At 43.2% G+C, this 144179-nt stretch overlaps 1 long non-coding RNA gene across 1 annotated transcript; it reads left to right on the top strand.

Moving 5' to 3' along the window:
* Window positions 1-28648: 28648 nt before the first annotated feature.
* On the top strand, window positions 28649-110572 carry LOC130366913 (uncharacterized). Its single transcript, XR_008891995.1, has 4 exons — window positions 28649-28785; window positions 32624-32726; window positions 85018-85227; window positions 110223-110572. It is a non-coding gene; the product is annotated as an uncharacterized LOC130366913 (long non-coding RNA).
* The last annotated feature ends 33607 nt before the right edge of the window (window positions 110573-144179 follow it).

Below are 144179 nucleotides of genomic sequence, written 5' to 3'. Positions count from 1 at the left end.
GCTTATTCACTTTCCAGGCACAAACCTGTGGCTACTCCCAAAAAAGGAATATTTTATGGACCACTTAGAAAAAACATAAAAAATCCTCTAGTGTGCTAGCATTTTTATTCAACCTGTTAGTCACCACCAGGTACCATCTGTCTACCCATAGCCATATATAATTAAATAAATGTTGCCTTAAAAACAGCACAGATCTAACAATGTTATACAAGGCTTTGGGGCTCTTAAACAATGTTATACACATGTTTTATGTCTATTGATGAAGTGCAATCAAAACTAGAACTTTTTGCCAATGTTTTCTTATCTCTACTACTTATAAAGCATTTGGGAATTCATTGGTAAGCTGCTCACCTCAGAACCCCCTGATGATTAACTGTTGCCCCTGGAGGACGCTCTCATCATACAGGGGAAATGTATAATTTTTCGCCCACAATTTTAAATAATGGTTGTCTTTTAAATTCATAAATTGGCCTTATCCATTAAAGATTCTCCATGTTCGAAGTTCTTCACTTTTGTCAGTAGTTCTTCACTTAACTTTAATGTCCATATATTTACACATGGCAGATTTGTTCCGGATATTTCTGTAACTAAATTTTATCTGAATAGTTCACACAGGAATCTATGTTCTTACTGGTAAAACAACCACATTGAAATAAATGTAATGGATTCTCAGTAGAAGAAATTTCTACAACAAATCTGTCATCCTCATATAGCAAATAGACAGCGGTTGTTGTAATGAGAGAACAAAGCCGTCCATCGGTGGTATCCCATCTTGGCCAGTGATTGAAATAAGAGACTCAGGAAGAAGGGAGAAGACCTGGGCAACTGGTCATAGTCAAATGGAGGCTATGGGGTACAAGCAGGGGAGTGTAGTTACGCAAGTTTAAATTTTCTTCACCACGACCCCAGAACTACATTAGATTTTGTAAAACACTTGATAACCTCTGTAATCTCTGCCACAATTAATGCTGATTTCAGAATTAAAAGGGAAGGATTGACATTGTAATAATGTCTTAAAGGGATACTCCCGTGGAAAACTTATTTTTTTTAAATCAACTGGTGCCAGAAAGTTAAACAGATTTGTAAATCACTTCTATTAAAAAATCTTAATCCTTCCAGTACTTTTTAGGGGCTGTATACTAAAGAGAAATCCCCAAAAATAAGTGCATTTCCTGTGATGTCCTGACCACAGTGCTCTCTGCTGATCTCTGCTGTCCATTTTAGGAACTGTCCAGAGAAGCATATGTCTGCTATGGGGATTTTCTCCTTCTCTGGACGTTTAGTTCCCCCAGGGGAAATTAATCTCGTCCGGAAAGCCCGGGGTATGGATAATCCATACCCCGGGCATCCCGGCTGACTGCAGCACCCGCCCTATAAGATGACCCCTGGCGTATAAGAAGACCCCCGACTTTTGAGAACACTTTTCTGGGTTAAAAAGTCATCTTATATGCTGGAAAATGCGGTATATATATATATATATATATATATATATATATATATATATATATTTTATTTATTTTTTCCCGTCATATATATATATATATATATATATATATATATATATATATATATATTCGGTATTTTCCGTCATATATTATATATATATATATATATATATATATATATATACACAAAGCGGCTCTTCACATTCTCTGGCCATCACTTTTAGCGCCAGTTACGGAATCTAGAAACTGATCGGTATTAAATGCCAAGCCAGACAGATTAAATGCCAAGCCAGAAGGAAAGAAGACCCATCTGCAGACAGCGCTGTTTTGGGGTCTTTGCTCCTTGTCTGTGCTGAGTAGGGCTTGGCTAGTGAGAGTATATACCTACAAACGCCGAAGGCGCACCAAAACAAAATCCCAACACCAAATGATGATGCAAACCAGTATATCAAAAAATACAGTATATATTTTTATTATTTAAACCCTTAAGGACTCAGCCCATTTGGGCCTTAAGGACTTTTATTTTTATGTTTTCGTTTTTTCCTGCTCGCCTTAAAAAAATCATAACTCTTTTATATTTTCACCCACAGACTAGTAAGAGGGCTTGTTTTTTGCTCGACCAGTTGTCCGTTGTAATGCACTCACTCACTTTACCATAAAATTTATAACCTGTATGGCGTAACCAAAAAACTATTTGTGTGCGGAAATTAAAAGGAAAACCGCAATTTTGCTAATTTTGGATGGTTTTGTTTTCACACCGTACAATTTACAGTAAAATAAAAATAAAATAAAAATAACATGTGTTCTTTATTCTTTGGGTCAATATGAATAAATTGATACTCATGATAACATACTTTTCTATTACTGTTGAGCTTAAAAAAAAAAAAAAAAAAAAAAAATCGCAAATGTTTAAAATCCCCCTATTTTGAAGACCCATAACTGATGAGGGCTCATTTTTTGCACTGTGATCTGTACTTTTTATTGATACCATATTTGCTTATATAAAACTTTTAATCCATTTTTTTATCAATTTTTTTAGGAATAAAATGTTATAAAAAAGTAGCTATTTTGGACTTTTTTTTTTTTTTACGTTCACGCCGTTCATCGTACGGTATCATTAACATTTTATTTTAATATTTCAGAAATTTACGCACGTGGCAAAACCAAATATGTATATAAAATATTTATTTTTTATTTTTTGGGGGTGAAATAGGGACAATTTACATTTTTAATGGGGGAGGGGGTTTTCACATTTTTTTTAAAAACTTTTTTAACTTTTATTTTTACACTTTAATTGTCCCCATAGGAGACTATAGCAATCATTCGATTGCTAATACTGTTCAGTGCTATGTATAGGACATAGCACTGATCAGTGTTATCGGTCATCTTCTGCTCTGGTCTGCGGGAAGGCAGATCAAAGCAGAAGATTCTGGGAAGGCAGCGAAGGCAGGTGAGGGGACCTCCATGTGCCGTGCTGGATGATCGGATCACCGTGGCAGCACAGCGGGCGATATGATCATCCATTTTAGTGACCGCGATGCAGCAGATGGGATCGCGGATGTCTGCCATTACCGGCGGGTCCCTGGCTGTGATCAGCAGACGGGACCTGCCACGCATGATCCGGGCAACGCTCTGATGCTCGCGGTTATGCTTAGGATGTAAATGTATGTCCTGGTGCGTTAAGTACCAGCTCACCAGGACGTACATTTACATCCTGCGTCCTTAAGGGGTTAAAAATATACGTGGAACTAAAATGTACATATAGACGGAATAAAAAATGGGTGTGTTTGTAAGTATGTGTGTGTGTATGTGTATGTATGTATATATGTGTATATATATATATTTTTTTAAGAGCCGAGGAACGTGCTCTCGAATCACCCAAAGTGCAAGAAAAAGTGCAAGCATGTTACACTAAAAAAAACTTGCACAGAGGATGCGGTCTATCGCAAGCCATTCTCCGATAGGAGAGAGGCCCCCAAACAAACCTTACCCTTCACCTCTGGCATGTCACCTATCCACCTTTCGATGTCACTTTTGGCCGAAGCTACTAAGGGACCACAAATGCTCCCGGCATCCCCCTTGGCGTTAGCCAAGGTATCTGCCCACAGAGCCGATACCGGTTGGTACTCTGCCAAAGCAGGAGTACCCGGCTGTTTGCAGGGAGGTGCGGAACCTGATGGCCACACAAACCTCCCCTAGACCACCAGGAGGGACACCCAGAAGGGCTACCAAATCCTGACAAATCCAATGGACACACAACACGCAAAAAGTGACACAGTGAGACAAAAAGAAATAAATAAGTGAATGTGTGCAGATACACTGCCCAGATCTATAAACATTTCTCTGATCCTAGCCAGAAGGCCGGGAAACAAGAGGTGAGTGCCACAAGGTGAAGAGATTATGGTACCTGTGCTTCCACTCAGTGAGTTCATCCTCCCAGTGAGTTTTGGCACCTCGGGGTCACCACTCCCCGAGGCATAAAATTACCTTGGCTCTAGACCCTCTCAGCCTCATGGCAAGACCCGGAGCGAACAGGTCACATCAGGGCAGCCGTGGAGCTGATTCCTCAGAACCAGCCCCTGAAAGCCCTGGTATACCTGCCCTCTCCATGTAGCACCCAACCCCACCAGCCCAAAACCGGCATCATTCGGGCACCGGCTTGAAACTGATAAGAACAGATGCTGCACTTGAACTTAGCCAAAAGGCCAAGGGTTATTAAAAGAGCTTTATTGTCCGTTCAATCATTACAAGACATACAATAAATTACAATCACACACAGCATGACAGTACAATACACAGCAAAGGTGCCCTAAGCTATACATCGCATATCATGCTACTCAAACACTCCGCTCAATCCTGTAATAGAAAGGTACAAGAAATCGAACAAAACTTTAAATGTGATCGAGGTAGGGGCGTGGGCGACTATGTGGGGGTGGGGCGGGGGCGGATCACAGGGCCAAACTGCCGGGCTGTATCTTCAAGGAGACATGGGAGAAGGAGAGGGGTCTTCACAGGGACATCCCTGCGCATGAACCTCCCTGTGTGTCGTCGTCAAGGCAACGTCACTAGTCCGGGGCCGGGCCCGGATTGGAGAAGAGGGCCTCCCGGTGAAGATGGACAGCCCGGAATGACTAACCCTCCCCACCGGATGGTCCCTGCAGCATAGATGGCCCGGACCAGCTCACCCTTCCTTCCCACCGAGGGGAGTTGAGTAGAAAACAAAAGGGGGGGTCTGGATGATGATGAAGGGCCGTGGTCTTCAACCTGCGGACTTCGAGATGTTTCAAAACTACAACTCCCAGCATGCCCAGACAGCCGATGGCTGTCTGGGCATGCTAGGAGTTGTACTTTTGCAACATCTGGAGGTCCGCAAGTTGAAGACCACTGATTGAAGGGATTGACAGTCAGTGATGATGAAGGGGGGGGGGGATGATGACAGGGTGATGATGATAGGGGTGTCAATGACGGGGGTCTGGATGATGACAGGGGATGATGATGATGATGGGGGTCTGGATGATGACAGGGTGATGATGACGGGGGGTGTTAATGTCGGGGGTCTGGATGATGACAGGGGGGGAATGATTTATTTCCCACCCTAGGCTTATAGTAGAGTCAATAACATTTCCTGGGTTTTTGGGGTGAAATTAGGGGCCTCGGCTTATATTTGGGTCAGTTTATACTCAAGTATATGCGGTAGTTAAATTCTACAGTTAATTGGAGGCTAAAGCATTACTGTCATTTAAATTACCTTTTGTTATGTTGAAAAGACGTGTCAAAAATTAGTATCAGTTGGGGACTCAGTGATTAGTTATACCATGGTGAAGCGTGCAGCACTCTTTACTCCCTGGCTTGGTGTGCAGTATGACTGATTACAGAAGACAGGCTCTATAGACTAACTATAATAGGTTGCATTTTTTTTCCTTTTTTTTTTAATCCTTGTATGTCATTGGATCATGTGCTTGCTCACATGATATTATGCAATTGCTTTGTATCATAAATTCATAAGTGTGAGTTTCACACATCAACAGGTGCTGACAGCATCTGCACAATACATTACACTTTACATGACATACTGAAACAACGCGGTGGTATGCAGTCTGCATCATAGGAGGTGGGGTCTTTAGGTGGAGTATGCCAAGAAGGATGGATTTTATTGCTATCACCATTGGACATATGCATGAAATAGTTAATGATTGGTCCAGTGTGTGTATGTATAAACTGGGTCTGGACCCAGAGTTAGCCGCGCCCCCTGACTAAGGACAGTAGGAGCAAAATGTTTGTTGAGGGTCTGCACACACCTGAATAAGGTCTACGTACATGACAGATATTGGGCTCTAACTAGTCAATGGCCGTTTTTGGTCAGCATTTATTAATTACTGTGTGTTTGCACAATGTTGATGTTATGTTGCTATGTTTATTGTCTGTACCAGGACATGTCCTTTTCCTTAATATTGATGCCACATAATGATTAACTTTATCTTTCTTTCACTGTAGTGCTGGTTTCTTGTTTTGGTGCATTTTTGTTCTGTATTTTCTGTACTTTATTCTGATTATATTTATCTTTTCAATAAATTGATATGTTTTGATATTTTGATAAAATGTCTTGCAATGTTCTTGTTTGGAATATAAACTGTTCCACATGATGCCAAGCTGGGCAGTGAAGTGGGCTTCCATGCACTTCACCAGATTACTGATTACTTCCCCAGATTACTGATTACTTACTGCACAGAGGGGGTCTCTGGACTGAGACACCGACTGATCCTAACCTTTGACATGTAACACTTTAAGGGCAGTTACAGAAACAGTTTATGCAACTCTCATTAAGATTAATGGGATGTTTGGCAAAATGGCTAAAGGGGCCCATGATCTTGAGATGGGTTTAAGTCCCTAAGGTGGGACCTGCATCAGACATTTAAGGCATACTCTATAGCTATGTTATTGATATCCTCCCCTAAGTGGAATCTTAAAGTCACCATCAAGTAAATATGTTAGGGGAATAAACTGTCCATCTCTGTATATGTATAAGCGATAGTGGTAATAGGCAGAACTTCTGTAATGAATTTCAAGAATAACAACAAAAAAATAAAGTACACATCTACAGGGAGAAGTATCGTTGTTTGGCTAAGGTTTCTGTTTAAATGCCAGTTAGGCTCTTAGAGATTTAAGGTGAAAATTTTTGAGTCATTCTCTGCATTTCTCAACACAAAAGTGGAAAATACTAAAAGCAAATCTTTTTTTATCTTAAAGTCTACTATTGAAGATGACAAGTCCACTTTAATTCTACAACTACTTACTTTTGACACATAGACTTCTAGAGGGCTATTTTGGTATGTAACAACAAAATAGATCCTCCAGGAAATGTGCACTATATCAGGGTTGAGATTGAGAAGAGCACAGTGTGTGATAGATGACTCTGGAGAAATGTTCCATTGATGTCGAGTGTAAATCCCAGCAGACACAGATACCACACTGTCCTGACTCTACACACTAGATTGACAGCTCCTGCTTGACTTGCTAAGTGCATAAAGCTGTCAAAAATTGAAGTGACTGCCCCAGAGATTCACAGACTAAACAAGTGTAATACAAATCTTGATGGAGTTATATAGTGTGTTGGTGCATTGCGGTGCCTGTAACCACACATATAAAAAGAATAATAATAATAGTCATTTATGTGACCTTAAAACATTTGAAATTGATAAATTAGTACAACCTATACTCCAACCATAGTGTCAACAGCTGAACAGTTTATGATTTCTATACACTACATACAAAGTGTTGTGGGCAGCAAAAATATAGGAAACATCATTCTTTATGATGTGTTCTAAATGGCCTTCTTGAGAGATATGTGATCAAGCAAGAATTGGAAGAACTGAAACAGGGTAGCAAAGTTGTGGTCTTAAAGGGATAAAAGACACTCTATTTTGATTAATGCTTACCACAAGATCAAAAGGAAGTGATACATGTAGTGTTGATTTCCACTACTGCCTGGACCAAATGGTTATAAATTCTAAGCCATTAAATAGGAAATAAAGAATAAGGGATTCCCACATATATACTGGTACATTCTAAGGAGAGCCTCCAGAATACCAGAACATATAAACCATAAGTAAAAACTAACCAGGCAACCCAAATGTAACTATTATTTGACACTTAACTACTATTTGATCAAAAGTGTGTATTGAAGGTTTTCAGGCATCAATGTAAGGTCTCTGCTCAACAAAGATTCACTATACAGTAGGGTCAGCTAGCCATTCAGGAGACAGGATGGCTGGGCCACTCAGCTGTGGTGTCGGCACTCAATCCTCCTATTTGCTGCACATTTAAACTGGTGTTTGCCTGTCACAGTCATGTGTGATTGTGGCCCTTCCCTTCACTAGCATTTACTTTTATTGTTGTGTTCCTGGACCCTAACCATTGCCTGTTTTCTGACCCGGCCTCTTGCCTACCATTTTGGACCTAACTCTGACTCCCCTGGTTTTACCTTTGCTTGCAATACTTTGCCACTGGCTTTAATTTGGTACTGCTTTGTGGTTTGGGTAAGCTGAGAGCTACACTGTTCCCTACATTCGTTGATATATATGCAATAACTTAATAATCTGCACATATGTCATTTAACACAAATAACCATACAAGTGCTGTTGTCTGATCCAATTTAAAAATACTCCCCATTAAAGGAATGTTTCTTTATATTGGAATGAACATTTTCACTGGGTTTGGCCATGTCATATTTGTATTGACCGCCTATATTTCTCCCTTATCATTCATAGTGTACAATCGACAGAAACAGTCAATGAAGCAATATGTGAACTGCCTATGTTGATTTATCAGATTGAATGACCAGAATGTATGACTAAGGCTATATTCACACCATCCAGGCTTTCTTTTCAAATATGTTATATTGCATTTTTAAAGAATGTAGACTATTTTAATTTCATTGTTTGACAGTGTCATGGTCATTCTGCTATTTTTGACTGTTTATGAGAAAACAATTTGGGCGACCAAATTATATATACTTGATATCCAACGATTCTGTCAGACTTTGCCCTAGTCAGTTTTTTACCTTGAAAATACTAACTGTCTAGCTATTCCTTTTATGCCTACACATTCACCATCCCTTTCACCTCCTGTTGCTTAAAGGAAATATGACATGTAGGTCTGTAAAGGCGAGCACTCGATTACTCAGACATCAAATGCTTCCTACAAAAAGAAGCTTGTAGTGGCTTTTTAATGACATTTCACAAAGGAAACAAATCAATTTAAACTGTCTTAAATTGCAGATTAAAAGGGGTCATTTATAGTAGCTTTATTTATGTGATTTCTTTCTCCTATGGTGAGGACCCTGGAAAAGACCTGTTGTTCAGATCTCATGGTGGTTGAACTCTTGTGACAGGATAACTGTTCATATTTCCTTTTTTTGCCTTGCCTTCTACTTATCCAAATCAAATGCTGCCAAGCCAGAAATGCATGTTAAACTTTTAATGGTTGTGACAGACGAAAGGAGGTTACCAAATGTGCACGACAATCAAGAAGCTGGGCACATTGACACACAGATTTGAAAATAGAAAAACATTTTTCCTATTACAGTTTGGAGCAACAATTAGAATAAGCTTCTAATGTGACAGCTCTCCTCAAGCTACAGGAAAATGACAGACACTGCAAATTGGTCGCCAGTTCACTCCTAATTAACGGGAAAGACTTACTTTGCCATATACTTCCACTTACTTAAAGTCAATCATAATAGTTGGCTCTTGCAACATTCGGCAGAGATTGTAGCAAGAATATCTATATCTGTTAAACAAGCAACATTTGAGCCTTTTATGAAAGTGAATTGTTTACAATTTGTGTGGGAGATTTGTTTCCATGATTGTAAAATATATTAAGAACAGCAAATACATATATTTCCTGGTAAACAGTAAGAATATTCAAAATATAAGAGCCAACTTTTTTAATTGAATTAGAATGTGCTTATAACATACAGTACAGTAATTATACAATTTGAAATAAATAAATACATACTTATCTAAATACTAATTCTGAATTATTAGAAAAACAAAACAACGTAGTCTCAAGGTGATAACAGGTGCTCAACCCCAAGTGCAATTGTGCACTCATACAATGGGGTAGAGGACCCGCACCTATGGACAAAAGTGGGGTTTCAATCCTGTGGTAAATATATACAATGATATTAGCTAATCCTCAAAACTGATGTAAAAATGAGACATTAGCCAGTATATCCTTATATGAAGGACATACCTGAGCCCACACACCACGCCAAGGTTTCTCATGTGATGCGGGACCTAACCACTAACCTTTTTTGCCTGGCCAGATGCATAGAACCAGGAACCAGATATACAGCAGCCTAAGGTCCAACTTGCAGACTGCTCCCCAGTCGCCTCCAGTGTGAACTCAACACACATACAATGGGAGGGGGGAGACAGGTTACAAGCCCCACCCTTGCTGGTTTATATATAGCAGGCCTCACAGGTGAAACCCCCAACGCTACCCAATAAGATAATAGGGTGCATTGGTATAAGCCTTAAAAGACGCTTGCCGGCTTATATTTGCATGGACATGGCTATAGCAGGAAACTCAACCCCAAGTGCAATTGTGCACCTTTGCTGGGGTGGAGGCCCTGCACTTGTCAACCGTTGCTAAGGGCGATGTCCCCAGCAAAAATTGCATACAATGGAGAATGCCTGCAGACGGTCACAAGTACCACAATCACATCCTGACACCTGATAAACGTGTATATGGATGCAAACAACATGACTAACTTTAAACAGAAAAACAAAACAACGTAGTCTCAAGGTGATAACAGGTGCTCAACCCTAAGTGCAATTGTGCACTCATACAATGGGGTAGAGGACTAATTCTGAATTATTCACCTCTTCAGGACGCAGGGCATATGGATACGCCCTGCATTCCGAGTCCTTAAGGATGCAGGCGTATCCATACGCCCGTGGGAATTCCGGTCCCCACCGTTAGCCGGTTGGGGACCGGAGCCAGATGCCTGCTGAAATCGTTCATCAGGCATCCCGGCATATCGCCCAGGGGGGTCATTATGCCCCCCATGTCGGCGATGGCCGCAGATCGCTGGACAATTCAGTCCAGTGATCTGCGGCGATTCCGGGTCAATCGGTTCACCAGTGCCCTGGTGACCCGGAATTACTGGCTGATCGGAGCCGTCTCTGACGGCCCCGAACAGCCATAGCCAGCAGAGGTTAGGTATCACTGGTGCCACCTCACGATCGCCCTGATTCGTCGGCCGGTTTACCGGCCAACCAATCAGGGCACCTGCTGCGGGTGTCACTCCCGCAACCCGCTCCGCCCCTCTTCCGGAGGACGTGAGTGGGTGCGGGAAGAAGACCCCGGCAGCTGGGGACCCCGATCCCCGGCATCCGTGTTGGGATCGGGGCCCCAGGAGCGACGGCGGCGGGACTGACCTGTGCCGGGAGCAGCAGCAGGAGGTGAGTGACAGCCTCCTGCTGTTGCTTAGCAACAGCTCCCAGCATGCAAAAAGGGCATGCTGGGAGCTGTAGTTATGCAACAGCAGGAGGCAGACCACCACAACTCCCAGCATTCACTTATGGGCATGCTGGGACTTATAGTTTTGCAACAGCTGTAGGCACATTTTTTCTATGGAAAAGTGTACCTTCAGCTATTGTATAACTACAACTCCCAGCTTGCACAAACAGCTAAAGTGCATGCTGGGAGTTGTAGTGGTGCATCTGCTGGTTGCATAACTACAACTCCCAGTATGCCCGTTGGCTGTCGGTGACTGCTGAGAGTTGTAGTTTTGCAACAGCTTAAGGCACACTGGTTGTGAAACACTGAGTAAGGTCACAAATTCAGTGATACATAATCAGTGTGACTACAGCTGTTGCAAAACTAAAACTCTCAACATGTACAGTCTGTCAGCGCATGCTGGGAGTTGTAGTTTTGCAACAGCTGGATGTCCCCCCCCCCCCCAGCTCAAACTGCCAGCGAGAAACTACTGTGAACCCCCACCCATGCGACTGTACCCTAAAAACACTACACTACACTAACACACAATAAAAGAAAAAGTAAAAAACACTACATATACACATACCCCTACACAGCCCCCCTCCCCTCCCCAATAAAAATGAAAAACGTCTGGTACGCCACTGTTTCCAAAACGGAGCCTCCAGCTGTTGCTAAACAACTACTCCCAGTATTGCCAGACAGCCACTGACTGTCCAGGCATGCTGGAAGTTTTACAACAGCTGGAGGGATCCTGTTTGGGAATCACTGGCGCAGAATACCCCTATGTCCACCCCTATGCAATCCCTAATTTAGGCCTCAAATGGGCATGGCGCTCTCACTTTGGAGCCCTGTCGTATTTCAAGGCAACAGTTTAGGGTCACATATGGGGTATCGCCGTACTCGGGAGAAATTGTGTTACAAATTTTGGGGGGTATTTTCTGCTTTTACCCTTTTTAAAAATGTAAAATTTTTGGGAAAACAAGCATTTTGGGTTAAAAAAAAATTGCATATGTAAAAAAATTTTTTTTTACATATACAAAAGTCGTGAAACACCTGTGGGGTATAAAGGTTCACTTAACCCCTTGTTACGTTCACCGAGGGGTCTAGTTTCCAAAATAATATGCCATGTGTTTTTTTTTTTTTTGCTGTCCTGGCACCATAGGGGCTTCCTAAATGTGACATGCCCCCCGAGCAAAATTTGGTCTCAAAAAGCCAAATATGACTCCTCTTCTGAGCATTGTAGTTCACCCGTAGTGCACTTCAGGCCAACTTATGGGGTACTTCCATACTCAGAAGAGATGGGGTTACAAATTTTGGGGGGTATTTTCTGCTATTAACTTTTGCAAAAATGTGAAATTTGGGGGGAAACACATTTTTGTGAATTTTTTTTATTTATTTTTTTACATATGCAAAAGTTATGAAACACCTGTGGGGTATTAAGGCTCACTTTATTCCTTGTTACATTCCTTAAGGGGTCTAGTTTCCAAAATGGTATGCCATGTGTGTTTTTTTTTTTTTTGCTGTTCTGGCACCATAGGGGCTTCCTAAATGCAACATGCCTCCCAAAAACCATTTCAGAAAAATGTACTCTCAAAAATCCCCTTGTCGCTCCTTCGCTTCTGAGCTCTCTACTGCGCCCTCCGAACACTTTACATAGACATATGAGGTATGTCCTTACTCGAGAGAAATTGGGCTACAAATATAAGTATACATTTTCTCCTTTTACCCCTTGTAAAAATTCAAAAATTGGGTCTACAAGAACATGCGAGTGTAAAAAATGAAGATTGTGAATTTTCTCCTTCACTTTGCTGCTATTCCTGTGAAACACCTAAAGGGTTAAAACGCTGACTGAATGTCATTTTGAATACTTTGGGGGGGGTGTAGTTTTTATAATGGGGTCATTTGTGGGGTATTTCTAAGATGAAGACCCTTCAAATCCACTTCAAACCTGAACTGGTCCCTGAAAAATAGTGAGTTTGGAAATTTTGTGAAAAATTGGAAAATTGCTGCTGAACTTTGAAGCCCTCTGGTGTCTTCCAAAAGTAAAAACACGTCAATTTTATGATGCAAACATAAAGTGGACATATTGTATATGTGAATAAAAAAAATATTTGGAATATCCATTTTCCATTCAAGCAGAGAGCTTCAAAGTTAGAAAAATGATAAATTTTCAACATTTTCATCAAATTTTGGGATTTTTCACCAAGAAAGAATGCAAGTTACCACAAAATGTTACCACTATGTTAAAGTAGAATATGTCACGAAAAAAACAATCTCGGAATCAGAAGGATAACTAAAAGCATTCCAGAGTTATTAATGTTTAAAGTGACAGTGGACAGAATTGCAAAAAACGTCCGAGTCCTTGAGGTGAAAAAGGGCTAAGTCCTTAAGGGGTTAAAGTGTACCTGTTGTTAGCAAAAACTTTTTATACATCATTATAAGTATATTTATAATATCCATTTTAAAATGTGTATATTTTTGGGTGAAAAAAATCCTGTCCCTGCAGCTATTGCCTGTGTGTTTCTGTGAGGAGACCAAATACAGGAAGTGAGGGTAGGACTTTGTGCAGGCTCCTGGCTTGTCAATCATCCTGCTAGTTTAGTCGGGAGCATGTCACAGCCCTGCTTGTCCTCAGTGTACAGGGCCCTTTCTTGTTCTCACTGCACAAAACCCTGCTTGTCATCAGTGTACAGAGCCCTGCTTGTCCTCAGTGTACAGAACCTTGCTTGTCCTCACTGTACAGAACCCTGATTGTCCTCAGTGTACAGAACCCCGATTGTCATCAGTGTACAGACCCCTGATTGTCCTCAGTGTACAGAGCCCTGATTGTCCTCACTGCACAGAGCCCTGCTTGACCTCAGTGTACAGAGTTCTGCTTGCCCTCAGTATATAGAGCCCTGATTGTCCTCAGTGAACAGAGCCCTGATTGTCCTTAGTGCACAGAGCCCTGATTGTCCTTAGTGCACAGAGCCCTGCTTGTCCACATACACTTCCTGTACTTGGTCTCCTCACAGAGACACACAGGCGATAGCTGGAGGAACAAAAATAAACAAATTTTTTAACCAGTGTATATACACATATATACATATAATGTTAATTTCTACATGCTATAAATGTTTTTGCTAATGACAGGTACACTTTAACTATTACTTTTAGTATATAGCATGATTTACATTACAAAGCAAAGGCTATGTGCACATTTGCAACCAATGTTATTGGTTCAATGTATATACAATAACAAGGCAACATTATTATTATTGTTACACTGGATGTTGGCAGCTGCCAGCATGTACCACATCCCACTGCCTACCTCGGCCGAACTGCATGCACAGCTCCTTGTTTTGGCTGCAGGCTTTGGACTGTTCCCTCTGCACAGTCTCAGGTGGCACCAGTAACTGGTGCATCCAGTAGGGGCTGCATGTGCTCTGTCTCTTTAATGGTCCATGTGCATCTTTTAATCTTCTCCTCCTCCAATCCATGACTGGATTATATAAGGGCACTCCACCCTCCTTTCCTCACCTGAGCAACATTGTTGCTTCCCATAGCAAAGATTCTGCTTCTGTTTGTATCTGCCATATTCCTGTGTTCAAGACCATAGCCTCTTACTCAGATTCAAAAGATGAGAGGCCTGTAATTTTCATCATAGGCATACCTCAACTATGAGAGACATAATGAGAAAGAAAAAAAAAACATAAACTCACATTGTCTGATTTTATTTGCAAATTATGGTGGAAAATAAATATTTGGTCAATAACAAAAGTTTATCTCAATACTTTGTTATATACCATTTGTTGGCAATGACAGAGGTCAAACGTTTTCTGTAAGTCTTTACAAGGTTTTCACACACTGTTGCTGCTATTTTGGCCCATTCCTCCATGTAGATCTCCTCTAGAGCAGGGATGTTTTGGGGCTGTCGCCAGGCAACACAGACTTTTAACTCCCTCCAAAGGTTTTCTATGGGGTTGAGATGTGGAGACTGTGTGGGCTACTCCAGGACTTTGTAAAGGCTTCTTAAGAAGCCACTCCTTTATTGCCTGGGCGGTGTGTTTGGGATCATTTTCATGCTGAAAGACCCAGCCACATTTCATTTTCAATGCTCTTGCTGATGGAAGGAGGTTTTCACTCAATCTCACCATACATGATCCCATTCATTTTTTCCTTTACACAGATCAGTCATCCTTTGCAGAAAACAGCGCCAAAACATGATGTTTCCGCCCCCATGCTTCCCAGTAGGTATGGTGTCCTTTGGATGCAACTCAGCATTCTTTCTCCTCCAAACAAGACGAGTTGAGTTTTTACCAAAAGGTTCTACTTTTGTTTCATCTGACCATATGACATTCTCCCAATCCTCTTCTTGATTATCCAAATGCTCTCTAGCAAACTTCAGTTGGGCCCGGACATGTACTTGATTAAGCAGGGGGACACATCTAGCACTACATGATTTGAAACCCTGGTGGAATAGTGGGTTACTGATGGTAGCCTCAGCTCTCTGCAGGTTATTCACTAGGTCCCCGTGTTGTTCTGGGATTTTTGCTCACCATTCTTGTGATCATTTTGACACCATGGGGTAAGATCTTGCGTTGAGCCCCCGATCGAGGGAGATTATCAGTGGTCTTGTATGTCTTAAATTTTCTAATAATTGCTCCCACAGTTGATTTCTTCACACCAAGCTGCTTGCCTAATAGAGATTCAGTCTTCCCGGCCTGGTACAAGTCTACAATTTTGTTTCTGATGTCCTTCGACAGCTCTTTGGTCTTGGCCATAGTGGAGTTTGGAGTGTGACTGTTTGAGGTTGTGGACAGGTGTCATTTATACTGATAAGTTCAAACAGGTGCCATTAATACAGGTAACAAGTGGAGGACAGAGGATACTCTTAATGAAGAAATTACAGGTCTGCATGAGCCAGAAATCTTACTTGTTTGTAGGTGACCAAATACTTATTTTCCACCATAATTTTCAAATAAGTTCTTTAAAAAACAGACAATGTGATTGTATGGATTTTTTTTTCTCATTGTCTCATAGTTGAGGTATACCTATGATAAAAATTACAGGCCTCTCATCTTTTTTAGGTGGGAAAACTCGCACAATTGGTTGCTGACTAAATACTTGGCTCCTGGCCTTGGTGAAGTAAGAGACTGTATTTATTCAGTGTCTGTGCTGCAATGCAGACTGACACTGTGGCCGTAGTATGGCTGGAAGGCCAATCTGGGACTGCTCTTACTGAGAATGGTCAAGTGCTGGGTGAGGGCCATTCCCCACAATCCAGGCCTCTTTTTGTTGGCCTTAAAGGCAGCCTGCTTAACCAGCTGAGGGGCATTTCACACTGCCAGAGAGAGCTGAAAGTGGAGTTCTTCCCTGTAGTTGCTCTAAGGTTGGAAGCTGGTGAACAGCCTGCCTGGATGCCTGGAAAAGATTTGCTTGGTGCCGCAAGGCACGAACTAAGGTGTGAACAAACACTTAAACTGTTCTGCGTTTAAAGACTGTTTGTTGTGTGCCAAGTGAATAAAACACTGAACTGTGATTTGAAAAGTACTGTTTCCTTGCCTCTACACTGCAACCAGACCTATCTGCAAGAGCGAGTCATCACAACATATATATGGACCATGCAAAAAATATGGGGGAAAAAACTTTTCCAGGTAAAACCCCTTTTCAAAGCAGGCTTATATACATTCTTGGAACAAAAAGAAATTAATAAATCATGTATATGTTAAAAAATAGAATCACACCTTTATCCACACGTGCCTCTTATCTTAATTTAATGGAGGTGTCTTTTTATCCTTACTATGTAACTGCCCATCATATGTTAGGGAATTCAAAGGCTATTATATATATGATCAATGATGTCTTTAAAATCACATGCCCTAATACTGTTTAGATTACCCCCACAAAAAGGATTTCTAACCGATACAGACATGAACTTCAATAGATCTCTGACACTGTTCTGTAGTAGTTGGTAGAGATGAGCAAATTTTTTTAAAAATCAATTCAGCCGATTCGCCAAATTATCCGCAAAAATTTGGTTCGTTCAGAATTTATTTATTAATAGCAAATCTCTATTAAAAACGGCTATTTCTGGCCTACAGAGAGTCTCAATAGGGGTGTGGAAAACTTTGCCTTGCTGTAACACGCATAGGGTGTGTGCTGGGTTAGTGAAATAATACGTTTATTCCATATGACATGCAGATTAGAGGTGTCACTATTAGAATCACTGTCACAGAGCAGCACAATGACAGAGCCTGGAAGTGGCATCACTATGAAGAGACCATATAGTGGCTGAATGACACAGCGTGGAGGTGGCGGCAGCATGAGGAGACCATATAGTGGCTGAATGACACAGCGTGGAGGTGGCAAATAAAAAGGAATTAAAAATAGGATGGGGAGCTGCACACTATAAATGTATAGTTTAACTGGGCCAAGGTGCTGAGATACACATTACCCGTAGTGCCAAAAGAAACTAATAATAAAATTGGGAAATTCAGACCTCTAGGAACAGTTAGTATTTTGTGCTAGTGTGTGTGTAGGGAAAAATGAGACGTGATATGTGGCTGGTATCTAAATATAATGTGCTTTACTCAAATATATTGCCAATATAGTCGGTAATAAAATTCAGTTTCTGAGCAGGGCGCTTGACACACAGATTATATATATATATATATATATATAAAATTAAAAAAAAAAAATATATATATATATATATATATATATATATATATATAAATATATGTATATGTGTGTGTGTGTGTGTGTGTGTTAAAAGCAGCATAGCATATTTCAACATAAATATGGTTTTAAAATGATGGTACCAGTCTCTGACAAGGAAAAAGTTAGAATCACTTGTAAAATTATATATAATAAAAATAGAGTAATGGGATGGAAATGAAATATATTTTAATGGTAAGAAGAGTATATATCTACATGAGTGATGAGAATGAATTGGAATGAGAAAAAAGATAATATCAAATACATATAAAAATAAAATTAAAATGCAAATTAAAATATTATAAAAAATAAATAATTAATAAATAAAAATATGGAAATTAAAATATGAATGATATGGACGAATTGTGATTGTTGAGGTGAGGACTACCCCTCTGTGGCTAGGGTACATACACTGTTCAAGCACAGAGTACCCAGCCTGACATTGACCAGAGAATGGACCAGAGCCCAAAAGGGGAAACTGAAAAATGTTTGGATATTCTGGTTTGCAGTGTTCTTTTAGTTCTACCTATGTATTGTTTATTGCAGTTGCACTGTATAATGTATATGACCTGTTTAGTATTGCAAGTGATGAGGTCTTTGATCTTCCAGTTAAAATTATTACTTGTAGATTGTACTGATGCTGTAGTTTTTTTGAAATGTGTTGTTTTGCAGTTTCTTTGGATTACAGCACATCAAGAGAGATTGTGGGGGGGGAACGTCATAGAACCAAGAGGTCTTAACTCAGAACTAGAGATTTTCAGTTTCCTTTAGATCCCCTTTTGGGCTCTGGTCCATTCTCCGTTCAATGCCAGGCTGCGTACTCAGCGCTTGAACGGTGTCTGTACCATAGCCCAGGAGGGGTAGTCCACACCTCAACAATCACAATTTGTCCATATCATTCATATTTTCATTTCTATATTTTAATTTATTTATTTTTAATTTTATTTTTATTCTAATTTTAATTAAATTTTAATTTAATTTTAATTTTAATATTTTTAGCTTTATTTTTTTTTCTCTATTTAATTCATTCTTATCACTCATGTAGATATATTCTCTTCTTACCATTAAAATATATTTAATTTCCATCCCATATTTTTTACAACACATAATTTTTCCAATTTTCTGACCACACAATCTACACCAGATATACACCTGACATCACACTTTCATATTTTCAATCTGTTCTGTATATCAGATCGTTCAACACTAGAGATGAGCGAACTTACAGTAAATTCGATTTGTCACAAACTTCTCGGCTCGGCAGTTGATGACTTATCCTGCATAAATTAGTTCAGCTTTCAGGTGCTCCGGTGGGCTGGAAAAAGTGGATACAGTCCTAGGAAAGAGTCTCCTAGGACTGTATCCACCTTTTCCAGCCCACAGGAGCACCTGAAATCTGAACTCATTTATGCAGGATAAGTCATCAACTGCCGAGCCGAGAAGTTCGTGACGAATCAAATTTACTGTAAGTTCGCTCATCTCTACTCAACACCATTTGACCCTGTTCCCCTTCACATAGTTTCTATAGTTTTTTTTATGTATGAAACAATAAATAATTTATAACAAAACAGAGAGCTTTTGGCTGGTAATCTTACTGTGTAAATACTTGTACAAATGATCAATATCCTTTTATATTGGTTTAAACTATATTTAATCCACAGTCCACACAGGTGTATAGACACCTTCAGCACTCCGAATTCCATGGAGGAATCCAGGATCCATATTTTTTGTTACATAACGCCCACATGTCAATCAAAATGGCACCTTACATAAGATCACATTCCCAGGACTATTTTCATTCCCACTTTTGCCCTTGAAAAAGGGGTTTCTCTCCAAAACGCATCTGAATATTAGCTATCACCCAACAATCCACTTTGCCGTTTCTAACTTTTGACAAGGATTGATTCTCCATTCTCAAGTGCTGGAGTCCCCTGCTCAGCAGACCACCATTCACTGAGTAACTGCCACAGCATGAGGAAGCGACTGCAGCGAGTGATCTGCATATCCCCGCTCCCGTGATCCCACATCCCTGCTGCTTTCAACTCCTCCATCCAGGGCCGGACGCAGCTCCGAGCCACCTGCCACCAAAGACCTACATGCCAGGATATCCACAACAAAGACGGAACAAACACCTAAGAAGACTGCAGGTATTTCTGCCAGGCCACCCGTGCCAATCTGCACAACGCTATATTTCATCATATTCATTCCTTACACATTAGACTGCTACAAACCACAATTATATTTACAGCGCTGCTACTATTTTTACTTTCCTCATCGTCCCAAGGCAGCACACAGATGGGATATATCATCCCCCAGTCTCCAACCTAGGACCGTCCACCTAGCAAGATAATTAAGAAATGAGCATAGTTAATTGCTGACCTGATAAGAACCCCCTCCTACAGATCACACCTGTGTTTAATTTTGTCCTCATTCCACCAGGAGATGTTCCACCTGCTCCTTCTACCTGTGGTTTTCCCTTTGTTTTGGATGTTTCTGGACTTATAGATCTTCTGATCAGCCTTGCGGGGTCCTGGCTGCAATGCAATTATAAGTGCCGGTGCAGTATCCTGGCCATGACCTGGTCTCAGAGTATATTCTGAGCTTCATGCTTTACCAGTGTGGGGTCCTGGTAATACCTGTGCCAGTGTCCTGATATGATCCATAAGCCAGCGCGGGGTCCTGGCCGACTCATACTGGTTCGAGATGTTCCATGTGCCCATCGCTTATCTCAGCTCTGCGGGGTCTGATGTCATATTCCAGCCCTGTTTTGCCCTTCTGTTATGCTGGTGAAGTATCCTGGCTGGGCTCCCTGTACCTAACTGCTGGTGAAGTATCCTGTCGTATCGATACCTTGCTTATGCCGGTGTAGTATCTTGGCAAAAGCTACAGCTGTCTCCTTGTGCCTGTCCTGTCTGTCATCACTTCGGATGTCTGGATCTGGTCTGCTCCACAGTATATCCGGTGCTGGGTCCTGGTGAAGACTGGAAATCTCCATGAGGAACAAATGTTTCCTACGCTTGCTGGCATCAGGTATGTTTGACGCTTTAGGGGTTCCCTGGCATTAATAACATTACCCATCACATAGTCCTGGCAGCAGATATGTCCTTAAACCCTTTGCAGACTTCCCTGACCAGAATTATGGCTATTGCCGCTGTATTTCCATAAATGATGTGAACAATGGGTTGTACATTGTGTCTATCTTGCTGTTGTGCAAATCCATCATGAGAATCATGGCGACCGTCTTTTGCGCTGCATTCTGGTAAATTGTATGCAGTGACATCGCTTCATGAATAAAGATAAGTATCTTCTCTATACTGTTGTAAGGCATTTAGACTGCATAAGGCCTGTAATGCCTGTGGATACACGATTGCTCTCTGTTGTCAGCCATCCAGTCTGTATATAGCCTGTAGTGCTTGTTGTTACAAGCTATTGCTCTCTGTGGTCAGCCATCCAGTCTGTGTATAGCCTATAGTGCTTGTTGTTACAAGCTATTGCTCTCTGTTGTCAGCCATACAGTCTGTATATAGCCTGTAGTGCTTGATGATACAAGCTATTCTCTGTGGTCATCCATCCAATCTGTATATGGCCTGTAGTGCTTGTTGGTACAAGATATTGCTCTCTGTGGTCACCCATCCAGTCTGTATAAAGCCTATAGTGCTTGTTACAAGCTATTGCTCGCTGTTTACAGCCATTAAACTGCATAAGGCCTGTAGTGCTTGTTGATACAAGCTTTTGCTTTCAGTTGTCAGCCATCCAATCTGTATATAGCCTGTTGTGCTTGTTACAGGCTATTGCTCTCTGTTCGGCCATATAGTCTGCTTAAACCTGAAGTGCTTGCTATTGTTCCCTATTATCAGCCATCCGGTCTGTATATTGTATGTATGGCTGGGTGTTGCGGGTCTGTGGCCCCTGACATGCCGTAACGGCCTTTGTCTGTCTAGGTGTGCTGGGAGTTGTGGTTGTGGACACAAGCTGTTGCGCTCTGTTTTAAGCCATGTAATCTGGTGGCCGTGGTGCCTCTTGGTGTTACGGAGCTGTGGCTCCTTGCAGAACGGGATGGCCTTTGTCTGTCTGGGTGTGCTGGGAGTCGTGGTTTGTGGCATCTGGGGACACTGATATAGTCTGTATAGAGCCTGTTATATACTTGTGAATACAAGCTATTGCTCTGTTAGCCATATTGTCTGCATGTATGTGGTGTATGTATGTGTGTATATATATATATATATATATATATATATATATATATATATATATATATACACAGACAGCAGAGGGCCCCTGTGCAAGGAATGTGCCTGGGCCCCCCATCCCCCCAGCACTGTGCCCCCTCATGTACCTAGACCCCACCGGAGGGCCTCCACTTACCCCACGCGTGTAGTGTCGCCACTTGCCTTGTCCACCACAGGTGGATGGAACGGCTCCTGAGGTGGGCTCCGGGTTGCCCCTGTCCCTCTTTGTGCGGCCCAGTGAGTACTCCCCCGGGTCAGCCTGACCCGTATCTAGCTGGGAGGCAGAGGGCAGTGCTCCCCTTTACATTCGCACCCCTGGACTTAGCACGACACCCCATTGGCACCTCCTGGTTCCTTGGCTTCTTATCCTTAGTGATAGAAGTGACTTACAGGCAGGGCCAGACTGGGACCAAAAATAGGCCCAGGCATTTTAAAATAAACAGCCCATTTTTATGGTGGGGGTCTGACTCATGGGACCCCCACCAATCACCTTGGTTCAAGTGGCTCCCCAGATGTTGGAAAGCTGCAACTCCCATCATGTCTGAAGTGACTACAGCTGATGGGACAGTCAGGAGACTACACAATGATATCAGTGACTACAGCTCTGATGGGACAGTTAGGAAAATACACAATGATATCACTGACCTGAGAGACGTCTTCTCTGTTGTCTTTACTTTTCTTCTTCATCTGGTCCAGACACCAGGATTTCTTCCATCTTCTCTGCAGAGTCTGACACCAGGACATAATTGGTTCCTTAATTTGTCAGTAGATCCTCATCCTCTGTATGATGACAATAATCATTATAACCTTGCAAAATACTGTACCCCCTGAATATAATACTGCCAACCACTGTACCCCCTGAATACTGCCAACCACTGTACCCCTGAATATAATACTGCCAACCACTGTACCCCCTGAATACTGCCAACCACTGTACCCCTGAATATAATACTGCCAACCACTGTACCCCCTGAATACTGCCAACCACTGTAAACCCTGAATATAATACTGCCAAATACTGTACCCCTGAATATAATACTGCCAAATACTGTACCCCTGAATATAATACTGCCAAATACTGTACCCCTGAATATAATACTGCCAACCACTGTACTCTATTAATATAATACTGCCAACCACTATACACCACTGAATCACCCCATAAACCCAACGCACCCCATCCTCAGTCTCCTCATCACCCCATACACCCCACACAACCCATCCTCAGTCTCCTTATCTCCCCCATACACCCCAAGCACCCCATCCTCAGTCTCCTCATCACCCCATGCACTCCATCCTCAGTCTCCTCATCACCCCATGCACTCCATCCTCAGTTTCCTCATCACCCCATGCACTCCATCCTCAGTCTCCTCATCACCCCATGCACTCCATCCTCAGTCTCCTCATCACCCTATACACCCCACGCACCCCATCCTCAGTCTCATCACCCCATACACCCCACACACTCCATCCTCGGTCTCCTCATCACCCCCATATACCCCACGCACCCCATCCTCAGTCTCATCACCCCATACACCCCACACAACCCATCCTCGGTCTTCTCATCACCCCATACACCCCACACACTCCATCCTCAGTCTCATCACCCCATACACCCCACACACTCCATCCTCGGTCTCCTCATCACCCCATACACCCCATCCTCAGTCTCCTCATCACCCCATACACCCCATACACCCCATCCTCAGTCTCCTCATCACCCCATACACCCCACGCACCCCATCTTCAGTCTCCTCATCACCCCATACACCCCATGCACTCCATCCTCAGTCTCCTCATCACCCCATGCACTCCATCCTCAGTCTCCTCATCACCCCATGCACTCCATCCTCAGTCTCCTCATCACCCCATGCACTCCATCCTCAGTCTCCTCATCACCCCATGCACTCCATCCTCAGTCTCCTCATCACCCCATGCACTCCATCCTCAGTCTCCTCATCACCCCATGCACTCCATCCTCAGTCTCCTCATCACCCCATGCACTCCATCCTCAGTTTCCTCATCACCCCATGCACTCCATCCACAGTCTCCTCATCACCCCATGCACTCCATCCTCAGTCTCCTCATCACCCCATACACCCCACGCACCCCATCCTCAGTCTCCTCATCACCCCATACACCCCACGCACTCCATCCTCAGTCTCCTCATCACCCTATGCACTCCATCCTCAGTCTCCTCATCACCCTATGCACTCCATCCTCAGTCTCCTCATCACCCCATGCACTCCATCCTCAGTCTCCTCATCACCCCCATACACCCCACACACTCCATCCTCAGTCTCCTCATCACCTCCATATACCTTAAGCACCTCATCAGTATTACACAGCTGGCACCTCCCCCCCAGTCCTTCTCATCAACATTAAACCCCCTAATCACTACACCCCTGACCCCCCCCTTCTGGTCCTCCTTATCAACACTACGCTCTCCCAGACCCCCAATCCTCCTCATCATTACACCACCAACCTCTTCAACACTCTTCCTGTCCTCTTCATCATCATCATCATCATCATTACAATACCCTCCCCAACCCCCCACCGCCCTGCACCCGACCGTCGCTCTCCTCACCTTATCTGCTCAGCGATGCGGCCGTGTAAGGCGGGAGGATTTGCTGCTCCTGTCGCTTCTGCCGGGGTCAGAGGTCATGACACGTGACATCAGGGGCTTGGAACAGACGTGCGTGCCTGCGTGGGGCACGTCTGTTCCCATCAGCCCCTGGCCTGTCCGTCTCGCCCGGCCGGTTTAAAGGTAAATTACTGCTGTCAGCGGCAGGTCCGGGACCTGTTGCTGCAGCATTTAGTATGAAGTACTGGAAGAGGGCCCTACAGGGGCCCAGACTGTGAGGCCCAGGCTGTGACCTGGGCTACTAGGTGGGTCCCCTAACACGCTGGGCCCCTGTGCAGCCGAACCGGCTGAACAAGTGATATGTCCGCCCCTGTATGTATGTGTATATATATATTACACACACACACACCACATACCTGCAGACTATATGGCTGAGCAACAGCTTGTATCTACAACATTTACATATGCAGACAAATGGCTTACAGAGCATTAGCTTGTATCTACAACATTAATATTTACATACATATATATATATATATATATATATGTAAATATTAATGTTGTAGATACAAGCTAATGCTCTGTAAGCCATTTGTCTGCATATGTAAATGTTGTAGATACAAGCTGTTGCTCAGCCATATAGTCTGCAGGTATTATTATCCTGTTTTATGTAGTGCTTGTATCCATATAGTCGGTATGTAGCATGTACCTGTGTATATAGCTACCGCTCTCTCTGGTAGCAATCTAGTCGGCATGAAGTCTGTTGTGCCTGCCTGACATAGTCTTTATAGTCTGTATTACTGTGGTGAATACAACCTGTGGATCACTATAGATAGTCCCTGTGAATACAACCTATTGTTCACTTTAATCATATAGGCTGTATTAACCCTATAGTCCCTGTGGTCAGTCTTATAGTCTGCATAGAAAGTGTAGATCTTGTAAATTCAAGCTTGCTCCTGTTGTCTGCTATATATTTGGGTGAAGGTTATAGTACTTAGATATACAGATTGTTACTCTATTATCTGCCTTGTTTAGAGGGGTATTTTCCTTACTCTTTAGTTTGGCTTTGTTGCCTATCTATGTTACAGATAACGTCTAACCACACATTATAGAGAGATATATATATATGCCCTGTATACTGTCTTATGGGTCACTTTCTTGTGTATAGGGCCCTGGGTCAGGGTCTCTTCTTTTTATAGCTGGACCTGGCACCAATATGTTTCTACCACCTTCTGCTCTGGTGGTTCTGTGGTTGTCATCACTATCATGTACTAATATATATTTTTCTTTTACAGATGTCAGGCCCTTCAGATGGAGCCTCTGTGTATGAATACATAGGTCTGATCCTAGGCGTGTAATATGTTCCAGAAATCTTCTTCCTGCAGTCGTCTTTGGCTCAGGTGTTGCAGCTCAGGAGTAGCAGATCTGTTAATAGATGTCACTACATTATAGGCATCTAACTAAAGTAGATTAATTTCCATGAGTCTGATTAACATCAAGCAGATGACTTGTACATTATCAGTTAAAGCTTCAGCTTCTAGTTTGGCACTTGACAGTCAACATGATAGTAGATATTCATATCTTTAAATATAGACTGTTCTAAACTATTTATTTGTCTTCTCTGTGTTCCAGGTCCATTCTTGAAGGAAGAAGTTGTAATGGTTTCCATAAGATCTGTCTCCTTAACTCAAGGATCAGGCTTGTTGTCCATGTGGTGCTCATCTCCACATGTCTAAGCTCTTTGTTGTCTTGTCTCTGGTCCAATGATATTATGAAGTGTCTATTGGGGTAGTAGCAGATCTGTCTCCAGATGGCTCATGTGGTGCTCTGCTCAAAGCATGGCGGTTTACAAGCAGTAATTCTTCTTCTTTATCAGAAAGTTCATAGTTTAATTCTTTACTTTTACCACCAGAATAATTCCAACCATCGACTCCGGGTCTCTTGTTGGGGATTGCGGATTGAGTGTCTACTGAGGAGACGTTCACCATCTCACTTCTGCTACATGATTGTGTTTTGGACAAAGAGCCACTTCAGAGATCATCAACAGGAGATCCTCAGGTCCGGTTGTCGGTTTTCCTTCTAGCTTCTAGCATAATGAAGGTGGTAATATTTAGCACGCCATCTTCATATCAAAGTGGATCTCTAAAGAGAATACATTCCACACTGGACATGTGGCGGGCTTTGTAGCAGTTTGACCGTATCAAAGAAATCTAGCCCTGATCATGATCCACAAGAAAACAACAACCAGTCCATACTACAAGTATATTATGATTCAGCAAAGTTCATCCTAGAATCTTAAAGCCACATAATAGATTTAATGTGAGAGAAGAGACTATACCATCAAAGTGTGACTCAAACCTCTTCTTGTTAAATCTAGAAGATCCGGAAATACTCTGGTGCCTCCGTGTTCATCAGAGAGGTTGTACCTCCACAGGATGCTGATCTACCAAGACGAGATGTTCTCTGCTAGTGAAATAGTTTCTATCAATCTTCTTCATAAGGAAATCTTACAGAAGGTCTTCACTGTATCCATTGGGATGTCATTCTGTTTGGCTTTCAGAGTCTGGTTTTTCCAACCATTGCGTATTTAGGAGAGAATTCTGTAGGCTTCCTCTGCACCAAGATTTACTGTAGACAAGATTCCTATAATCTGTACAACCGGCTTCGATTGAACTGATATAAAACTCTAATTCCTTCATTGTTGATCCTTTCCTTAGGAAATTCAGCTACACTTAAGTCTGTAAGCAACTATTATGAATGATATTCTGCTCTTGAAGAACCATCATACAATGAATACAGTATGTGAAGTCGCCATGTCCATAGGATTCCATAAAGGGATGAGAAATTTGTATTTGATTTAGAGAATTTATTTCATTCTGTAAAGAATCTACCAGAAGGATAGAAGAAATGGATAGTTTTCCTTCATATATCCACGGCCGATGGCCCTGAACTGTACCTGAAGGCTCATATTGCAGAACAGTAGAGGAATAATCCATATTTGATAGTAAGAGGCTCTCACCTTGTCCTAAACAAAGTGTTGTCTAGCTGAGATCTGCAAATGTTTTGTCCTTCCAGGCCACAAGAGCTTGAAGTTCATAGATCTGAGGTGGAGTTGGTTTTTTCCATCTCGTGATTTTGAGCAAAAAGAGAATTTTTCCTTGTAGTTTCTTCAGTCTCTTCTACCAGTTCAACTTCCTCCTGATAAGCAAAGAGGGCCCACATTTTGAGTCTGTAATGCAGCCTCCTGGTCCATACTGCTATTTTGTTTCAAAGTATAAGCTAGTAATTCAGCCTTTGAGATTGTAGTCCTTTTAGGAATTACCCTCCCTTTGGGTTTCTATGTAAGATCCCATCTGTGTGCTGCCTTGGGACGAAGAGGAAAAACAAAATTATTACCTGTAATTTTGATTTCCTTGAGTCCCAAGGCAGCACACTAATACCCTCCCAATACTATTTTTTTCTGTAATTCGTCTCTATTTTATTAACACAGGTGTGATCTGTAGGAGGGGGTTCTTATCAGGTCAGCACTTAACTATGCTAATTTCTTAATTATCTTGCTAGGTGGACGGTCCTAGGTTGGAGACTGGGGGATGAAATATCCCATCTGTGTGTTGCCTTGGGACTCAAGGAAATCAAAATTACAGGTAAGAACAATTTTGTTTCTATTTTTATTATACATAATTTTACAAGTGATTCTAACTTTTTCCTTGTCAAAGACTGGTACCATCATTTTAAAACCATTTTTATGTTACAATATGCTATACTGCTTTTAATATATATATATATATATATATTACACACACACACACACACAGTGGTCCCTCAAGTTACAATATTAATTGGTTCCTGGACAACCATTGTATGTTGAAACCATTGTGTGATTGTGTGTTGAGACCCGAACTCTATGGAAACCTGGTAATTGGTTCTAAAGCCCCAAAATGTCATCCAAAAATAGGAAAAAGCGAGAATTAAAGAAAAATATGTAGATAACTAATATATATATATATAAAGCAAATCCTTACATATAAAAGTAAGAAAGATCTGCTGGGAGCTGTAAATCACTCTGTCAGTGTTTTCCAAGCACGGAGCCTCCAGCTGTTGTAAAACTACAACTCCCAGCATGCTCGGACAGTTAAAGTTAACTGTCCGGGCATGCTGGGAGTTGTAGTTTTGCAACAGCTGGGGGCACCCTGCTTGGGAAACACTGGTCTATGTAGAGGGCCGGAACTTCTTCGGGGTCCTGTACAGTACACGCAATGTCCTAAAAAAGTAACATGGAGTCTCCCTTACCTGGTGTCAAAAGGAGCAGGAAACCCTGGTACAGGTAAAGTGTACAGAACATGTAATACCTCCCTGTACAGTAAGGGGCACTACCAGACATCAGTCAGTGCATACGCTTCAGTAATACAGGGGTTTTACCAGTAAATTGCCCATTTTGACTGGTTAGTTCTCTCAGCCATTGACAAGTTTCACAGATCTGGACTGTCTTTGTCCAGATTGTCATTGTATGTTGAGTCTGGTTTCAACTTACAATGGTCCAGAAAAGACCATTGTATGTTGAGGCCATTGCAACTTGAGGGATCACTGTGTGTGTGTATCTATTCTATCTATCTATCTATTCTATCTATTCTATCTATTCTATCTATTCTATCTATCTATTCTATCTATCTATTCTATCTATCTATCTATTCTATCTATCTATTCTATCTATCTATTCTATCTATCTATCTATTCTATCTATTCTATCTATCTCTGAAGAGGGAAGCAGCACTCCGAAAAAAAGTGAAGTCGGCGCACGCAGACACGGTCCTTGGTCAGGGGTCCAAAAGTAGACAATAAATTGGAATAAATCCGCAGCTCACAAGTCCAAATAAAGTGAAAAAATGAAAAAATGTATTCCATAAATAGGTGAATGTTACAGCGACGTTTCAACCAGCTCTCCTGGTCTTTCTCAAGGCTTGAGAAAGACCAGGAGAGCTGGTTGAAACGTCGCTGTAACATTCACCTATTTATGGAATAATTTTTTTCATTTTTTCACTTTATTTGGACTTGTGTGCTGCGGATTTATTCCAATTTAATATAAATATATATATAATATATATATATTCTCTGTAGCAAGTGCCCTGCTCAGAGACTGAATTTTATTACCGACTATGAGGGGCATTTACTATTGCGCCTACCCTATTTTTCGTGCGACTTTCTCTAGCAAGAGCTAGAAAGTAAAAAAAAAAAAATTCACGCTTGATTTACGCTAGTTTGCATTTTTGACTTGCAGTGGTCAGGTATTTATTAACTGCGACAGTCGCAGCAGCGCAGTAAACTGTCGCAACGGTGTAAAAATTGACTAAATTTACTCTAGCTCCAACATGGAGAAGGAAAAGCTACTGCCGCCTGGACTCCGACATACTTTCTCCCCGCTACCCTCACTTCGCTACAGGGACACTGCAGTGATTTACATCCCCCCCTCTCTGTCTGCTAACTGTTGCAAGACTACAAGTCCCAGCATGCCCTTACAGTGAGGATACGCTGGGAGTTGTAGTCTTGTAGCAGCGGGAGCTGAGCGGCGTGGGCAGGAGACAAGGGGGGATGTATATCAGTGTCCCCATAAGTGAGGGTAGCGGGGAGGCAGTATGAGGAGCCCGGGCGGCTGCACTGTAATGTCAGCCCGGGCTCCTGCCCTGACAGCCAAAGGCTTTGGCTGTCAGGGCATGCTGGGTGTTGTAGTTTTGCAACAGCTGGAGGGCCACAGTTTGCAGACAACTGGTTTGTGGTCTGTAAACTGTAGTCCTCCAGCTGTTGCAAAACTAAACAGCTGAAGGGGACCGGCGAAGAAGTTCACTTACCCTTCCGAGGCTCCAGCGACGATCGGTGACGGAGATCGTCGGGCGGCACTGTCGCGCGGCGCTGGATCCTACGGAAGCCGGTAAATTGCCCAAGCCCTAAAACAGTGTTTCCCAACCAGGGTGCCTCCAGATGTTGCAAGACTACAACTCCCAGCATGCCTGTTTTAGGCCAGTGTTTCCCAACCAGGGTGTCTCCAGATGTTGCAAAACTACAACTCCCAGGTTGGGAAACACTGTGCCCGGCCTCCGCCCCACCTTACTGTAAGGGCATGCTGGGAGTTGTAGTCCTGCAGCTGGGGGCAGGGGACAAGCTTGTCACTTGCCCACACATCTCCTGCACCACACGACTACAACTCCCGCCATGTCCTTACTGTAAGGGCATGCTGGCAGTTGTAGTCGTGCGGGGCGGGAGATGTGTGAGCAGGTGATAATGTACTAACCCATTTTTATTTTTATTTTCTTCTCATTTCAGATCTGTGTATCCTGTGGACTCCTTCGGATTCGGTGGACTACTTCGATGACCAGCATTTTTCTTTGTTTGATTTTATTAAATGGTTAACGAGGGCTTGTGGGGGAGTGTTTTTTGTAATAAATTTTTTTTGAAACCTGTTGTATTTTTTCCTTACTTGACAGGCTTAGTAGTGGAAGCTGTCTTATAGACGGAGTCCATTACTAAGCTGGGCTTAGATTATTACCCCGGTACCCAACGCCACAGGGGTACTGGGAAGAGCTGGTATCAACAGGCCCGGAGTGTTAAGTCTTAGTAATGAACTCCGTCTGTAAGACAGCTTCCAATACTAAGCCTGTCCAGTAAAGTAAAAAAAAAAAAAAAAAAAACACAACAGGTTTAAAAAAATGTTATTACAAAAATACTCTCCCCCACAAGCCCTCGTTAACCATTTTATTAACATCAAGCAAAGAAAAATGCTGGTCGTCGAAGTAATCCACCGAATCTGAAGGAGTCCACAGGATACACGGATCTGTAGAAGAAGTAACAAAAAAAAAAGTAAGTACATTTAGGGAGAAAAAACAGTGTTAAAAAATGTAATACACACACACACACACACACATACACACACTAAACGCCGTTTACCACTATTCTGAGCCATGACTACAATTTAGTTATTGAATTATTTAGATGTGGGGAAAAAGCAAAAAAAAAAAACCTGAAAAACAAAAGATCCAAAGGGAAACCTAGCAGCCAAATCTATTCAGACAGCAGGAAAAAGGAACAGACTATTTTTTTCTACTACATGAAGTAAATTTCCCACTTTTGCATATGTGTGCCAAATTTATTAATGCCATGCAACAATTTAGTAAATTTGTTGCACATAGTCAAAAATGAAGTAGAAAAAAACATGGTAAAAACCAGACTACATAGTAAAAGATTAGTAAATGCCCCTCTATATTGGCAATATATTTGAATAAAGCACATTATATTTGGAAACCAGCCACATCTCCCGTCTCATTTTTACCCACACACACATTAACACAAAATACTAACTGTGCCTAGATGTCTTAATTTCCCAATTTTATTACTGGAGGTGGCAACAGCCTGACAAGACCATAAGGGCTCACAATTGAAAAGATTAACCCTTTCCTACTTCGGCGATTTTTAATTTTTGCACTTTTGTTTTTTCCTCCTCACCTTCTAAAAATCATAACACGTTAAATTTTCCACCTAAAAAAACATATGAGGGCTTGTTCTTTGCACCAACAATTTTGTTTTGTAATACCATTAATAATTTCGCTACAAAATCTATGGCGACACCAGAAAAATTTATTCGTGGGGCAAAATTGAAGAAAAAAAAAGCCATTTTGTAATTTTTAGCAGCTTCTGTTTCTACGCAGTGCAGTTTTCAGTAAAATTTGCACTTTATATTTATTTTGTAGGTCCATACTGTCGCAAGGATGCCCAATTTATATAGGTTTGATTTTATTTTACCACTAAAAATTTATTATAACTACATGAACCAACATGAATACATTGAAAAATACCCTCTTCTGACCCCTATAACTTTTTTATTTTTCTTTATAAGGGGTGGCATGAGGGCTAAATTTTGCGCCATGGTCTGAAGATTTTATCGGTATAAATATTGTTTTGATCGGACTTTTTGATCACGTTTTTTTTTTTTTTTTTTTATGACATAAAAAAAGTGACCAAAAAAGTTATTTTGGACTTTGGAATTTTTTTTTCTATTACCCTAACTGTCTGGCTACTATTAGCTTTTCAGTTGTTGTATACACCCGTGCTGCAGCACACAGTCACTGTGTACTACACCTAAAATAGCAATTTCTCTCTCAATCTCTCTTATGCAGGGGCCACCGGGAGGTAGCACACTCAGGGATGTCACTGATGTCCCTTGTGTGCGCCCATAGCGACGGGGGAGCAGAGTATCGATGAGGAGGACTATCCAGCATGGTAAGTCACCAGCACCACCTGGCAGCACGTCATCTTAAGTGTTCCGACCACCGCTCCTCTGACCTACTGCTATGGTCTATAGACCATAGCAGTAGATCGTGACCCAGGTCCAGAGGAGAGGTGGTCGGAACACTGAAGTGGGGCAGTACACAGACATACAGCCTCCAGCCATACACTGTATATGGCTGAAGGCTGTATGTCTGTGGGGGAGCTATACCGCACCTAATTTGGGGAAATATACTGCACCTAATGTGGGTGAACTATACTGCACCTAATGTGGAGAACTATACTGCACGTATTGTGGGGGAACTATACTGCACCTAATGTGGGGGAACTGTACTGCACCTAATGTGGGGGAACTGTACTGCACCAGTACAGTTCCCCCACATTAGGTGCAGTACAGTTCCCCCACATTAGGTGCAGTATAATTCCCCCACATTAGGTGCAGTATAGTTCTCCCACATTAGGTGCAGTACAGTTTCCCCACATTAGGTGCAGTACAGTTCCCCCACATTAGGTTGCACCTAATGTGGGGGAACTGTACTGCACTTAATGTGGAGGAACTGTACTGCACTTAATGTGGAGGAACTGTACTGCACTTAATATGGAGGAACTGTACTGCACTTAATGTGGAGGAACTGTACTGCACCTAATGTGTGGGAACTGTACTCCACCTAATGTTGGGGAACTGTACTACACCTAATGTGGGGGAACTATGCTGCACCAGTACAGCTCCCCCACATTATTTGCAGTACAGTTCTTCCACATTAGGTGCAGTACAGTTCCCCCACATTAGGTGCAGTACAGGTCCCCCACATTAGGTGCAGTACAGGTCCCCCACATTAGGTGCAGCACAGTTCCCCCACATTAGGTGCAGCACAGTTCCCCCACATTAGGTGCAGCACAGTTCCCCCACATTAGGTGCAGCACAGTTCCCCCACATTAGGTGGCACCTAATGTGGGGGAACTGTACTGCACCTAATGTGGGGGAACTGTACTGCACCTAATGTGGGGGAACTGTACTGCACCTAATGTGGGGGAACTGTACTGCCAACCTAATGTGGGGGGAACTGTACTGGCAAAATAATGTGGGGGGAACTGTACTGGCAAAATAATGTGGGGGGAACTGTACTGGCAAAATAATATGGGGGAACTATACTGGCAACCTTATGTGGGAGACTTATACTGCACCTATATGACTGCAGGTCTGTTTATGTATGTGTGCATGCAAGCAAGAGTGTATTTGTGTGTGTGTGTGGATAGATAGATAGATAGATATAAATGCACACGGCGTGAGTTTGTGCTTTAGGGTGCACACCCTAATGCAATAGGCTTTGCACGCTTATGGCTACAGGAAGTTCATTATGACTCTGTACAGGGGGCATATAATTACAGAGGAGTATTATGACTGTACAGGGTACAGTCATAGCAATTATCCCCTAAGCAAAATTAATTTCTGCTTAACCTCTAATAGACACAGCCCATCTTCGTCTTGGGGAATCAGGCAATTTTCATTTTTGCGTTTTAGTTTTTTTCCTCATCTCCTTTTAAGAGGCATAACTCTTATTTTTCTGACCCTGATAACTTTTTTATTTTTCCGTGTACAGCGATGTATGAGGTCTCATTTGCACCGTGATCTGTAGTTTTTTTTTTATCTGTACCATTATTGTTTTGATGGTACTTTTTGATCACTTTTTATTAATTTTTTTCTGATATTATGTGGTTAAAAATCTGTATTTTTAGTGTTTAGTATTTTTCACGTTAATGCCGTTTACTGTGCCCAATCATATACATTATATTTCAATAGTTTGAACAATTACTCATGCGGCGATACAAAATATGTTATTTATTTTTTTGAATTGGGAAACTAAGGATGGTTTTATTTTTTATTAGGGGACGATGTTTAATATACTTTTAGAGACATTAGGGGAGATTCATCAAAACTTATGAAGCAGAAAATTCGACCAGTTGCCAATAGCAACCAATCAGCTTCATTCATTCAAGGCCTCTGAAAAATTAAAGAAGCAATCTTATTGGTTGCTATGGGCAACTCAGAAACTTTTCCTCAGCACAGGTCTTGATGAATTCCCTCAATTTTTTACACCTTTTAAGTCCCCACAGGAGAATTTTATATGTAATCATTAGATTGCATTCACTGCATAATGCTATGCCTATGTCATAGCATTACACAATGAGATCGGCGATTCAGTGATATAGCCTGTCCAAGCCAAGCTGCATCAGTGAATCAGTGGTTGATGGCAGGTAAAGGGACCCTCCTCTGCCATTTTAGCTTCTCCTATCCCCTGTGATCACCATGCAGGGGTACTATAAGATCTAATGAGCCACTGGAAACATTTACTTTCACTTTAGATGCCATGATCCGCATTGATCACTGCGTATAAAGGGTAAATGACAGGACTTTGGTGGGATCGTAGCTGATACTCACTGCTCTGAAGCGAGCACAGCTACTGGTGCATTAAAGGAAAACTGTTACCCTGATCACCCACACTAAACCCGATACACTGCCTTATGTGGGTGACCAGGAGTCCAAAGAGGGGTCACTTACTAAATTATGTGCAGTAGTTCTTGTGATATGGGGTCCAGAAGATCTCTTGCTATATTCACTTAAGTGAGCGCAGGAGGTGGGGCCCCGTTGGTTGGCTGTCCCTGCCTCTGTCAGTCTCCTTCTACTGCTGGTCCTCAATTTGCATAGTCCTCTTCTGCAACACCATGTCCCAGTGACGTAGAGTCGCCGGTCATATGACCACTCCACTCTGTAGCCAGAGCGCATAAGCCAACAGACTATACAGCTCTCATGTCATAATGATGGGAGGGCTGTGCTTGCTGACAGCACTCTGCTAATCTAGTAGTGCACATGCGCTACAAGCTACAGAGTGAAGCGCTCATGTAACCGGTGACTTCATGTCACTGGGATGTGGAGTCGATGTGGAGTATTACTGTATGCCCACAGGTAGGTAGGGGTTAACATTTATATGACTTTTTACACTTTAGTCTACACATCAGTGACAGTATTTACTGTCTGTCACATTAGCCATGTGCGTGGCCAGCATCAGGCGGGCAGGCCTTAAAATTTTGAACTAATATGTAATTTGACAGAAACTGCAGTGCCCCGGTGCCTGGCTCCACTGACTTAACCTCCTACCTGTAAGTGCAGGAGCCGCATCTGCCACCTGCAGTCCCAACAAAGCCTGCAGACCCACTTAATAAGTTGGGACTGTGGGGAAAACTGGGGGGAATTTAGTCAATATCAGTCCCCCAACATGATTTCCTGGGGGGGGGAGGAGTCCCCCCTGGCTCCATGATATCAATTCTGGGCAGACATTTCATGCCTTTGATTGGTCTCCCATTTGCTCACAAACAAAGGTTTGATATCTTTTGTTGCCTCCTCCTTCAGCAACACATTGATTTGAAATATTATGTGGCCTGAAGATCCAAAAGCCATACAGATTTCTTCAAATGAAGGAGGATTTAAAAAAAAATACAATAAAAAAAAAGGTTCAAATACTATAGTATATACTAAGAGTGTAGCTTTTTATTTTCTCACATTTCATTTACTAACATGATAGTTGTTGCAGAGGGGGCTAGTGCTTCTAGTAGCTTTAGGCCTAAGAGATCAAGAAAACGGTAAATAGTTATCTGAGTTGATATACCTATGACAAATAAATAGGATACAGAAACCCCAAGGGGAAGTGGTTGAAATTGAATTGAATAGCCCATAAAAAGCTGGTTTATTGAAAATCCATAAAAATAGAACGATATTTATATCTTTAGTCAAGAAAAAAAAAGGCTTGACAAAGAGGTTATCCACAAAATGTGTCAAACTATTATTTTCTTGACTGGAATGTGTGTACTATGCTTTTTTTTTTTTTAATGAATTTCCAATAAACCAACTTTTTATAAGATTTATTGGAGCTCTAGATATTTTTTCCAGCTGAATTTCAGTGGTGAGCGGTAACTGGAAATGAGGGTGAATCAAATGTGGCCAGCAATGGTCAAAAAGGAGGAAATGCTTACATTTACAGCCTTTATGTGGGAGGTCGTCAGATGAGCAAAGTAGGGCACACTTTAAACTTCCCACTGTTGAGGAGGGGGCGGTCAAACAGATCCACAATATAAGCGGCAAGGGCTCATACGGGATATATGGAAAATCCGGTAAGCCAACTCCACCAGCTACTTTGGCTTTCACGAGTACAGCCTTATGCAATCTCCATGGCTTTCTACCCCAAATAAAATGGGTAAGGCATTTAAAATACTATCTTGTGATTCATAGAGACACAGTATATATATATATATATATATATATATATATATATATATATATATATATATATATATATATGTATATATATATATATATATATATATATATATATATATATATTTTAAGATAAACAAACCTTTTCAGAGAACTCATCCATAAAAGTCATTAAAGTGCTACAGAGGACCCTGAACAAAATGTGTTTTGAAAAGCAGTTAGTAACAAAATTCCTAAATATAGGAATCAGAATGTATTCACCCTGTCATAAAAATGAGGCTTGTAGTAGCAATAAAAGTGATCCAGGCAATGCCATATATTGCTAGTGTGAACAAAGCTTCCAGTATCCAATAGTTGGAATAAAAGGAAGTGAGTAGACATATTGGGGATATTAAAAAAAAAAAAAAAAAAAACTATATAGAGGAAAATTGGTGCAGTTGTCTATAGCAACTAGATTGCTTCTAAGTTCTTATATTTAAAAAAAATGCCTCTGGAAAAAGCTATCTAAATGGCTGGTTTGGGCAATGCTTTTCCTCAATACAGGCTTTGAATTTCCTCTACCTAGCTTAGCTTCTAAAAAGGGTGTAAATTTCCACTAGAGAAAGGGTTCTTAACACGTTTGGGTAACACTTAATATATGAGCTAGGAGGGCCTAAGGTATAAAACAGTCCAATCCACAGAAGTACTAGCATCTACGGGCACATGACCTATTAAAACAGAAGTCTAAAGGCCAATGGTAATTCTTCTATTGTTCCAAAAAAAAAAATGGTTCAAAAAAGAATGACCTTGCTTTGGAATAGGTACAATAATATGCAAATAATTGACAAGGGGTATGCAGCATTTTAGTTATAAAATGTATATTATTTAGCTTTGAGAAGAGACATCTAAGAGAAGAAATTAATTAATTTGAATAGCCCTTAAAAAATATGCTGAACATTTTTTAAATTTTCCTTTTAAGAGCAAATTGGTTTATGCCTTATCAGTTTCTTACCTTTATTCTGGATCAATAGTAGGTGGTAATTTACTATCAGATTCCTGACGTTTTTCTTTGGTTTTGCAGCTGAAATTTATTGTATGTCACGTGCACCAAATTGCGACCAAAAATCCTTCAAATCCAACCATCGCTCTATTTTCAATGAAAAACCTGAAAAGTGGGCGTGATCGATGTAAAAGGAGGTGTTGTGGCCAAAAAGGGGCATGTCCTCGACAGTTTTGAAAAATCACAACATATTTACTAATGTTCCTGCACAAAATGTGGTGGGTTTGAGCTCTGGAAAACCAGACAGTTTGGAACAGTTGTAAAAAATAAAAAAAAATGTAAAAATTTTTTTGGCAAAAGTGCACAACATAGGGAAACATTTGTAAACATCATGGGAAAATATCTGTCGGGAAAAAATCCACACAGAAAACTCCACTCCACTTTTAGTAAATCAGGGCCAAAGTTTACAAATGTTACCTATACCCCTCCCCTTTATTCACATCATCCCCATTGACTTGGTTGAACTTAAAGGATTGGTTTAACTTAAATTTGTCCTTGTTCAACCAAACTATGTCATTATTATGTTTCTGATATATAAAACCTTTGATAAAGTGCAACAATATGGTTTGAAAAGTATCCAACTTAACAAAACAGCTGGTACATTTGAAGCGCAAAGCAGTTGTAAAAAATTAAATTGTGACCTTAAAAAACCTTGACTTTTTCACCAACATAAGTTTCCCAACAAATACAAATGATGTCTTTATAATTGTGTATGGAATAAGCTGCTTTAGCGCAGCATCGGCTAAGAAATTTAAGGGTTATATAGCCCATAAACTTATGTAATTAAAACATTAAATTGTGCAAATGCAAAACATCAATTGAAGACAATCCCAATGTCCCTTATATCTGGGACTTATTTAAGACATAAATAAGGCAATAGGACATAGTCATAGTTATATGACTGTTTTGCTCAAAGATTTGTAGCTGGCAATGCTTCATTATGTTCACATTCAGTAAAAAAATCACACAAAACTTCCATACAAGCTGTCAACAAATCATCTGCAACATACACTTACAAAATAGAATGGAATTCTATATTAATGAATGGAAGGGACAATGCCCGCAAACATTTGATCTAGTTGTATATTAGACTCTGCTCACAAACTGTATGATATGTAAATGTGAGATATCAAGGAGACACCATTAGGATATGTTGGCACAAGGTGTTTTTAGGCATATTGTAAGTAAAAATGCATCCCCAAAATCTTGAAGAATTTTTGTAAGTGCAAAAAGCCTATTTTGGCCTTGAAGAGGTATTCTGGCTTTAGACATTTTATCCCCTATTTGAAGGGACCGCCGCGATCTCCCTGCAGCACCCGCATTATGTGCGGAGCTGCGTCTCCAGACTCGGAAACCGGAAGTTTTTGGCACTGGAGACATTACGTAACACAACACTGCTCTCATAATGTCGCGTAACGCCCCCTCCCTTCATGTCTATTGAGCCTCATTTACTAAGTGTTGGGTTTTTACTAGTGGGAAAAGTTGTTTCAGACTTGCAGGATTCCTCTCTATTTCCTATTGGGAAAAGTCGGGAACATTTTCTGATCAGCTTTTTCTAGGTCGATATTTCCAGCCATTTACCCACAGGATTTTCTGTGAATTCAATAGTAAATCAGTCGGGTTGTGAAACCATGCCCCTTTTTGGGCCGACCACGCCCCCTTTACGGCAGACCACGCTCCTTTTTCGGCTTCACAGTGCAATGTCGGGTTTGTTGGATTTTCCAGGCCACACTGTCGCACACTGGCGCAGACATGTCTCAGACATAATAACCAGACAAAAACTGGTCGGTTTCAGCTTAGTAAATGAGGCCCATTGTGTTTATTGTGTCTGCAAAAATGAGTGGTTATTTTTTCTGCAAAAATAATTGGCATGTTGAGGTGCCTGTTTTAACTAAATTAATTTAAATAATGAATTGCCCTCCAAAATGTTATTAAGAGGGGAAGAAGGAATTTGAACTTTGACTTTATAATGATGTGGATGTGGCTAATCTACCAGGGATCAGATGTATGCATAACTAAAAAAATTAAGTACAGAAAATGTTATAGATGAAAAGTAACATAAGCCACAAATATGGAGGTTTTAAAAAAAAAAAATGTCCGGTAAATAACAAAATATGGTCTTAAAAATATAACCATAATTTTTAAAAGCACCAAGATTATTTTACGCCTTAAAAACATGCTTGAAAAAAAAAACTGTATGAACATACCTCTACAGAAGGGTTATTTGATGTTTTTATTTAACAATTTCTAGTCAATTTTATCCCTTTAGGGTAGGGTCACAAGTAGCGCATCTGACCAAATGTGCTAATGACTGACCCTAGAGTGTGCCTCCTGCTGTGCCTGCGTGTGTCCTGAGTTGTCTGCTTGTAGCAGCAATCTGCCGCTACGAGCAGACACACAGGGATCTGCGAGTTACACATGCAGTTTAGTCAGACATTGCGGCCATTCCGCCTGCTCCCTAAGTTAGGCCAAGAGCAGTCATGATGTCTGAGTATACTGCTCATAGCGGTGGATTGCTGCTTCAAGCAGACAACGTAGGACACATGAAGGAACAGCAGGAGGCACACTCTGGGGAAGGTTGCTGTCTAGGAGTTATGTTAGACTCTGTTCTGTCTTTCCCTTCCTATATTTAATCTCTTTCACGTTTTAGTCACCTGCACCTCAAAATCATCTCCAAAATCCACTTGTTTCTTAATAGTGAAACTAGAGATGAGCGAACTTTTGAATTCGATTCAGCCAAGTCGCCAAATTTTTGCAAAAATTTGGTTTGATACAAATTTATTTGCGGCAAATCTATATGAAAAATGGCCATTTCTGGCCTACAGAGAGCCTCAATAGGGGTGTAGAACACTTTGCTATGTTCTAACACGCATATGGCGTGCTGGGGTAGTCAAATAATACTGGTATTCAGTATGACATGCAAATTACAGACTTCACTTTTTGAATCACTGCCGCAGGGCGGCAAAATGACCTGGAGGTAGCATCAGTATGAGAAGACCATATAGTGGCTGAATGACACAGCTTGGAGGTGTTGGCAGCATGAGGAGACCATAAAGTGGCTGAATAACACATCCTGGAGCTGGCAGCAGCATGAGTAGACACTAGGGCTTCACAATCCCTAAGATTAAAAGATGAATTTTGAAATTAAAATTAAAGATTTATGGTAGCTAGTGCTACCATAAAAAAAAAAATGTAGGCCCAGGCCCAGCAGCATCAGTAAAACATATAGTGCCTGAATGACACAGCCTGGAGTTGGCTGAAGCATGAGGAGACCATATAGTGTCTGAATGGCACAGCCAGGAGTTGGCAGCAGCATGAGTAGACACAAGGCCTTCACAATCCCTAAGATTAAAAGATGAGTTCTGAAATTTAAACTGAAGATTTTGGGTAGCTAGTGTGACCATAACAACATTTTTATTCCCAGACCCAGGTCCAGCAGCATCAGTAAACCATATATTGCCTGGAGTTGGCTGAAGCAGGAGGAGACCACATAGTGTCTGAATGGCACAGCCTGGAGTTGGCAGAAGCATGAGGAGACCATTGAAATGTAAACATTTTAAATAGAAATTGAAGGTTTGAAATTTAACTTTTTAACTTCCAAGTTTTAGTGTTCCGGGCCCCCGGTGTGTGGGTACAAAGGACCAAATCTAACAAGGACTCGCATGTCACATGGCAGCACAATGACAGAGCCTGGAGGTGGCATCAGTAAGAGGAGACCATATAGTGGCTGAATGACTCACTGGAGTTTGTGGCAGCATGGGGAGACCATATAGTGTCTTAATGGCACAGCCTGGAGTTGGCGGCAGATGAGGAGACAATAGGGCCTCACAATCTCTAAGAATAAAAGATGAATTTAGAAATTTCCATTGAAGATGTATAGTACCTAGTGCTACCATAAACATATATAGTTAATGTCCTAGGCCCAGCAGCATCACTAAAACATATAGTGCCTGAATGACACAGCCTGGAGTTGTCTGAAGCATGAGAAGAGACCATATAATGGCTGAATGAGACAGCCTGGAGGTGGCAGCAGCAGGAACAGGAGTCCTGAAAGTGACCCGGTGACAGAGTGGTGCGATGGGTGGCAATACCAGTACCCAGTGACGAAGGTGGGTGAAAAAAAAGTCTGAGGAAGAATGTTTTTAACTGGGGAGCAGTGCCTTAAATTTGTTTGGCACTATTCATATTTGTGAAGTGTTGATGTGGCACCATGGTCAATCTACTGTCATGCATCAGGCATTGGTGGGTGGAAATCCTGTCTGATCCATGCCTTATTCATCTTCACAAAGGTCAGCCTCTCCACAGTTTTCGTGGACAGACGAGTTCTCCTTGGGGTGACTATGGCCCCTGCCGCACTAAACACCCACTCTTATGTCACACTACTGGCAGGGCAGGACAGCTTTTCCAGGGAAAACTCTGCTAGTTGCAGCCTCAAGTTTGGCTGCCCAGAAGTCCAGTGGATCTTCAAGGTGTGTTGGCATGGGCATGCCAAGGTATGCCACCACCTGCTGGCTCAGGTCGTACTCCAGGTCTACCTGCTGCTCATGAGTTGCTTCACTATGCAGGGGAAGAAAGCTACTCATCGGTGACTGTAGACTCAGGCTGCTGCTGATAGAGCTGGTACTGCTCTTGTCACCCCACCCCTCCCCAGCAGCCATGGCAGTGGAAGGTGAGCGCAGGGGCCCCCTAGATTTAGAACTGCAAGAGGATGGACAATGGTGCTACATAGGATGCCTCTGTAGTAGGTCATTCTGTCCTCCCTCTCAGTGGGTGTAAAAAAAAAAAAGGCCCCTATTTTGTCATGGTAGTGAGGGTCCAATAAAGTTGAGATCCAGAAGTCATCAAATGGTGACAATTCGGCTGTCACTACCCAAGCAGGTGAGCATGCATCGTGCCATTTGTGTAAGCGACTCGAATGGACTCCCTGCCTCCATCTCCACTGCATACTGCCACTGTGTGTCTGGGTCCTCTGTCTTGCCTTCCTCATCATCCTCTAGCTCCTCTGGCTGCTCCTGCTCCTCCTCTCCTGTCAGATTACTAGAAAAAATGCCCATTTGGCGAAACCTAAACTGTGCTTCACTGTGACCCTCCTCCTCCAGTTCAGCCCCCACGGGGCTCATGAAGCCATGAGATGTAGGTGCCACATCTCTAGTGCCCTGACCAGCCATCATTTCCAACACGTGTTGTAAGAAATTAAGCAGTGGAATCACGACTTACTAATAATGTGGCTTCCTCAAAGGGCCTTAGCAAACGGTAGGTGTCACGCATGAGCTGCCACTGGTTCACATTGAAGTTACACAGGGGAGTACACTTATCCGCTTGGATACTCAAGAAATCAATGATGGCTTTTCTCTGTTCGTACATTCGGTCTAACATATGGAGGGTGGAATTACAACGTGTGGCAATGTCACAAATCATAATATATTGGGGGATCCTGTTCTGATGCTGCAGCTCAAGGAGGGTGTGCTTTGTGGTGTACGAGTGGCTGAAGTGCATGCAAAGTTTCCTTCCCATTGTTAGGATGTCTTGCAAATGGGGGGAACACTTCAGGAACTGCTTCACAACCAGATTGAACACGTGTGTCATGCAGGGCGCATGGCTCAGCCTTCCCAGTCGCAGCACATGCAAGATGTTCTTCCCATTGTCAGTCACCATGGTTCCAATTTTTAGTTTTCGTGGAGTAAGCCATGCTCCGATTTCTTTACGAATTACTTTTAGCAGTTCCTCACCTGTGTGACCTTTTTCGCCAATGCAGACCATGTGATGAACAGCTTGACACCGCCGTGCCCTGCGCACATGGTATGCTGAAGGGCCACTGAGACTTGTCTGGGCAGTGGAGGTTGAGGACACGGTGGAGGATGAGGAGGCGGAGTTGCACACAGTCACAGGACCAATGGGCTGTGGAGAGTGTGGAGGAGGAAGCAGCATGACCTGTCCAAGTTGAGGTTGTGGCTGTGCAGGAACCACATTCACCCACTGAGCCGTAAAGGACATGTATTGTCCCTGACCGTTGTTACAGCTCCAGACGTCGCTGCTGCCGTGAACTTTGGTACCCACCGACAGGCTTGGGGGCTGAATCACATTCTCTTCCACAAAATTGTGCAGGGCTGGTACTGCCGCCTTCGCAAAGAAATGATGGCTTGGGCCTCTCCACCTTGGCTCTGCACAAGCCATCAGTTCTCTGAAAGGTGCAGAGTCCACCACTTGAAAAGGGAGCGACTACAGCACCAACAACTTAGACAGGTGCACATTCAGCTTCTGCACCGTTGAATGAGTGGGTGCATACTGTCGTCTCTTGGACATAACTTTGCCCATGAATTGTTTGCGGAATGGCTGACAAAGTAGGAGGAGCAGGAGCATCTGGAGTGACAAAAGGAGAGTATGATGCACAGCTCCCTTCTGAAGAAAACAAAAAATATAAAAGAGAGCGCTCCATAGTGTAAAACCGACTGGGTAGGTATTGGTAGAAGGATTCTTTTTAAAGCCTCTTACCCCAGGTGGTTGTGTGAGCTCACACACAACAATAGACAGCGTGTAAGGATTGTTAGAGCCCGGTCTGCAGCCTCCCAACCAAGTAGATAGCGACAAATGGACTTCAAAGGTCTTTTGCGGCGCTGACTCGGAACAGGCACATCAGGTGAGTATAAAAGGTTTATTAAAATGCAACGCGTTTCACCGCACATGGGCGGCTTCATCAGGCATGGTAATCGCAGAGAAAAAACTAACTCTTTAACAACTTTTGTATCAGGAATAAAAGATTATAAAGTTACAGAAAATGCAAGTTACACATCATAACAACTTTCAGCATAGCATGCAAACTCACTGTGGGAGGTAAGCAAATATGTGCATAATATTTGTTTCATTTTGTATTGTGTTTTTTGGTGTGTATCTATTCTATCTTTTAGTGTATGAACACGCCCTGATTTGCAGGAGTGTATCTATTTTTATACCGGACTCATTAAAGGGAACGGCTACATATTGTCACAATAGATGTCAGTATCAAATGTGTTTTTTGGTGTGTGAACACTCCGATTTCCAGGGGTGTATCTATTCAGTCTTTTTGATGTGTGAACACGCTCTAAGGGTGCATTCCCACGTGGCGTATTTTGCTGCGTATTTGCTGCGTATTTGGTGATGCGTATTTTCCTACCCATTGACTTCAACAGAGAAAATAAAATATGCAGCAGCAAATACGCAGCAAATACGCCGTGTGGGAATGTACCCTAAATTCCAGGGGTGTATCTATTTTGTCTTTTGGTGTGTGCACACGCTCTGATATCCAAGGGTGTGTCTATTTTTTATGCCAGACTCATTAACCCCTTAAGGACCAAGGACGTACCGGTACGTCCTTGGTCCTGCTCCCGTGATATAACGAGGGGTTACACGGTAACCCCGAATCATATCACGGCGGGCCCGGCGTCATAGTGAAGCTAATAGCGCATTCAGAGCTGAGCCATGCGGCTAAAAGTGAAAGTAAAAACTGCCGGTTAGCTCAGTGGGCTATTCGGGATAGCCGCGGCGAAATCGCGGCATCCCGAACAGCTTACAGGACAGCGGAAGGGTCCCTACCTGCCTCCTCGCTGTCCGATCACCGAATGACTGCTCAGTGCCTGAGATCCAGGCATGAACAGTAAAGCGGCAGAATCATCGATCACTGGTTTCTTATGAGAAACCAGTGATCAATGATAAAGATCAGTGTGTGCAGTGTTATAGGTCCCTATGGGAGCTATAACACTGCAAAAAAAAAAAAGTGAAAAAAAAAAAGTGAATAAAGATCATTTAACCCCTCCCCTATTAAAAGTTTGAATCACCCCCCTTTTCCCATAAAAAAACGCAGTGTAAATAAAAATAAACATATATGGTATCACTGTGTGCGGAAATGTCCGAATTATAAAAATATATTGTTAATTAAACCGCTCGGTCAATGGCGTACGTGCAAGAAAATTCCGAAGTCCAAAATAGTGCATTTTTGGTCACTTTTTATATCATTTAATGATATATAAAGATCAATAAGTCCTATCAATGCAAAAATAGAACCGTGAAAAACTTCAGATCACGGCGCAAGAAATGAGCCCTCATACTGCCCCATACAAGGAAAAATAAAAAAGTTATAGGGGTCAGAAGATGACAATTTAAAACGGATAAATTTTCCTGCATGTAGTTATGATTTTTTCCAGAAGTACGACAAAATCAAACCTATATAAGTAGGGTATCAGTTTAATCATATGGACCTACAGAATAAAGATAAGGTGTCCTTTTTACCGAAAAATGTACTACGTAGAAACGGAAGCCCCCAAAAGTTACAAAACTGCGGTTTTTTTTTTTTCAATTTTGTCGCACAATGATTTTTTTTTCCATTTCACCGTAGATTTTTGTGCAACATGACTGATGTCATTACAAAGTAGAATTGGTGGCGCAAAAAATAAGCAATCATATGGATTTTTAGGTGCAGAATTGAAAGAGTTATGATTTTTTAAACGCAAGGAGCAAAAAACGAAAATGGAAAAAACCCCGGTCTTTAAGAGGTTAAAGAGAACGGCTATATTATAAAAGATGTCAGGCACAAATGTGTTTTTTAATGTGTGGACACTCTGATTTCCAGGGGTGTATCTATTCTGTCTTTTGGTGTATGAACACGCTCTGTTTCCAAGGATGTGTCTATTTTTTATATATACCAGACTCATTAAAGAGAACGTCTATATCATAATAGATGTCAGGATCAAATGTGTTTTTTGGTGTTCGAACACGCTCTGATTTCCAGTGGTGTATCTATTCTGTCTTTTTGATGTGTGAACACGCTCTGATTTCCAGGGGTGTATCTATTCTGTCTTTTTGATGTGTGAACATGCTCTGATTTCCAGTGGTGTATCTATTTTGTCTTTTGGTGTATGAACACGCTCTGATATCCAAGAGTGTGTCTATTTTTTATGCCAGACTCATTAAAGAGAACGGCTATATTATAATAGAGATCAGGAACAAATGTGTTTTTTGATGTGGGAACACGCTCTGATTTCCAGGGGTGTATCTATTCTGTCTTTTTGATGTGTGAACACGCTCCGATTTCCAGGAGTGTATCTATTTTTAAAGAGAAGGGCTATATATTGTCACATTAGATGTCAGGATCAAATGTGAACGATCCTCAATATATCTCAAATAAAAGTAATGTTTTATCTTTAGTTTATAATTCTAAATAGTTTATAATTATATTCAGTTGTCTTTATGTATTATTATTACTTCATGTTTTCATTTATATTTTGGTTTATAAGATAGAAAACATGAAGTATCAATAATTTATTTTACACACATGTGCATACCAATAGAAAACATGACGTATCAATCAGTTATCTTATAAACCAAAATATTAACTAAAACATGAAGTAATAATAATACATAAGGACAACTTAATATAATTATAAACTATTTAGAATTATAAACTAAAGATAAAACATTACTTTTATTTGAGATATGTTGAGGATCGTTCACATTTGATCCTGACATCTATTGTGAAAATATATAGCCGTTCTTTTTAATGAGTCCGGTATAAAAATAGATGCACCCCTGGAAATTGGAGCGTGTTCACACACCAAAAGACAAATTAGATACACCACTGGAAATCAGAGCGTGTTCACACATCAAAAAGACAGAATAGATACACCACTGGAAATCAGAGCGTGATCACACATCAAAAAACATATATGCTCCTGATATCTTTTATAATATAGCCGTTCTCTTTAATGAGTCTGGTATATATAAAAAATAGACACATCTTTGGATATCAGAGCGTGTTTACACACCAAAAGACAAAATTGATACACCCCTGGAAATCGGAGCTTGTTCACACACCAAAAGACAAAATAGATACACCCCTTGAAATCACAGCGTGTTCACACATCAAAAAGACAGAATAGATACACCCCTGGAAATAAGAGTGTGTTCACACACCAAAAAACACATTTGATACTGACATCTATTGTGACAATATATAGCCGTTTCCTTTAATGAGTCCGGTATAAAAATAGATACACTCGGGGCGTGGCCTGGACGCGCATGGCGGAGGACGCTAGATAAGTGAGCTCCGTCTGTCTCCGGCTCTATAGCGGCACAAACCGGCTACATTCTACATATACCTCTTACACTTGCGTGGCTATCTGTTCTAGAGACTGGTGAGAGATGCCTCGGGCGAAAAAAAGCAAGAAAAGCCCGTTAAAACTCACTCAGTTCTTTCCAGCAGCGGACTTCCAAGATGGCGCCGGCGGCCTGCCTGCTGTTGGGGCGCTTGAAGCTAGCAGCCACCCTAACTCTCCTGCTTCCAGCGGGTCTGCTTCACCAGGAGGTCAGTCTCCTCAGCTGTCGAGCGGCTCCGGACCGTCGGCCTTGTCTCCACTGATACCTCCGGCCTCCTCAACGCTGGCCACGGCCGCTCCCTCACCGCACTCTAGGGCTCGAAGCGGGCCGGTCCCCGGGAGTGCCTCTCCCGCCCTGACGGAAGCGGCCTTGCTGGCGGTTGCTGCTGACCTCTCAGCCACCATACGCAGCGAGATACGCTCGGCAGTGAACAGCATTCACCAAGAACTCCAGGCGCTCGGGACCCGAACTGCTCATGTGGAGAACAAGATGGGTGAGCTGACTTCTGCACACAACTTAGTGGTGGACAGCGTTACTGCCCTGGAGGATGAGGTGACGGCCCTAAAAGCCAAACTAGCTGACATGGAGGATCGTTCCCGCTTATATCCTCCGTATAAGGGGGATCCCTGAAGAGGTTAAAGCTGAAGATCTTGCTGGCTTTGTAACTGACTTTTTTGCTGCCCTCCTTCCATCTGCCTCAGCACAGGACTTACTCCTGGACAGGGTTCATCGTCTCCCCAAGCCGAAGTCGATTCCTGCAACCTCCCCCAGGGATGTTATCATGAGGGTGCATTTTTTCCACGTTAAGGAGCGCCTGATGCTGGCTGCCCGTGCCCCTATCAACCTGCCGGAGAGATTTTCCAAGCTGGCTGTTTTTGCGGATCTGTCCGCCACCACCTTGGCGAAGCGCCGGGAATACGCGGCAGGCACTTCCCTTCTCCGGGCTCATGGTGTACCCTACAAATGGGGTTTCCCCACGAAGATTATCGTTACCTATGGTGGTTCAAAGCATGTGGTATCCACCCCGGTGGCACTTCTTGAGTGCTGCCGTGCCTGGAATCTTTCTCCCCCTGAGCCGACCGAGAGGGGCTCTCCCGGTTCCAATCTCCCTTTACAGAAGGTCTTAGATGACTGGTCGGTGGTCCATTATGGTAAACGTAAAACCAAGTGAAGTTATGTTAATTTCTATAAGGATGTCATATTGAATGCCGGATAGGCACATGTTTCACTAGGTATGGTTTTGTTTCTCTCTTCATACCTCCCCAATGTTGGCCCTCTTCAGGGGTCACTATGGTTACCTGCTATTACTTGTTCTTTTTTTATTTTTCCCCAGTTCTACCATATTATTATTTATTTCTGTATGTGTTCTCCATTAGGTACACCTGCACTGCAAATGATGTATGAGCTCTCTGATTGTCACTGTGTTTGCATCACTGTGCTATTGACGGTTGATCAGCTGCCACCGCGGTCTGCCTCTCCACCTCTGTAATGGTCATTCAAATTGTTTCCCTCAATGTTAGAGGTCTGAACTCGCCCTTTAAACGTTCATTACTTTGGGCAGAGTCAAATAGGCTGGGTGCCGACATACTGTGCCTCCAGGAGACACACCTGTCGGAATTGGATTCCGTGAGGTTGCATAATAAGCGCTTCCCGCACATTTATTTCGCCCATGCGGTGCAGAAGAAAAGGGGGGTAGCCCTGGCCATTAAAAATACTATTGCTGTTTCTGACGTGGAGGTGGATAGCGGTGGCAGATATCTTATTGTGCGTTGTTCCCTTAATTTGGTGCCGCACACCCTTGTGGTCGTGTACGCTCCCAATAGACAAAAACATGCTTTTGTCCGGCACGTATTGAACAGAATTGCAAGCTGCAACCCTGCATCTCGTCTGATTGTGGTGGGCGACTTTAATGCTGCCCTCTGGCCGTCAATGGACTCCACTTCCCTTGTCCCTCATTCTGAACCCACTCCCATTTTTAATACCCTGTCCCGTGAAGGTTTATTTGATATATGGCGGATACAGCATCCTAGTAGCCGGGACTTTACTTATTTCTCCCATCCCCATTTGGTCTATACCAGAATAGATTTTTTCCTCATTAGTCGACCGCTTCTCAACTCAATCTCCAAATCGCATATTCACGCTATATCCTGGTCCGACCATGCCCCTATTTCAATTACTCTACAGGAGACGTTCTCCTCCCCGCGTGCCTCCTTGTGGCGTGCTAGCCCATATGTCATTTCTCATCCCACATACAAGCCCCGCCTAGCCGAGGATGTATCATCTTTTTTTGCTACTAATACTGGGTCGGTGTCCAATGCCGCCACGATGTGGTGTGCATTCAAGGCCACAATTAGAGGGTCTCTTTTAAGCCAAGCGGCCCACCACAGACGTCAGACAAGGGAGAAACAATTGTCTATACAATTGGAGCTTGCAGATCTACATAGGAAAAATAAGTTCGCTTCTACTCCTGACCTCACTGCACGTATATCAGTCCTGACTGGTAAACTACACAAGTTGGATTTATGCAAGTATGATTTGGCGCTGCGCCGCCTTAAACTTAATTCCTATTGGTGTGCCAACAAGCCAGGCAGGGTCCTCGCTAGACAGGTTAAGGTACAGGAGGCGAGAAGCCGTATAGCCTATCTACAATTGCCTACGGGCGCCAGGGTGTTTGATCCTCAGGGCATCTCTGATGCCTTTGCTTCTTACTACACCACGCTGTACAATCTTTCCACTTCTGAACCCCACTGCCTTCCTACCCCTACTTCTATCAATTCTTTTCTTGACTCAATCTCCTTGCCCTCCCTCTCTGATTCTGATCTGTCCGCTTTGTCTCTCCCCTTCACTACTCAGGAGGTGCTTGGTGCGATCGGGACGTTGAAGGGTGCCAAGGCTCCGGGCCCTGATGGACTGATTAACGAACTTTATAAAACGCATGGCCCAATTATTGCCCCCCCACCTCACCACTGTCTTTAATTTTATAGCTTCTACGGGATCGATCCCGTCAGAAATGTTAGACGCCACAATAGTGACGCTCCCTAAACCCAGAAAGTCTCCCACTGAACCTGCTAATTTTCGCCCAATCTCGCTCCTCAATACGGATCTTAAATTATACTCCAAATTGTGGGCGATGCGCATAGCTAACATCCTTCCGTCTCTGGTGCATGCTGACCAGGTCGGCTTTGTGAGGGGACGACAGGCCTCGGATGGCACTAGGAGGGTGCTGAACATCTTGGCAGCTGCTCACCGGGGTCGGGCGCCTTCTCTGCTCCTCTCTTTGGACGCGGAGAAGGCGTTCGACCGGGTCCACTGGGGATACTTGAGAGCTGTACTGTCCAAATTTGGCTTCCCCTGTCCTGCTATTGCGGCAATCATGGCCCTCTATTCATCGCCATCCGCGAGGGTTTTTACGTCGGGCGCCCTGTCCTCCCCGTTTGCCATCACTAACGGCACCCCACAAGGGTGTCCCCTCTCTCCTGTTTTATTCACCCTTGTGATGGAACCATTTGCCGAACATGTCCGATGCCATCCTTTAATCCCGGGTGTTGAGGTGGGGTCTGATACCCACAAAATAAGTCTCTTCGCTGATGACGTCCTGATCGCACTGACTCACCCTTCCTCCTCTTTACCCCATGTAATGTCCCTCATAGCCGACTTTAGTGCTGCTAGCATGTACAAGCTTAATGTGTCGAAATCGACTGTTTTCCCTCTTCAGCTGAGTGCACCTTCTATTCTGTCCCTCTCCCAACGGTTTTCTTTCCACTGGGCTTCTACTGGTATTACCTATCTGAGTATCTTTCTCACTCCCTCTCCTTCTGACTTGGTCTCCTCTAACCTCTCCTCCCTTTCCACACAGCTGGCCCGAGACACTAAAGTATACTCTCGCTTTCCTCTTTCCTGGTGCGGCCGCATTGCTGTGGCCAAGATGTTCCTCTTGCCTTCTATCCTTTATCTATTTCGCACTTTACCTGTCAGGTTCCCCCTCTCCTCTATTAAGAGACTTCAATCCCTTCTGATGAGGTTCATCTGGCAGGGGTCTAGGGCGAGAGTTTCAGCTAGATTACTGTTTCTACCTACACATATGGGGGGCTTGGGATGCCCAGATCTGCTTAACTATTGTAGAGCGGCTCATTTGGTCTACTTGCAGCAGTGGTGGAGGGGGGGATTCAGATGCCCGTTGGGTGGCTATGGAAAGAGAGATTGTGGGTGTGCCCTCTCTTCGATGCCTCTTGTGGTCAGTGGCGATTACACGTAAGACTGTGGACACCCTTAGTCCCACAGTCTCCGCTTCTCTGCATATATGGCTCTTCATTCTGTCCTCTAAGTTGCTATCTCTTGTCTCCTTCCAGTCTACTCCGTTCTCTGTTTTATCTCTTCTCCTCCCGCATACTTCCTTCTCAAATTGGATCGATAGTGGGGTTACATGTTTGGATGATGTCTCACCCCTGGGTTCCCTAGGCACATTTGAGTTCATTAGGTCCAAGTACGACATACCAGCTGGGGACTTTTTTAAATTTTTGCAGCTACGTCATTTTATTTCATACCAAGAGTGGCCTTCTGAGTTAACTCCTAGACCGTATGATGCCGCCTTCCTCCGACACTCTGGTGCCAAGGGCGGAATATCGATCTCCTATAAAGTGTTGCAGTCCTCCTTGGCACCGGAGTCATTCTCATTTCAAGCTGCCTGGGAGCGGGATCTGGGTATCTCTATTAATGCAGAGCAGTGGCATGATCTTTATAATATACCACTACACCTTTCTAAATGTAGCACTCACCTAGAATCTGCCCGTAAAATGCTATACCGGTGGTATTATACCCCCGAACGTTTGTCTCATATTAACAACACTGTTAACCCTACATGCTGGAGGTGTGGTGATCAAGTAGGCTCGTTTTTACATGTATGGTGGACCTGTCCTTTGATTGCCTCTTTCTGGGATTCCATATACGCATTTCTCTCCACAATCTTACCCCATCCCCCCGTGAAAGATCCAGGCATGGCATTGCTCGCACTCAATTTGAAGGATTTGCCTGCGGACTCCCAAACCATTCTTTTTCATATTTTTTCTGCTGCACGGACTTCCATAGCAGCTCTCTGGAAATCCAGGGAGGTTCCAGGTGTTCCTGAAGTAAGGGCAAGAGTGGAATACTCTTGCTCCATGGAGAATCTTATAGCCAACCGTACTGGACGTGAGCTACAATTCCTTATAAGATGGGACTATTGGAGGAACTCCCGAGACCCTGATGATACAGTGGTGTCTTAAGGCGGTGTGATTCACCTGCACAGATCTTCCTTACGATTTTTACCTATGCCTCACCAGATGTCCTTTTTAACTTGTGGTGCATACCTGTTATCATCCCCCATTCTTTGTTGTGCACTATACTGTTGTGTATTTTGGTGTACCTTATGTCCTATTGTCTTTCCCCATATCCTTATTATTTTCTTTTGCTTTCCTCCGCCCCCCCCCCCCTCGCCTCCCCTATCCTTGTTGTTCCTTGTTCTTATTTTCATTATTGTGTTGTTTTTGTTTTTATTGAAATCTGATAAATAAACGTTTGGATAAAAAAAAAAAATAGATAAACTCCTGCAAATCAGGGCGTGTTCACACACTAAAAGATAGAATAGATACACCCCTGGAAATTAGAGCGTGTTCACACACCAAAAAACACAATAGAAAATAAAACAAATATTATGCACATATTTGCTTACCTCCCACAGTGAGTTTGCATGCTATGCTGAAAGTTGTTATGATGTGTAACTTGCATTTTCTGCAACTTTATAATCTTTTATTCCTGATACAAAAGTTGTTAAAGAGTACATTTTTTCTCTGTATATAAGTCCCCCCCCTTCCTGTGATTACCACGCCTGATGAAGTCGCCCATGTGCGGTGAAACGTGTTGCATTTTAATAAACCTTTTAAACTCACCTGATGTGCCTGTTCTGAGTCAGCACCGCAAAAGACCCACCGCACCTTTGAAGTCAATTTGTCGCTATCTACACAGCTCCCTTCGGCTGAAGTGATTGAGCCTTGGCTGGCTGAAAGAGGGAGCAGCATGCCACTGGGTAATGCAGCAGGCTGGACCACTACATCGGAGCCATGGTTCTCCCAGGCCGCTTTAGGGTGGCGAAGCATATGTTGAAGCAGGGCCGTGGTGCCAACATTGGGACCCTGGCCACGCTTCACCTTCTGCTGACATATTTTGCATGTGGCTATGTGAACCTCCTCCGGAAGCTTGATGAAAAACTGCCACACCGCCAAGTAGCTGATTTTCCCACCCACAGTCCGCACTAATTGACTGCTACTGCCGCCCTCTCCAGGAACCCCTGTTCCACTACCTCCTGGGAAGGTAGGCTGCCGCGAAGCAGGGGGTCTCCCCCGGGCACGTTTGACTCCAGAATTTCCACTTCTGCCACCACACTGACTGCCAACCATGCTGCCACCTTGCTGGCTCAGCTGCTGCCTCATGGGCAACCCGCCACTCTCTACTCCTGATGATGATGAAGCCCCTTCTGCACCCGGCTCCATATTGCAATCGGCTTCATCATCATCAAAAAGTGTCTACACGCCACTGATATTCTACTCAGGTTCCTCAACAGTGTCTGCTTCAGGACCCTGAACCCTTGCAACACCGCCTCCCACATCACTCTCCTCATCACTACTTGCCAGCCTAGCAGAGGAAGCGGCAGATGTCTCCTCCACTTCTTGGCTGGGCAGTAGATACTGACTGTCCTCTATTAGAACGTCCTCAGTGAATAGTGGAGCTGAACCCACAGCATAAGATACTTCTGTAGGGGAGGGAACAGCATAGGACACAGGCTATGGGAGGACAGGGAGTGCTGCCGGGCCATGCCAACTGAGGGTTGTGTATGAGGAACCCACCGACTGTTGACTGGGGGTGTCAGATGTCACTTGTGATGAAGTGGATGACCGTGTTAACCAATCGATGACAACAGATGGTTTGCTGGTCGAGACATGACCGCTATCTGGTAACGGGAGCTCAGACCTCTCGCTGCGACTCCTGCTGCCACTCGCCCCTAGTCTGCTGCGACCTCTGCCTGAAGAATTTAGGCCTCTGCCATTCCTGTGTGCACGTCCTGGAACTTCTTTGCCTGACATACTCAGCGCGTATATGAGGGAAGTACAATACGCTTCACTACACTTAAAACAGTATTTGTCTAGAACAACAGCAGGTGTGCACTTTTGGCTGGCCTTACATAATATCTAGGCCCTTGACATATTAACAGGTACAAAATAGTACATTACTTAGGTGTAGGTATATGGTATGCACTGATGAGGGCATAAAGATGCTCTACAGTACTCTTAAAAAAGTACAAAACCAGCTGGTTAGTACTTTTGCTTGAACTTTCACAGTATGTAGGCCCTTGACAGATTAACAGGTAAAAAATAGTACACTACTTAGATGTACGTATGCTGTATGCACTGATGAGGGCAGAAAATGCTCTACAGTACACAAAAAAACTCTGTATTTTTGTAAAACACCAGCCGGTGATTACTTTTGTCTGTCCTTTCACAGTATGTAGGCCTTTGACAGATTAACAGGTACAAAATAATACACTACTTAGATGTACGTATGCGGTATGCAATGATGAGGGCAGAAAAATGCACTACAATATGTCTAAAAACTCTGTATTTTTGTAAAACACCAGCAGGTGATTACTTTTGGCTGTCCTTTCACAGTATGTAGGCCCTTGACAGATTAAAAGGTACTAAAAAGTACACTACTTACATGTACGTATGCGGTATGCATTTATGAGGGCAGAAAAATGTGCTACAGTACCCTTAAATAAAAATGTTTTTTTTGTAAAACACCAGCAGTACACAACAGTGCTGCAGCCAAAAAAGCTGTGTACTAAACACAAAATTGCTCTCTGTCAAAGACTATTAGGAATGGGCTGCTTGGTATGATACCGTCTACAGACTAGTATAACCAGCAGATGATTTTTTGTGGAACAAAGACATTGAATTGCACTGAAAACTTTTGCCTGCCCCCTCTGCCAAGGTTTATGAAGTTGAGGCAGCTTGTTGAAATGTATAAGGCAACGCACAGCCATCTGCCCCTCTCTGTAATACAATGCCGAAGAAAGTGACTGGGATGTTAATGCCTGCAGCTGCAGTAAAAATCCTTGTCAGTGAAAAAAACAACGCTGATGTGACTAGGAGGATGTTAAACGCTGCTGGACTGTGCTTTTCTCTGCTGTAACACACACACAGGCTCTGCACCATAGGATCCTTCTGCAGTGTATTGCAATGAAGTGACTACCCGCATGTTTTGCTGCCGATTATACATGGCTGTGACATCACAGGGGTGACTGGCTGCTGATAGGCTGCATCCTGCATGTGATTCCGGGTCATCCCACCTACTTCCCTTCCCGCCTTCCGGCGTTCCTTGCCAAATGTACTGACATGTGGATCCGCCATTTTAGATGACCTGGCGCCTGCACCACAGTAAATTGAGTTTAATGGAGCGATTCACGCGATAAAATCGTGGCAATATTCACATTTTTTGCGAATCCAATATTTCCTGAAATTCATAACGAATTCAGGTTTGTCAGCTTCAATTCGCTCATCTCTAATTGAAACCACTAAAACTCTCATTATTGATTTGAGTCTTAACTCTTGTAACATATCACCAATAGGCCTTCCCTACTCTATACTCTCCCATCTTCTGTTCATCCTAAATGCTACAGCCGGATTCCTCTTCCTCTCTAGCTGTTACACAGATGAGTCACTACACTTGTTACCTGTTCAGTACAGAATGGAGTACAAAATCCTCACTCTCACCCACAAAGCTCTCCACAATGCTGCACCTCCCTACATCTCCTTCTCATCTCTGTCTACTATTCTACACATACCTTCTGCTCTGCTAATGATATAAAACTAACATCTTCTATCATCTGAACCTCTCACTCCTGTCTCTCGTGCTACACCAGTTCTCTGGATTGTGATACCCCAAACCCTCAGACTTATACCCAACATTCACATGTTTAAATGTGCCTTAAAGACCCATCTCTTTAAGCAGGCCTATAACATCCCCTAATTTACTTTACTTGCCTAAAATTACTTGTGTGTAATTGTTTTTGCATAGAGAAGTAAAGGAAATTCAGGGTGGAAATTATGCTGTGTAAACCCAGCCTTAAAGAGTTTTTCATCTATAGGGCCATATGAGCGCTTGTGTTTTTTGCACGACCAACCCTGGAGAGGGTGCAGAGGAGGGCGACAAGGATAATTAATGGTATGGGAGGATTACAGTACCAAGACAGGTTATCAAGCTTGGGGTTATTTAATTTATAGAAATGATGTATTTGGGGCGATCTAATTACAATGTAATTGTTACGCCGAGCGCTCCGGGTCCCCGCTCCTCCCCGGAGCGCTCGCTTCACTCTCGCTACCGCAGCGCTCCGGTCAGCTCCACTGACCCGGTGCGCTGCGATACCGTCTCCAGCCGGGATGCGATTCGCGATGCGGGTGGCGCCCGCTCGCGATGCGCACCCCGGCTCCCGTACCTGACTCGCTCTCCGTCTGTCCTGTCCCGGCGCGCGCGCGCCGGGTCTCTGCGATTTAAAGGGCCACTGCGCCGCTGATTGGCGCAGTGGTTCCAATTAGTGTGTTCACCTGTGCACTCCCTATTTATACCTCACTTCCCCTGCACTCCCTCGCCGGATCTTGTTGCCATTGTGCCAGTGAAAGCGTTCCATTGTGTATTCCTAGCCTGTGTTCCAGACCTCCTGCCGTTGCCCCTGACTACGATCCTTGCTGCCTGCCCCGACCTTCTGCTACGTCCGACCTTGCTTCTGTCTACTCCCTTGTACCGCGCCTATCTTCAGCAGCCAGAGAGGTTGAGCCGTTGCTAGTGGATACGACCTGGTCACTACCGCCGCAGCAAGACCATCCCGCTTTGCGGCGGGCTCTGGTGAAAACCAGTAGTGACTTAGAACCGGTCCACTAGCACGGTCCACGCCAATCCCTCTCTGGCACAGAGGATCCACCTCCTGCCAGCCGGCATCGTGACAGTAGATCCGGCCATGGATCCTGCTGAAGTACCTCTGCCAGATGTCGCTGACCTCACTACGGTGGTCGCCCAGCACTCACAACAGATAGCGCAACAAGGCCACGAGCTGTCTCAACTGACCGTGATGCTACAGCAGCTACTACCACAGCTTCAGCAATCATCTCCTCCGCCAGCTCCTGCACCTCCTCCGCAGCGAGTGGCCGCCTCAGGCCTACGACTATCCTTGCCGGATAAATTTGATGGGGACTCTAAATTCTGCCGTGGCTTTCTTTCACAATGTTCCCTGCACTTAGAGATGATGTCGGACCAGTTTCCTACTGAAAGGTCTAAGGTGGCTTTCGTAGTCAGCCTTCTGTCTGGAAAAGCTCTGTCATGGGCCACACCGCTCTGGGACCGCAATGACCCTGTCACTGCCTCTGTACACTCCTTCTTCTTGGAATTTCGTAGTGTCTTTGAGGAACCTGCCCGAGCCTCTTCTGCTGAGACTGCCCTGTTGAACCTGGTCCAGGGTAATTCTTCCGTTGGCGAGTACGCCGTACAATTCCGTACTCTTGCTTCAGAACTATCCTGGAATAATGAGGCCCTCTGCGCTACCTTTAAAAAAGGCCTATCCAGCAACATTAAAGATGTTCTGGCCGCACGAGAAATCCCTGCTAATCTACATGAACTCATTCATCTTGCCACTCGCATTGACATGCGTTTTTCCGAAAGGCGTCAGGAGCTCCGCCAGGATATGGACTTTGTTCGCACGAGGCGTTTTTTCTCCCCGGCTCCTCTCTCCTCTGGTCCTCTGCAATCCGTTCCTGGGCCTCCCGCTGTGGAGGCTATGCAAGTTGACCGGTCTCGCCTGACACCACAAGAGAGGACACGACGCCGCATGGAGAATCTCTGCCTGTACTGTGCCAGTACCGAACACTTCCTGAAGGATTGTCCTATCCGTCCTCCCCGCCTGGAAAGACGTACGCTGACTCCGCACAAAGATGAAACAGTCCTTGAAGTCAACTCCGCTTCTCCACGTCTTACTGTGCCTGTGCGGATATCTGCCTCTACCTTCTCCTTCTCCACTAAGGAATTCTTGGACTCCGGATCTGCAGGAAACTTTATTTTGGCCTCTCTCATCAACAGGTTCAACATCCCAGTGACCAGTCTCGCCAGACCTCTCTACATCAATTGCGTTAACAATGAAAGATTGGACTGTGCCGTGTGTTACCGCACGGAACCCCTCCTAATGTGCATTGGACCTCACCATGAAAAAATTGAGTTTTTGGTCCTCTCCAATTGCACTTCCGAAATTCTCCTTGGACTACCCTGGCTTCAACACCATTCCCCAACTCTGGATTGGTCCACTGGGGAGATCAAGAGTTGGGGTCCCTCTTGTTCCAAGGACTGCCTTAAACCGGTTCCCAGTACTCCCTGCCGTGACCCTGTGGTTCCCCCTGTAACCGGTCTCCCTAAGGCCTATATGGACTTTGCGGATGTTTTTTGCAAAAAACAAGCTGAGACTTTACCTCCTCACAGGCCTTATGACTGTCCTATTGACCTCCTCCCGGGCACTACTCCACCCCGGGGCAGAATTTATCCTCTCTCTGTCCCAGAGACTCTTGCTATGTCTGAGTATATCCAGGAAAATTTAAAGAAGGGCTTTATCCGCAAATCCTCCTCTCCTGCCGGAGCCGGATTTTTCTTTGTGTCCAAAAAAGATGGCTCCCTACGTCCTTGCATTGACTACCGCGGTCTTAATAAAATCACTGTAAAAAACCGCTACCCCCTACCTCTCATCTCTGAACTCTTTCATCGCCTCCAAGGTGCTCACATCTTTACCAAACTGGACTTAAGAGGTGCCTATAATCTCATCCGCATCAGAGAGGGGGATGAATGGAAAACGGCATTTAACACTAGAGATGGACACTTTGAGTATCTGGTCATGCCCTTTGGCCTGTGCAACGCCCCTGCCGTCTTCCAAGACTTTGTTAAGGAAATTTTTCGTGATCTCTTATATTCCTGTGTTGTTGTATATCTGGACGATATCCTGATTTTTTCTGCCAACTTAGAAGAACACCGCCAGCATGTCCGCATGGTTCTTCAGAGACTTCGTGACAATCAACTTTATGCCAAAATGGAGAAATGTCTGTTTGAATGTCAATCTCTTCCTTTCCTAGGATACTTGGTCTCTGGCCAGGGACTACAAATGGATCCAGACAAACTCTCTGCCGTCTTAGATTGGCCACGCCCCTCCGGACTCCGTGCTATCCAACGTTTTTTGGGGTTAGCCAATTATTACAGACAATTTATTCCACGTTTTTCCACCATTGTGGCTCCTATTGTGGCTTTAACCAAAAAGAATGCCAATCCTAAGTCATGGCCTCCTCAAGCGGAAGACGCCTTTAAACAGCTCAAGTCTGCCTTTTCTTCGGCTCCCGTGCTCTCCAGACCTGACCCTTCTAAACCCTTCCTATTGGAGGTTGATGCCTCCTCTGTAGGAGCTGGAGCGGTCCTTCTACAAAAAAATTCTTCCGGGCATGCTGTTACTTGTGGTTTTTTTTCTAGGACCTTCTCTCCGGCTGAGAGGAACTACTCCATCGGGGACCGAGAGCTTCTAGCCATTAAATTAGCACTTGAGGAATGGAGGCATCTGTTGGAGGGATCAAGTTTTCCCGTTATTATTTACACCGATCACAAGAACCTCTCCTATCTCCAGTCTGCCCAACGGCTGAATCCTCGCCAGGCCAGGTGGTCTCTGTTCTTTGCCCGATTTAATTTTGAGATTCACTTTCGGCCTGCCGATAAGAACATTAGGGCCGATGCTCTCTCTCGTTCCTCGGATGCCTCGGAAGTAGAGCTCTCTCCGCAACACATCATTCCCCCTGACTGCCTGATCTCCACTTCTCCAGCCTCCATCAGGCAAACTCCTCCAGGGAAGACCTTCGTTTCTCCACGCCAACGCCTCGGAATCCTCAAATGGGGTCACTCCTCCCATCTCGCAGGTCATGCGGGTATCAAGAAATCCGTGCAACTCATCTCTCGTTTCTATTGGTGGCCGACTCTGGAGACGGATGTTGTGGATTTTGTGCGAGCCTGCACTGTCTGTGCCCGGGATAAGACTCCTCGCCAGAAGCCTGCTGGCCTTCTTCATCCTCTGCCTGTCCCCGAACAGCCTTGGTCTCTGATTGGTATGGACTTTATTACTGACTTACCTCCATCCCGTGGCAACACTGTTGTTTGGGTGGTCGTTGATCGATTCTCCAAGATGGCACATTTCATTCCTCTTCCTGGTCTTCCTTCAGCGCCTCAGTTGGCAAAACAATTTTTTGTACACATTTTTCGTCTTCACGGCTTGCCCACGCAGATCGTCTCGGATAGAGGCGTCCAATTCGTGTCAAAATTCTGGAGGGCTCTCTGTAAACAACTCAAGATTAAATTAAACTTTTCCTCTGCATATCACCCTCAATCCAATGGGCAAGTGGAAAGAATTAACCAGGTCCTGGGTGATTATTTACGCCATTTTGTTTCCTCCCGCCAGGATGACTGGGCAGATCTTCTACCATGGGCCGAATTCTCGTATAACTTCAGAGTCTCTGAATCTTCCTCCAAATCCCCATTTTTCGTGGTGTACGGCCGTCACCCTCTTCCCCCCCTCCCTACTCCCTTGCCCTCTGGTTTGCCCGCTGTAGATGAAGTGACTCGTGATCTTTCCATCATTTGGAAAGAGACCCAAAATTCTCTTTTACAGGCTTCATCTCGCATGAAAAAGTTTGCCGATAAAAAAAGAAGAGCTCCCCCCATTTTTGCTCCCGGAGACAAGGTATGGCTCTCCGCTAAATATGTCCGCTTTCGTGTCCCCAGTTACAAACTGGGACCACGCTATCTTGGTCCTTTCAAAGTCTTGTGCCAAATTAATCCTGTCTCTTACAAACTTCTTCTTCCTCCTTCTCTTCGTATTCCTAATGCCTTTCATGTCTCTCTTCTTAAACCACTCATCATCAACCGTTTCTCTCCCAAGTTAGTTTCTCCCACTCCTGTCTCCGGTTCTTCTGACGTCTTCTCAGTGAAAGAGATACTGGCCTCCAAGACGGTCAGAGGAAAAAGGTTCTTTTTGGTGGATTGGGAGGGCTGTGGACCTGAAGAGAGATCCTGGGAACCTGAGGACAACATCCTAGACAAAAGTCTGCTCCTCAGGTTCCCAGGCTCTAAGAAGAGGGGGAGACCCAAGGGGGGGGGTACTGTTACGCCGAGCGCTCCGGGTCCCCGCTCCTCCCCGGAGCGCTCGCTTCACTCTCGCTACCGCAGCGCTCCGGTCAGCTCCACTGACCCGGTGCGCTGCGATACCGTCTCCAGCCGGGATGCGATTCGCGATGCGGGTGGCGCCCGCTCGCGATGCGCACCCCGGCTCCCGTACCTGACTCGCTCTCCGTCTGTCCTGTCCCGGCGCGCGCGGCCCCGCTCCCTAGGGCGCGCGCGCGCCGGGTCTCTGCGATTTAAAGGGCCACTGCGCCGCTGATTGGCGCAGTGGTTACAATTAGTGTGTTCACCTGTGCACTCCCTATTTATACCTCACTTCCCCTGCACTCCCTCGCCGGATCTTGTTGCCATTGTGCCAGTGAAAGCGTTCCATTGTGTATTCCTAGCCTGTGTTCCAGACCTCCTGCCGTTGCCCCTGACTACGATCCTTGCTGCCTGCCCCGACCTTCTGCTACGTCCGACCTTGCTTCTGTCTACTCCCTTGTACCGCGCCTATCTTCAGCAGCCAGAGAGGTTGAGCCGTTGCTAGTGGATACGACCTGGTCACTACCGCCGCAGCAAGACCATCCCGCTTTGCGTCGGGCTCTGGTGAAAACCAGTAGTGACTTAGAACCGGTCCACTAGCACGGTCCACGCCAATCCCTCTCTGGCACAGAGGATCCACCTCCTGCCAGCCGGCATCGTGACAGTAATGCAATATATATTGTGACAATGTGGCAAGGAAAGGGTGTATTTCCATAGCTAATCCTGGAGAAACCTCCACTTGTGGTCTAATTAATGAGGTAGCAGAAAGGGGAAGTGTGTTTAAAAAGAAGTCAGACAGAATAGTTTGTGCCCTCACCAGAAGACAGAAAGGTGGCTGTGGGGGAGGCAGGGGTTCTGGTGAGGAACACACAGCCCAAGCTGTGAGTGGCCCCAAAGAGTGGTGTGGATGAGATACACAGCAAGAGGTTGCAAACGCTGTGTGTGAACAGTGAGTAGAAGGTTGCAGGAGGCATAAATTTAACTGGCCGGGAACAGCCCACCAGTTGATAGTAAGGGCACGCTGGATTGTTTAGTTAGTGACCAGACAGTCTAGGGTTTTGTTTGTTCCTGTCTTATGTTTTTATTTATTCTGCAACCTGTCTAATAAAGCTGGCAAGGGGCCGGACTTGCATAAAGTACTGTTTGCCTGCTGATTGAAGTGGAAACGTGTCCTGTGGCGGTGTCAAGGACGATCCCAGAGCTATCCCCAGGGAGAAATCCTTACAATATGAATGGACAGTATATAGATTTTTCTAGTAATCTTTTTATACCTAGGCTGGTAACCATGACATGACATGATGTCTGACTCCATAAACAAGTTCAAGGGGGGCAGGATGTTTTTTCTAGAGATAATAATATAATAGGTTATGGATTGTAGATTTATGGGAAGGAACATTGATCCAAGGATTTATTCTGATATTGGGGTTGGTAAGAAATTTTTTCTCTGTCATGGGGCAATTTGCATCAGCCTCATGGGTGTTTTTGCCTTCCTCTGGATCAACACAGTAGGGTTTTAGGTTGAACTCTATGGACTCTTGTCTTTTTTCAAGCTTACAAACTATGTTACTATGTTACAATTGTTTAATATAACATATAAAGTGAATTGCAAAAAATATTATTTTTGGGGGGAAATAGAGGGAAAATTTTTTTTGAAACTTTTGAAGTTGTTTATTTATTTTTTTTTTTTGACACCGTGGGCCTCATTTAATAAGGCTACTCCAATTACATTGTGTAGGGTTGTTGTGTTGCATGGGTCTTGCCCCAGAATTTGTAACAAAAATTGTAAAACCCTGATAAATCTCCACAAAAAAAAAAAAAAATAGGAAAATGAAGGAAAAAGCACAACATTAGAAAATAACATGGAAAAGTACTTGTAGTGAAACAAAAACCCACCAAAAAAACTAAACTCTAATGTTACTAAAAGAGGGACATTATCTTTATTATGTGGGTCAGTGTGATCAAAACTATACCCGTATTAAAGAAAAACTGTCATCAGTGTCACCGCACTAACCTGCTACTATGGCACTAACCTACTCCCGTTGACCTGGTATTTTAATCTATTTCCTCAGTTTGGCAGGCAGGCTTGGCGCACTCTCAGGGCTTTGTGATGTCACCACTGCTGTGTATCTGCTGGGCCCTGCTGCAAGCAGGTATAGAGAAACAGCAGCAGTGACATCACAAAGCTCTGCCCATGCCCCAATCCTGCTGGCCGAACTGAGAGAATAGAAGAAAATGCCAGGACAGGGATCATAGGCATTTTAGTAAAAGCAGGTTACTATGGTGACAGTTTTCCTTTAGGGCTTGAAAAATGTATTCATGTTGTTACAGGTTGTTACTTGGTTAGTGTGTCAGAGTCATGGTCTAGTGATTCTTGTGGGTATACTTGCTTAGAGATGTAGTACTCACTATGGTTGAACGGCAGTTTTGTATTGCAGGATGCAGGTCTAAACAGTGATCTTACCATGCAGCCACAAGTACTGTTGGCCCATAGAGGTACCAGAAGCTACAAGTCATTCTGAAGCTTACCACTACAAACTAGAGATAATGCTTGTCTTTCCACTTAGAGGCCACACAAGTGAAAAAAGAATATTGGGGAAATGTATCAAAATCTGTGCAGATTAAAAAGTCCTCTGAAAAATGAAAGAAGCTATCTTATTGGTTGCTATGGGCAACTGTTCAACTTTTCCTCAGCATAGATTTTGAGAACTCTCCCCTAATATCCTTTAGACATGGGTGAGTAAAGACTACTTTCTGAACCAGCAGATAAGTGCTTAAATAGATTGAGGTTGTATTAGCAGAGTACAAAAATGATTTACTGCCCAAACTGAGAACTGGGTATATCCAAAAATACTACATTATCAATATGAAACAATTACACAAGAACTTCCTTATGTGATTTTTTAAAATCTTGACTTATATTAAATCTTAGCCTTACCCTGTGACATCTCCCAATAGTTTACATTTTGACATGACTGCCTAGACACTCCTTACATAATTTTCCTAGGATCTTCTTTTCTAATTAAACCTCTTGTAACGAGAAGAGCATATTCCAATGAACATGTACAGTGTGTTGGATAGCTTTTCTGTTTCCCATATAAGAAGGGAAAAATGTAATACAAACTAGATAGAAAAGGGTTCCGTGAGTATATTTTACAGAATAATATTAGTAAGGTTCTGATCATTGCTTTAGTGGATGCTTTGTTCTCCTTGTTAAGCGTCATTGACCCCTAAAACTAAGTTAGTAGTCCTTGACATGTGAAAATACAATAGAGACATTTATTATTAACAGAGCATTTAAAGAGGAGTTACAACAGGTTGACACTTTTGTAATACAAAGAGAATTCAAGATAAGCCAGGACCTGTTTGAAACTCTTGCACCTTTCCTTTCCAATGAAGTTAATGTTCATTTTGTTCATTCAGTAACCCTCTTAAGGACATCAGTTTTTTTTTTTCCCTCCTGGCCTTCTAATAGCCACAACGCTTTAAATTTTCCACCTACAGGCCCATATGAGGTTTGTTTTTTTCTGCCACCAGTTGTACTTTGTAATGTTATCACTCTACGGAAAACCCAAAAAATTATTTGTGGGTCAAAATTGAAAAAAACAACAAACTGCCATTTTGCAACTTTTGGGTGCTTCTGTTTTTACACATTGAAGTTTTTGGTAAAAATGAAACATTATCTAACTTCTTTAGGTCCATACAATTAAAATGAAACCACATTTATATAAGTTTTGGCTTAATTTTACTACTTATACTACTGATCGGCGGTGCCCGGCATTAGCCATGGGTCCTGGCTGCTCATAGCAATGGGGACCCACTGAGTATGAAGGACTTAAGTGCGCTCAGGATATATAACATATAACGGGAGCAGGAATAGGGCATTCAGGGACAGGGTGTTTTTCAGGTGGAAAATCAGATTTTGCAAGTATTAAGTCTAATATTTGGATTCATGTGTAAGTGATTGGCTCAGTGGGTCGTCATTCCAGCTCATCTCCCAGGTTGAGTGAGTAGCTTTGTCCCATACAGTAAAACTCACAGGGTCCCAGAGGTTAGACGCACAATAAGACATCTATCTCCTATCCTGCAGATAGGGGCTAACTTGACTAACCCGAGTATAACTTGTGAAATAATTTTATAGTGGAGTAAGAAGGGAGAAATGTATTCTGTTGAATCTATGGCTTATATATTCAAGGCGATAATTTATGCCTATTTTTGTCTTAAAGTATAGCAAATCTGCTGCATTGTGGGAAGCCTCTCCTCCTGTAAATAAGCTACACTCTTTTTTAGAACTTGGCAGGTATAGCATAAAAGCTTTTTTTCATAAAATAGTTTTAAAAATTTCAAATAGAATTTTTTTAAATATCAAATAGAAAAACTTTAGTGAAGTCTGTCTTGCTTGTCTACAGTAGTTAATGGGTCCAAAATATTATTAATCATTCCCTTTCTCTGTCCCCTGTTTTCAAATAGAACAAATTTATGATGCTCCAAATTTTCATTACCCTTAAAAATTTGCATATAGAGTTCCCTTTTCTATTGTGTCGATAAATTTTAAAAAGACAAAGCTATTTAAACAGCTTCCCTGCCAGGTCTTCATGTTGTTCATCCAATACAGCCTGGTAAATTTATGTTTAAGTATCCCAGACGTAATGCTAGACAACTTTTTGTTCAGAAGTGTGGGAACGCTGCATGGGAAAAAAAGGATTTTATTAAATGTTTAAAGAATTGGGGGCAAGCACACAAGAGAGGTCAGGCTCCACCAAATGAAATCCAAGCTCAGAGTATTCTTCTGACCTTTTAAAATTCAGGCCACGTTCACATTGTAAAGGGCATCTTAAATCAATACTAAAAGCGTATCTGCAAACCCATTCCAGAGGATAAAAGGTATGATATCAATAGTCATGGATGTTTCATTTCAGAACCATCTTTAAATATTTGAAATTTTTTCTTGTTAAGGAAATAGAAATCAGGTGCTGCTTTTCGGTGCATGGATTACTTGTAACATGTCATTAATTTCATTTTTAACTTACAAAATAGGAGGTAGATTCATTTTTAATAGGATCCTCATGCAGATAAGCCTTTCTTATAAATACCATAGCATACAGAGTTCTGGGAAGTTCTATTTGCATAAAACTAACTTCCCCAGAAACCTGCTCTCTACTAGAGATGAGCGATACTGTAGAACCCGGTTTCGCTTAGATTTTTGCAAAAAAATGTTTGGCGAACATTAGAATTTAGCCAGATTCATTTTGCGCTAAAGGACTACTTCCATAGGATGAGGAAGTAGGAACAAGGAAAATACGTCAAGGTAGCTAAGAATACTTTGCAGCTATCAGCAAGATCGCATGACTGCAGGTTAGCCAATCATTGCTTGCATACAGCTCGCAGGCCAATAAGGAGACATCAGGGGTGGGTAATCTGGGATGAAACTACATAACTGCGTCCAGTACAAATCCCAGCAGTGTGACTGTGATAAGGAGCCAATAGAAAGCTACATCTACAGCACAAAGTAATAGCGAAAAAACTGCATTTCTTGCTGTGAATGAAATTTGACAAGGTCTTGTTACCTGCATTTTCTTAGTTTAAGTGAAAACAGAGCATTTCTATCTGGTTTAAACACAAAAAAAAAATGCATTTCTAGCTGTGAGAGTGAAAGTAAACTGAAAGTTTTTCCACCACGTGACTAGTTGCTGAGTGATAAATTACCTAAAAAACATAATCAACTCAAAATATTTTTCAATTATAAAAGAAAGACTGGTAAAAGAATGGTTGAACAAGGATGGGTTAGGGAGAAGGGCACAACTGTCATGCCTTCTGCCAGTAAGCATGTTTGTGGCAGTACCAGCACTGTTGGCTCCACACATTTTCTCAGGTCCACTGCAGGTAGCAACAGCAACCAGGTGCCTTGTGGTAGTAGTAGCAGCAGTAGCAGCAAGCAAAAGTTGCCAATTTCTTCCAGGGGTTGTGTTTTTTTTTTGGGAGAATAATGTGCATTGAGTGGGACTGGGGGTGGTAGGTGTGATAGTAATATTGGAAGAGATGAGTGGGACTGGGGGTGGTAGGTGTGATAGTAATATTGGAAGAGATCGTGGTGGTATGCTTATGGGGAGCAAGGTTCATGATCAGATATATAAGTTCATGCTAAAACCAGTAGTGTGGACTATGACTAGGAGTTTGATGATGATGATGATGATGATTAGTGTTGAGCAGCATAGGCCATATTCGAATTCGCGATATTTGGCAAATATATGGACGAATATTCATCATACATTCGCTAAATTTGCATATCCGTAATATTCGCGTTATATTTTCGCATATGCGGAAATTTGCATATGCGAAAATTTGCGTAAACGGAAATTCGCATGTGCGAAAATTAGCATATGCAAATTTTCCCATATGCAAAAATTCGTACAACAGTCGCACACAGTAGTATTAGAGCCTTCTTTACACCACACAAGCTGGAAGCAGAGAGGGATGATCACTGTGATGTGTACTGTGGAAAAAAAAACAATATTCGTCATTACGAATATATAGTGCTATATTTGCGAATATTCGTGAATAAAATTTGCATCGCGAATATTCGCGAGCAACACTAATGATGATGTCGTTTTGGACAAGCTGTGGGAGCCAGGTGACCTGTCCAGAGCAGGAGGGTAGTGGCACTGTCATCAATAAAGAGCGTAGCCGAGGAGGCTTAGGAGCAGGTGATGGCAAGGCTGCTGCATCTGTAGGCTCAAGAAAAAAGGAGAGGCACAGTCAGGTGGTGCAGTGTGGAAATTATTTTCAACTTTTCCAGATGCAGAAAATGTGGCACAGTGCTGTCTCTTCAAACAGAAAGTAAGCTGTGGAAAAGGTCCAAGTGTGGGAACTATAGCTCTTTGTAAGCACATGGAGTGGCATCAAAAGGCCATGTGGTACAGTCAAAACGCCTCACTGCTGCCGCTTCTCCAAATCCTTATAATCTGTCTAGAAGCCAGGCCTCATTCACAGGCAGTGCAGTCTCTGTCTTGTCCTTGACTGTTGTATCCTCCTCTATCCCGCCAGTTATTTATTGGGGAATCTATGTCATACAGACAACAGTATTTGGCCAGTCACCCTATTGTAGTGGGGCCTAATTCACCCGTGGCCAAGTTGCTGGTGTTGCAGGTGCTACTGTACTGTACTGTAGCCTTTAGGCAGCTGCTGGGGTGTTTCCAACCCAAGTGTCGCATACCGTGTCACCATTATTTTTTCCAAAAAAGCTGTCCCCGCTTTGCACATGCAAATGGAGGAGAGGGCCACTCCATGCAGTTTTTGGTGTTCAGCACAGTGCATTCCACAGCAGATGCTTAGAGTAATAGCTATGGCAAGGGCCAATGCATGTTTTTTATGGCCCACTTGGTCAACATCTTGCAGAACAAAGGCTCCACCGCAACAAGGCCAGGGCATAGTCACATCTCCATGGCTGTTCCAATCCAGTTCATTGTCTGACACCTACCGCCTATCATCCTCCCCCTCATCCAGGTCCTACTTCACGGACATTTTGCAGTCCCCCACAGGACAGACAAAGCTTACCTACCTCCCTACTTTCATAACTGCAAAGTCAAATGCTTCCACACTGTTTTACATCTGCTAAGCCAAGGGATGGAGGAAGGTTCACATCTGGCTTGCATCACATTAGGACATATCAATTGTATAAATGGTGTGAAGTAGTGGCCCAAACCTATTCCCTATATGATTGCCATCATATTCCTGTAGTGATCTGTTCTTTGTGGTGCTCTGTAGAAAGACTTCTAAGAGACACCACAGATGTAAATGACCAAACTTTGTTTGATTTGGTTAAAAAAGAATAGTTCAAATAGTAATATGCAGACATTTTTCCAGCAAAAAAAAAGCCATGTTATGTGTCTAACTATAGATACAGACACATTTGGGATAGTATATTAGCATTAATATCCACAGGCATAACATGCTCAGCCAAATGTGCATTTGGAGAGTGAGTCAGAACTCTGTCAAATTAACAATTGTGCATGCGACAGCTACCATAATATGGTATATACGCATCCGAGTAATGGGTTAGTTCAGACAAGAAATACGTTATGCTCTGTACACCTGGTGAATTAATAACGCTTATCTGAACAATACTTTGGTTCCACAGAACTTATTGAATACCAATCTGTATTGTTCCTCCTTTGATGGACTAACATTCAGGTGATAATGATTAGAGGGGTCAGAACAAGGCAATGAATTGAATTTGTATATAGGTTTTCTATTTTTTTTAACCATAAAAGGAAACATAAATTATTAAATTCATCCAAGTATTGTGAACATGGTGTGAAATGATTGCCCAACAAAATTGCTCAATTCCACTTTTTCTTTTTTTTTTTCTTTTTTTCTTCTTCTTCTGGATTTGTAATATATTATATACATTGTGCTAATAAAAATTACAACTTGTCCCACTAAAAATAAGCCTTAAAGGGGTATTCCATCTGGCTCCAGAAAGTTAAGCAGATTTATAAATTACTTCTATTAAAAAAATGTAATTCTTCCAATAATTATCAGCTGTTGAAGTTGAGTTGTTCTTGTCTGACATCAGTGCTCTCTGCTGACATCTCTGCTTGTCTCGAGAACTGCACAGAGTAGAACAGGTTTGCTATTGGGATTTGCTTCTACTCTGGACAGTTCCCGAGACAGGTGTCATCAGTGAGCACTTAGACAGAAAAGAACAAATCAACTTCAGCAGCTCATAAGTACTGAAAATATTAAGATTTTTTAATAGAAGTAATTTACAAATCATCTGTTTAACTTTCTGGAGCCAGATGATATATATATATATATATATATATATATATATATATATTTAAAAAAAATTCCTGGATAATCCCTTTAATACAACTTTGTTGGTGGAAAAATAAAAATAGTTATGTCTCATGAGGTGAGGAGGAAGAAAATATAAAACACAAATCAAAGTTCGAGGGGTCATGAAGGGGTTTAAAACTCTTGCCTTAGTCACTAGCATAGTTTGTCCTACCCATGCACGATAAATTCAGCTCAGCTAGATTTGTATATGGATATCTTTTAAATTAAATAACTATGTAAAAAAAATGATGCAAACAAATAAAGTGGATGAACAATAAATGAGCATCACAATGAGAATGTGATATATTGTACATAACCCTGCTTAGCAGAGACTGTGAAGCTTGGAAATTGTATTGATATAATCATGTCTTCCCCGGCTCACCTGTAATTTAAGAGCAACCCTTGCTTGCACTCAGTACAAGCAGCTGGATTATGGCTGAACTTAAACATTGACAACCCTACTATACAAATTCATAACATGAAGTTTTTCTTATAGAATTATATACTATATTAGATCATTATCAGAAAATTGTTAACTGTATTAAAGGTTCTATAGGTTCTATATATGAGGAACGAAACATGTCAGGGGGTCTATGTGTCTAAGCATTTAATAAGCCTGCGTCACCGCTCAATTTTTAACATCTGTTGTTGAAGACAAAACCGCTGATATATGTTGTAAAAATACTTTCTCTATGTCCATGGGTTGTAAGCCCAAGTGATAGCAAAAATAAAATTACGTTTCCGATCCTCCTGTGAATGTAATACGGTATTGAAGTCTCCCCCTATATTGATATTGGGTTCTAAATCACCCTGAACGCGTGTGGCAAGGGCATCAAAGAATGATGATTTGTGTACCTGAGGGCTATATACATTATACACACTAAATTTTGTCTCCCCCTCCCCCAACAACAAATGTTGCAACATGCCCTCCCCATCTTCCCAGTGTGACAGTATGGATTGGGCTTTGTTTCTATGTACCAGAATCTCCACACCTCCCTTCCTACTTACTGCCGGTGATCCCAAGACCGCCCCCACCCACCTCTTTTTAAGTCTAAAAAAAATCTTCCTTTAATAAGTGAGTTTCTTGCAACAAAGCCACATCCGCTTTCAGTTTCTGTAAATGTCTGAGCACTAAGGAACGTTTCCCTGGAGACCTCAAACCCTTCACATTCCACGTAACAAGTTTCATGTCACAATAACAATGGCCACATGGATGTACATGCAAGTCAAAATAAGCATATTTAGCATTAGAGTGAGCATAAGAGAACTCAAAACCCGGAAGAGTATCACAGTAGGAATGAACACCATTGCATGGGAAGTAAACCATATAAATAACAGCATAAACAACTGAGAAAACCCCCACAAAACCCCCTCCCCCTCTAAACAAGTGGGTATCCCACTCCCCAGCAGGTAACAAGTAATCAAGACTTCACTTTTTTCGCGGATGTCCACTGGGACCCCGCTTTCCCAGTGTGTACTACCATCATAGCCGGACATCCGTACCCAGTGTGCGACCTACCTCCCCCCCCGACCATTAGAAGAAGGTGAGACCAGCATTAGGTAGAAAGTGGTTGTAGAAGCAAGGAATCAGATTTTAGTTAGTAAACGGAGAGAAAAGAAAGGATGAGAAAAAGGCAGCCAAAATACTGAAGCATGAGGAAAGCATGGGAGATCCCGCACGAGAAACCCCAGAGATGGAGTATAGTAAAAGAAAGATTAAAAAGGAAGACGTAGAAGGAAGAAATAATAATGGGAGATAAAAAATAAAAGAAATAAAAAAATAAAGAGTCAAGTGCGGAGTCCCCACATGTCTCCACAAAAAATCATCCAGGGGTAGTCTGCCAGGCACAATCTGAGGCCAAAAGAAAAAAAAATAATCCAACAGTCAGACTCCATGCAGTCCAGAAAAATATCAAGTGCAACAGTCCTCCTTCGTGAGAGAACAAAAAAGGTGTGAATCACAGGATGTGAGGAGCTGAAGAATCTTCAAAACTTATGGGCCACCATGGAGGATAAACAATAAACCATCTCACTCCATCATAGTGACCGGCTGTGGCGTGCTTGTGTGATGTCGTCTCTTGTTATGTTCCGTGGCAGTATTGGCCTCCACCGCCGCTCTCAAAGCCAGGACCGCTTGAGCCTCCTCAGGTGTGCGGTAAGTGTCAGTAGAGCCATCTGGTTTGAAAATGTGCAATGTGGCTGGGTACTGTAAGACAAATTTTCGTTGCTGAGCAATCAGCTGGGAACAGATGGGTGCAAAAGCCTTTCTCCGTTTAGCCACCTCGGCCGAGAAATCATTGAAGAGGAGTACACGGTGCCCCCATATGAGCAGTGATGAGGTCATCTTCTTGTATGTAGACAAGATGAGTGCTTTGTCCGCATAGTTGAGATACTTGGCAATAGCTTGTCTCGGCCGGCCAGCATCAGAGGAGGACGCAGCGACACCCTGCAATTTATGTGGCCCCAATCTGTGTGCTCTTTCAACAACATACTTTGTAGTCAGTCCCAGCGCCCGAGGTAACTCCTCGGCATAAATAGAAAGCAGCTGGTGTGCTGGGATTGTTTCAGGTAAGCCCACCAATCTCAGATTGCTCCTTCTGGAACGATTCTCTAGGTCATCTGTCTTTTCTTGTAGGGCTTTAGTGAGTTTCAATGACTGTTGAAGTTGCTGTTTAGTGGACATTATTTCCTCCTCTACTACACTCAGTCGCTCCTCCAACTCTGCTATCTGCCCAGTATGGAGCGCCACCTCCCCCTGCACAGTGGAGAGTGCTGCAGCAATGGTGCCTTCCAGCTGCTGTTTTATGTCAGGCAATATAATCTTCGCTACCTCTGCAGCCATTAGCGTAGCCAGTGTTTTAAAAGACATAGGCAGTCCAGGTATGAGCAGTTCATCAGTACCTGAGTCTGTAAAGGGCGCCATCTCTCCTGTCTGCTGCGCGGCCTCGCCAGCGGCGCGAACCGCCGCCATCTTACAGACACTCGTCTCCCTCTGCTGTTGCGGTGTATTGTCTGCACGCTGGCCGCGACCGTCCCCGCTCCGGTGTAAAAACTTGTCCATCCGGTCCTCTGGACATTCCGGAATCTGTTGAGTACGGGTAGGGACCCGAGAATGCCGATGATAACAGCGGGGGACGGCTGAACAGTCGCGGTCGGTACGGAGCTCTGTCGCTTCACTCCCTACATCCGCGCGCCGGAACCGGAAGTCTACTTGTATCTTAAAATGGAGCTGGCAGTCCTCCGAGAGGCATGCTCCCACCTGTTCCAGCCCCTGCCTCTCAGTGCACCCCCCCCCCCTGACTGTGAAAGTGTGAATGTTTCATTTAATCAGTTATGGTTCATTGTTATCACTCCAAACTGCAATTTACATTCAAGATATTGTTTAGATTCACAAGTTTAATGTTCTGGATGCCCAAAGCGTTTACTTTGAACTTATACTGTATGCCCACAAAATCCAATCTAACAAGGAGTCACATGGTGGCACAAAGACAGTGCCTAGAGGTGGCAGCAGCCCGACGAGACCATAGGGCCTCACAATTGAAAATATTAAGTATATATTTAAAAATTTTAATTGAAGATTTTAAATAGATTAACATATTTTTTATTTTTTTTTGTAATGACCAAGCAGCATGAGGAGACCACATGCAGCACAATACACAGCCTGGAGGTGGCACCAGTATGAGGAGACCAAAATGTGTCAAAATGACCAAGCTTGGAGGTGGCAACAGCCTGACAAGACCATTGGGCCTCACAATTGAAAAGATTAAACATATATTTAAAAATGTAAATTGAAGATTTTAAATAGACTAACATAAAAATGTTTATGTAATGTGCCAGCAGCATGTGGAGACCACAATGTGGCAGAATGACCAAGCCTGGAGGTGGCAGCAGCAAGAAGAGACCATATGATAACAGAATTACACAGCCTGGAGGTGGTGGCAGTCTGACGAGACCAAAGGGCCTCACAATTGAAAATATTAAAGATATTTTTTTAAATTGCATGTGGCCATGCTAACATCCTCCGGATACTTGATGACAAACTGCCACACCGCAGAGTAGCTGATTTTCCTCTCAACAGTCTGCACTGACTGACTGCTACTGCCACCGACTCCAGGGACCCCTGTTCCACTACCTCCCCGGCAGATATGCTGCCGCAAAGCAGGGGGTCTACCCCGGGCATGTTTGGCTCCAGACTTCCCACTGCTGCCACCATGCTGACTCCCAACCATGCCACCACCTTGCTAGCTCAACTGCTGCCTCACGGTCAACCTGTCACCCTCATCTCCTAAAAATGATAAAGCCCCTTCTGCACCCAGCTTTCAAGTGTGATTGGCTTCATCATCATCATAGAGTTGTATCTGCACGTCACTAATGTCTTCCTCTGGTTCCTCAACAGTTTGTGCTTCAGGAGCCTGAATGCTCCCAACACCACCTACCACGACACTCTCCCCATCACTACTTGCCCGCCTTGCAAATGAAGTAGGAGATGTCTCCTCCACTTATTGGCTGGACAGTAGCTGCTGACTGTCCTCTAGTAGATAGTCCTGACTTAAAAGTGAAGCTGAACCCCCAGCATAGGATACCTCTATAGGGGAGGGAACAGCATAGGACAGAGGCAATTTGAGGACAGGGACTGCTCCCGGGCCATATCAACTGAGGGTTGTGTCTGAGGAACCCACCGACTGTTGACTGGGGGTGTCAGATGTCACTTGTGATGAAGTTGATGAATGAGGTAATCAGTCAATGACAGCAGAAGGGTTGGTGGTTAAACCACGACTGCTTGCTGATATCGGGAGCCCAGGCCTCTCGCTGCGACTCCTGCTGCCACTCGCCTCTAGTCTTCTGCGACCTCTGCCTGCGCCTGTCAAATTTAGGCCTCTGCCACTCCTCTGTCCATTTTAGGAACTGACCAGAGCAGCATATGTTTGCTATGGGAATTTTCCTCTACCCGGGGCAGTTCTTAAAATGGACAGAGATGTAATCAGAGAGCACTGTTTACGTGATGTCAGCAGAGAGCTCGGTGTTCAAAAAAGAAAATAATTTCCTCTGTAGTATTCAGCATCTGATAAGTACTGGAAGGATTAAGATTTTTTTTAATAGAAGTAATTTACAAATCTGTTTAACTTTCTGGCACCAGTTGATTTAAAAAAAAAATTAAAAGTTTTCCACCAGAGTACCCCTTTAAATTCTTCATTAATAATACCATTTGTACCAACAAAAACATGTAGAAACCAATTTAGAAACCTTATATATGCATTTTTATCCAAAATAAGTCACAAGGAAAGTTTCCGTGAGCTGAACTTTTGATAACATTTTGCACCATTAGTTCACTTAAGCTTTTTTTTGCCATTTGATACTCGGCTCAAATATGTGATGGACAGCTTTGGAGCATAAGGCAGATCTACTTTTAGAAATGTAGCTGAAAAGTACAGCCAGAACAGATTTAGTAGATATCATTTTAATTTGTGTTCCTGGCTTTTAAAAGATGTGATATTTAACGTAAATGATATTAGATTTTAGAGGGCATTGATAAGAATCACGTAAAAAGCCTGAATAACTTATAAGCCATATACTGCTGTGTTGAAAGTATAATTATCATTATACAACTTGAAGTTTTTGTTCTGCTAAATAGAAGAGTTTGAAAAAGGATTTTTGTTATACTAAATAGACCTCTCTATGAATTACAACCCCATGTGATTATAATAGTAAAAGTTCTAGTATGGTTCTTTATTGCTTTGCTTATATGTGACATTTACTGAACAGGGTTTTATGAGATTATAAAAATGGTCTACTGTCCCCCCAAAAATAACTCCATCCCCTCCCATGGGTGATTCAAATAAATTATGCTGATCTGTGATACCAGACCAGTGCATTGAGAAGACCAGTGCTGTCTCTTTTCACTCGTATACAAATCTTTTATTAAATAATCCACTAAATATAAAATTATAAACAGAATCACTGTGGGCGCATGTAGCAGTGAATGGGAAATGTGTAGGGCCATCTGTACATTCTAATTGTATTATCAAGTACATATTGCAATAAAATAAGCCGATCTGCTTAAATAGTGAATGTCAGGAAAAGTTAGTTCCCTGAGTTTTATGGATGTCATCCTAAAAAATAGGTGATAGGGCTATAATGTCTAAAGGGGTTCAACACAGAGGAGGTATTCAGCTTGTATATTATTTATGGATGTTATCATGCAAAAAATGTGTACAGGGATTGAACAAAATAAGGCTGGGTTCACATATATCAGTTGTTCGGCATAGTTTCCCTCTGGCGTGCATTGGAGGGAAACTGATACTAGAACTGATCCCATTCACTGATCCCATTCACAGTTCACTATTATCCAGCATCACCATTTTGACTCTTGCTGCGTTACCCAGTTCGGTGCCAGAAACAATGGACGCTGGATGCCATACAATTAATACATGTTGTCGTCAGTTGCGGCATCAGTTGCATGGAGATTTAGGCTGAGTTTACCAATGCCGGACATATGTGAACTCAGCCTTACTGGAACACTACTATTTTTATTTCCATTTTTTGAAATAATATTGTATTAACAATCAAAGTACAATACATCCCAAATCAAAAGAATAAAAGCATGTCACCATGATGTAACTTTAAAAGTAAGAAATACTGTGGTGGAAACAAATTTATATCAGAAGAGAGGAATACCCTATGGTAACATAGTTCAGCATAAACAGCACCGCAAAAAGAAAAAAAGGATTCCTCTGTGCTCCAAAGGAGTTGATCAAACATTTATTGACATTACACAAAAGCCTATCAATAACACATTTTTGAATTCCCCTTCCTATTTCCCGTAGATTCAATGGGGAGAGATTTATCAAAACCTGTGTAGAGGAAGAGAGGGGCAGTTGCCCATGGCAACTAATAAGATTGCTTTTCAAAATTAAAGAAGCAATCTCATTGGTTGCTATGGGCAACTCCACTACTCTTCCTCAAGTTTTGATAAATCTCCCCCATTGAGCTTTAATTGTACTGTGTACTGAGAGTGTGGGTGGGCATTATCTGTATGAAGATGGCTGGAACGGGGTGACATTATTTGTATAGTGGGTGGCCAGAATAATATTATTTTAAATAGAAGTATAAAGTGAGCACTGACAGCATATAGTACTAAATGGACATTAAGGGTAGGCACCCATGCCATATTTTTTTTGAATAATTGCTGCTGTGCATTACAGTCAGCTACAGTAGCTGAGGGCTGCGGCTAATAGCCGGCATGTAACGATCACCATGGTGGGATATTAACCCTTTAGATCTCGACTGTCAAAGCTAATCTAATCTGATTCCTCATAAAAGTTCCCTAAGGGGACCAATAAAATAAAATAAAAAAATGAATAAAAGGTTAAACAAACATTCATCAACCTCTTCTTTATTAAAAGTTTAAATCTTCCCCCTTTTCCCATTTTCCCTAAATTATATGTAAGCATAATAAAAATAAACATATTTGGTATCACTGCATGCAGAATTGTCTGGTGTAGCGGGTAGATAGTTTGCTACATCCCGGTGTGTGAGAGAGTGGAGATCGGGGTGTAGAGAAATGTGTCCAGGCAGCAAAATACTGAGTAGGGCGAGACTGCACCCCCTCCCCATCAACCAATAGTATGGAGCGGGTGCGTGCATCTCAGCCAAACACAGTGCCTTTACTGACTCAGCATTTCTCATCAGCTGCTTTGACACATTTCTCTACAGAGGGAACAGTTTTCTTCACTTTACTGGACTATTAAAATATAACATTATTCATCCCGTTTGGTGAATGGCGTAAACAATAATACAAATAAAAAAATAAGAGCACCAACTCCAATTGAAACATTATGCAGTCTGGAATCCCTGGACCACCTTCCTGTCCTCTGCGGAATATGCATCTGTTCACACTGACTCCTAACACGGGAGACTCCCCTTTCGCGTTTCCCGGGCGTGTTGCTCACAAATTAGATGTCCAATAGCTGCCGCCTGGGGTCCGTCTCTGTGCCCGCCCTCTGCCGAGGTATGTGCTCTTTTCCCCCCCTGCCTCCCATCTATTTCCCTTCTCCTTCTCTCCTCTCTCCCCCCCCTTTTTCCTCACCCCACCCACAGATTCTATTTCCTCTTCTTCCCTCTCCTCCCTCCCTCCCTCCCCTTAGCGCCCTAGTCCCCATTATTAGTTTAGATGGTCATACATTTGTTGCCGAGGACACATCTCCTATCTAGTGTTTCCCTAATGGGACTACCCCTAGTAGTCTTCTCGAGATTGTTTCCCGTGATGAGTTTGGGGTCCGACCTTGATGATTCTCACCCCTGTGTTTTCTCATATTACCTCACCTATGATACTCTGTTGGGAAACTCTATGATGTAGCATTTTTGCACCTGAGATGTGATGTCCTATGTGCTTATATTTGTTTCTTATTTTCGACTATGTTGACTCTCTACGATTCATGCATTGTTTCAATGTCATATCTTGAAAACCTTAATAAAAATATACTGTTGAAAAAAAAAAATAAAAGAGATAGGGAGAGATTTGTGAATAGAAAAAGGAGAGTGTGTAGCTCACTTAGAATAGCAAGAGGATGTACCTGAGGTTAACAGTGTTGCCTTCACCAAAAAAGGCCAAAAATATTTTTGTAGGTAAGAGAAATGAATTGAACCAGTCCTCAAAAGTAAATAGGGAAAAGGAAAAATGAGAGAAAATACGATCCAGATAAAGACAATTTAATAGATAAAATACATATGATAAAATTAAGTGAACCTCCTGTTGCTTTAGCAGGGCCCTTGCATCAGGCAAAGGGGTTAAAATGGTAAATTCACAATAGTAGTGGGTATAAATGGGTATAAAAAAGGCAGTCTGGAATGGGTATACCAACTGAGATGGGAACAGGTGAATTATATATGATAGGTTGCACTAGATGGTATGATAGTTTGTTGGTGACATAGCGCAAAGTTCAAATATAATGTAGAAATGTTCTGCAGTAATATTTCATTGGTGGTATAGTGTACAATAGCAATATTAAAAATTCATTGATAGTGCAGTGCAACAGTTTGGATGCTGAGGTAGATATGTTGTAATCAGGCAAAATTTCCGTTCTTATCATATAATCGTTAGTGGTATAGGAGGATGCAGGGTTTGGGTCACGGCACCACTCGCCAACCGTTGGGGTATAGGAGAATCCGAAGACTGGGCTGGCACAGTGGCATCCAGCACTCTGGGTGATGCCCGTCTGTGTGGTTCTGCAGGGTCTCGGTATGCCTTGGTTACAGTGTCTGCGTGGTGCTGCAGGGTCTCGGTTTGCCATCTCAGTTGGTATACCCATTCCAGACTTCCTTTTTTATACCCATTTTTACCTTTTTTACATGTATTTGTCTTATCCCATTTATACCCACTAATATTGTGAATTTACGATTTTAACCCCTCCGCCTGATGAAAGGGCCCTTCTAAGGAGAAAGGAGGTTCACTTAATTTTATCATATGTATTTTATCTATTAAATTGTCTTTATCTGGATCCTATTTCCTCTCATTTTTCCTTTTCATTATGTACCTTTGAGGACTGGTTCACTTCATTTCTCTTACCTACATAGGGAGAGATTTATCAAGACTTGTCCAAAGGGAAAGCACATAGCAACCAATCAGATCACTTCTTTCATTTTTCAGAGGCCTTTTCCTCTAGTCATGCTTTGATAAATCTCCTCCTGAGTCTTTTTGATCACATCATATCCCAAAAACAATATAGGACGTCCTTTTAGTCTCTGCTGGGCTAATAATAATAATCACCAGTGTACTTTAATTTTCTTTGTTTACTATATGGAAAACTACTGTAGACCCTAACAAAATTAGATTATTTAATGCTTATAAATGCTAAATGTATTGCAGCATTGTAGCATCACATGGGTAATATTGTAGTGCTAATGAATCAGGAATAACACAGTTGTGCTTATCTTGTAATAGGAGTCGTCTGGATCTTTAACCGATGTATGTGTACTCAGATCTTGCTTATTAGCAGGCTGGCAGACGACTTCACATCTCAAGTCTGTCTCCTGTCATACACATTCTCAATTACCTTTACAGCACATCAGAGGAACTTGAAACGCATCATAATTATCCTTCTCAAGTGCAGACAGAAAGTAATAATTTAAATGGTATGATTCTCTCTTGTAGAATAAAGATGTTGTGCTCACAACAATCAGGTTTCCAACAAGTGACTGACAGGTACAGGTAATTAGGTGTCTGATGTGCGCAGCTATTTCAATACCCTCTCCGCAAATTTACTGTGATAGAAAAAAATTTGGGGTAATCTAAATGAAAAAAAAAAATCTGTATCATCCACCAGGCTGTGAAGAGGGATTATTTATTTCTGTCAGCCCACTCTATGAAATCTAAACCCATAATTATAAATTCTCTATTTATTTTTACCAAAGTAAATGAAAAGCATAGATTTTTTTTAAACATATGTGCTTCATCAATTATTATGTGAACTTGATAAGACACTGTATGTCATGCACGCTAGTGGGTTTACATTGAATATGTATAGATGACCACGAGCTCACCCCCCCTGGAGGCCACATCAACTACTGTATATTCATCTATAACTATGAGTCACAAAGATCATCCTGGAGACAATTTATGGAAGACTCTCAGTAGAAAAAGGCCAAATGGTCCACTTAGACTGCTCTTATATTGTTTCCTTTTTCATTTTAAATCAGGATAGATGTATAGTATGCTACAAGTTTGTTCCAAGCACCTACAGTACTATTATTTGAGTAAAGTAATATTTTTGAGGCTTCACACCATAAATTTTCCTGACATGTTATTGTACTAGTGCATTTTCTTCTTATACATCAAAAAAACTGCCGCAAATAATGTAGGACTTTTTTTTTTGTTGCTAAAAACATAGGAAAAGGCACATGTAAAATAAAATATGTCTGAAGCTCTGGTCCGTGTGTGATCAAAGCACAGTTGGAATTTGGAAAAATTTCGTCCAAAAGGTCATCTCCAGACCACAGGGTAGACATCTTGCTAAAGTTTCCAGTTCCAAGAAGGAATATTACTTAACTGATCAAAAAGCTGAACAAGGGCCACCCTGCATACATTAATCTCAGTGAACTGTGGCTGAAGAAGGTGATGTGTGGCTGAACACAGAACCTCTGCATATGCCCTGGGCATAGGGTATCGTACCACAATAATATTTTTTAAACAAAATTGCACCACAGTAGGTCAGGCCTTCCACAGTAGAGTTTAAACTTATTAGACTTTTCTGCAACTGCATTACATTATTAAACTCCATTACATGTGCAACAAGCACACAAGAGACTTTCAAGTCAGTATACCTGCTAGTAAGGTGATTGTGATGCTTGTGATCTTCTCACTCATCTGTTCCTATGCGCTGTATAGACTGTATTATATCCCTATTTGCACAGAAAGTTCAGTCAAGTCTCAAGTTGTTTCCATGTTATCCAAGTGTCTGGTGTTCTGAATCCAGCACTTTACATTACAGGAAAAAAACATTTTGACAAAAGTATTGGGCTCACAGTAAAACCCCAGGTTAGCTATATCCCCTTGCCATGTGATATCTCCTTCTACCCCTAAGAGACTACTACTCCTAGCTAACCTGTACTACAAAACCTATCATCCCTGATCACTCTACTTTTCAATGCTTTTGTAAACTATTCTATAATAATCTTTCATGTGACCTTCAGCATTGAATTCAGGTTGGATGTTTTTAAGGATTTTACTTTTGTCAATTGCCATGTGATCTAGTTTTTGTTTGATGTTGAGTACTCAACTGAGTTGTAAATTCAGTGGAAAGCTTTTGTCCCAATGGGTGTAAACCCACTGTGGTACCGGCAAGTGGCAGCTGACCGGGCAGGCTAGAACACCCCCGTGCACCAGGGATACAGGCAGGTTGGGCAGAATGCTGGAGATGGATGTTAACAGCAGGCAGAATCAGATGCAGTAGATCAGTCCAGGTGATGAGCAGAGCTGGTACTGTTAAAACAGAAGAGCTGGATAGCTCAGGTTCAGCTAGAAGGTAGGGGCTAGGACAGCAAACGGGAGCAGAGGAATCAGGCAGGAATGACACCAGAATAACAGGAACACATGTACTTGGCAGACAGCGAACTTAGCTGTGGAAAACTACCATATTGTTTAGGCACCACAGGAAGGGAGGAGTGCTCTCTTATAGGTGGTGCCTGGCAAGGATTAGAAGATGATTCAGTACAGAGTGCACACTGGCCCACAGCCCCTAGAGAGCAAAGGGGAAACTGCAGTATTGGCAGGAGCAGGAAAAGAGAGTCCAGAGGAGGAAGGCCAGGGTGCACAGTGGAGACATGCCACAGAGAATGTTGCGATGATGCAGGTAAGAGCAAGGAAACATAGTTTGCTGGTGTTTGCCAACCAGAGGCATTACAGCTTTTATTTTTCAGCTTTATGTTTCATGTTTGGTGTGCTTCACCTCTGCATCTATGTGAGACTTAAAGCTAACTGAGTAATGATAAATGGAATCAATTGATAACAATGGTGGGTATAAGTGAATGGGTAATATGGCTTCTGTTCTGGTCTTATAGGTCTAGATGAACATAAAAAATTAGCAAAATAGTAAATGTAATGCAATTTTGTTCACAATGGATGAAAAGTTCTATTAGAAGTTCTATTCTTCCCCTCAAAATGACGGACAAAAGGGGTCTGCCAAGCTCCTGAAAGATCGATTGTGGATGACAGAGCCAATATTATGCTCTGAATAGTGATGACCAAATCAATTCAGAACTAATCCGATTTGTTCCAAATAGTAAAAAAAAAATTGGATTTGTTTAAAACCTGTTTTTTATATATTTTTTTTTATTATTATTTTCTTACTTTTCTGGGCTGCCAGTCATTCACTGTATGCCTGGCTGCTAAGCCTCTAAATGGTGTGGTGGTTACTGCACAAATTCTCACCTGCTCCCCCTCCTGTCTTTTTCTTCTGCAAACTTTTGTGAACACTTAGTCACTAGAGGCTTTAGAAGCCATACAGCCCTAAATGGTCACTAGAGGCTTTAGAAGACAACACCAGTCCAGGTTAGCATGTTTATTCTACATTGCAGGCTGATGGACTACTGTCATTTTGCTTTGCTATGCATCTCCTATTGTAGGGCATTGTGAAAAACATTTTGAAAGGAAAGACTCCTGTCATTTTGACATGAGTCATTGTTACTGTACAGTAAGCAGCAATGCTATGCATTCTCACTTAACTCTTTACTCTATATGGGCCTACAATCGCCATCTAACCCAGCAAGTGCATGCTAAATTGACATTGAATTTGAAATTAGTTTGATGACCCACCTCAAGCCAAACCTCCCAAAATGAATGTTAGAGGTTTGCTCACCTTTAGGTATTATTATAACTTAATAAATACTTCCACCATACCAGCTCACAGTAAATATCCTGCTCAGGATTAAATTTAGACTGCTAGGAACTATAGGCAGATGGCCTTTCATGGCCTAATTCAATTTATTCTATAGAAACTGTTTGTAGCATTTTGAAATTACTGCATGAATCAGAAAGGATGAAAGGATGATTTAACTGAATGACAATGACATTCAATTATTTAGGTAATATTGATGTGAATGAGTATGACAGCTTTTTGATCATTTTTAATCCTTGACCTCTTCAGAATTAATTGGGATGCATAGTACAAATTGCTAGACTTTGACTCTGATGTATATATATACAATGTATTGTACTTATTTTTTCACAGCAACTTGGCAGTGCTGCAGTAGGTGACAATAGTAGGGAGGTTTTGGAAAAAAAACGGACATTGTAGCGCAATCCACACTGGTTTTTCCAAAACCTCCCTACCACTGTACTATTCGGCTGGAGGCCTCTTCATGCTGACACCGGGGAAACAGCACCACTATGTTTGATTGATGCGCAAATAGTAGTTATGTCTGCCATACAACTAAATCAGGTTGAGCAGTTTTACATAGTGAATCTAACATGACTGTACCTGATTGTACTGGCGAGAGAAGTATATTCTATATAAAGATTTTGGTCGGGAAACTGGCATTTGGGGGGATGTGACATAATGTCTCACTTGTAAAAATGTATAAAATTCTATGGTTGGGAGAGAGAATTTCTGAACCATTTGTGTAAATGGTAAGAGCCCTTCTGTGTCTTAGATATCTGAATATTTTAAAATGCCTTGTTTTTTCCATATAGAGAGGTTGATATTGGGGACCTGTGCCTGGAGAATGTCCATGGGCAAATCCCCTAGGCCGAGAGGAATTATAGTGTCTCGGAGAAGGGGAAGAGCCCAGATTTGAAATGCTGCTTTTGTGGTTGGATATGATTAAACAGAGTAGTGTTAGACAGTCGGGATACCCAAAGAGCTGTAGGAAGGGAATCTGTGGGTACCATACAGGATTCTATGTCAACCCATAGTTTTGAGCGTTTATCCACCATGATTTTAAGTGATCTAATAATGTGGCTCGATAATACCGGGATAAGTCTAGGCAACTTAAAGCATACCTGTCAGATCAGCCAAAAGAAAAAATAACTGTTCTATGTTGCTCAGTACCTCATCCTGATCATGTACATGTCATATTTATGAGTATACGGCCTTTATTTCTCTTAGAATTACATTTTATAGGCTGCTTACTGTAATAGTTGTTCACCAAAAGCAGGGGGAGTGTCCCTCTTCTCCTCAGTGTGATAACCACTCCCCCTCCTCCCACTCCCTCTCTCTGCTCTGAGTCACTGGCCTCGGGAACGAGCCTGGTAGTCAGCCAAGTACAGAAGTCTCATCTCTAACCCTTTCCTTTAAAGTTTTATGCTTTATACAGATATACAGGCTGTCAGGACATGTTAGGAGTTGTAGTTTTAGAGCAACTGCAGATTGACTGTATGTGGAGGGATCATATAAAATTACAATGCCTATCATGTCTTCACAGCCTGTATATCTGTCAGGGCATGATGGGATTTGTAGTTTTATATGATCCCTAAACAAACAGTCACTCTGCAGCCCCTATAAAACTACAACTTTTATCATGCCCTGACAGCCTGTATATCTGTCAGGGCACGATGGGAGTTGTAGTTTCAGAGAGTGACAGGTTAGGGAGAGAACATATACAAATAAATGGAACAGTACTAAATATATACACATATATTCTCTCCCTAGCCCAGTGTTTCCCAACCAGGGTGCCTCCAGCTGTTTCAAAACTGCAACTCCCAGCATGCCGGGACAGCCAAAGGCTGTCCAGGCATGCTGGGAGTTGTAGTTTTGCAACAGCTGGAGGCACCCTGGTTGGGAAACAGTACTCTAACCTGTCACTCTCTGAAACTACAACTCCCACCGTGCCCTGACAGATACATAGGCTATCAGGGCATGATAGAAGTTGTACTTTTGCAGCAGCTGGAGAATGACTGACTGGTTGTGGATGGATCACCTGAAACTACAACTCCCATCATGCCCTGACAGATATACAGGCTGTCAGGGCATGATAAGAGTTGCAGTTTTATATGATCCCTCCACAAAAAGTCAATCTGCAGTCGCTCTAAAACTAAAACTCCTATCATGCCCTGACAGATATACAGGCTGTCAGGACATGTTAGGAGTTGTAGTTTTAGAGCGACTGCAGATTGACTGTATGTGAAGGGATCATATAAAATTACAACTCCTATCATCATGTCCTCCCAGTCTGTATATCTGTCAGGGCATGATGGGATTTGTAGTTTTATATGATCCCTAAAAAAAACAGTCAATCTGCAGCCGCTATAAAACTACAACTCCTATCATGCCCTGACAGCCTGTATATCTGTCAGAGCATGAAAGGAGATGTAGTTTTATATGATCCCTCCACAGTCAATCTGCAGTCGCTCTAAAACTACAACACCTAACATGTCCTTACAGCCTGTATATCTGTCAGAGCACGATGGGAGTTGTAGTTTCAGAGTGTGACAGGTTATGGAGAGTACTGTTTCCCAGCCAGGGTGCCTCCAGCTGTTTCAAAACTGCAACTCCCAGCATTGCAACAGCTGGAGGCGCCCTGGCAGGGAAACAGACCTGCACCACTGACCTGCACCACTGGTCCAGTTATCTGTAGGTCACAGTCACAACGGCACCGTCCAGCAAACTCCGCCAACCCGCGGGTGATGTCCCATCACGGACTCTCAGCACAGGTACCTTTGTGGATGTGCAGGATGTGTTGCCTGGCGACGCCACAGAGGAGAGGTGTAGGGAACAATTGTGTGTCTTGAAGAGTTCTGTGTCCCGAACAGCAGATGAAAGTGCTGAGTCACTGTGCTGAGTGCTGAGACACTGTGATTGGTTGATTGTGGTGGTGGGGGGGGGGGGGATGCAGTCTCGCTCTGCTCACTGCACTGCTCACTGTTTTGCAGCCTTACTGCCTGGACACAGATTTCTGCAAACCATACACTCTCATGATTGGGACAGAACTCTTCAAGACACACAATGCTTCACTACACCGGGAGCGAGCACAGAACCGCTGGACCTGCTGTCAATCAAGGAAATCGTCCCGATGACGGCAGGACGGGGCCAGACTGGTATTTGTCCAAGAAGGCAGGAGGACCCCCTAGTGGCCAGTTTTTTGTTTGCCTTTTTCACCATGAAATGCTAAAAATCTTCTGATGAAAGCAATTATAACATATCAAAAGGTTTTATATCTGACAGTGCCCTTTTAAGCCGTCTATTGTCATATCCAACTAAATATGTAATTTAATAGTTTTTAAACTATCTCTAAAAACTATCTACCATGTTCAAAATGGTAAGCTCTTTTTGTGTATAATCTTCAGTAACTATCACATGACTTTACACATTGCTCTTTTTGACTTTTGTTAAAAGGGGTGTAACTTATTACCAAGGACTGTGAATGTCATGTGAAAACAACATAGCTCCCCATAATTTATTAAGCTTATAATGTACATTTTGACAGAAAAAGGGTCATACACCTTTTTATGTCCTCCCTTTCCTGAGATATGTGGGTCTATAGTTTGTCTGACAAATCAGATAATCAGTCGTATGGTCATGGACTTAATTTTAATAATAGGAGTGATGGTGATGGTGACACTAGTAACTGTATAATCCCGCCCATCATCTGATATTTACTTCCATTATTGAATTTAAACAGAGAATCTGACAGCTAGTTCCCCTATACTAAACACAGTATACTGTAAAATAAGGGGTTACTCACTGAAATTGTACAAAATCTAATATATATGTTTCACAGTCACCTAAACAAGCCATTATTGGTCCAAAATATGTTAATACTTTGTGCACCATTGAGTTTCTGTCATGGCAGTAATTTAAAGAGGACCCCAAAAAATTAGATTGCATTAAATAGCTTAGGGTGCCCTGATCACACACATTTGACAGTTTCTTGATACATCCTTCCTTTCCTGAGATTTTAGAGTTTAGTTTGTCTTAAAATGTTTATACATTTTTTATCTACCTCTCAATAAAGATATTTGCATTATCCCTGTAAGCGCTGGTATTTACTAATTTAAAATTTTCAAGTTTTTACTATTTGTTTATGGCCTACAGGGATCCATAAAAAAATACCTGGCAGCTATATTTTTAAGCCCTTCTGGAAGCGCTGATATAAAACTAAATATTTTTGGGACTGACCACAGATCCTATTTAGATCAACATGTTGCAAAATCTGTAATATAAATAATTATAACACCTTGTAACATCTAGTCGTTCCAATAAGGGTTTTCTTATTTGGTTGACTATTTCTACTTGTCATCAATTTGTTAGATGGATGGCAACTTCATTGCAAAAAATGCTGTGAATGCTAGATCAGAGGGTGTTCACCTCACCTCAAAATCCCCTTCAACCCCATATATTCCTTCTCTTAGTCTAGCATTCACACTCCATCTTGCCACACAGTTCCTACCCATCTGACCTTTCAGAGAAAGGTACAGATAATCAACCAGTTAGTAAAATCCCTATATCTCTGGAACTGGAGACAAAGAAATTAATAAAAGAAAAAAAAATATTGTATTTAGGGCACCTAAAGCTCCAAGGTGACATAAAAAACAACATGTTTTTGGACTGACCACAGTTTCTTTTTAAAGGAAAACTGTCAGCTTGCTCCCCCCACACTAACCAGCAGTACTGGCTGGTAGTGCGGGGGGATGCTGATCAGTTTGATGCCTGCCGTGCCCGGATCCGTCTCGCCGTTCGGCTAAAATCTTCAATTACTAAATATATTCTAATTAGGTGCTAACTGGCACAGGCGTGGTTACTGGCACTCTGACGTCAGCATTGCTTGTCCGCAGCGCCGGTCAGCTCATCAATATTACTCCCCGCTCTCCGCCTCTCCTTCTTCATTACAGAGCGGGGAGAAGAGGGAGAGGTGGAGGGAAGGGAGGAATATTGATGAGCTGGGTGGCGCTGCGGCCAGCGGCGCTGACGTCAAAATGTCAGTAACCCTGGCCTGTGCCAGTTAGCACCTAATTAGCATATACAGAAAAAGAAAATTTTGGCAGGACGGATCCGGGCATGGTAGGCATCAAACTGATCAGCATCCCCCACACTACCAGCCAGTACCGCTGGTTAGTGCAAGGGGAGCAATCTGACAGTTTTCCTTTTGAGGAGAGAAGAGTATTCTCATGTTGAGCATTTAGAGCCATAGATTCCGGAGAGTAATGGGCCCCACCTCTGGAACCCTTTTCTATCTGAAGATCAGGGGTTTGTTCACCGATACACATCTGCAAACCCTATACACATGAAACCCACATGTGAACTAAAACATTTGTAACTTCATGCTTGTGTATGTTAGGTCTGACCTGGCCGAACCCGACAAGGACTGTTTTTTTTGTGAGAAAATGTTTGATATTCTTTTTACACCTCTACATTCTTTGTAGACCCTCATGCAGTATGTATAATAAATTGAACTACACCCTAAAACCTCTTAAAAATGGGTGTCCATATGCATTATGAATGTGGCAAATGTATTTGTGCTACAATTAGCATAATTTGAAACCCTAAAAAACTGACACAGCTTTCCAACATTTTTCCCTGTGTGGTATAAAATAATGTTTTACATGTATGTAAATGAGGATATTTAAAGAATAGCTTAAATATATTTAATATTATGCTTATGTATTCCATAACATTGATTTACTGAAGCCTTAATTTAGACATCACTGAATGACACCTAAGCAGGTAATTGCCTCCTGGAAATAGTTATTTCACCAGTTCAAAACATTCTTGTTTACATAGGGATAGGTGGCAATCTGTATCCTGTTTTGCTATTGCATTTCCCACTGGAGTACAGATATATTTTTCACAAAATAGAGCATACACAAACATGATCTTAAATATCAGTATAAAGCCTAAATGGCTTTTAATGATATAATTTGGTGTTACGTCACAAACTGAAAGTTAAATGGGCACTGTCATGAAAACAAAAAATTGATATGTTGTAGTACTTAAGTACTTCAACATATCTCTAATATAGTTTAATTTAAAAAAAGTGATTTTAAAACAGTTTAAAATCACTTTTAAATTCGTCCACTAGGGGTCGCCCTCCTAGTGGCCGAATGCATTCAGCAGTGATGTCACCACTGAATTTCGACTCGTTGAAGCCTGGCAACGAGTCGAAATTCAATCACTGCTGTGCTCGCTCCCGCCTGTCAATCAGACAGGCGGGAGCGAGCGCTTTGAAGGAAGAGGAAACGCACAGGCCCGGGGACAAGGTAAAGTATTATGTTCACTGTATTATGTATACATGTATTATGTATATGTTCAAGTATTATGTATACTGTTCACCTATACAGTATGCCTCCAGTTTCCCCACTACAACTCCCAGCATGCCCTGGGAGTTGTAGTGGGAAAGCCTGGAGGGACACTGAATAGGTGAACTGAGGGGGAGTGGGTTGAGCCGAGCGGCGGGGCCGGGGGGGGGGGGTACTCTGGGTGAACTAAGGGGGAGGGGGAGTGAGTTGAGCGGCGCGATGGGGCCGGGGGTGGGGGGTTTGCGGGCTGTGTGGCGGGGAGCTGTATGTGCTCCGGTGTTCACCTATACAGGGTGCCTCCAGTTGTTTCCCCACTACAACTCCCAGCATGCCCTGACAGCCAATAGATATCAGGGCAAGCTGGGAGTTGCAGTGGGGAAGCAGCTGGAGGCACCCTGTATAGGTGAACTACGGGCGGAAGTGCCGGCCCCAGCAGGCATCAGTGACATGGTGCCTGCTGGGGAAGTCTGCCTGGTAGTGAGCATGCTACCACGCAGACAAAAAGCATTTTTAATATGTAAAAAAAAAAAATTAAAGGCAGGGAGGGGGTTAGGGATAGATGGGTAATAGGCAGGGACAGAAAAAGAAAAGAAAAAAAGTGATGGTGGGAGATACCCTTTAAAGGGGTACTCCAGTGGTCAATGTGTTTTTCCATTTTTGACTTACCCTATTTGTTTTGTTTCATTTCTATTCTTGTTGTTTAGGTGACTCTATTTCCGTTCTTTGTTGTCTTTTTATCCCCCACTTTGTTTTCCTATCTTTGCTTCTATTTCCTGTTTCTTGCTGTGCTGAAAACTACGAATTCCAGCATGCCACATGCCTTGCTGGTTTGGGGCGGCTCCTTTTTTTTTGTTCTGCCCTTTACCCACCCTACTATTTTCCCGGGTCAGCCCTCTTATACACAGCACACTAATATAATCATCCCTGGTTGGGATACACTGGCATACACACACAAAAGGGACTACAACTACCAGCATGTGTCATTCAGGAGTCTTCAGTCTGTGGTATAACACCACCATGCTGCCTCTGTAGTCTCCTGAGGGTTGTAATTGACCACACCTCTGTAGGGCATACACCAGTGTTTCCCAACCAGTGTGCCTCCAGGAGTTGCAAAACTACAACTCCCAGCATGCCCTGACAGCCTTTGGGCATGCTAGGAGTTGTAGTATTGCAACAGCTGGAGGCACACTGGTTGGGAAACACTGGTGTAACATGATGTATATGCTGAATAGGTTAGAATAGTGTTTCCCAACCAGTGTACCTCCAGCTGTTGCAAATCTACAACTCCCAGCATGCCCAAAGTCTGTCCAGGCATGCTGGGAGTTGTAGTTTTGCAACAGCTGGAGGCACACTGGTTTGTAAACACTAGCATACACACACACAACAGGGACTACAACTCCCAGTATGTGTCATTCAGGATTCCTCCCCCCCCCCCTTCACATATAGGGGGAGATTTAGCAAAACTTGCCCAGCTGACCATTGCAACCAATCAGCTTGCTGCTTTCATTTTTATGAAGGCCTGTGAAAAATGAAAGAAGCAATCTGATTGGTTGCTATGGGCAAGTTTTCCTCTGCACAGGCTTTGATAAATCTCCCCCATAGAGATCATTCCCAGTATGAGATTTATTCCCCTGCAGTCCATACATCCCCAGCCCATGCACCTTCTCATCCTCCCCTTCAGATAACACTTATCTTCTCTGTGAGGTCCTCCTCCTCCTGTGCAGACCTCCATCCTTAGAATACAGAGCAGGGGGTAGAGGAGGTGAGGAGCTGTGTACTCAGCTGGATGAGATAATGGGGCGTGGCTTATTCCTCTCATGCAGACAGAGAGAGAGAGAAAAAAAAAGCTGTGACATCTTGTCCACAACAGACTCAGAACTGTGGACAACAGCAAATGAAAACCCTCTGAACTACAGAACTTCCTGCCCAACAAACAGGTAAGAAAAAGACATACATGCTGCCAAAACATATAACACATGTATATTGCAAAAAAACTAAACTTTCAAAGAAGATGCCATATAGTCAAAAAAATTAACCACCTGAGTACCCCTTTAAACACTTGATGGGTGCCTTAAATCCTCAAGGGTCACAACATTTGGCACATAAATTATGATGTATAAAGAGTAGGAGAGGCTCTTATCAACTAGTTTCCTGGGACCCGAGCTACTCAAATAATATCTATACCCACGGTGTAAAATGCAATAAATAAAAATCATCCAATATTCATTGACCCTGAGCCTTAATTTCCATTTTCTATTTACAGAAATTATGATGTTTGCCCACAAATCGTCATTTCTGTACAAAAACGTGCGATGTAGCATTTGCACCATTGGTGCCAAGGTGACGTGAAGGAGGCTAGAAGGGGGCTCAAAATCCATACATGTCTCTTTAAGGATAACTTTCCACACTTAAAGTTTCCACACCAAGAATTGTAGCTGTCTTTTGCTCAAATAGTCATATTTTTTCTAAAATAATGGCTGGTAAATAATACAATGTGTGCACTACCAGCAGTTTTTGTATTGAGTTACATGACCGCCTTTATATGTCAAAATTGCCAACAAAAACTGCAGTTTTTTTTGGTACAAAAAAGACTGAAAATAGAATGTATGAACATAGCATTACTAAGCATGTAAATACTTTGCTGAATGCTTTCTTCATGTAATGTTTTACCTGGCCACACCTTTGTTAAAGGAAAATGGTCATCCTGTTCACACACACTAATACACTGGGTTATAGTGTGGGTGAACAGGAGACTCATTAAAGGGTCACTGACTCCTATACGTACCTTCACTCTTGAGATCCGCTTCCTTCTTCTGTGAATTGCCCGCTGGCACAATTTGAATATTCATTATCGCTGGTCATGTGACCACAACAATGAATTTTCAAATTAAGCTGGCAGGCCCACCTTCAGCATGCAATTACATAGTTAGTACGGTCGAAAAAAGACATATGTCCATCAAGTTCCACCAAGGAATTGAAGGGTAGGTGTGTGGCGCGATATTGAGGAAGGGATGGGATTTTATATTTCTTCATAAGCATATTCACAAGTGATAGAAGTGATGATTTTATATTTCTTCATAAGCATAAGCAATTCACAAATGATAGAAGTGGATATTCTGAGGGAAAGCTCTACAGTGAAGGTACGTAAAGGAGTCTGTGACCCTTCATTGGTCTCCTGTTTACCCACACTATAACCCAGTGTGGGTAAGCATAATGACTGTTTTATTTAACAAACCTATTCTATTGATCTAGTTCCTTTTACTTAAACAGCTTATTATAGTCTCTATTTCCTATCTATTTTGCTGGGAAAACATTCTTTGTTGATAAAGTAGGAAGCCCATATTTATCAAATTGTGTGAGAGAAAAAATAGAGAGATTTTCCCACAGCAACCAATCACAGCTCAGCTAACGAACTCTGGTGAAGTGAAAGCTGAGCTGTGATTGGCTGCTGTCGGAAAATAACTCCACTTTTTTTCTCACACAGTTTAATAAATCTTGGCCAGTATGTTTATCATGGTGAAAACAGAATGCTGGGTTAACACTGCAGAGAGCTTCCAACAGAAATCTCATGATCAATGTCTTCAATCTTTTGAATAAGTCAAGGACAGCTAGATGAACTGGAAAGATATACTGTAATTCTTGAAAAGGCAATGCGAAATGTAATCCATCCTAGGGAACAGATAAAAGAAAGTAAAAATAAAAACACACATATAATATATATATATATACATAGGGAATGGAGCAGCACGCTCAGAGGCAAAACAATCTGTGGGTGCAGGCAGTCTCAGGGACCCCGGTCCTGGGTCCAAAGATTAGCAAAAACAAAGAAGTGGCTGCAGCACACCCAAGTATCAAAGAATCAAAAAGTGTTTATTCCAGCTATAAAAAAAGACTACGTATCTGTGGTCTCACACCACCTTTCTCAAGTCAAAGTGCAAGTGAATAGCAGCAGTTTAAATATACATGTGTACATAATTCAAGCAATAATACAATTAAGGTAAAAATTACATAGATAAACAAAATCCATACATAAAGTGCACTGGTGAAAAATATTCCAACGGTTATTGCATAGTGTCAATACATTACAAGTGGCGATAAAATACACCACAGTGGAAGTGTTGATAAAAACAAGTATAATGCATAATTACATCAGCTGACATTATTGATTAGTTAACTTACAGGGTGGGAAGGGATTGCGGCAAAGAAGCCGATCAGCCTGTTTTTGTAAACAATAGACCACGCCATATCCAACTCGTGGTGTAGATAGTACTTTGTGTGAGGAGGACCGAACCAATGAGAGAGGGCATCCACAATGACGGCGTACGATCACGTGACTCGCGTGTGACATCATCGGGTCATGTGAACGGGATCCGGAAGCGCAATATCACTAACTGTATTGGACGTGAGCAATAGGATCCTTCCCGAGTGCGGAGTCCGGTCACGTGTCTCTCAAGATCTGAGAAGTAACAATAAAATTGACATTGAGGCCCATTGGTTTGAGAGTTTCTAAATCATAAATCCATTTTAGTTCCCTGCGTTTAAGCATGCTGACACGATCCCCACCGCGTTTAGGTGGGGGGATATGGTCAACAAGCATAAAGCGGAGGTCATCCTCACCGTGTCCTGCATCCGAGAAATGCTTTGCGACCGGTAGGTCGGATCGCTTTCTCCGGATGCTGAAACGATGTTGGTTGATTCTAGTCTTAAAGTCACATGTGGTCTCCCCCACATAGAGGAGACCACATGGACATGTCAAGATATAGATAACATATTCCAACGTACAAGTAAGGTAATGTTTTGATTTGTATTTTTTTGCCAGTATGTGGATGCGTGAATTCCGGTCCTTTTGTCATGTACCAGCAATTCACACATTGGCGGCAAGGGTAAGAGCCTTTGCTTCTGATTGTAAGGTATCTCTGTGTTGGACCTTTCAAAGAGATGTCAGTTTTGACCAAACTGTCTTTAAGGTTTGGTGGACGTCTATAAGACAGTAAAGGGTGTTTCTGGAATTCAGGGATAGTAGGGAAACTGGATTTCAAAAGATGCCAGTATTTATTCAAAGTAGAACAGATTTTGTTTAGAGTGAGTGTTAAGTGTGGATACAAAAGGGATCCGGGCATTTGGACTGTGTTTGTTGGGCGGGTGTAGGAGAGTTTTTCGCTCAAGTTTCATTACTTTGGACTTTTCCGACTGTAGGAGTTTTTTGGGGTAACCACGTTTTGAGAAGTTGTCCATCATTTTTGTTAATGTGGTATCCAGTGCATCATCCGATTCAATGATACGTCGCTCCCGGAGCATCTGGCTACCTGGGAGCGAACGTACCATTGGGCGTGGATGAAAACTACTAAAATGAAGAACAGAATTGCTATCCGTCTCCTTGACAAACAGTTCGGTGGTGAGGTGATCCCCCTCCACCCGAACCAGTGTGTCAAGGAAAGAGATAGAAGTGGAAGAGTAATTTAACGTAAATTTTATGTGAACATCAACCGAATTTAGATACTGTGGAAGTCCTCCAATTGTTTGGGGCTCCCCCTCCAGACTAGAAACACATCATCGATGTATCTCCACCACCCCAGCAAAAGGCTGGAATGGTGGGAAACATAGACATGTGTTTCCTCCAGCACCGCCATTAACACATTTGCATACGTGGGCGCCACGTTCGTGCCCATGGCGGTGCCTGACGTCTGGAGGTAAAAAGAATCATTGAATAAAAAGTAATGATTGCGTAAAACCAAATCTAGAAGTGTAGTAATGAAATTGGTTTTCTCTGTGTTGTAGTCTTTAGCCACACTGGACCGTACAGCCTGGACACCCCCATCATGTGGGATGGAGGTGTACAGGCTAACAACGTCCAGCGTGACCACGATGACATCAGGTGGAACTGTGAGGTGCTCAATTTTAGTAAGAAAATCAGTGATGTCACGAAGGTATTATTTGGCATTCATGGCATATGGGCGTAGAATTTGCTCCACAAAGATCGACAAGTTACTGGTAATAGACCCCCGACTCAAAACAATGGGTCTGCAGGGGGGGGGGGGGTCCACCAGTGACTTGTGGATCTTTGGGAGCAAATATAACATGGGGATAACTGGATGTGTAACAAGTAGATAATTATACAAAATCTTATCGATCAAACCAGTATCTAAAGCCTCGTCCAGAACAGATTTGATCCTTCCACCAATTGCTTGGGTAGGATCACGACTTAACCGAAAGTAGGTGGAAGTGTCATTAAGCTGACGTTCAGCCTCCCGTAAATATTGTCCCCGATCCATGATCACGATGGCTCCACCTTTGTCTGCCGGTTTCACCACCAAATCGTGATCAGGGAATCAAGTACCTCACGTTGGTGAAAGGTTAAGTTATTGCAGTTGTGCATATCAGTGTCATCTCTAATCTGAGCAAGTTCCTGCCTCACCAAATTGCAGTAGGTGTCAATGGCACTGCACTGTAGTGAGGGAGAGAAGTTGCTCACTGTTTTTAAATCAAAATCAGAAAATGCTAAATTATCATGATGTATATCAGAAGTAGTACAAGATGGAGTAAATACATTGTTAGATACAGGGTGTTGGAAAAAACAAACTTTAAGTTTTGATCTACGAAAGAATTGTATCAAATCCAATTCGATCTGGAACCAATCAGTTCTGTTTGCGGGACAGAAACTGAGTCCTTTTGATAAAAGTTCAAGTTGTGATATAGATAGAGAAGCAGATGATATATTTACCGTAGGTGCAGGGGGATTAATTTCCTTTTCTTGTGGTTCGCTTTCGCTTGTGGTAGTCTCTGACTTTTCTGGGCACGAGTTCTTGTGCCTCCGACTGTGTCTGCGGCCACCTCGATGGGTTGGTTTTCGTTTTGATTGGAGCTGACTCCTAAAAAAGAAGTATTGCTGGTGGGCTCATTATCCATGGACATAGCTGGTGCCTGTGGGCTCTCTCTATCCGTTGTCTCTTTAACCTTGCTTGGGCTTCTATGAAAGGAGATGAGGTTGTTCCTAGAGTAAACTCGTCCTGAAGTATAGCCCACAACGTCCCGGTGCCACTTGTGGCGTTTAGAGGTTTCCAGTTCCTCCCTCAGTTTATCCAGAAACTTGGTCTTTTTATCCACCAAAGTATCAAAGGTCTCTTTATTCACGGAGGCCAAAGATGCCTCCACAGAGGCTAGACGAGTTGTAGTAGAAGAGATATCACGTTGTAAAAATTTGATGTTTAGTAAAATTAAATCAAAAGCGTACTTATTTGATATCAGTTCATATTTAGAGCAGTATTCTAAATCGGCAGAGTAAGCATTTTCGCGGGGCTGGGACCGTAGTCCTCTAGGGATCTGCTGAGACTTGTGGTACTCACTCAGGGTAACCAAATGGAGCTGGAGTGAAAGTAGACGTTTTGATTCCGCCTCAAATTGTCGCTGAAGGTCCACAACAGATGGAGCGTGGAGAAAAGAATTATCATTCTTGATTTGACCCAATATTCTGTCTGTGTCGTCGGTGGAGTAGGAAAACATATTAGCTGAAGTGATGGCACCAGGTTGTTCTGAGGTATCCATAATATTGGAGAGGTGCAAGCTCCTATGACCAGGTAATACAAAAGAAGGGAATGGAGCAGCACGCTCAGAGGCAGTATATATATATATATATATATATATATATATATATATATATATATATTATCACGATTAATAACAAATAGGAAATGTGACAAATGTTTCAATATTTTCTATTTTCATGGTATGCATATATAGTCCTTCCTAATCCTTGTTGGGGAGGGAAATCAACAATCAACAAAGGAGGAAGCTTTTGACGTCATATCCCGTCATAATATATTGTTGTCATATCCCGTCTCTATATCCCGTCCTCATATCTCAACCTCATATCTCATCTTCATATCACGACCTAGTATCCCAGCCTCATATCTTGAGCTCATATCCTGACCTCATAATCCAATTGCGGACCAATATATGGAGGGTTGCTTTAAACCAATTAACCAACAGATCACCAAAAGAGGTGATCCATTAATCCCCTATATTTCCCATATATTTAAAAACTATAATCCTTATTAATGATACAAAAACACCAAAGAAATTAATGAGTTAAAAGTATCAGTATGTCTCTCTTCCCATAGTAATTGTCATTTTAGTGCCACTCTGGCATCACTGTTTCTCGATCTGTCCGTGTGCACCTGCAGTGTACACACTGTAAGGGAAGAGCATACACCTAGTATCCCATCCTCATATCTTGAGCTCATATCCTGACCTCCTATCCCGTCCTCATATCTCGACCCCATATCCCGTCCTCATATCCCAACCTCCTAGCTCAACCTCATATCCTGTCCTCATAACCCGACCTCCTATCCCATCCTCCTATCTCGACCTCATATCCTGTCGTCATATCCTGTCCTCATATCCTGTCCTCATATCCTGTCCTCATATCCTGTCCTCATATCCTGTCCTCATATCCAGTCCTCATATCCCGACCTCATATCCCGACCTCCTATCCCGACCTCCTATACCGTCCTCCTATCTCGACCTCATATCCCGTCCTCATATCCTGTCCTCATATCCCGTCTTTATAGCCTGACCCAATATCCCGTCCCTATATCTCATCCTCATATGCTGTACCAATATGCTGCCCTCATATCCCGACCTCATATCCCGACCAGATATCCCGTCCTCATATGCTGCCCTCATATCCTTATGTCCCATCCTCATATCCTGTCCTCAGGTGGGACTGATTTGTGATGAAGATATTGTAAGTTGAAAACAGAACGGGACATGGCTTTGTGGGACTGGTGTGATTTGCAAGCCAGACTGATACACAAAAAGGGTAGATAATAAAAGGGATGGGGCTTAAATAGTGGGTGTGCCTTTGTGAGATGGGGTGTGGCTTGCAAGCTGGACTGACACATTCTCCAAGAGATGCAGAGTGGAGCTTGTGGAGTAAGTTACTGGAAGTCCTATATACTTGCATGGGACTTGAAACAAAAACCCATCTTTTATATAAGGGTGTAGGTAAAGGTTAATTTAACTATCATATCTTTTTATTTGACATATAAGTAATGTGTGTACCAGGTATTATTGAAATATCTCCAGCCGTATAGAAGTTATGTGGAAACATACATTTCCCATTGACTTGCATGGGACTTTAAACAAAAACCACAACCCTCACAAATGGGAAAAAATGTTTTTCTTTAATACACCGGCAGGTGTATAACTTGTGGTATAACACTGAATTTAGCACAGAGACAGAAAAAAAGGTGGTATATGGTACGCTATTTGCTTGTATGTAGGCCCTTTGCAATGATAATGCCACTGAAAAAGCGTACTTGTACTCGGGAAATGTTTTTTTTCTTTAATACACCGGCAGGTGTATAACGTGTGGTATAACACTTAATTTAGCACAGAGACAGAAAAAAAAGGTAGTATATGGTACGCTATTTGCTTGTATTTAGGCCCTTTGCAATGATAAGGCCACTGTTAAGCGTATTTGTACTCAGGAAAAAAAAAATTCTTTAATACACCGGCAGGTGTATAACGTGTGGTATAAAACTTAATTTAGCACAGAGACAGAAAAAAAGGTAGTATATGGTACGCTATTTGCTTGTATTTAGGCCCTTTGCAATGATAAGGCCACTGTTAAGCGTATTTGTACGCAGGAAAAAAAAATTCTTTAATACATCGGCAGGTGTATAACGTGTGGTATAAAACTTAATTTAGCATAGAGACAGAGTAACAGGTGAAAAATGGTAAAAAGGCACTAAAGTCCACACTAATATGACTTATTTCTGAACAGCAGCAGGACCCAACAGTGCAGCACCACCAAAAAAAAAAAAATCCAGGGATTAAACCCTAAATTGCACTCTGTTACACAATTCTGAGCAGCAGAAGATTTGTGGAGCAAATAAAAATAAACTCAATTGGGCTGAAAAATGAGGAGATGAGATGCTTCAGCAAGTTCAGGCAGCTTGGAGATCTGTATGAGGCAGCTGACAGCTATCTGCCCCCTCTGCTGCAATGCTCAATAACATGAACAGGAGGTTTAGCTATCAATGATCCTTCTCAGTGTAACAGCACAGCACTCTGCACTCCTGCCTTTCCCTAATGCTGATGTGACTAGCAGTTGCAGTGTAACGCTGTGGTATGAGCTATTCACACACACGCAGTCCCGTCCTCTCCATCTGAGTGCATAGATGAAATGAAGAGAGGCAAGATGGCTGCCGATTATATAGGGGCTGTGACATCACAGGGATCAGTGAACACTGATAGGCTGCATCTCACATGTGATTCAGGGTCAGCCCGCCTACCTTCATTCCCGCCGCTGTTTCCCGCCCTCCCATTATCCCCTGCCCCATGTACTCACATATGGATCCGCCATCTTAGCTCTACAATAGCCTGAAACGCTGTAAAATTGAGTTTAATGAAGCGATTCGTGCGATAGAATCAAATCAAATTTTTCATGAAATTCGTAACGAATTCGGGTTCGTCAAGTTCGATTCGCTCATCTCTAATCACATTGTCACTGCAATTGGTACCTGACCTTAATATTTGCAGATCACTGGGTTCAGTGTGAAGCATCTCAGTTGTATAACGCACTATACACGTGTCTTATGAATGCACCTTATGAATGAATTTTATATATTAATGTATCATTATATTCAAAAGATGATTTTAATCACTTATGTTCACCTTGTTAATCAATTAACTTGATGTACACTTCCTGTATAAAATACTTTGCTATTGTCACTGGTTGCTGAGCTTGAGAAATGCTGCAATCGGGCAGTTGAAACGTTGTTCCTTGATGTCAGGTCAATAAACCTTTTTTCACCCGCCACTCTCCATTAAGAGGTTGTGCTGTTCTCTTCGCTTTTCTATATATAATAATATGGCATTTTTAAAGCAGACTGCGAAGTAGATATGCTGGATATTGATTTCCATTTTTTTCTATCACATAATATCTGTGACGTATGTTTAATGTATACTTAGGGTGCACTTGATTCATACACTGGTATGTTCACTGGCCCTATTATTAGCCAAAGAGTATTGCTTTTGGCATACATTTGGCTGGCATATATTGGTTTATCTTTATTTAACCGTGTTGAAATGTGTGTTCATCTACTTTATACATTCTTTTCTTATTAATTAATTATTATTTCATTAAATAGTCAAAAGAAACAGTTACACATAACGGACAAACTTTTTTCTGTTTTTAATACAGAAACATAAAAAAGCAATGCGAACTATATCACAGGTTATTTGCACAAATAGTTTGAACTTGCTACGAACAACAGAGGGCCCTTTTACACAAGTCAACGGGCTGGGGAAAGCTAGCTCCAATCTCTGTGATCAGCACTCATTTCCAGAGCTCGATTAATCATTGGGCCCTTTTAATTCATCATTATTAGCTGTACATTACCTGTTTACACAGATGATGTGCAAGCGATAATAATGATTTTACTGGCCACAAAAAGTGCGACCAGCCAACAAACAAGGGTTTGTCAATCATTGGCTGATCGCTGGCCCTTACATAGGCTAGTAATCGGGAGAGAGCTGTTAAAGAAAAAAAAAAAATAGTATTGACATGTCCACCCTGAAGTCAGACCCTAGTGATTTAATATTGATGACATCTTGAGAATCGGACATTTTTGTAAGACCAACCCCGTTAACAGCTCTGAAATTAGAGGGAAAGAATATATAATATAAGTTGAAAGACCTAATAATGTGTACAAGATTGTCGGTCAGAACTAAACAACTAAAGCCCAGTTAATCTTGTGTTTCAAAGGATCAGAATTAAATTTTACTGGGGAAAATGACCACGTAATTACAAAAATAAAACATACAATTATATAATTTCTCTACTCCTCTTAAATGAATATTAACCAGCAGCAACTTCTGCATGGAGTTTTTATGATCTCCATTTGCCTCTGGGTAGTTTGATTTCCAAGCAACACTCAAAAAACACACTAAGGGTGCGTTCCCACAGGGCGTATATTTGACGCTGTGCTAATTTTACGGCAGCAGCGGGAAATATGCTGCATATCTCTCGCTCACTATACACACAGGGCTTTCCGGCGGCAGCCCTATGTGTGTAGTGAGTTTTGGAGACGGGGCCGTGTGCCGGCGTGTCTGTGACGCGCGGCCCCGCCTCCAAAACTCACTGCACACATAGGGCTGCCGGCGGAAAGCCCTGTGTGTATAGTGAGCAAGGGATACGCAGCGTATTTCCCGCTGCTGCCATAAATTTTGCGCAGCGTCAAATACGCTGCATATACGCCCTGTGGGAACGCACCCTGAGAGGTCAGGTTGCTTCCTATGAAAGATCAGACTCCACATATTACTTAAAGGGATACTCCGTTCTTGCCCCCTTCCCATAGACTTTCGTTGAGGGGGTGGGCGTGACGTCACGAGGGGGCGGGTGTGATGTCATGAGGGGCGGCCCTGAACACAGAAGCCTGCACACACATTGTTCGGAACAATAACTTCCGGACGCTGGGGAGCGGAACTCCAAAAGTAAGGGAAAGGAGTACCCTCTTTTACTGTGGTGGCCCAACACAGGAGTTGTTACCCCATACCCTTGCTGCCCTATCAGGCAGCCTCCCTTCAGTGTCCCCTGGGCTCCCTCTACACCTGTCTCCTCATGTATATATTTGTGTATAGAAGTGTTATTGCTTGGAGAAATGTTAACATGTGATCCCCAGTTGTCATGTGAGTTGTCATGTGAATGTAACCCAGGAGGTATCAGTGACCATGTGACCTAAGGGTGAACTATGGGACCCCACCAGAGTCTCCCCTATAAAAGCCCTGGGAGGAGTCTCTTCTCTAAGTCTTTGCTGAGGTCCAGTGCCTTCAAGTCCCAGAGTGTGTCCGGAGTCCATAGGAGGCCTCAAGTCAATCCTGCAACCACAAGCTACAGTCACAGTACAGTCTACAAGTAAGCTACAGTCACAGTACAGTCTACAAGTAAGCTACAGTCAGTCTCAAGTCAAGTCAAGTCTGTCACAGTCATCTATTGTCAAGTCAGAGTGGCCTGCACTAAAATTGTCCAAGTTCAATGCAAGTCCCAGCAAGCCCTTAAATGGGCACTGTCAGAAACAAAAACTTTTGATATGTTGTAAAGCATGCAAAACCAATAGGTTTTGCAATTGCTTTCATTAGAAATGTTTCAATATTTCATACTGAGAAAGCCAGTCAAACAACTTCCGCCCCTGCCTGCTTGGACACATACTAGTCCTGCTCTGTCCATGCATCATACCCTATGTCATGGACACACTTCCTTGATAGTGATGAGCGGCATTGGCCCTATTCGAATTTGCAATATTTTGCAAATATATAGACAAATATTTGTTCTACATTCGCAAATTTTGTGTATTCATTATATTTGCATATTCGAGGAAGAAAACAGTGAGGGGGTGGGCAACTTTACTATTGGTTGCTAGGGATGTTGTTGATAACCTCTGACAAGTGTATTTGCAGCATCATTCCAATTGGCCCACAAGTTAAAAGAAGGAATATGCAAAAAAGAAAGCAAATATTTGATATTTCGAATATATAGCAAATATATTCACAATATTTGTGAATTTGCTAATTTGAGATATTCACAATAAAAATTTGAAATGTGAATATTCGCGCCCAACACCATTTCTTGATTGACAGCTGTGAGCGCAGGGCTCACAGCTGGAAGAAAAATCCTCCCACTGTCAGCTTGTGTCCCGCTACTGTTAGTGAGGACAAGCTGTGAGTTGTAGTTTTGCTAATGCTAGGGGAGATGTGAGCAGACAGCATACAGAGGGAGGGGGCGAGACCTGCACAGTGAGGCCACGCCCCCTCCCTTTGAGAGGAATTCAGACTAGTGAGTTAAATTTAAAGTGTAATAAAAAAATTAATAAAGGTGCTAGACACATAAATATTAGATGTACATGGTCAGGTTTAGGTACTGAGTGATATATTAAAAACTAAAAATTTTAGTTGGATCTGACCTGACGGGTACGCTTTATGGTCTTTGAAGTCACTGGTCACCTCTGTGGGCCTGGCTGAACTGTATAGACTGTTCCATCTGTCACTCAGTAAAGCAACCGTTGTCCGTAACTTGGCGTTGGAGTCATTTTTGCCCCCGTGCCTAGTCCAGTATCCAGCGGTATACTTTTGGGTGGTATTGAGGATAAACCATGCCCTGGCGTCACGAATACAAGGGGTTAATGGCATCTGCCCCTAGTGTACTTCCATCTGCCCTGCATCTCACACACCATACCACATAACAATATATTTCCACTGTTAATAAATGATAAATTGATTTGTAAGTATTATGATGTGGATTTGGAGACATCTCACTGCTTACTACGTAAGCCTAAATGCATAAACAACTGCTTCTCTGTATAGCACCACTCTTGAATTACGTGCACATTGTGCTGAAGTACTAATGAAATTTGCTAGGTACTGGATGCTGATTGATTTAAATGCACAGTGTAAATAGCTGCTAACATCTGTGCTGATTTTAGTATGCAGTATAGCAGTTAGTCATATACCGCATTAGGTGTCAGTAACACGAAAAGGGTTTTATAACACCAAGCTTTCATCAACATTAAAGGGGCATTCCGGATTTATAAACCTTATCCCCTATCCAAAGGATAGGAGATAAGATGTATGATCACAGGGGTCCCGCCGCTGGGGACCCCTGTGATCTCGGTGCAGCCCCTAGCATTCTGTGCCAGGCGCCGCCTCCCAAACATGACACCATGGCCCCTCGTGACATCATGCCACACCCCCTCTATTCATGTCTATGGGAGGGGGCGTGGCGGCCATCATGCCGCCTCCCATAGGCATGAATAGAGGGGACGTGGTGTGACATCACTAGGGGGCATGGCCATGACATCACGTCCCCGTCTTGAAAGCAGCACCCAGCACAGAATGCCGGGGGCTGCACCAAGATTACGGGGGCCCCAGTGGCGGGACTCCTGCGATCATATATCTTTGGATAGGGGATAAGGTGTATAAAGTCGATGATCCCATCTGGCAAGGTAAGACTCAGACCCACCTGCGATTGACACCTCTCTTCCTCTCCTTCCTCGCTGACTTCCCCCCCCCCTCCTCCTCTCTTGCCCTCCCCCTCCCTCTACCCCCCCCCTCACCCCCAAGGGGGTCTCTCTCTTTTCTTTTCGCACTACTTTCTAAATACCCTAGGCAGCCTTCATCAGTTGACACTCACTTGCTACTTTCCTCACGTATTTTCTTTGATTTTTAGTTTATTAGTGTTAGCTAATATGGGAGTCGACCCTCCTTATACCCTATGTGGAGAAATGCATGAGCGAAAGAGTTACTGACTCAGTTTACCTTGTCTACCACATATTGCATTACCATACTGTCGACTGCCTTGTTTGATCAGCTCTGTTGTTCCATTTGTATACTGAAAAACCTTAATAAAACTTTATTTTGAAAAAAAAAAGATGTATAAAGTCAGAATACCCCTTAAAAGGGGTACTCCACTGGAAAAAAAAAATTTTTAATCAACTGATAACAGAAAGTTAAACAGATTTGTAAATTACCTCTATTTAAAAATCTAAATCCTTCTAGTACTTATCAGCTGCTCTATGATCCACAGGAAGTTATTTTATTTTTGAATTTCCTTTCTTTCTGACCACAGTGCTCTCTGCTGACACATCTGTCCATGTCAGGAACTGTCCAACGCAGGAGAGGTTTTCTTTGGGGATCTGCTCCTCCTCTGAACAGTTCCTGACATGGACAAAGGTGTCAGCAGAGAGCAATGTGGTCAGAGAGAAAGGAAATTCAAAAAGAGAAGAATTTCCTCTGGAACATACATAATCATAAGTACTAGAAGGATTAAGATTTTTTTTATAGAAGTCATTTACAAATCTGTTTACATTTCTGGCACCAGTTGATTAAGAAAAAAAAAAAAAACGTTTTCCAGTGGAGTACCCCTTTAACCTCTTCAGGAAATGCCCTGCATCCCGAGTCGTTAAGAACGTAGGCCTGTGGGAATTTCTGTCCCCGCCGCTCACTGGGCGGGGACCAGACCGGGATGTCTTCTGATATCGTTCAGCAGACATCCCGGCATATCTCCCAGGGGGGGGTCCTGAGACCCCCCCATGTCGGCAATCGCTGCAAATCGCAGATCAATTCAGATCTACAATTTGTCGCTATTCTGAGCAAATCGGGTCTCTGGTGACCCAATCGCCCGGAAGATAGGGATGATCGGAGTTGTCAGCTACAGCCCCGATCATCCTAAGGGATGCAGTGCTGCAGCCCCCTCCTATCCCCCGCCATTAGTCAGCAATGAGTACTGACCAATGGAAGTTAAAGATGAGGGTTACCATGGAAACCCCCAGCTCTGCCCACCCCTGGATGTCGGGCAGAATGGGGGAGAAGATGGCGGCCGGTACCTGTGGAGAAGATGCGGTGGGGACCGCTGATCATCGGTGGCATCAGCGGAGATCAGTGGCGCAGATAGGGAGGCAACGGCGCTGAGCATCAAGGAAGGTGGCAGTAAAGTAATCTTTACTGCTGCCTTCCTAGTGGTTGCCGAACTGCAACTCCCAGCATGCCCAGACAGCCAAAGGCTGTCTGGGCATGTTGGGAGTTGTAGTTTTGCAACATCTGGAGGGTCACAGTTTGGAGACCACTATCACAGTGGTGCCCAAACGGTAGCCCTCCAGATGTTGCAAAAATACAACTCTCAGCCTAGACTGCCCAGGCATGCTGGGAGTTGTAGTTCTGTAACATCTGTCCCTTCAGATTTTGCAATTTTCATGAACATTTTGAAAAATGCTGCTATACTTTGAAGCCCTCTAATGTTTTCAAAAAGTAAAAATAGGTCCATTTTATGATGCCAACATAAAGTAGACATATTGTATTGGTGAATCAATATAAAATGTATTTGTAATATCCATTTTCCTTAGAAGCAGAGAGTTTCAAAGTTAAAAAAATGCAAAATTTTCAAGAAATTTGAGGATTTTTCACCAAGAAAGGATGCAAGTAACGACGAAAATTTACCACTAAAATAAAGTAGAATATGTCACGAAAAAACAATCTCAGAATCAGAATAATCGGTAAAAGCATCTTATGGTGACATAACCCGTACATGACTACGTGTATGTAATAATAAGTATACAAATTATATGAATGGGGACATAAAACTGTATAGTAGAGACATATGGTGTATATACAATAAGTGACATAACCATGGTGACCTTAAAACAGTATACTGACAGTATATACCATGTAAGTTTCTAAGGGATGTATACGTGGTGTACATATAATGGTGACAAACACAGTAAATAAATGCACTGGTGTTGAATAACAGTACAATGTATATTGACAACTTATACATGGGCTATAAATTGATGGCATGCTGTCTGAGTTAGAGCTTTGTCCTGGGCTGCAGCATGAAAGAGTGTACAGATACAGGGACACCGAAGAAGAGTCTCCAGGGGACAGTACAGAGAGCGGTTACGAGCATAAAACTGGATTACACCAGGTCACATATAAAGGAAAAGGTAATCTCATAAATGTAAGAACACAGTCAAAACATATAACACTTAGCAGGAATATGGAGCCCAACGCTGAGAGGGTTAAACCTGGGGATTAAGCAGCCTGTGCTGCTCTGTCAGCCCAAACACATCCTCCTGCTGGAGACAATTATATGTATAAGCCACAGCTGTGGCTTCCTGACTTTATAGAGACCTACTATGATTGGTCTCTGAAGACTAAGAGACCGAGGCAGGAAAGAGTTAACTTCAGGCTGAAAAATGCAAATTACCTCATGGCCAGCGTGCCAGGGCTGGAGCCTGCACAGCTACACATGTTTACTGAATGAGGGTTCATATTGACCAGACAGCATATAGTAGGAACAAGATTTAGCTGCTTCACAGCCTGCAGCATGAAAGGTACCGTGACACATTACCGTACTCCCTTCATCCTAGTTAGGCAAGAGACTCTCTGCGATGTATGCAATCAAACCTAGCGCCAAGACCACAGCATCCGGTGCAATGATGTCTTGCATGCTGCTGTATATAAAGACCAGACTCCTCTCACAAATCAGGTTAACTTAATTAAGCTAACCGATACATATATGTGTGTGTGTGTGTGTGTGTGTGTGTGTGTATATATAATATATATATATATATATATATATATATATATATATATATATATATATTTTTTTTTTTTTTTTTTTTTTTTTTTTTTCATTATGTACCCTATTATAACCAACTATGATTGACATGTGGGCCCTCCTCTTTTGGCTCTGCCTTCACATAGCCACAACCATGACCGATGTGGGCTGCTTGGTCTAAAAAGCCTGGGACAATTTTCTGTCCCAGTCTGGCCCTGCTGTATATCTATTACATCTGTAATCATTGGATCCCTATTGCGTGTAACTAAATATGCTGTGGTGAAAAAATTTGCAAAGTATTAGTAATCTTCTCTGAATAATCCACAAAGAATAGAAGAGAAGCTTTTAGTCGTTAGATTGGCACAATATTTTACTTTCAAGGGCATGAATTTTTGGAGGTTGTATGATGACACAAGATGTTCTGCGAGCTATAACATTGTGCTCCATTGGGCGATGTACAGTAGGACTTCAAGTGAAGTGCAGGTAGGTAATACAACATGCAGTGGAGCATGCCATTGTTTTTTTCAGCAGGATTCATTCAAAAGAGAAAACCTATACTGTATATGCCTCCATAAGAATCTGAGCCATAAAGATGTACAGAAAGGCAATATACACCCAGAGAGGTAACTTGACGATTTTGGGCCCCAATGTGAAATCTGCAACAGGGCCCCATGTGTTAATTATAATACTGGTTTCTTATGGGTCAGATGTGCTTTGGGGCCCCCACAGGTGCCAGGGCCCCAGTGCAACTGCAACCATAGCACCTCCTGTAGCTACGCCCCTGTAAACACCCCTTTTGGTGCAAATAGTTGTGTTCCAGAGGCCTAATGGGAGGAAAACTTGACACTTTCACTTTTTAATCAGGAAACAAAATTCGCACAACTTATTATAAACTTACATATGTACATGCTAGGGTATTTACTGTACAGTATTATTAAAAGGCTATGTGAAATTCTTACTTAAATTTAGTAAAATTCAGTTTACTGATAATGTGGTAGAAGAATAATGTATGGAGAAAACCATAATACTTATTCTAATTGGGAAAATAACCCTTGGGGTTATCTAAAAACTTTTTTTTTCTTTTTTTGCAGTTATTAATTAAAAATATCATTTTCAAGTTGAGGAAGCCAAGATGCCATGAAGCAAAAAGTGATAATTATGAAAATAATGTCTTGCCAGCAAGGGGATTATAATCCTATTAATAGCACTTTGAGAACTGTTATGACTTTTTACTTCACATTAACCCAATTTTAAAAGGCCTTTGACAGCTGATTTCAAATAGATATATAGCAAAAAAAGAGAAAATGTCCATTTACTTCAACCTGTTATCCAGAGACAGACAAAACATGTCCCTATGGGATAACTGCCAACTGTCCTCATTGTAGGAAAAAGAAAATCCTTCTTGACTCCAATCACAATAAATTCCTTGATGAATTATCTGTATCAGGCAGTACAATGACTTTGTTTTGATAATAAAACTATATTAGCTGTGCTGGATTATTTTTTGGGGAATGGATATTGGCAAATCCTTATATTTGATATTGACCTTAAAGGGGTTGTCCAGCCCTTTTGCAATTTGCCCAGTGTGCTATAAAATTGATATTCACTCTTTTCTGCTGCTTCATGGTTTCTACAATGTGTTATCCCTGCAGGAACTTCCCCACCCAGCCAATCACTGTCTCCAGTGGTGACCTATCTCAGTCAGTAATAGGCTAAGAGGGAAGTTCTTTCTGAACTGCAGCAGTGAGCGGCAAAGACCAGTATTGAAATGGTAGCTCACTCACCATTATTCTCTTGTTCATTTTTTGATGGTCTAGAAAACCCCTTTAACCCCTTAAGGACCAAGCCAATTTTCACCTTAAGGACTAGGCCAATTTTATTTTTGCGTTTTTGTTTTTTCCTCCTCACATTCTAAAATCCATAACTCTTTTATATTTCCATCTACAGACCCTTAAAAGGGCTTGTTTTTTGCGTGACAAATTGTACTTTGTAATGAAACCTCTCATTTTACCATAAAATGTACGGCGAACCCCCGAAAAAATTTTTTTAGGGAGGAAATTTTAATGAATACCACAATTTTGCACATTTTGGAGGGTTTTGTTTTCACACTGTACAATTTTTGGTAAAAATTACGTGTTCTTTATTTTGTGAGTCAATACGATTAAAATGATACACATGGCTAGATACTTTTATATTTTCGTACCGCTTAAAAAAATCTAAAACTTTTTGTACAAAATCAGTAATCTAAAATCACCCTATTTTGACCACCTATAACTTTTTCATTTTTCCCTATATAGGGCAGTATGAGGGCTCATTTTTTGCATCTGTTATCTGTACTTTTTATCGATACCAAATTTGCTTATATAAAACTTTTATATAATTTTTTATAATTTTTTTTAAATAAAATGTGACAAAAAGCAGCATTTTTGGACTTTAAATTATAATTTTTTTTTATGTCAACACATTTTATGCAATACAGTCATGACTAAAGAATATCCTAATTGCTGGCCCCTTGAAACCCATTACTTTCCCCAATACCATAAAATGACAGACACATTAGTTGGGTACAAGGGCCACAGCAGACCCACTTTTATTTACATAACAATTTAAAACATTGTTTAACAAAATATTAACCCCCTCCCGTATGAACATCATAAAACCAAACATAATACAAAACTTTAAGTTCTACCTGCCCCCCAGGACAAGGACCTGAAGGCACCACTAATTTAAAGGGGCCTCCTATTTACCCCCAGTCGTGCATTACCAAGCCTGGGGGCACCAATTATCAGAGACCCACAACCCTCCCTGGGGGCCCCCATGCCCGCAGGGAATTCTCCACCAGACTGGGTACCGTCCCCAGCCTTAACTGAAACCACCTTTCCAGTGGCCACAATGACAATACATGCCTCCAAGTGCCTATCCTGCTACCTCTGCTGCGACACAATAGTAAAACTTGGGTGGGCGGGACTTCTTCTCCTGAGGCCACGCATTACTGACCCCCTACCCACTCCACCTCCCCTATATCTCCTCCTTGCTCTACCCCTATTCCTAGCCCCACTCCCTTAACTTCCAATGACCTTAACCCTTCCCTGGCCACTAGTCTCCCCCTGTCATGTGCCCCTCCATTCCTATTCTCTCCATTGCAGGGATTTCTTGACTAGGGAATATCCTAATTGCATGCCCCTTGAAGCCCATTACCTTCCCCAATACCATAAAATGACAGACACATTAGTTGGGTACAAGGGCCACAGCAGACCCACTTTTATTTACATAACAATTTAAAACATTGTTTAAAAAAATATTAACCCCCTCCCGTATGAACATCATACAACCAAACATAATACAAAACTTTAAGTTCTACCTGCCCCAAGACAAAGACGTGAAGGCACCACTAATTTAAAGGGGCCTCCTATTTACCCCCAACCATTCATCACCAAGCCCGGGGGCACCAATTATCGGAGACCCACAACCCTCCCTGGGGGCCCCATGCCCACAGGGAATTCTCCACCAGACTGGGTACTGTCCCCAGCCTTAACTGAAACCACCTTTCCTGTTGTCATAACGACCATACATGCCTCCAAGTCCCTATCCTGCTACCTCCACAACGGAGCAAGTGACACCTTACGTGTCTCCGTTCCACCACAAACACACAGCGTCCAAAGGTCCATCTCAATAGCGTCAAGATGGACCCCATCCCAGACCAAAAAATCTGGATCCCCTTTTTCAAGCTCCCGGTGCCTAACCACCAAACCTCCAATCCAAGCTACAAACAGACCAACCGCTTTATTCACCTTGGCCCACGCCCTATTAATGCCAGCCACCAACCTAGCCTGGCACCAGTTTGTCCTTGCCACCATATCAGACCAGATCAGAATAACTCCTGGAAAAGACTCCTGCAAACACAACAAATCAATCTTAATATCCCCCCTCAGGTCCCTGGATCTCCGAAAACCCAAATCATTGCCCCCCAAATGGAGCACCAACAAATCCGGAGCCCTGTCTGCACCTACAAACCTCTGCAAATGACCCAGCAAGCCCGACCACTGCAAACCCCCTTTTTCTGACCACCTCACTACGACCTCGGACCGTGGAAACCTCTGAATCTGCTGTTGGCTCCAGCTCCCGGAAGCGATCCCACTGAAAACGAGAGAGGGCGTCAGCAACAGAGTTTTCCACCCCCGGAACATGCGCAGCCACAAAATGCGTGTTCAATTCTAAACCCCGCATAACTAAGTGACGCAGCAACTGGACCACCGCAACGAGCTCGCCAGCTGTCGGTTAATAGCCTGAACCACACACAGATTATCACAGGAAAAACAAACCCTGCGAATACCGAGCCGTGAACCCCAGACTTCCGTTGCCACCACAAAGGGGAACAACTCAAGCAACGTCAGGTTCTTAACCAACCCAGCCTCCCGCCAAGCCTCCGGCCACCTACCCAAACACCACTGACCTTGGAAAAAGGCACCAAAGCCACACCCTCCAGCCAAACCCCAATTGTCTACCATTTGGCTGCACGGCAGCTCTAAACCCCCCCCCCCCCCCCCCCGACCACATATGAATGACCAGCGATCCACACCAGGCAAGGCACCGCACCTGTAAAGAAAGCAAAACACAAGCAAGCAACAGACTACTGCATATCATAATAAATCAGGTCTAACATATATCCGATATCTGTCGGACTCATAGTTACATAGTTAGTATGGTTGAAAAAAGACATACGTCCATCAAGTCCAACCAGCGAATTGAAGGGAAGGCTGTAAGGGGATAAGGGAAAGGGATGTAGTTTTATAATTCTGCATAAGCATTAATGTTATTTTGTTCCAGGAATGTATCTAACCCTGTTTTAAAGCTGTTAATTGTTCCTGCTGTGACCAGTTCCTGAGGTAGACCGTTCCATAAGTTCACAGTCCTCATGATAAAGAAGGCGTGTCGCCCCTTTAGACTAAACCTTTTCTTCTCCAGACGGAGGGAGTGCCCCCTCGTCCTTTGGGGGGTTTAACCTGGAACAGTTTTTCTCCATATTTTTTGTATGGGCCATTTATATACTTATATACGTTTATCATATCCCCCCTTAAACGTCTCTTCTCAAGACTAAACAATTGTAACTCCTTTAATCGCTCCTCATAGCTAAGATGTTCCATGCCCCATATTAGTTTAGTCGCTCGTCTCTGCACCCTTTCCAACTCCGCAGTGTCCCTTTTATGAACAGGCGACCAAAACTGAACAGCATATTCCAGGTGAGGCCGTACCAATGCTTTATAAAGGGGGAGTATTATGTCCCTGTCCCTCGAGTCCATGCCTCTTTTTATACATGACAATATCCTGCCAGCTTTGGAAGCAGCAGCCTGACATTGCATGCTATTCTGTAGTCTGTGATCTACAAGTACACCCAGATCCTTCTCTACCAGTGACTCTGCCAGTTTAATCCCCCCTAAGACATGCGACGCATGCAGGTTATTAGTACCCAGATGCATAACTTTACATTTATCCACATTGAACCTCATTTGCCAAGTGGATGCCCAGACACTTAGTCTATCCAAGTCATCTTGTAACTTATGCACATCCTCTATAGACTGTACCGTGCTACAAAGCTTGGTGTCATATGCAAAGATAGAAACATAGCTGTTATTACCATCCTCTATATCATTGATAAATAAATTAAACAACAGCGGGCCCAGTACTGAACCTTGGGGTACACCACTAATAACCGGGGACCAATCAGAGTACGAATCATTCACCACCACTCTCTGGGTACGATCCATGAGCCAGTGTTCAATCCAGTTACAAACTAAAGTTTCCAAGCCCAAGGACCTTAACTTACCTGTCAGATGTCTGTGAGGGACAGTATCAAACGCTTTGGCAAAATCCAGAAACACTATATCCACAGCCATTCCTCTGTCAAGGCTTCTACTCACCTCTTCATAAAAGCAAATTAGATTGGTTTGACAATTTCTATCCTTAGTAAACCCATGCTGGCTATCACTTATAATACTATTATCCCCTATGTATTCCTGTATGTAATCCCTTATAAGTCCTTCAAACAATTTACCCACAATGCACGTTAGACTTACCGGTCTATAATTGCCTGGCGAAGACCTAGAGCCCTTCTTGAAGATTGGCACCACATTCGCCCTGCACCAGTCCCCTGGCACAATACCAGACACCAGAGAATCTCTAAATATCATGAACAGGGGTACAGATATTACTGAACTTACCTCTCTAAGAACTCTTTGGTGTAGTCCATCCGGCCCTGGAGATTTGCTTACATTTACTTTACTTAACTTACCTTGTACCATCTCTACATTAAGCCAGTTCAGTACATAATATGATGTGTTACCAGCACTGACCTGGCCAATGTCAGCTCCCTTTTCCATAGTGTATACAGAACTAAAGAACCCATTCAGTTGCTCCGCCTTCTCTTGATCGCCCGTGACAACCTCCCCATTATCATTATTAAGGGGTCCTACATGCTCTGTCCTTGGTTTTTTTGTATTTATATATCTAAAAAAATATTTAGGATTAGTTTTGCTTTCTTTGGCCACCTGTCTCTCATTTTGAATTTTTGCTGTTTTTATTACATTTTTACAGATTTTATTAAGCTCCTTGTACTGTTTAACCCCTTAACGACGCAGGACGTATATTTACGTCCTGCGCCGGCTCCCGCGATATGAAGCGGGATCGCGCCGCGATCCCGCATCATATCGCGTGGGTCCCGGCGCTAATCAACGGCCGGGACCCACGGCTAATACCACACATCGCCGATCGAGGCGATGTGCGGTATTAACCGTTTAGAAGCGGCGGTCAAAGCTGACCGCCGCTTCTAAAGGGAAACTGAAAGTATCCTGATCCTGATCGGGCACCACCGCGGTGAAATCGTGGCGTCCCGAACAGCTGATCGGACACCGGTAGGGCTCTTACCTGCCTCCTCGGTGTCCGATCGACGAATGACTGCTCCGTGCCTGAGATCCAGGCAGGAGCAGTCAATCGCCGATAATGCTGATCACTGGCGTGTTAATACACGCCTGTGATCAGGATGAGAGATCAGTGTGTGCAGTGTTATAGGTCCCTATGGGACCTATAACACTTAAAAAAAAAGTAAAAAAAAAGTGTTAATAAAGGTCATTTAACCCCTTCCCTAATAAAAGTTTGAATCACCCCCCTTTTCCCATAAAAAAAATAAAACAGTGTAAAAAAAAATAAAAATAAACATATGTGGTATCGCCGCGTGCGTAAATGTCCGAACTATAAAAATATATTGTTAATTAAGCCGTGCGGTCAATGGCGTACGCGCAAAAAAATTCCAAAGTCCAAAAAAGCGTATTTTGGTAACTTTTTATAACATTAAAAATGAATAAAAAGTGATCAAAAAGTCAGATCAAAACAAAAATCATACCAATAAAAACTTCAGATCACGGCGCAAAAAATGAGTCCCCATACCGCCCTGTACGTGGAAAAACAAAAAAGTTATAGGGGTCAGAAGATGACATTTTTAAACGTATAAATTTTCCTGCATGTAGTTATGATTTTTTCCAGAAGTGCGACAAAATCAAACCTATATAAGTTGGGTATCATTTTAACCGTATGGACCTACAGAATAATGATAAGGTCTAACTTTACCGAAATATGCACTGCGTAGAAACGGAAGCCCCCAAAAGTTACAAAATGGTGTTTTGTTTTCGATTTTGTCGCACAATGATTTTTTTTCCCGTTTCGCCGTGCATTTTTGGGTAAAATGACTAATGTCACTGCAAAGTAGAATTGGCGACGCAAAAAATAAGCCATAATATGGATTTTTAGGTGGAAAATTGAAAGGGTTATGATTTTTAAAAGGTAAGGAGGAAAAAACGAAAGTGCAAAAACGGAAAAACCCTGAGTCCTTAAGGGGTTAAATGTTATAGCTGACCCATCAGATTTTAATTTTTTGAATGCTATTTTTTTGTTGTTTATTGCTCTTTTAACCTCATTTGTCAGCCATGTTGGATTTAGTTTTAATCGTTTATATTTGTTCCCCTTTGGTATATATTTAGCTGTATAGTTATTTAGAGTTGATTTAAAGATGTCCCATTTACCTTCTGTATCAGTATTTGAGAACACCTCCCCCCAGTCTATGTCATGTAGTGCAGCTCTCAGCCCAGGGAAATTTGCCTTTTTAAAGTTATATGTTTTTGCTTTCCCCGTCTGTCTTTGTTTTCTACATTTTAAGACTCCAACCTACCAATCCACCGGATCACCTCCGCCCCCAGGCCCTATCGGCACGCCTCAGTAGCCACCCTGATGCGGAAGGAATGCAAACTCCAGCCCACACCCCTCCTCCACCAGACACTTCCTAAAAAATCCTGTGAATTGGAACCGAGAAAGAAAACCACGATCAGCATGCACCAATAACGGCCCACCCCCTACGGGACGCTCCCCCATAAACTTCCAAAAACACTTCAGCAGATAAATTAGGGAACCTGCCAACGGCGACAAACGAACCGTCACCCCCCCCGACCCGTCTGATCCGTCTTGGACCGCTGCACCCAACATTCTAACATACCCCATGGACCAGGACATCCTCCACCTGAAGCCCCCAGCAACCAGCCAAAGCCGCAGCAAAAATGCCAGAGAGAAAGCCAACGGGAACAGCAACACCTCAAACATCGAAAACAAACCCCACTCAAAACATCCCCCAATCTCAACAACAACGCAAAAGAAACCGGCCGGTGCCTGTCCCGCTTTCCCGCCCCTTTACAGAAACCCCTAACCGCCTGTCCCACCAGGAAAGACTTTGAAGGAGTCCCCCAGACCCCGGGCCTTGAACCAAAATGCTAAAGCAGCTATCTGGTGGTCCAACCCAGAAGGGGACACCCCCGCACTAAATGCCCGCCCCACATAAAACAGAACAGCTGCTTTTCAATCAGCCGGCGTGACCAAACTCCCCAACTGCCCCACTAGAGCCTCCCAATCTGACCACCAGCGCCTAAACGTAGCCCAAGTTGCCCCACAGATCGACCTACACACCAAACCCCAAGCAACCCCTAGACTAGATTCCACAACCTCACCTCACAAGGGGTCCCCTCTGGATCTGCTGTTGGCGCCAGCTCCCGTAAGGGATCCCACTGAAAATGAGAGCGTCAGCAACAGAGTTTTCCACCCCCGGAACATACGCAGCCACAAAATGAGTGTTCAATTCCAAACCTCGCAACACTAAGTGACGCAGCAACCGGACCACCGGCAACGAGCTCGCCATCTGTCAGTTAATAGCCTGAACCACACACAGATTATCACAGTAAAAACCAACCCTGCGAATACCGAGCCGCAAACCCCTTCCGTCGCCACCACAATGGGGAACAACTCAAGCAACGTCAGGTTCTTAACCAACCCAGCCTCCCGCCAAGCCTCCGGCCACCTACCCACACACCACTGACCTTGGAAAAAGGCACCGAAGCCACACCCTCCAGTTGTGTCGGTATACAAGTCCAAATCACTGCTAGAGACTGGCCAATCCTGAATCAGCGACCGCCCATTGTACCTTTCCAGAAAAACAGCCCACACCCTCATATCCTCGCGCACATCAGCCAGCAAAATGATGAGGGCGCCGCGCCGCCAGGCGGTGACAAAAAACTCGCCCCATCGGGATGATGTGGCATGCAAAATTAAGACGGCCCAGCAAAGAGTGGACCTCCTGTAGCCTCAACTTCCCCGACCTACAAGCCCTCTCCACCCCGACTCTCAACTCCCCAATCTTCTCCTCTGGTAGCCGGAACACCATGGCCACAGTATCAATAAATATACCCATATACTCCATTTTTTCCGGAGCCAGCGGTACCCCAAACCAACCCACCACCCGCTCCATCACCTGCAACAAAACCGCACAAACATGAGACCCAGCCGGGCCCAAAACAATAAATTATCCAGATAATGCAACACCATTCCAAAAACGAACTAAACTGGTCAAAAAACACGCAAAAAAACTAACAGCCCATTGGTAAACACAAATCCACAAAAAACTGCCCCCCATACAGCACCCCAATAAAGGAAAACTGGCCAGATGTACGGGAAGCAAGCGAAATGTAGCTTCCACATCCGTTTTAGACAACAATGCACCCCGCCCATACCCACCCAACCCAAACTGAAGCCGTGTCAAACGAAGTATACGACACGGCACACAGTGGCATATTGATACCATCATTCATTGACTCCCCTTCAGGATGAGAAAGGTGATGAATGAGGCAAAGCTTGTTAGGCTCCTTCTTCGGCACCAGACCCAAAGGAGAAATGCGCAACTCCGGTAAAGGAGGGGACTCAAAAGGGCCCTTCCATCCGACCCAAAGCTACCTCCTTCAACAACTTGTCCTCAACCAAATCCGGCTGCGCCAAGGGCGACACCAAATTGCGCACCACCCCTGTCGAACCCCATGCCACACTGGGTATGCGAAAACCCTCCGTAAACCCCGCCCGCAACAACTCTGCAGCCTCCCTATTTGAGTACCTGTCGAGGAAAGGCACCATCCTTTCCACCGCACCGGTGTCGCCCCCCCTTCTGGTCAGCATCTCTGCCTTTTCCTCGCCCCTTCTTGAAGCAACGGGACAAACTGTGAGAGCCCCCACACCTGGAACATCCGCTGCAAATTTGAAGTTCCCTTCATTAAACTGCCAACATACCCCGTGTTAAACTGCCAACATACCCTATCATAGTTAAACTTTTCCAGCGGAAGCAAGGAAAAAAATCTCCACATACTCCCTTTTATAGATTTTCTCCCTCACCTCCGCCTTCTGCACCTCTGCACCCTCAAAGGCCCCTCAAAACAAACACATACCTCTCCCCTCACAATGTCCACCAGTCGGACATCACCCCCACTCTCCCCCGCCACAGGTATGGCCACCCCAGGCAGAGCTACCCCCTGAGGCGCCACCCCGGCAGAAACCCCCCAACAGAGCCCCACCAGCCCTGCTCACCAGCGTCCTCCTGACCCTGGATGCCCCCGACGTACCCCACACAGGGCCCGGATGCTCCCGAATGCACCCCCAACCCCCCTACACAATAACGCCTGCATGCCACTTATAAATATTGCAACCCCGCCAACCCACCCCCAAAATTCCCCGGCATACAAGAGTTGGTGGTGCACTCACACAACGTCACTGGCATTGAACCAGCAGCCATCACACCTGGCGAAGAATGTATAACCACTTCCGAGCCTCCAGCACCGACCGCTGACCCGAGGACCGGGCGACCACGTCCGTCACCGACACCACAGCAGCAGATTTTGCAGCAGCCGCCTCCGCATCACCGGCCGCAGGCAAAACAGGAACCAGGCAAGCAGACAGCGGTCCGGTGCCCGGGGAGCCCGCGCCACCGACCTGCATGCCGACTCCGGGACCCGGTCAGAGCGCCTCCTCACAAATCTTTTCCAGCATCGCTGACAAGGACGCCATCCTTCAGGTGAGCCTCTTCAGCCACACACTTCTTCTCTTGTGGTCACGCCCCAACTGACCTCCTACCCACTCCACTTCCCCTATATCTCCTCCTTGCTCAACCCCTATTCCTAGCCACGCACCCTGAACTTCCAATGACCTTAACCCTTCCCTGGCCACTAGTCTCTCCTGTCATGTGCCCCTCCATTCCTACGTTCTCCATTGCAGGGCTTTCTTTCTTGTCTATCCTTTCTTTTTTTTTTTTTACACCTAAACTTTTTGTAAACCTTTCAGAATTGCATAAATCTTTCATCATAGTTGTGATTTTTAATGTGCATAGATGGAGTGAATGGAAACAAGTACAAAGGTCAATTAATGTGTAATGCTTTATCAGCAATGATTGGCAAAGACCAGAGATCCCTTAAGTACTATTACAAGACAAAATGTTAATGCATGAAGCATACATTTTTTGAATACTCAAGACGTTCTCAATGTCTGTAATTTAATAGTCATGGCACATAAGGTAATTAGAAACCTGGGGGCAAATTAGCCTAAAATGTTCTTTTAGTCAGTCGAAATTGGAAACCTGTTTTCTCTAGATGTCCATTTAAGAGGCCACTTCAACAAATTATTTAACGTTTAAATGTATTTGGATTTTTTCATGAAGTATGACCCATTAGGAATCAATACAAACTACCTATTATGCAAATGGAAGAAATGGATGATTTATATTGCTCATTTGCTGTGTGTATTTTTGTTTAGAATGTTTGCCTTCACATAACAGACTGCAAAGTTGTATTTGGCTATCCATCTGTCTGTTAAAAATTGGTACACAATTTAACACAAGTATTTAGTTACAATGTTTGCATAAATAAATATTGTATAAAATCTACTTTATACTTACCTTTTGCAAGACTAATGCAGATACTAATTTCTATATAATAGCTCTCAAAGATACAAGAGTCTTGGATAGTTAACTTAGATGGAGCAATGTAAATGGTATACAACAAAAATGCCATCTATAACAGCATATGCAAGATCATTTCCTATGCATAATACTGTGAAAAATAACAGCAATTCAACAAACAAATATCACTTTACATACTATTGCCACTATATTTTTATTAATCAAATCCAGTATACCAACACCTGAATTACCTATAATACCTATCCTTCATAAACCTGCCAAAAAAGTAATGCACATAATACAAAATACCCAAAAAATTGATCTTTATTCATAATTCATCAAATACAACACAGCCCTCCCCGCCTAAAAAAAAAAAAAAAAAAAAAAAAAAAAGGAAAACACACGATATGGTTAAAAGACAGGAAGTGGTGGGGGAACATCAACATATATAAGTAGTACCAGGTTGTAGCTCTAATACTTAGTAAATACCACATATAATTATACAAAAAAAGTGCCTTGTTAAAAAAGTAGTGGTATTCAGCATATGCCCTTGAACCAATATATAACATAAAGGCTCATATATAAATGGCAGTACTGATATGGTATCTGCTATAAAACAACTTAGGGCTACAGTATATACCCTCCAAGAAATGGGCTGAATATGCCAAAATTCACTCCAAGGTGAGAAGTGAATATTATTAGATAGTATATCAAAAACAGCAAGGACTATTAAAAGCAACAAATACACAGCGACTATGTCATACAAACCAATAAAAGAGGAGCTGAAGCCAGCGATGTTCCCCCACCTCACACTCCCACGTGTTTCACCCAGCTTTATCTAGGAGTAGTGATGTATATTCAAGAAGAATAGCAAAAAATCACTTAAAAAGAGAAGCCATGACATGTTCTCATCATATCATGACTTTTCTTTTTGAGCAATCTATTTTGTATGGATACAGATATGGATATCTTCAAGTGCATACAGGGACCCAGACGCACCAGGAGGGATCCTTCACACTCTTTTTTCACTTTGTTGTTTGATGTTTTTTGTCACTAGGTACCTATCTGGTCTCTTTATGAATTTAGGGTATTTTATAACTTATCTATACACATATATTATATCATTAATTGTCACTTCATTTTTTCATGGGTTTACTTATGTTTTTCACTGCATTTTTTATTCATAATATTTATTATTATATAATTTATCATTGATTATTTATTTACATATGTTTACACCAAGTATTGTCATGAAGAGGGTTGTATTTATTAATAATATAATAATTTGTGCACTATTTATGACTCTTTATATTATGCATTTATCTGTACCAGCACACTGTTGTGTTATGCCTCTCTCTGCCCACTTGTAAATAGATGTCCTTTTAATATTGTAGAGAAATTTTTATTATTTGTATCTATTGTCCACAGCGCTATGTAAGGGCACATTTTCACTAATCCAAGATGTCCAGGTGGAGCTCAGCGCTTACGTGCGCATGCTCCGGGATCCCGGCATCGGCGGCCGTCATCTCCTCTGCCTTATGACGCTGCTTCCGGCAGCTGAGTTGGACAGGGGACGGGTGGCTTCCGGCGCTGGGGAACTGCGAGATCGTGCCATGGTAAGTGGTGCATTAATTTGGCGCCACTACTTTGTGTAGCGATTGCCTATTCTTTTTTATAGTCTATATATATATTGTGATAAGGTGGCAAGGAAAGGGTGTATTTCCTTGGCTAACCCTGGAGAATCTCACCTGCTTCTTAATTAATGAAGCAGCAGGGAAGGGAGGTGTGTATATAAGATGGAGAGTCAGTCTAATCTCTGCTCTTCCTAGGAGACAGCAAGTGGGCTGTAGGGGAGAGACAGAGCCTGCTGAGGAGTACACAGCCCGAACTATGAGTGGCTCAAAGAGTGACATGAATTGTGAGTAGAAGGTTGCAGGGGACACATGTTTAACCGGCTCAGGGAAGCTCAGCGGTTGTTAGTCAGGACAAGCTGATCTGTTTAGTCAGTGACCAGACGGTCTAGGTTTGTCACGATGCCGGCTGGCAGGTAGTGGATCCTCTGTGCCAGAGAGGGATGGCGAGGGCCGCGCTAGTGGACCGGTTCTAAGCCACTACTGGTTTTCACCAGAGCCCGCCGCAAGGCGGGATGGTCTTGCTGCGGCGGTAGTGACCAGGTCGTATCCACTAGCAACGGCTCACCTCTCTGGCTGCTGAAGATAGGCGAGGTACAAGGGAGTAGGCAGAAGCAAAGTCGGACGTAGCAGAAGGTCGGAGGCAGGCGGCAAGGTTCGTAGTCAGGGGAGATAGCAGAAGTTCTGGTACACAGGCTTTAAACACACAAAACGCTTTCACTAGGCACAAGGGCAACAAGATCCGGCAAGGAAGTGCATGGGAGGAGGATAGATATAGTCAGGGACCAGGTGGAAGCCAATTAAGCTAATTGGGCCAGGCACCAATCATTGGTGCACTGGCCCTTTAAGTCTCAGGGAGCTGGCGCGCGCGCGCCCTAGAGAGCGGAGCCGCGCGCGCCAGCACATGACAGCAGGGGACGGGAACGGGTAAGTGACCTGGGATGCGATTCGCGAGCGGGCGCGTCCCGCTGTGCGAATCGCATCCCCAACGGCCATGACAGAGCAGCGCTCCCGGTCAGCGGGACTGACCGGGGAGCTGCAGGGAGAAAGACGCCGTGAGCGCTCCGGGGAGGAGCGGGGGCCCGGAGCGCTAGGCGTAACAAGGTTTTTGTTTGTTCATGCTTTTTGTTTATTTTTTTTCCCAGCAACCTGTCTAATAAAACTGTCAAGGTGCCAGATTGGCATTATAAATGTTTGCTTGTTTATTGAGAAGAAACGCATCCTGTGGCGTAGTCCAGGACGATCCCAGAGTGAATCCCCGAGGACGGTTCGTTGGCAATATGGTGGAGGATGCTGGCAGACCGTTGCCAAGGAGCAACCCCTGCATGTTGCAAGTCGGATGAGCCCAGCAGAGGAGTTCAAGCACAGGATGGTGTCTGTGGAGGAGCGTTGCTAGGGGCAACAGAGATTTTTTTTTCTCTCTGGAAATGGGTCGCCATCAGGAGGCTGTTGCTGGGAGCAACCGACGTGGGCTACAACCGATGGTCACAAAGAGGGAAAAAGTGGACATGTGAGTTATTAGTGGGTGGAGTCCCACTGTTGGTGGAGTTGGATTGTTGCCAGACTGTAGGTCGGATTATACCGAAAATAATTCCCTTTGTGAAGTCCCGCCCGGAGCCCGGTAAGACTGTTCAAATTACCTTTGATACATGTTTTGGGACAGTAAGCCATATGATGGAGGTATGTGCGGAACTTACAGTTGAAATTGTACTGGGCAGAGACTTTCCGTATTTCTGGCAGCTGTGGGTTGCCGAGAGTGCACCTGAGAGTTCGCACCCAAAGGTTCTGGAAGTAGTGAGGACTGGGGTGTCTCTACTGGACTGTGTGAATGGTGCTGTATATTGTGAACCCATGCAGGCTGATAATGTTTTTCTTGAAAAACTTATGTTAATGTGTACTGATGTAAAGAGTACTGTTGCCACCTCTCGCAGGACAAAAGAAAACCTGTGTGAGCTGGAAATAGGAGGTAAAAAAATGACGGTTTTGTTAGATCCAAAATGTGTAATAAGTCTGGTAAAGACCAGCTGCAGAAAGCCAGACACTGCTGTAATGTCTATACAAGCCGCTGTTTGGGGTTATAGAACAGTTAATGTGTGTATTTCTACTTCCTATGGTACCATAAGTCATAAGGTTGCAATAGAGCCTACCTTAGAGTAAGAAGTAGTGCTGGGGAAGGATTTTCCGTTTTTTTCAGCAGTTGTGGGAAGATAGTCAGGTGACTAGAGCAGGAACACCTGATAGGCTCAAAACACTTGATTTTCACCACATAGCAGGGGACAGTAACTCAGCAGAGGCTGAGGACGGGGAGTGTCAGCAGACCCTAGGTATATCTCCGGTGGGAGTGTGCCACACCACTAGGGGAGCTGAAGAACAGTCTGCAAGTCAAGTTAAAGAGGTGACTGGAATAGAAGCAACGGAGCTACTGAGAAAGCTGGTGCCCCTGAAGAGAAAGCTGGAAGGAATGAGGTGAAACCATGTGAGAAATCCACTGCAGTCAAGACTGAGGTGAAACCAGGTGGAAAGTTGAGACTGAGATGGACCCGTGTCAGAGGTCCTCTGTAGCTACAGAGAACAAGACAGTGGTTGGTGAAGCCACTGAGGCCAAAAGATTCTCTGAAGCAGAGGCAGAGGTCCGGCAAGCCAGAAGAAGACAAAGGTTAGAAGCATCGGTCCTCTCTGTCCTTAATTTCAAGAACCCTGCCCACACCAGGGGGAAGAACCTGGTACTGGAGAGGTGTGACCGAGATACTTGCAATTGGTGGCTGGTAAAAGTCCGGAAGAAAGAAGTCAAGGACTTCAGAGACTGTGGGACAAAAGTTGTCGAAGAGAAAGGAAAGGCAGATGATTTCTGCCTTTCAAATACATGTGCTCCTTCCCGGTGGTCTGAGCAAAGGGGGGGATATGTGATAAGGTGGCAAGGAAAGGGTGTATTTCCTTGGCTAACCCTGGAGAATCTCACCTGCTTCTTAATTAATGAGGCAGCAGGGAAGGGAGATGTGTATATAAGATGGAGAATCAGTCTAATCTGTGCTCTTCCTAGGAGACAGCAAGTGGGCTGTAGGGGAGAGACAGAGCCTGCTGAGGTGTACACTATGAGTGGCTCAAAGAGTGACATGAATTGTGAGTAGAAGGTTGCAGGGAACACATGTTTAAATGGCTGAGGGAAGCTCAGGACAAGCTGATCTGTTTAGTCAGTGACCAGACGGTCTAGGATTTTGTTTGTTCCTGCTTTTCGTTTATTTTTTTCCCTGCAACCTGTCTAAAAAAACTGGCAAGGTGCCAGATTGGCATTATAAATGTTTGTTTGCTTGTTTATTGAGAAGAAACGCATCCTGTGACGTAGTCCAGGATGATCCCAGAGTGAATCCCCAAGGACGGTTCCTTTACAATATATATATATATATATATATATATATATATATATATATATATATATATATATATATATGTATATAATATCTGCCTGTCCCCATTGCTGCCTGCAGCTCCTCTTTATTGGTTTGTATCACATAGCCGCTGTTTACTTGTTGCATTTTCATTGTCCTCACTGTTTTTGATATACTATCTAATCATATTTACTTCCCACCTTGAAGTGAATTTTGGTATATTCAGCCCATTTCTTGGAGGGTATATACTGTTGCCCTAAGTTGCTTCATTGCAGATACCATATCAGTACTGCCCTTTATATATGAGCCTTTATGTTATATACTGGTTCAAGGGCCAAGTATTACAGCATATGCTCAATACCACTACTTTTTGCACAAGGCACTTTTTCGTATAATTATGGGGGTGTATGGTAGTTGGGGTGTTTCGGTAGATGAGGGGTTAAGGTTAACCCTATAGTTCGTGACGCCAGGCTGAGGGCTAGTATGCTGAGGTAATTCTCCGGCCTATCGCCGCCCTTCCCAGTAACGATAGGTGCATGCATAAATTTTAACTTTACCTAAATGCTTGCGGTACATCCAAATGAACAGTAACAGTCTCTGGAATACAGTCTCTATCTATTGCAATGACTGACAGTTGTTGCGGACCTTGACTTCTCATAAAGTCTCTGAATTAGGGAATATTGCGAAGATCCATCTGGATTTAGGGGATAGATAAGGTCCGGTGATCTTGCAGAGTGTTTAGGGATTGACACACTCACAATTTAGCAGAAATCAGCCATCACCACAAGGTTCAGGCCTAAACTCACTGATGACAGCAGCGCAGATCCTTCTCCATCAACAGCCCACGAGGAAAAGAGAGTCAGCAATGGCCGCCGCTCCCTTATATGGGCAGGGCTGCTTTTACTGGTCCAATCAACTGTCACTCACCGTTACAAGGAGTGATGGGAGATAAACGTCACAGGAACCTCCAAAGGTCCTCAAGCACAAAACCATAGAGTTCACCCGGTCATGTGATCCGCAGGTCCTGTTACGCTATGCCTAGGTACAATCCTATATATACAAATCCTAAAGAATTATTAGATAACTAATACCTAGGTGAGAGGGGACTAGGGGCGGGCTAGTTAAGAAGTACCCCGACGTCCTAAGGACTCTGGCTATGGGGACATATATACAAAGGTACCGGATAGGATGCGGTACCAGGACACCACAAACCCCCTTACTTACGATAAGTCGACCTCGACGCCTGTCCCCTAAGACAGATGGACTAGGACTAGAACAGGATGATCTATAAATTTGCATTTGCTATGCATTCTAAATTAACACTGAACACCTTTACATTCTCTGATACTCTTACTAGTATCTGGATAGTCGTTCCGGGCTGTCCATCTTCACCGGGGGGCCTCTTCTCCGTGCTTCGGGCCCGGCCCTGGAATAGTCACGTTGCCTTGATGACGACGCACAGGGACGTTCATGAGTAACGTCACTGTGCGTCGTCATCAAGGCAACGTCTCTATTCCGGGCCCTAAGCGCCGAGAAGAGGCCCCCCCCCGGTGAAGATGGACAGCCCGGAACGACTATCCCTCCGCACCGGACTGTACCTGCAGCACAGATGGCCCGGACCAGCGCAACCTAACGTCCCGCCAAGCGGTGGTGACTGCAGAACTAAAGGGGGTGAGAGGGGGGGGCTGGATGATGTCGAAGGCCGCAGTGGTCTTCAACCTGCGGACCTCCAGATGTTTCAAAACTACAAATCCCAGCAAGCCCGGACAGCGGATGGCTGCCCGGGCTTGCTGGGAGTTGTAGTTTTGAAACATCTGGAGGTCCGCAGGTTGAAGACCACTGTATCAGACATTGACAAGCGGTGATGATGAAGGGGTGGGGGGGGGCTGATGACATGTGGTGTTGATGAAGGGGGGTGTGATGATGACAAGGGGATGATGAAGGGGGGGTGGGATGATGACAAGGGGATGATGAAGGGGGGTGGAATAATGACAAGGGGATGATGAAGGGGGGTGTGGGATGATGACAAGGGGATGATGAAGGGGGGGTGGGATGATAAGGGGATGATGAAGGGGGGGTGGGATAATGACAAGGGGATGATGAAGGGAGGGTGGGATAGTGACAAGGGGATGATGAAGGGGGGGTGTGGGATGATAAGGGGATGATGACAGGGTGATGATGATGAGGGTGTTAATGACGGGGGTCTGATGATAGGGGGGATGATGTATTTCCCCCCTCAATAACCTTTCCTGGGTTTTTGGGGTGAAATTAGGGGCCTCAGCTTATATTCGGGTCGGCTTATACTCGAGTATATACGGCATATACAAATCCTAAAGAATTATTAGATAACTAATACCTAGGTGAGAGGTGACTAGGGGCGGGCTAGTTAAGAAGTACCCCGACGTCCTAGGGACTCTGGCTATGGGGACTTATATACAAAGGTACCGGATGCGGTACTGGGACACCGGGACACCACACAGACTAATAGCCACTTTATACAGACCAATAATAACCATATAGAGGAAGACACTAGCACTTAGGCTCTGTAGACCATATAAATGGTCCTCCCTTTTTCTCTAACCTTATGATGCACGCAGCATAGGGCATACACGCTGCCGGCATTGGAAGTCCTGGTAGCCTCTGCTCTATGGAATGGTCCATCTGTCGGCCCAGTTGTTAAGGCCCTGCATATGTGCAATCCATACCTAGTTGTGCCAACACATGGGGTTTGTCCCCTGGACTAAATTAGCACCATGTACCTTTGTATCACTCCTCCCCGGAGCTGTAGACGTGACGTGTAGCAAACTTTATCACACCTTTCACTGTCTTCTGAGCCTAACCCATTGCTCTCAGGCCTAACTTTCTGGGTTACTTTATGGCCCTGCAGGGCTACAAATTCTGACTGTGACATCATCTAGCAGCATGCACAGACTATGGAATTACCACTCAGTCAACAAATAAAACCTAACTACAGCCTTTCTCGGGTTTGAGCAATACAGTTCGCCCCACCTTAGGTTACTTATGCCTGACTGACTTTATTCCTACAGAGACAACAGACTTTTCAGAGCTAGATATGATGACATTGCACTGCTTTAGTAGTTTATCCATTCACTTCCTCAGCAATTTCATTTCTAGCCCCAAAACTGTAAGGGTTTCACCCTCTGCACTGTAACATTCACCTGTCAAGGTCTCACTTGTCAAGGTTAAAATTCCTGATCATCTTCACAAAGGCCCATTCCATGTCTCCCAGCCTTTAGTCCACAGTGCTTTATAAACCTCCAGACCCTTGTCAATACACTAGGGGGCCAAACCATCTTTCTAACAACCAAGCCCAGATCAAGTTTTACACACAGTTCAATAGCTCTTCCATTGCACCTCACAAGGTTGTCTCCACACTCTCTGCGAAGGATCCTCCCACTCACTATAGTAGTGCAGCAACTAGAGATTATCATGTGCATCCGCCTGCCAGTACTAAATAGTCAATACCTGTGCCTGCTCCTGTGGTTTGTAGTTCAGTAGACCAACATTCCTGTTTACAACCACCACAACCCAAATAGCAGCACCTCTGAGCACCACAGGCAACCATCATGTGGCGGCACCTTCAATGAAACAGAAACGTATGCAGTACAGCATAGTAACAAGTGTATATATATATATATATATATATATATATATATATATATATACACACACAAAGATAGAACTTGCAAAAATGCCACTGAGAAATTTATTTCAGATGCATAGCATCCATTTTAACTAACAGGCAAATATTTAAAAAGTAATACTGAACCCCCCCTCCCCCCACACACGCAAACACACGCAGGCACGCACATGCCCCATTCTCAATTGAATAGAGACATGGGAGTAAGTTAAATGGTTGCTTACTTGAAGTGAAACACTGGAGAATAATTTGTTTTACTGGAGTTGGTGTGTGTGAATTTATAGCTGTACGTCCTAGCACTAAAGTTTCAGGTATAGAATTCAAAGTGTACCCTTCACGGTCTTTATGTAAGCTTCATAATTGGAATAAATGTAAAGGAGTGCATTCTCTACAACAACCCTGTCCGTAACAGTGAGCCACTCTCCACAACCCAGCACATCCATGCATTAAATGGCACGTTATTCATCACATGCTTTGCATTGGCTGCTCCAAGACAAATGTGCGATTGACCATAGCAACAAGCTTATCACTACACCATCTTTTTCTTAAAAAGGAATGCCTTGATAAGACTGTGTTATTTTACAACTATATCTACATGCTCAACTTACACACTGGTGTCTTGGGAGTCTAAACACCATCTGGTATAGAACAGTCCAACAAATGTTGCTTCCTATTTCATATGGTACGCTCCAGGCTAAATAATAATATCTCCACTATTAACTTACATTAGATCATAATATAGAGCATCTGGCATCTATGATTTGATAAATGAATGGAATAAAATATTTAAATGGGGTATAAAGATATACTATTGCACTTTGCACAAACTTGAGAATTATTACCGTAAGAGTCTTTTTGAAAGTGAATCTCTGGTCCTAGCTAAACACATGGAATTTTACACCAATATAAAAGCTCATACAGTTGTATCATACACACTTATTTACAGTCCTCCAGCAGAAAACATATTGATTATATCTTGACAGATTCATATTTCATTTTGTTTTGAGTATACCACTTCAACAGCAATGCATGCTATGCAATCCCAAGATAGCTTTCGATCCAAGTATATAGAACACTTGTGGGGTATTGGGAAACAACTTAACTCTAATGTTTTTTGACCAGCCAGCTCTATATAACAGTGTTATTGATATGGTGTATGAAGAAGACCTGAGGTCGCAGCAATGACTAACTGGTCATTAGTCACTGGCAATACATTTCTTTGCTGCTTGTAAAAAAAGTGTGTTTTCCCTGGGAGATAATCCATATTACCAGTAACGTCTGTCTGACACGCAAAGCAAGAAACCTTCATTTCAGTATTAGATTTCAACGTGTATCTGAAGCCTGACTGCCAAGTCAGAACATTTTCTTTAAAAAAGATTATGGACTTTTCTTCTTTTATATGTTCCAGATTTAATATTCTTTTGTTGAGCACTGCTGAGCCTATACAACAGAGTCTCAATTCCCCAGAGTAATATGACAATAATAACTTAGTATTTTACAAACGTATATAATTATAAATTCATGTGTTGCTTTTCTTTTAGCAAAAATATAAACAAAACTATTTGTTGTATTAATGACCCCTTCCTTTTTGTTATGATGGCACAGTAACTGGTATTGGCATCATTTTAAGAGTTTTGGTATATTCATTGGTCTAATACCAGGCTTGACTAGGGGATATTCTACTGCTGGCACCTAAGACCAACCTCCTGTAACTCCATTACCACCTTCCCCTTCAAAGAAAACTTGACACAAGATGTTGGTGCTAAGGCCACAGCAGCCCAATTTTATTAACTATCAACAATTACAACATTGTAACTTGAACTTCGCATGAACATAACAACAAAATATAATAGTCAAAATCCTTCCCTGAGTCCTTACATATGAAGGTACCATTTCTTTTCTTCGACCATCATCCAAGTATAAGGCCGCCCTATTTACTCCTAGCCATGCGTCACCAGACCCAGGAGCACCAGTATCCGGAGGCCCAAAGTCCTACCCAGGGGGCCATAACACACTCTATTCCAACACTCTATTCCATGATGACCACAGGTGCCTCCAGATCCTCATCCTGCCCCTGCTGCAACAAACAAGACAGACCACATACAGAGCGGGCGGGAACCTTCCTGCTGGCCAACCTGCCGACTGGCCTCTCTCCTTCCGCCCCAACCACATATAACCCCATATCTACTCCCCACACCCCCTGACTTACACTGCCCATGAATCCTTTCCCTGCCAACTCGATTCCCCGTCATGGGGCCCCTCTGGTCAAATTCTTTCCCCTCCAGGGCTTTATGAGTGTTTAAATGGGTTTTCCCATTGCAAAACTAAAAATTAGTCATTGCTAAAAGCATTACTGTCATTAAATTTAGGTATAGCTGGGTGCAGCATTGCCCAGCATGCTTCACTTCCCAACTTGGGTTCCATTATAGTCTATGGAGCCTGTCTCCTGCATTGAGCTCCAAGTCAGGGAGTGAAGTACGACGCTGTGCATTTCACTCGGCTATAACTAACGAACAAAGGGGTCAGCGCTGAGACCTTGACCTTTGACATGTCTGTGTGACATGTCATAAGTTGAATCAAAAGACATTAATAATTAATTCTATTAAAGTTTTTCAGTACTGCAACATACCTTATCAGTTCAACTGCTATCTCAGTTATCTTTGCTTGTAGCCTTTAGGTTGTGTTTAGACATTAGCGTATTATGGGGGAGATTTATCAAAACCAGTGCAGAGGAAAACTTGCCCAGATGCCCATAGCAACCAATCAGCTTGATTCTTTCATTTTTAGGAAGGCCTGTGAAAAATGAAAGAAGCGATCTGAATGGTTGTTATGGGCAACTGGACAACTTTTCCTCTGCACACGTTTTGATAAATCTCCCCTATGAGTCTCACAAAAGAACCCACTTTCAGTTTTTTTTTGCATTTGAACTTTTTTAGCAGTTCTTTTTTCTTAGCCATAAAAAAAAATATATATATATATATATATATATATATATTTTTTTTTTTTGTGTTATTTTTCTTTTTTATTATGTAAATAGCCCATTGGCCATAACATTTCATCTGTTTGCTGACAGATGTTCTTTTATTGAATTCATTGAAATTCACTGGGCAAAAACAGCTGTTTTTTGAATTTTTTTAAGTGCAATGTTTAAAGGACAAGTACCTTCACGAAAAAGAACTTATCTCCTATCCGAAGTATAGGGAATGTATTTTAGATCACGCGGGGGGGGGGGGGGGGGTCTGAGCACTGGGACCTGCCACAATCTCCTGTTTAGAGCCCCAGCTCTCCTTCATAGCAGCACATCATGAGCCCTGCCACGCCCCCTCATATAGCTCTATGGGAGAGAGATGTGCCGCTGTGAAGGAGAGCCGGGGCACTAAACAGGAGATCGCTGGGGATATCCTGGCTAGTGGCCCTCATTTTCTATTCTGAGCCCGACTTGTTTTGTCGGGTTTTTTTGGCGCATCTTTGTCTGCGACATGTCGCAGACATTGTGCGCCAGTCTGCGACATGATGTGACAATTTTTCCCGACGGACCCGATGTGGATTCTCCCAAACCCGAAAAGGGGGCGTAACCCGACATTTCTGAGCTTTCCCACGTATTTATAAAGGTTTCCAACCCAAATTTGTTGAATTGTTGTGGATTTTTTCCCGACAACTCAGAGGAGTTGGAAACCAAAACCAACAAATACCACGTGCGACAAACAGGATGCGACATAATAATAAATACCAGGGGGAAAAAGCAGTCGGGTAAGAAAGCAAGATAGACTTACAACCCGATTTTCTAAGTAAATGAGGGCCAGTGTCATATGTGGAGTAGCAGTGGTGAGCATGTGCCCCAGGTCAGTGGTCTCCATACTGTGGTCCTCCAAGTGTTGTAAAACTACAATTTCCAACATGCCCGGACAGCCAACGGCTGTCCGGGCATGATGGAAGTTTTAGTTTTGCAATATCTGGTGGTCTACAGTTTGGAGTCCTAGGCCCTAAGTTATTGATGTAAAAAGGACAGTCAGTAAGACGCTGACAGACAGTCCTACGAGAGTGACCAGAACTAAGATTTTTCCACAGATAAAGGAATTACTACTTATAACACTTCATGGATACTGCTTATTCCGCGAGAGACCCTTGATAACCCTTGATATCGTTACCACAGAAAGCTATGGTTCTGCCATCAAACCAGGATACTGTTTATGAAACAATAAACTTTCCCATTCAATAACTACATGCAGAGATTTGAAAAGCTCAGAGCTATTTATACACAACTTATAGATACTTTGATACACAAACATTGCCTATTAGAAGGTACTTGCCTGCGGGACAGTGTGCAAAATGTACTCGTTGACAATGTTTGCTATTCTAAGTAACCCTGGGGACCAGGATAACACAGGCGGAAGATACTGTTTGTACGCATCCTGACTACCTCATAAATAATTACAAATATTCTAATTCATTATATGGTATAGTTTGTATCAGGCAGTAGCTGTCGTAGGATATAATGTAAAGCCAAAAATAATTAAATGCATTATGGGATAGGAAACATCATTATACAAGGGATTGCTTGACAAATAAAAAGAGGTGACAGGTATACAAATAATACTTTGCCTTACATGCAATCTGCACAACCATTCTGCGATTGTACGTCGGCAATATGAAATGATAGTGACATCCTTTGCATGTTATGTTTTATAAGTCATTTTAACTCCGATATGACACCACTGTATAATGAGGGCACCTACCACAGAGCAAGTCTGCAACTATGTGTTATTAATGTCTTATTATTTTCGAGCAGGAGGCAATGTTATGTAAGGAGTTTACTGTAAGTACTCACTATAGAATGGCATGTCCTTCACCTAAACAAGCATTTCTATTTCATACTGTCGTCCTATATTATCGGTGTACACGTATAGACTTATTTTATTGAACGCATTCTTAATAGAAGAGATGGATGTTATACTTTAAGTACAGATGTGAAATTGTATTTGAATATTATCTTCCTTGCTCTTTTTGATGTATTCTGTGCTCACCACAGCAACCAAATTGGGATGATTTATCAATGTAACTCAGCAAGGTTTTCTAGCGTAATTGCATGAAAAAATTGGCATTTATATGCAGACACAAACCATAATTATTGCTTACGTGGGAAATGGGAAAAGTGGATTACCTTCGAGTTCAGCTGAATGCAACTGGTTTATCAACACACTTTCTGTTCAATAAAGTAGTAGTGAACAGCCTTAGGTACACCCTGACATTGTTCTGTAGACTGTGCCATGTTTCCCAACAGACGTTTTCCAACAGAGGATATGGTGCACGTTATGGCAGATATTAGAAATATGTACCCCATGGCTGGAATTTCCATCAGACAGGAGAGGTCTCTGCCAATGTATGGGACTACAGGAAAAGCCTTTCTGCCCCCAGAGTCGCCTGTATTTTCTTGAAATTATATTAACAAATGCAACATAACCAATTCTATAAGCAGTTGTGTTCAAAGAAAGCTGGGGTGCCCAAGCAAGCATAACGAAAAAATGCACCAATCCTTATAGAAAAAAAGAGGAAACAAATTCAGCTCACCACTATGTGGTACTGGATGAACAGAAGTCCTGTATGGTGTGGAGAGCAGGGCAGGCAAACAGCGGGCCGGGTCCCGGAATCAGATTAACAAAAGGTGGGCATGAAAGCACGGACCTCCAGCTGCTCCACTTGTAAAGATGAAAGGTGCGTAAAACTTGACTTTTAATCCATTAGGTTAAAAACATAGGATATCCATTGACATACGACACACAAAGAATAAACAACCAACGCTTTTCGAGCCTAATCTGGCTCTTAGTCGTGGCACAAAAATGTATGGGCATGTGCCCCTTATATAGTGTATAGTCTAAATGAGCCCAACAGAACCAGTAAACTTGGAAACCGGAAAATGAATGACGTGTCCAGTTCATGCTTCTGTTGAGAAAAATCCACAAAATCCGGACTGGACACTCATTAGCAAAATGTGCACGGGCGGCCATGTATCACATATATCGCATCTAGTGTGCATACAGCCCCATGTGCACAATTGCATGCAAAGTATATGTACACACTGGCTACATGTATACAAGTTAAATTTGATCGTAAGCATGGGTTCGACGTACACAGATAGAAACCTAGTATTGCCAAAAAGAAAGAAACCCCTCAGTAATGTCAATCAGTGACTGCAGAACACAGATGTGTGCGTATGCATATACATATATATTTCCCTCAGACTACCACTAATGTCAACCAAAACCAATATGAGATAATAATTAGCAAAGTATCAGGAGAGTATGAAAAAAGATGATGCGTATATTCACCAACATAATTAAAAAAGATGTAAACTATTCCAAAATAAATAAATAACTGAGTAGATGGACAGGAATATAACATGTCACAACAAGATTGATTTGAAGTTGATATGTGTGACACAATGATATGAACACGTGTTACCTAATGATGGTAAACCAGATATAAAGTACCAAAAAATAATCTAAAAATACCTGTCAACACTATTATCAAGAAATTCCTATCTGCAAAATAAGGCAAGGCATGACATATGTACGCAGAGGCTAACATATGTTATACTACCAATTGAGATATGATAGTATATCACTTGCTGACTGTATACAATATGGCATTGTATATATATATATATATATATATATATATATATATATATATCAATCATATTAAGCACATGTATATGTGTATGTCAACCAAATACTAGATTGGTACATGCATATCATGCCACTGTAAGAATAATCAACGCATGTGCTTGTAAATTGGTTTGCGGAGAAACCGCATTGTGTGAATATAGACCTATTTTTGTATTGAAATTATTCATATACTGGTGTAAACAGATGATTAGTAAATATACATAAGGTCATGTTTAGTGTTCATGCCGTTGGGGAAGCGCGTATCGAGGGTGAGAATCCAAAAGGCTTCTCGGGACCTCAATTTGGCAGTCCAGTCTCCCCCCCCCCCCCCCCTACGGCATGGAGAAACTTTTTCAATTCCTACCACTACAAAACTTGATAAATCATTTTGATGTTGATCACGGAAATGTCTAGTTAATCCAGATATTGAGCGATTGTTCGTGAGTGTATTAACAGTACAGTGAAAATGCTCTGCAATTCTTGTTTTAAAGGGGTTCTCTGGTGCTTACACATCTTATCCCCAGTGCTCCGCCCATCAATGCAAGACGACGGGAGGGGGCGTGATAGCCCTGTAGTCGCCCGTAATCAGACTCCGGGGACTGATTACAAACTGGGTGCCACGTGCATGATCACGGGCATCCGCAGCTGCGGGACTCCTGCGATCAGGCATCTTATCCCCTATCCTTTGGATAGGGGATAAGATGTGTAAGCACCGGAGTACCCCTTTAAATTTTCTTGCAGTACTGCCTATGTACTGTAACTGACATGTTTTACATGTTACCAAATATACTATATGTGTAGAGTTACAATTTATCAAACTTTATATAGTATAATTTCTTTTAGTAACAGTAGATGAAAAAATGGAAGTGTTGAGTATAAGGCTGCAACATGTGCACCTGACTGCATTGCACCTGTAGCAGCCTTTGGTTGCCAACCAATTTGCAGTTATGTTTTTTGATGATGAAAACTCACTAGGGGAAAGAATGTCCCGTAATGATTGGCTTTTTCTAGCAACACAGCGGGTGCCGTTTTGTAAGAGAGCAGCAACATTTTCGTCTTGATGTAGGATAGGCAGATGTTTGCGTAAAATAGTGTATATGTTTCGAAAGTCACTTGAGAACGGTGTAGAGAAAGTGGCTACATATGTAGAACCCAGATGTGCAGGACTAGTGTTACGCTGAGCGCTCCGGGTCCCCGCTCCTCCCCGGAGCGCTCGCAACATCCTCGCTACTGCAGCGCCCCGGTCAGATCTACTGACCGGGTGCGCTGCGATACCGCCCCCAGCCGGGATGCGATTCGCGATGCGGGTGGCGCCCGCTCGCGATGCGCACCCCGGCTCCCGTACCTGACTCGCTCTCCGTCGGTCCTGTCCCGGCGCGCGCGGCCCCGCTACCTAGGGCGCGCGCGCGCCGGGTCTCTGCGATTTAAAGGGCCACTGCGCCACTGATTGGCGCAGTTGGCCTAATTAGTGTGTTCACCTGTGCACTCCCTATGTATACCTCACTTCTTCTGCACTCCCTCGCCAGATCTTGTTGCCATTGTGCCAGTGAAAGCGTTTCCTTGTGTGTTCCTAGCCTGTGTTCCAGACCTCCTGCCGTTGCCCCTGACTACGATCCTTGCTGCCTGCCCCGACCTTCTGCTACGTCCGACCTTGCTCTTGTCTACTCCCTTGTACCGCGCCTATCTTCAGCAGTCAGAGAGGTTGAGCCGTTGCTAGTGGATACGACCTGGTTACTACCGCCGCTGCAAGACCATCCCGCTTTGCGGCGGGCTCTGGTGAATACCAGTAGTAACTTAGAACCGGTCCACTAGCACGGTCCACGCCAATCCCTCTCTGGCACAGAGGATCCACCTCCTGCCAGCCGAATCGTGACAGTAGATCCGGCCATGGATCCCGCTGAAGTTCCTCTGCCAGTTGTCGCCGACCTCACCACGGTGGTCGCCCAGCAGTCGCAACAGATAGCGCAACAAGGCCACCAGCTGTCTCAACTGACCGTGATGCTACAGCAGCTACTACCACAGCTTCAGCAATCATCTCCTCCGCCAGCTCCTGCACCTCCTCCGCAGCGAGTGGCCGCTTCCGGCCTACGACTATCCTTGCCGGATAAATTTGATGGGGACTCTAAGTTTTGCCGTGGCTTTCTTTCACAATGTTCCCTGCACTTGGAGATGATGTCGGACCAGTTTCCTACTGAAAGGTCTAAGGTGGCTTTCGTAGTCAGCCTTCTGTCTGGGAAAGCTCTGTCATGGGCCACACCGCTCTGGGACCGCAATGACCCCGTCACTGCCTCTGTACACTCCTTCTTCTCGGAAATTCGAAGTGTCTTTGAGGAACCTGCCCGAGCCTCTTCTGCTGAGACTGCCCTGCTGAACCTGGTCCAGGGTAATTCTATCGTTGGCGAGTACGCCATCCAATTCCGTACTCTTGCTTCCGAATTATCCTGGAATAATGAGGCCCTCTGCGCGACCTTTAAAAAAGGCCTATCCAGCAACATTAAAGATGTTCTGGCCGCACGAGAAATTCCTGCTAACCTGCATGAACTCATTCATCTAGCCACTCGCATTGACATGCGTTTTTCCGAAAGGCGTCAGGAGCTCCGCCAGGATATGGACTTTGTTCGCACGAGGCGTTTTTTCTCCCCGGCTCCTCTCTCCTCTGGTCCTCTGCAATCCGTTCCTGTGCCTCCCGCCGTGGAGGCTATGCAAGTTGACCGGTCTCGCTTGACACCTCAAGAGAGGACACGACACCGCATGGAGAATCTTTGCCTGTACTGTGCCGGTACCGAACACTTCCTGAAGGACTGTCCTATCCGTCCTCCCCGCCTGGAAAGACGTACGCTGACTCCGCACAAAGGTGAGACAGTTCTTGATGTCAACTCTGCTTCTCCACGCCTTACTGTGCCTGTGCGGATATCTGCCTCTACCTTCTCCTTCTCTACTATGGCCTTCTTGGATTCCGGATCTGCAGGAAATTTTATTTTGGCCTCTCTCATCAACAGGTTCAACATCCCGGTGACCAGTCTCGCCAGACCCCTCTACATCAATTGTGTTAACAATGAAAGATTGGACTGTACCGTGCGTTACCGCACGGAGCCCCTCCTAATGTGCATCAGACCTCATCACGAAAAAATTGAGTTTTTGGTCCTCTCCAATTGCACTTCCGAAATTCTCCTTGGACTACCGTGGCTTCAACGCCATTCCCCAACCCTTGATTGGTCCACAGGAGAGATCAAGAGCTGGGGTACTTCTTGTTTCAAGGACTGTCTTAAACCGGTTCCCAGTACTCCCTGCCGTGACCCTGTGGTTCCCCCTGTAACCGGTCTCCCTAAGGCTTATATGGACTATGCTGACGTATTTTGCAAAAAGCAAGCTGAGACTTTACCTCCTCACAGGCCTTATGACTGTCCTATTGACCTCCTCCCGGGCACTACTCCACCCCGGGGCAGAATTTATCCTCTGTCCGCCCCAGAGACTCTTGCTATGTCTGAATACATCCAGGAAAATTTAAAAAAGGGGTTTATCCGCAAATCCTCCTCTCCTGCCGGAGCTGGATTTTTCTTTGTGTCCAAAAAAGATGGCTCCCTACGTCCTTGCATTGATTACCGCGGACTTAATAAAATCACGGTAAAGAACCGCTACCCCCTACCTCTTATCTCAGAACTCTTTGATCGCCTTCAAGGTGCCCACATCTTTACCAAACTGGACTTAAGAGGTGCTTATAATCTCATCCGCATCAGGGAGGGGGACGAATGGAAAACTGCATTTAACACCAGAGATGGACACTTTGAGTATCTGTTCATGCCCTTTGGCCTGTGCAATGCCCCTGCCGTCTTCCAAGACTTTGTTAATGAAATTTTTCGTGATCTCTTATATTCCTGTGTTGTTGTGTATCTGGACGATATTCTGATTTTTTCTGCCAACTTAGAAGAACATCGTCAGCATGTCCGCATGGTTCTTCAGAGACTTCGAGACAATCAACTTTATGCCAAAATGGAGAAATGTCTGTTTGAATGTCAATCTCTTCCTTTCCTAGGATACTTGGTCTCTGGCCAAGGACTACAAATGGACCCAGATAAACTCTCTGCCGTCTTAGATTGGCCACGCCCCTCCGGACTCCGTGCTATCCAACGTTTTTTGGGGTTCGCCAATTATTACAGACAATTTATTCCACATTTTTCCACTATTGTGGCTCCTATCGTGGCTTTAATCAAGAAGAATGCCAATCCTAAGTCCTGGTCTCCCCAAGCGGAAGACGCATTTAAACGGCTCAAGTCTGCCTTTTCTTCTGCTCCCGTGCTCTCCAGACCTGACCCATCTAAACCCTTCCTATTGGAGGTTGATGCCTCCTCAGTGGGAGCTGGAGCGGTCCTTCTACAAAAAAATTCTTCCGGGCATGCTGTTACTTGTGGGTTTTTTTCTAGGACCTTCTCTCTGGCGGAGAGGAACTACTCCATCGGGGATCGAGAACTACTGGCCATTAAATTGGCACTTGAGGAATGGAGGCATCTGCTGGAGGGATCAAAATTTCCAGTTATCATTTACACCGATCACAAGAATCTCTCCTATCTCCAGTCTGCCCAACGGCTGAATCCTCGCCAGGCCAGGTGGTCGTTGTTCTTTGCCCGTTTTAACTTTGAAATTCATTTTCGCCCTGCCGACAAGAACATTAGGGCCGATGCTCTCTCTCGTTCCTCGGATGCCTCGGAAGTAGAGGTCTCTCCGCAACACATCATTCCTCCTGACTGTCTGATCTCCACTTCTCCAGCCTCCATCAGGCAAACTCCTCCAGGGAAGACCTTCGTTTCTCCACGCCAACGTCTCGGGATTCTCAAATGGGGTCACTCCTCCCACCTCGCAGGCCATGCGGGCATCAAAAAGTCCTTGCAACTCATCTCTTGTTTCTATTGGTGGCCGACTCTGGAGACGGATGTTGTTGATTTTGTGCGGGCCTGTACTGTCTGTGCCCGGGATAAGATTCCTCGCCAGAAGCCTGCTGGTCTCCTTCATCCTCTGCCTGTCCCCGAACAGCCTTGGTCTCTGATTGGTATGGACTTTATTACAGACCTACCCCCATCCCGTGGCAACACTGTTGTTTGGGTGGTCGTTGATCGATTTTCCAAGATGGCACATTTTATTCCTCTTCCTGGTCTTCCTTCAGCGCCTCAGTTGGCAAAACAATTTTTTGTACACATTTTTCGTCTTCACGGTTTGCCCACGCAGATCGTCTCGGATAGAGGCGTCCAATTCGTGTCAAAATTCTGGAGGGCTCTCTGTAAACAACTCAAGATTAAATTAAACTTCTCTTCTGCTTATCATCCTCAATCCAATGGGCAAGTAGAAAGAATTAACCAGGTCCTGGGTGACTATTTACGGCATTTTGTTTCCTCCCGCCAGGATGACTGGGCAGATCTTCTACCCTGGGCCGAATTCTCGTACAACTTCAGAGTCTCTGAATCTTCTGCTAAATCCCCATTTTTCGTGGTGTACGGCCGTCACCCTCTTTCCCCCCTCCCTATTCCCTTGCCCTCTGGTTTGCCCGCTGTGGATGAAGTGACTCGTGATCTTTCCACCATATGGAAAGAGACCCAAAATTCTCTTTTACAGGCTTCATCTCGCATGAAAAGGTTTGCCGATAAGAAAAGAAGAGCTCCCCCCATTTTTGCTCCCGGAGACAAGGTATGGCTCTCCGCTAAATATGTCCGCTTTCGTGTCCCCAGTTACAAACTGGGACCACGCTATCTTGGTCCTTTCAAAGTCTTGTGCTAGATTAATCCTGTCTCTTACAAACTTCTTCTTCCTCCTTCTCTTCGTATTCCCAATGCCTTTCATGTCTCTCTCCTTAAACCACTCATCATCAACCGTTTCTCTCCCAAACTTGTTTCTCCCACTCCTGTTTCCGATTCTTCTGACATCTTCTCCGTGAAGGAGATACTGGCCTCCAAGACGGTCAGAGGGAAAAAAATTTTTTGGGTTGATTGGGAGGGCTGTGGTCCTGAAGAGAGATCCTGGGAACCTGAGGACAACATCCTAGACAAAAGTCTGGTCCTCAGGTTCTCAGGCTCCAAGAAGAGGGGGAGACCCAAGGGGGGGGGTACTGTTACGCCGTGCGCTCCGGGTCCCCGCTCCTCCCCGGAGCGCTCGCAACATCCTCGCTACTGCAGCGCCCCGGTCAGATCTACTGACCGGGTGCGCTGCGATACCGCCCCCAGCCGGGATGCGATTCGCGATGCGGGTGGCGCCCGCTCGCGATGCGCACCCCGGCTCCCGTACCTGACTCGCTCTCCGTCGGTCCTGTCCCGGCGCGCGCGGCCCCGCTCCCTAGGGCGCGCGCGCCGGGTCTCTGCTATTTAAAGGGCCACTGCGCCACTGATTGGCGCAGTTGGCCTAATTAGTGTGTTCACCTGTGCACTCCCTATGTATACCTCACTTCCCCTGCACTCCCTCGCCGGATCTTGTTGCCATTGTGCCAGTGAAAGCGTTTCCTTGTGTGTTCCTAGCCTGTGTTCCAGACCTCCTGCCGTTGCCCCTGACTACGATCCTTGCTGCCTGCCCCGACCTTCTGCTACGTCCGACCTTGCTCTTGTCTACTCCCTTGTACCGCGCCTATCTTCAGCAGTCAGAGAGGTTGAGCCGTTGCTAGTGGATACGACCTGGTTACTACCGCCGCTGCAAGACCATCCCGCTTTGCGGCGGGCTCTGGTGAATACCAGTAGTAACTTAGAACCGGTCCACTAGCACGGTCCACGCCAATCCCTCTCTGGCACAGAGGATCCACCTCCTGCCAGCCGAATCGTGACAACTAGATGTGGGTTCTTGTAGATACACTTCTCTTTCTTTTGAATTGGCTTTACGTTGAGCTCTATTCAATGTGGCTGATGTATAGCCTCGTTTCTTAAGGCGATTCACAATATTTCGGCATGTTGTCTGGTACACTTGAACGGTGGAAGATGCTCTTTTGGCACGTATAAATTCTCCAACTGGGAGATTATGGGTTGTATGTGCAGGATGACTACTTTTTGCGTGTAGAATGTTGTTGCCAGCAGTTGGTTTAAAGAATTGTTTGGTATGTACCACATTATTAAGAGGATCTCCCATGAGGGTCAAGTCCAGAAAATTGGTTTAGTTACCGTCAAGTTGGTAGGTGAATTTTAGGTTATGACAGTTATCGTTTATGTAATACTGGCCATCAAAATACTGGCCATCAAAGGAGAAAAAATTATGTTTTAACACAAATAGGAGTACATCCAACATGAACTGTTTTATTGTGTTGTTATAGTTTGAGTATTTGTTGAGATGAAAGCCTATTGCTGATACAGCAGATTCATGCAGAATACAACTGTATAATGCTGTGACATCGCATGATAACCATCTGTCTTGTGTAGTCCAGGAAAAAGATTGTAC

Source organism: Hyla sarda, chromosome 4 (genome assembly GCF_029499605.1).
Source record: "Hyla sarda isolate aHylSar1 chromosome 4, aHylSar1.hap1, whole genome shotgun sequence".
Lineage (NCBI taxonomy): Eukaryota > Metazoa > Chordata > Amphibia > Anura > Hylidae > Hyla > Hyla sarda.
This window is presented reverse-complemented; position numbering and strand designations above follow the sequence as displayed.